This window comes from Uloborus diversus, chromosome 3 (assembly GCF_026930045.1).
Source record: "Uloborus diversus isolate 005 chromosome 3, Udiv.v.3.1, whole genome shotgun sequence".
NCBI classification, from domain to species: Eukaryota; Metazoa; Arthropoda; class Arachnida; order Araneae; family Uloboridae; genus Uloborus; species Uloborus diversus.
In genome coordinates this window covers 56,711,879-56,855,641 of record NC_072733.1, presented here as the reverse complement: position 1 = coordinate 56,855,641, position 143,763 = coordinate 56,711,879, and the positions used below count along the sequence as shown (strand labels likewise).

At 32.9% G+C, this 143,763-nt stretch overlaps 2 protein-coding genes across 2 annotated transcripts; one reads left to right on the top strand and one right to left on the bottom strand.

Moving 5' to 3' along the window:
* Window positions 1–35,673: 35,673 nt before the first annotated feature.
* On the top strand, window positions 35,674–41,593 carry LOC129218049 (uncharacterized). Its single transcript, XM_054852228.1, has 3 exons — window positions 35,674–35,717; window positions 37,264–37,761; window positions 41,425–41,593. The coding sequence occupies exons 2-3, from the start codon at window positions 37,271–37,273 to the stop codon at window positions 41,591–41,593; spliced, it is 660 nt and encodes a 219-aa protein (XP_054708203.1). The 5' UTR covers window positions 35,674–35,717; window positions 37,264–37,270.
* Window positions 41,594–77,285: 35,692 nt separating this feature from the next.
* LOC129218417 (anoctamin-10-like) lies at window positions 77,286–133,682 on the bottom strand. Its single transcript, XM_054852672.1, has 14 exons — window positions 133,298–133,682; window positions 118,238–118,373; window positions 110,906–111,043; window positions 108,098–108,205; window positions 105,770–106,116; window positions 101,629–101,848; window positions 100,632–100,687; window positions 93,609–93,683; window positions 90,778–90,945; window positions 89,405–89,596; window positions 87,470–87,601; window positions 87,229–87,345; window positions 84,222–84,319; window positions 77,286–80,196 (listed from the first exon to the last, which is right to left on the bottom strand). Exons 1-13 carry the CDS (start codon window positions 133,496–133,498, stop codon window positions 84,254–84,256), a joined length of 1,956 nt encoding a protein of 651 aa, XP_054708647.1. The 5' UTR covers window positions 133,499–133,682; the 3' UTR covers window positions 77,286–80,196; window positions 84,222–84,253.
* Between the last annotated feature and the right edge of the window lie 10,081 nt (window positions 133,683–143,763).

Here is a 143,763-nt window from a genome sequence, read left to right as displayed (position 1 = left end):
CATATCTTTAGTTACTGTATCTTAGACTGAGATTTTCTACATATAAATAAACTTAGCAGTACTTGAGCAGCAGCGGAGAAGTCATACAAATTGCTTTCTGTTATAAAATGTGGAAAAAGTTTTCATCAAACTATCACTAAGGGTCAAAAAAATATACATCAGCTGTAATAGATTTCTCGATATAGACTGTTTACCGTTTGCAAATACATCAACCAGTTTTAAACTACCTGCGTATCAGAAAAAGCTCATTGGGCTTTCTGTTTTCAGATTCTATGTTTGTTTATACTTATGCAGAGAAACAAATTAATGAGATTCGAATGCTGTCCCCCCCCCCCCCAAAGTTTTGCCGATACCAAATTTCCTTCCCCCTGTTTTTCAGTTTTGATATATTTATGGAGGGAAGAAATTTTAAATGTCGGCGCGAAACTGGGGTTAAACCATTACAATATTTTTAGTGACAAATTATATGAAACTGTACGCATATGAATACGACACAACTTTTTAATTGAAAGCGAAAAATAGTACTTTTTCATTGGTTTGCTTATTCTCTAAATTAATGGATTTTTCACAAACAACACATAATGAATTGAAAATATATGAAATACGTGTGTGGATATCAGTGCTTTGCAGTAATGTGTTAGCTGAAAAAATTTTTGCAATTTAAGCAAGACTTTTAATGAGCTTAGTCCGCGCGCAACATGCGCATTCGCTATGGCAAATTTGGGATATCCGCGATTTGGCATGGAGTAAAGTTCTATAGATCTTCTGACACATTCAAAGTTAAAATATTTAATGGCTTAGTGTTTTTTTTTTTTTTTTTTTTTTTTTTTTTTTGGCTTGGTGATAGCATGCGTTATTTCGTTTTTTAAATGATCTTTTAAACAAAACTAGGTATTAAAAAAGACAGACTTCTATAAAGATAAATCACCAAACAATTAAAATTATCCCATAAAACGTAAAATAATCCACGATTTAAGAAAAAATGTAATTAAACAAAAAGTGAAAAGCTAGATTAAAGCTTGATTAGCCCTCAAGCTGTTAAATATTTAAAGAAACCTTCATGAAAATGTTGAATAATCTGTCAAACTGTAATAGAATTTATTGCGAAGTTGTAAAATACTCGAAAACAATATAATTTAAAATATAGTATTTTATTATCCAAGAAGTTTTCTTTGCAACAGACGATACAAGGTTTGCAATAAAATTTAAACAGCCCAATTCTCGCAAAATGAACATAGAATCTTAATAGTCAGAAAATAACTTGACGTAAAATTAGGCTAGCCATTATTGTTCCTTAAAAACACAAAACGGCGTTGTTTCAATTGAAAATTTTCCGACTTGAAGTCCTCAATTCTAAAAATACAAAGTAATAATATCAATGCAAAAAGATGTGATATCTCATCAAAAACAACCCTGTTGTAAAAATTTCCCCGCCAAGAAAACCTTTAACTTTTCCGCACAAAAAAGAACCTGCATCCTAAACCCAAAAACCCGCAGCCATAAAAAGTTATGATACCTAGTTTGCCCGCCAAGTATCTGCCAAACTATCATCCTCCCTCTTCTCCATTTTCTTCACAGCTACTTCCATTAAAACCTCAGAGGTAGATTTGATGCATTTTTTTCTACTCCTATGTAAATTCAGTTAATCCATTCAATTATCCAAGTGATATATGGTGTTAGTAAGAACCCGTGCAACACCGGGTAGTGAGCTAGCATGCAATAAAGTACATAAACAAGGAAATTTAGTCATGTACCTAAGGCACAGTCAAATTTTCGGTACCGGAGCATTTTATCACGGGTATACTGAAAATACAGTTAAAATCAATTTCACCTGAAAGCAACCACTTGCTACATGGCGACTAAATGACTCAACCGACAACTTATTTAAAAAAAAATGGTCATATGTTTTGCGGCCTCATATGAAGCAGTGAGAAGAAAAGGGATGTAAGTGACAAAATTAAAAATTTGGGGGTAAAGCAGTACAAATGGTTGGCGAGCCTCATATCAGTCTTGATGATGAAAGATAGTACTAGTAGCCTTGAGAGGAGAAAGAACTTCCCATTCTGCATTGAAGCTCGCGGTCTGAATTTCCAGCGAGTATGGCACAACGTTTTGCATAGTAAAACAACTTGTTCAGCGGGGAAAGACAGCTTCTTTTGACATCCCTTTTCCCTAACAGAGTAGATCAATGACTCGTAAAATACATAGAACACTTAACAGAATAAAACTTGAGTTTAAACGCGAAAAGAGCACTCATTTTGCTATACTCACTTCGGCAAAAAACGGACCGCAGAATTTGCTCTCTTAGTAATAGAGCCCAATGTTTATATGTGTGGTTATACAGCATGATTTAGAAAAACTTTTCAATTAAAGCCTACCTAGGACCGCAACTTTAAACACGTTTTACTCAAAGCTTGAAAATATCCACTTGCATCCCTTTGCTTCTCACTACCTCATATGTATTGAACAAACTTCCATATCGCACCCCGATAACGAAAGGGACAGAACTCAAAATTTTGGAAAGCATACTAGCGATTGTTTTAAAATCTATAAGTTTATTGCTCTTTCTTGCTACAAAACTACGATAAAGTTAGCTTGCATAACTGGTGCATGGTGGCGTAGCGTAAAAATGGGATATAATAAAACAAGTAAAACGAGCTGATGTGTGCATCACATGCCTTCCTTTCCCTCCAATTTAAAGATAATAGTGCCTCGGAATGAGCAAAGAAACGCTTTAAATATTTTCACTCCAAGTTTGTTGCGAACCGAAGCAAAGAAAACGCTTCATACAGATAATTTTCGCAATATTGGCAGTTTTAATGTGATTCAATGGTTAACTCTCTAAATATGGCCAAATTGAAACCAGATTTTAAAAAAACCCGCCAAGTTGGTGATAAAACTCTGCGACCAAAAGCTTGGCGATATATTGGCAAGTGTTTGCCAAATTATAGAACCGCTTGAGTTTACATCGAAATTAACAATGATTTACCCTAAAAAGGTGTAAAAGACCCCCTTTGGAACATTCGAATGCAACCGAAAGAGAAGGTGCACAACTAGACCCCACTTGGAGTCTATGTACCAAATTTCAACTTTCTAAGACATGCCGTTCTTGAGTTATGCGAGATACACACATACGCACGTACATACGGACGTCACGGGAAAACTCGTAGTTAACTCGGTGATCGTCAAAATGGATATTTCGAGTGTCTGTACGTTCTTGGGCATGTATCCACGTGTGGTCGGGTTGAAAAAAAAATCAGTAGTCATTCGGGGGGCGAGCAAAATGGAAATTAAGGCCGATTTTTGAGTGAAAATTTTTTCGCGAATACAATACCTCCTTTTTTGTAAAAGGAAGTAAAAAAGACCGAAAAAAATTAGTTTGTTTATAATTCATCGTCAGAAAATATTAGAGATTACCGATATTTATGTTTGAGTAAAATCCTTATGGCCAACGTAGAAAATAGCAGTAAAAAAATAAAATTAGAACTTAAATTGGAGCCTATTTTTTCGGAATACTTCAAAAATATTCTTCTTTTCATAGATGAACTAATTTTTGACAAAGCTCAGGGTTTGTTTTCTATATCAAGAAGCGGAGGAGAAGGCAGCGTTAATTTCAGAAGATTAAATATATAGGGTCTGGTGGGGTAAAGTGGTCATAAAATCGTAGGTTTTCAACTTATGTGAATAATAGATACAATAAATTCTTTAAACTTTTTTTGTTTTTATTTTACATTGCACTATTAAAGAACACAGTACATTGAGTTTTAGGAAAATAAATATTGATTTAAGTAGCTTTATAACACTTTCTTTTCCCTTTGTATTTATGACCACTTTACCCCATGGGGTGGGGGAAAGTGGTCATAGTTAAAAATAGATGCAAAACCATTATAAGCAACCCTAATATTAGTATATTTCGGTTATTTTTATGTTTACAAGTATATGCACAAGCATATGTGTATATACACGAGTATAAACGTGTCGTGTAAACATTAGTAAACACGTTAATATATAAATAGATACATGTATGCATCAGATACATACATGCAGGCACATGCCTACTCAAGTATATACGTGTATACACTCGTATATAAGCATGTATACGCGATTACCTGCAGGAGTGTATACGTGTCTACACGAGTATATACGTGTCACGTGTACGTACGGGTATATATGCGTCTAAACGAACATATGCGTGTATGCACTTTTATCTCGAGTACATACGTGCATACCTGAGTATGTACGTGTACAGTAGACGTATACACGCATATATAAGTGTACATACACATATATACGGGTATACACGAGTTAATTCGTGGATACATCCAGTGCGTGTTTGTACGTGTCTACTCATATATATATATATATATATATATATATATATATTGTGAAGCACGAGTATGTACGTATGTATACGTGCAAACACGATACTATACCTGTATAGAAGTATATACGTACGTTTACGTGCATACACCAGTACATGTATGTATACACGAGTATATAAGCTTATATACATGTGTGCCTACAGAATGAATCCAAGCTCTTGGGTAAAAATCTAAGGAGTGTGAGAGGGGAGGATAAGACGCAAGGAATTATAAAGAACTTACGTTCGCTGACGCGCTACATGCACACAAAGCCAGAAACTGAAGGATGCAAACAAATCGCAATTTTGTTACACAAAGATGATTTTACCCAACGTTTTAGTTTTTTAAGAAATATTTACAGCAGTTGTTAAAAGATACGGCCTGTAGTCGCAACAAAGGCGCAGCGACAGATGAAACTTTTTCAAAAGTCTCGTTATTGAAGCAGAGAGTGCTTTGTGATTGCGACGCACATGTATTACAGCTGCAGGCCGCAAGTTTCATCAATCGCTTTAAAACTTTCTTGAGACCTAAAATGATGTGTAAAATTTTCTGTGTGTAATAGATATACAGATATATATATAAATTTGTGACTTGTTTTGCATGCATTAGTTTCTAGCTTTGCGTGCATGTAGTGCGTCAGCATTGTGTTTGTGACCATATGTTCCTTATGATTCTCGCTTCTTATCCTCCCCTCTAACTTATTTTAATAATTTGCTAAAAGTTTAAACTCAACTTGTTTACTTGTATATCCTATGCTTGTAAGTAAGTGTCTACTCGAGTACGTACGCGTATATTCGTGTCTACCTGAGTATATAAGTGTTTTTATATATATACGAGTATAAGCGAGTATATACATGTATAGTCGAATATATATCTGTATAGATTAAAAATACTTGCAAATACCTACATGCGTATTTATTGGTTCATTTATGTGAATACGTCTATATACGTGCCTACACGAGTATATGCGTATGCATATGCATATACTCGTTTTAACCCCGTTTTCTGTAAAAACAATACATATTAAGTGAAATTAATATTTAATTTATATCTGCCTTATGCTTACCGATTAAGTGACATTAGAAGAACAATATTTGTTTTTAAGCCAAATATTATGACCACTTTACCCCATCTTACTTAAATTGTTCTAAAAAATAATCTAAAAGAGATTCAGCTAACTGATAATGAGTAAGAGTTCTTGAGACATGTAGGAAGCTTCTTATGCAGTCAACCTGTTCATAATTCTAACAAACAAAATTTCCCAAGGAAGTTAAAAGAGGTGTTTAGATTTAAAAACTTTTCATATTCACACAAAATATTTTTTTTTTACCAAATAAAATTTTGCCAGTTGTCAATTTTGTATTCAAAATGTAGTTTCTAACTGCCCTACTCTATAATAAAATTTTCACATTCATTCAAACATTTATTTCCAAGCTATAGCCATTTATTTGACGAATGTCCACTTTACCCCATTGACCACTTTCCCCCACCAGACCCTAGAACATTAAGTCAAATGAAAGCAGGCAAATATTTGCTCGTATTAAAGACATGATACTTTTTAAAACGAAATGAATAGTTAAATTTGTATTTAATCTTCATATTTCACAACTCAAATTCGTTTTTCTTACGATGAATTTTAATCTTGATTGAGTTCTAAATTTCTGTTTTCGAATTTTTTCACAAATCATTCATTTATTTGTGTAAAAATAAAGATTTTGTTTGAAAGGTAAACTACTTGCTTTTTATGCCTTTCCCCATCATTATTAAATGTTTTTATTAACTCTGTTACCGGTTGAATAATTACGAATAAAGTTTTAACATGCGTTCCTATTCACCCCTTTCTGCATGAAGGCACAGAACACCGCTAAGAATTACATATATATAAGTATAAACTGCTCAAAATGTTTTGTTTTGGCTTAAAGTTGCAAAAACAAAACCAAGACCGAAGTTTCCAGAAAAAAAACTTCAAAAAAAATCTTTAATTATTTTTTTTTTTTCTTTCAATGTTCAAAGTTTAAAAATGTTCAGATTCAGCCTTTTTGCGATAAAGTTCTGTCTGCTAAAATGAGACTAAAGTGGCTGTAGCTGATTGGCAAGGCAGTTGTTCTTCATTAGCGTCTATGTCAAAGGGAAAAATTTTGCCGTTTTTTCCCCTCGCATACGTATTATTTCATTTAAGTTCTAAGTTATTCCATTTCAAGTTATGCAGGGGCTGTCACATGACTATCAGACCTTTTTGTTTATTGATTTATTTTTTGAAAAAAATACATTAATTACAGCTACTGTACTAATAAAATATCTCAAAAGGATTTTGTAATTCAAATAATATGCAGGACATTCGATTTGAAATAGGCACAACTTCAAAAGTGTTTCACCTATTCTTTTTTTTTAAGTAAACATAGGCCTATATATCATTTAGACATCATTCTTGAAAATTTAGAGGGTAAGAAATTGTGAAAATAAAACTGCATTTTTATCGATTTTGTAATACTTTTTTTCCTACGAAAAAAAATTCTTTCACTAAACAGAGATGGTAGTCTGAAGCCCTTATATGGAATTCCTTGGAGTTCAAATTTGAAAATTTTCAGAAAAAACTACGATTTTTGAAGTGAGAATACTCAAAAGTGGCTCATTTGAACCCATTTTAATGCTTTATAAGTTGATATTCTCAAAACCATGTGTTATTGCTTAGAAAGTATTTTATACATTTTTATAAGTAACCTTATAGCCATTAATTTCATTACTTGAAATTTGATACATTAATGATAAATAGTTACAGAAATAACTTTATCAGAAACAGCTAAAATCTTAATTGCTTTTAACAGTATCTACACTATAATGACCAAAAGTATTGGAACACTTTCAAAAATTCACATTTTTTAAGGATTTCTCAAAAAATAAACGACCAATTGCTTTGAAACTTTTGTCACATAACAGGTATGCTCCAGTTGTCAATTTCCAATAAAAACTATATCACTCTTGCGTTTTGTGGGTCAGTAACAAATTGAGGAAAACAAAAATGATTTTTGGTCATCATTCATCGTAAATAGCTCAGAATAAAGTGTAAATTTCAGAAATTGTTTAGCCTACTATGTACAATCATTTCTCATACTTTTGAGAAGATATTACTGATATTCACGAAAATATAAGCATTTCTTTTAAAACTACAAATTTTATTTGAAGGTTTTTGGCTCATAACACGCAAAGTTTTTCATCAAAGCTTACGAAACGTTCAGTAAAGTTGACAGCATACAAGAGAAGCATAGTACTAAAATTTGAAATACAAATGTTGAAAATTTGAATGAAATATGGACAGTTAAAGCAATTAATTTATCACTGCGCATGCGCGAAAGATATCAGTTTATAACTTTCATCATCTAATACCTCACTAAATTCCTTAACTCATAAAAAGATTCCAGTTCAATGTCTCAAAAATTTAGAAAGTTATCAGCAAACTAATGAGCCGAATTTGAATAACTCTTGGATAGGTTACGAATCGCGAGGGATCGTTCGCAAATAAGCTCTTTTTATCATGAATCACACTGAACGATTGCAAGCAAATGTTACAAAATTGCGAACGATCCCTCACGGTACGTTGCGTACCCAAGAATTATTGAAATTCGGCTCATTAGATCGCTGATAACTTTCTGAACTTTTAAGATATTGAACTGGAATTTTTTCATGAGTTGAAGAAGTTAGTTGGGTTTTAGGTTATGAAAGTTTTAAGTTGCTATCTTTCACGCATGCGCAGTGAACAATTAATTGCTTTAAATATCCATATTTTATCAAATTTTCAATATTTTTACTTCAAATTTTAGTATTATGCTTCTTTTGTATGCTGTCAAGTTTTCTGAAATTTTCGTAAGCTTTGATGAAAAAGTTTGCATGTTATGAGCAGAAAACCTTCAAATAAAATTTGTAGTTTTGGATGAAATGCTTATATTTTCGTGAATATCAGTGATACTTTCTCAAAAGTATGAAAAATGATTGTACATAGTAAGTTAACTAATTTCTGAAATTTACAGATATTTACGATGAATGATGACCAAAAAACATTTTTGCTTTCCTCAACTTGTTACTGACCCCTGAAACGCAAGGGTGTTATAATTTTTATTGCAAACCGTGTGTGACAACTGAAACGTACTTTTTATATGACAAAAGTTTCAAAGCAACATGTCTTTTATTTCTTGAGAAATCCTTAAAAATGTAAATTTTTGAAAGTGTCTCAATACTTTTGGCCATATAGTGTATGTAACGAACTGCTTTTGATGGTCTACTTGCATGACTCTGCCTACTTATATAAGAGAACTTCCTTCGGCGATCAGCTCTAACTTCATTATTTATATAATTTTCTACTATGATATTATATCTTCGGTGATTAATTTGGTTTGTTTTTTAAAACCATATTCAAGTAATTACGCCTGTTATCACTTATCAAACAGTTACTAGTCAGATTACAGCTTTCAGAACGATTTTACGAGCAAAGAAACCCATGGGGTAAATATGTACCCGGATTTGTAGTTTACAAGTAGTGGAGGTTTGACCCATAGTGAGACTTGACCCATGAGGTTTTTTTCCCATGGAAAGGATATTTAACGAAACTTTAAATCATATTATTGGTTGACCAGTCACACAACAGTATTTTGCAGGGATAAGCCATTTCAGAATTATCAGTGGTTTTTAAGAAATTCAGTGTTAAACCTAAAAAGTAAATTTTGAAGATTTTGGAATTTTTTAGATTTTATTACATATCCTCCAGTTTTGAAGGAAATGAAATTTTAAAGTATACATGTTTTAGTCACTTCTCCAGCTATCTATTGATATACAGTAGTTTTATGTAACTTTAATCTAAGTTGCTAAAAATGTAAGGTAAACAAAATAAAGCAAACTAGGGAGCTTTAACCACAAGCTAACTAGGGAGACTTGACCCAAAGACTAATTTGATGTTTTTGTTTAATTTGATGTTTCTTTCAATGAATTTTCATTTTTTAATAGATAGCATATTGTGATTTAAGCCTAATGATTTTATTTTTTGATCTAAGTTGATAAAAATTTAATTTAAACAAGAGAAAGCTACTTGAGAGCTTTGACCCAAGCTAACTAGGGAGACTTGACCCAAAGAATAATTTGATGTTTTTTCAATGAACTTCTATTTATGAAGAGTTAAAATATTGTGATTTAGATCTTAATGTTTTGCTTTTATAAGCAACAACTTGAACATTGTGAATATAAATGTTTTTTTTTACTTAAAGAATAACCAAAATATTTTGGTCTAATAAATTATTTTTATCTGACAAATAGCTAAAATACTAATGATTAAGCCCAATGATTTGTTTCTTAATAAAATAACTGAAATATTGTTTAGGTCTTAACAGATAAAGTTTTGAATTAGACTTCTGCTTTTCCGCTGTTATGCAATAAGATTAATTTTAAAGAAATCCTAATTTTAAAAAACTTCCCCTAAAGAGTGAACATTTGTTCCTTCACATCAGTTATCACTTATTAAAGCAAAAAAAGCACCATCAAACCTGCGTTTTTGATTTCAATATCTATGAGTCTTCTTACATTCATGCTGGGAGGGGGGGGGGGTCATGTCTCCCTAGGTGTTGGGTCAAATCTCCCTAGCTGTAGGGACACTTGACCCATTTGTAGACGTGATGAATATAATTTTTTGTACCTTTTCTACTTAGAATTATGCTATTGTTTTTAGTCATAATAATGCGCAAAATGATGAACTATTTATGTATATTTTTTATTTCGTTTTAACGATTCTACAAAAAGAAAAAAAAAAGAAAATAAAAAACCAAAATTGGGTTAAGTCTCCCCAGTTTCCCCTACAAGAAATGTATTTGCAGTTCTAGTGTTTACTAAAACATTGACTTTTTGTGAAAATTTTTTCACTAGCTATTCATGTTTTTCCTTAAGTGAGTGTCAATCCCCCTACGTTCCCTAATATTAGAAATCTGCAAAAAAATTCTTTTGAATGATGCTTACATATTTACACTATACTGTGGGAAAGTAAGGGGCAATGAGTTTGCAAAAGGGTCATTCTCTAGAAACCATAACTTTTGAACGCAAATATTTTTCAATTTCCAAACCTTTTCTTTTATTTTTTTTTATTCTTAAATGAAAGTTTTACCTACTAGAAGTAACCATAAACAATGGCTCAGCTAAGTTCCAATTATTTTACTCATAAATAAAAAAAATAATAATGCCTTGTTCACTGAAATAAAAAAAAGAAAAGAAAACTTTTAATGTTTAAAAAACGAGGTCAATTTAACATCAAAGTAAAAATTTTGTTAATTGTGCAAACAATGAGCTATTTTAATGATTAGTGGGAATCTAATATTAAGCTCTCCTAATTTATGTACGGCTTAATTAGTAGTTATCCTTTTAGTTCGAATGTGTTTTAAAAAATAGTATTTAGTAAATTTGAGAATATACTGGCAATTTATAATTTTAGTAGGATGCCTATCATTGATGTATAGGCTATCATTTATTTTCACCTCAAAATAATGACATTGATAAGGTATGTTGCGGAGGTGAGGAATTTTCCATTAATATAGGCCTAATAGATACATTTTTCAGGGAAAATTTGTTTTTCTACTATTTGTTGCTACATTCTGCACATGTTAAGGATATAAAAACATGTTCACTTCTTTTTTTTATATTAATTTACATCTCTGAAATTCAAGTTCACGGAGGTGAGAAGTCAGAATAACCATACTAAGATTTTAATGCAAAATCTATTTCTTTGTTTTTCGACAAAAATCTCACAACTTCAACTATGGCTGAAAATAAACAAGGGAAAATAAACATGGAAAATAAACAATTATTTTCCATCATACAAGGGCTCCCTTGTATCATGGGAAATAAAATTTGATGGCATTGCTGCAACGTGTTAATGAGGAATAGCATTTTGTGTTTAGGTAACGGTGGTGAGAATTTATTGTGTGACATGACTCCTTATCCTACTAAAACAAACTAAAATACAATATTAAAAAATTAAATATACGTAAACAATTAGTATTTGAGACCCTTGTGAAAAGAATAATAAATAAATAAGTATATACTTTTAATTACACAAGTTATTAAGCAACATAAATAGTCACACAAGGTGTGTGACATGCCATGGAGGTGAGAATTCACATATTGTGTACCAAAAATATTCTAAAATAAAAATTATTAATAAAAAATTGTTGGTAGGTTTAAATAGATATAATTTTGATAAGATTAAAAAGAATTGTTAAATGAATTGTTCCTTAAAGTATTTTCTGTAAAAAGCGTGTGACAGAAAAGTTACTTTTTGAAGAATGACCCAGAAATGAGTTTTTGAGATATTTGAAGAAACTTGTTTTGGATTCCATACTAACAATAGGGAAACTTTGGAATTTGACGCTTCTTTCGTGCTTTATGTTCAGTGGAAACCAAGCAAGCAAGCTTGTAAGATTAAGCTAAAGTATAATAGATGACAAAGATGAAAAGAAAAGATAAGTAAAAAATAAAAAAATTGCAGATACTGTCCTTTACCTTCTGATGACATCATACAACTATATACTTTCTAATTGTTAGACAAATAAAATATTTTGAACTGAATTTTTAATTTTCATCTATACGACAAATATTTATATCATATTATATCGATCGCGTTTCAAAACGCACGTTGTTAGTGGAGAGTAAAAAAAAAATGATTTCTGAACAAGTATAATCACACAAAGCATACAGATTAGAAGGAAATTTATATAAAACGCAAATATAAATAAAAACAAATGTATTTCACTTAGTAAAAACGAGCAAAAAAGAGTCGTAACAGGAAAACAAATTAAAACATCAAAATAAATAACCTAATAGATGAGTGCCAGGCATTTTCAAATTTCATACCTACGACAAATTACTGGAAGAAATAAAATGGAAATGAATCTGAAAACCAGTTGAAGGAGAAAAACGCAAACTGTAATAAAAATTACTTACATGTGTTTCAGTTGTAACAAAGTGCATCTTTGAGAGAAAATATGTAAGGTGACTAGATCTTTGAAAGTGAAAGTGAGGATAAATTAAGTTTGCCCTCATTTTTACAGTAAAAAAGAAGCTGAATTTCAGAAAAACGAGACTAAGTAAAATTTCTTGGTACGGTAAGTTTACTTTAGAACTTGTTATAGGTATTATTTACAATGAATATAAAAAAATGAACGAATTTTGCACTTGGAAATAGCACACGCTTATGCCTCAGCTCAATTAAAGCAAGTGCAAATATAGCTAAGACACAATTATGTAAATTTTATGTCCAAAAAATGTGTCACATTTTTAAATTAAAATGAGATGAAAAATTAAGCTAAAATTAATTGCATATGAAATGTATTTTAAATCGAAAGACTAACGATAAACAATCTGTGTGTGTGCGTTTTTTTAAGAACCACCTTATATTTTATTCGCTATTTAAAACTGAATCCTTTTTCCTACACCAAAAGCATTAATAAAAGAAAGTTATCTTTCGCAACAAAATGTCATTTCTCAAAACTTGTCACAAAAATTTACACATCAACATATCAAATCAGTATTAAACCTATGAAGCTGTTTTTTTTTCGGAAGTATTCTGCTCGTGAATTTAAAAAAAAAAAAAAAAAACTTAGCTCTATTCGTCCATTTGTAAATATAACACACTACTCTTTCAGACCTTCCTTAAGACCAATCAAATACGGTAAAATATATGTATCCAAACGTTGTTTTTTTTTCCTTCCCAAATACTCGATGCATGTTGCATAAATACAACGATCACCTCTTTCACATAAACCAAATTTATATTTCAACTGCGGTATAATTTTCAAACGATAAAAAAGAAAAAACTAAAAAAAGTTTCATTTGTCATCATTAAATTTTGTAAAACAAGAAGTTTGTACTGAACTAAACGAGCCAATTTTCCCGTGGACCGACTATGTATCTCTCTCTCTGTCTTGTTTAGCTTAATTTCTAAATTGCTTCAAACGTGTTTTTTCTGTAAAAAAATCACACAACAAAAAATATCTCTTTCATAAAAATGAAAATTATTATCTATTATGTAAATAACAGTAAATGTGTTCCCTTAAGGCTCTTCTAAACCTCTCCGTAAAATCTGACACGGCGAAATCACGAAATCTGTGGCAACACAGAGGGTGTTTCTGGGAGGGTCTAACTCGATTTTTTTTGCACTGCTAATTGGTCAGATTTCATGATGGACAGCGTCAATCACTGAGTACGTGAATGGACAGCCATAAATCTAAGCTGTGCCCGAAGGTACTGTCTTTGCGATCGGACGAGGGCAGAGAGAGCTGCGAAAGATTCGAAGGATCCTGTTCCAAAACATGTTTCCCACCCGGCCTGTTTCCCCTCCGTAAATCAGTAAACATGTGTTTTCGTTTCAAAGTGTTTCTAGAGCTGACTGCTTACGATTTCCGAGAATTTAGTATTCAGCGAAAGGAATAGCAGGGAAAGCTGTCTGAGTTTTCCACTCAAGTTCTCCCGCCAAAGGGTGACAGAAGAAAAGAAGAAAGAAGACCATGTGTCAGGAAATTAACTTATTCTGCAAACTATAAAATTTGCAGAATGCGTAGAAAATAGAATTGAGAAATGAAGGCAGAAAAAAAAGAGAGAAAAGAAAAGTTATAATATAAATTCAAGTGCTTTATTAATCATCTAAATTTCAATATTGAACATGGTGCGCACAAATGATGAACAAAATTTTTAAAAATCGAATTTCCGAAACTACTGCACATATCACAATAAGTGATACTTGAGAATAAATAGGAACATTCTAAGGTTTTTTTTCCCTTTTCAGTTACAAACAGGGGCGGAGGGCGGGAACAGAAATTAACGTTGCGAGGGGGGAGGGGGATGTATAATAGTCATTGAGATAAAAGGCGCAATTTCAAGAACTATCACTAACAAAAACAAAAACATATTCCACTATAAATATGGATGTTATTCTCAGACATTAGTCATTCGCCCTGAATAAAATTTTATCAGTTCCACAATGCTACAAGTTAGAAATAAATTCCCGTTCCTTGAATCTATTTTTTCATATCAACTGATGTATTTGACTGTACTCGGGTTTTCAACGCAACATTTCAATCCGAAGAAAGGAGCAAGTAATAAAAACTACCTAATAACATAACATAAAATCAAGTTACATGATATAAAGTGGAAACAATAGATCGCAGTCCGACGGAAAAGGTATTTCTACTTCTTTCATTCGATTTAAAACTGCTCAGGGTTTGAATTTTTTAATGCAGTAATGAAAATAATTCAGATCAATATCATTAAGTACAATAATGGACACCTTGAGAACAAAAATTAACATTACACAAAAACGGTGAACTGTGCACTGGAAAATTGTTAAAAGCCATTTTATAACTGCCGAGCACAGACCAGGCATTAAAAAAAAAAAGGTTCAAAAGGTTCGCGTACATTCAAGGAGGATATGATAAAAATTCTAATTTTATCAACCCAGTATGTCGAAGGGAAACATGTTAGGAAATATTTTTTTATCATTTCATTGAACAAAAGAACCTTTCAGTAATTCATGCATTAGAGACGTACCGAGTAGCACTTTGGTCGAGTATCGAGTTCCAAGTTCCAATTATGTTTTAAGAAGAACCACCGACACACACGTGACGAATTTTGAACTCAGTGGTCAGTGGAAGAGTAGTATATACCTCCATGTCCACACACACACACAAATAATAGTTTTAAAAACAAAATTCCAGCCGAAATTTAATTGCGCATTATTGAAAAGATTTGTTTCTGTCAATAATTTTGACAAATAAGTTATTTTTTAAATTAAAAATAAACAAATACATAAAAGGTAGTGTTAATCAAGTTGGAATTAAAACAAATTATATCAATCCATACTTCTAGTCCGCCAAACGTAAATAATGTTTAAAAGCAAGTGAAACAACGTTAACACACTCTCAGAAATGGACTTTCATATTCGACGAAATTTTCTTCGTTTCTGACGAAATCGCTTCCAGGGATATGCTCCGAGCGAACATTTCGTCAAATTGAGGAAACTGCTTTCGTCTCTGGTTTGAAGATGCGAATTTCGTCAAATGTAACGAAATATTTCTTCATTCTAGTTTCGTCAAATCGACAATCATTTTCGTAGTTTTGAGAGTATTAGTTTCGTCAAATTAATTTCGTCATATTTGAGTATGTTAATTTCGTAATTTTTTGAGTTTATTTTTTATTTTAATTTTTCTTTTTTGAGCTGATTAGTTTTCTTTCTTTTTTTTTTCTTTTTTTTCTTTTTTTTTGACAATACTGACGAACCTCGTTAATTCGAACACGCTTAAAAAGAATTACTTCTAAAGCGGACTTTTTTGTATTCTCTGTCCCATTGTTTTTGTTTTTCGAATAAGACGAATTCTGTTAAGAATAATCGATTTTAATGATCCGTTAAAGTTCGTTTTAACGAGGTTCGACTGTATTTTATAAGATTTAGTCAAATCTTCACTTCAGAATCTTACCACCATAATTTCCCACTTTGATGCGCATAGTCACACTCACAGGCCCGTCATTTACGGGGGATTGACATTCCCCCCCCCTTGATTTTTGAACATTTATTCTTTACGTACGAAAGGCCGTGGTTTTAGTTGGTTCTCTATAAAAATTTTGAAGAGTGTACACCTTTTTCCACAATTGGAAAAAAAAATCGAAATGACTGGCCTGCACTCCCCCTCTCCGCCTAAAGCAAAAGGCAAGTATTTGTTGAAAAAAGAGACACATAAAAGATGTTAAAAAAAATTTTATTAATGTAAAAATACAAGCAGACAATTTCTTTAAAATGTAAAAATAATTATTGCAAATTCAAGTTAAAGAACAATGAAATGATGTCTGGGAATTAGGGCTTTACGATGCATCGATGCATCGTAAAGCCCTAAAATTAAAATTGGAACGGTTTGGTTCTTTTTTTGGCGTTCCACAAACCACCTACGTTCCTACTCGGGTGCCCAAGTACCTCCCTGCCGTGTGTGTGTGTAACGGAAACAAACTGTTGATTATATATAACTAGCGACGATTATTCATAATTTTCAATAGACTTGGTAAATATGATACATTATGTAATGTTTATCAAATTTACTAGTTTATTCACATAATTTCCTATTCGTGGATAATGCAATAAATTAGGATTATTTGTGGAGTAATGAGATCTTAATTGCAAAAACTGAACATTTTCAAGCAACACCAGAAAACTCAATCGTCTAAAAAAAGAAAAATGTCTCGGTTGCAATTAAAATTTCTAATAATATTTCAATTAAAAAACTGAAATGTGCCTTTTTTTTGTACATTACTTTCATTTCTTGCCGTGGAAAATGTATATTAGATAATAGTTTTAATTCTATAAAAAAAAAAGTTTATATTATTAACTATTTAATGTTTACCTAAACAAAACGGAACTTCAAATTTAATTACATATTTAGAATTCTATATAATGTCAAAGTCTTGAAAATTAAAGATCTGAAAGTAAATGCATAACACACAAAGCCTCGATATCAAAAAGCAAACCAAGCCAATATTCTAAAGAAAAACATTTTCTTGTAAGATAACCTATTCAGACTCATTCTGCTGTGACTTTCCGAATTATTAGCAACTTTTTTACTAAACTTCATTTTCAAAGGCATCGTTGTGTGTGATATATCTGATCCTTCCAGAAAGAGACGATTATTTTTAACTAATATTGCTAGTTCAGGAACATTGTCAAGCAAAATATTTTTTCTATACAAACTGACCTGATTTTTAGAAAAGCTATGGACTTTTATTGTATTCACCACTACGAGTCAAGAAATATATTTGATAAATATTAAATAGTAGTCATACCCACACGGCTTTGCTTGTAGTAGAAAATTAAAAGGTCTTATGGTTCGCCTGTATAATTACAAAAAATGTATGGTGAATTTTTCGCCTATTGGCTTACCATATTACGGTTCCACGTTATGATAACTTGGTAATTTACTCGTCCGTCGTATGATAATTTTGCTCGGGAAAGTGTTCTTAAAATTGGAGTAGAAAAAGAACAAAATCGAATTTTCGAAAAATTGCTTCGAGATGCACACCCCACGCTACAAACTAACTTTGTGCCAAATTTCCTGAAAATCAGCCGAACGGTCAAGGCACTATGCGCGTCACGGGAACCGGACATAACGTCCAGATCCATAACGTCCACGGACATAACATCCATGACCAAAACGTCCAACGGACAAAACATCCGAGGGACAAAACGTCCGACGGACATAACGTCACAGAGATCCAGACAACCAGACATCCTCCAGACATCCAGACAGACTTCAGCTTTATTATAACAAAGACTATTTCAAAACTTTAGTGGCAATGGGGTTGATTCCAAAATTAAAAGTTTTTTTTTTTTTTCCTTTCCTGAAAGAGCATGCTTAAAAACATTCGCAACTCCAATAAACTATAGGGGGCGCTGCAATCACTGTCTAATAGTGGATGTAAAAGGTAGAACAAACAGATGCCGTAACTTATAACCTGCTTTGACGGTGAATGACAGTAATTTTTGATCGTGTTTGTGGGAAGCTTTCATTTCTATTCTTCTGAAATTACATTACACAACAAACTGTCTGAAGCCTGTAATTTACCCAAAGAAAACACGTGGCATGGAATGTTTTACCTTTTTCTTTAATATTGTTAATCACCGCAAGGTAGCGTATTCGAGCTCTGGAGTTGCAAATAGAATCTGACCATTCTTTAAATAATTTGACTAAGTTTAATAATTTTAAAAATTTATTTTAATCGGTACGCTTTTATTATGTACGCTTCTGCCGATGACATCACAAATGATGAAATACCATTCACTGTTGCCATTCGTAGAGCGTAATATTTAATTCGCATCTTTACTCAAGTGTAATGGCAACGATATGGTTGATAGCAAACGTAGAGCGCAATATTTAATTCGCTTCTTGAATACAATAACGTGAAAACGCAATACACAGATGCGCCTAAGTACATCATTTGTGACGTCATAAAGACCACGTCTTATTTTCAAAATCGGACATGTTAAAAAATAAGCATCTGGAAATGAAAGTTTTTTCTCGCTTCATGTTTTTTTTTTTTTTTTGCTTATTCTATCAATTTCAGTGACTAAAAATAGTACTTCTGACTGAAGGAAACAACCCCATTTTGAATAATCTCTGGGGAATATGTATAATCGCCAGATTAATCTCATTCTACTGCACATACACTCAGGAGTGGGAAATTTCATGATTTACTCGCCACTTTTCCCCTAATGTGGCTAGTGTATTTTAAGTGAATTCGTTTATATTTTTACAAATTTCACATCGAGATATAAATCGCAATCACTGTACTTGGCTATATATTTTTTAAATTAATAATTTAATAAAGAAATACATAAATAAAAATGGCATTTCGAATTTTTTTCCCATTATAAGATGCGGTAATTTTCACTGATTTTTCAAACAAAATAACTTCTACATTTAAACGGGGGTACTTATATTAAAACAGCATTGAAAAATATATCACCTAAATAATTTCAAAAACTTATCGAATAGAACTCGAAAGAAGAAAAAAACTTCTTTTTAGAACGAGTTTCGTCGATGTCACAGAAATACAAGACCAACACACAAAACGACAAAGAATGAATGGTAATTAGTAGGGATTCAGTAATTTATTGCCTGCCATTGAGGCAAAGCGGAGGAGCGGAGAAGCAGAAGACAAGACCCCAAGACCCTGAAGACCCTGGGGGAGAAGAGAAAGTGGCCCCTCAAAGTGGGAGGAAATGGGTGTGGTCTGGTGAAAGGCGTGTTTTTCGCAGTTTTTCACAATTTTTCGAAAACAAGGCTTTACTCCGTGGAGAATATCAATAGAACAAATTGTCTCAGAAACAAACTCAAAATATGTTTTTAAAGAGAAATGTTCAATCTTTTGCGCTCCTTTTTCAGTTTTTCCATATCATTTTTCAAACGTGTTAAAATAGTCGTTTAAAGTTTTAAAATGCTATTAAAAAAATTTCAAAATAATTACAGAAAAAATAAAAAAGCGCATATCTAGTTCTGTGTCATAGCCATCGTTTAAAACAAACCGCATGAAAATATTCCAGTAATTTCTCGTGTTATGCTTTGCACAGGTAGCAGATTTTCCCGTAGAGAAAGCATTAGCGTCGAAATCCAAGATGGACGGTATAGAAGAGCCTTAAGTCGATTGAAATATTTCAGTAATTTCTTACTGACAATGTATTTAATAGAAAAAAATCCAATGTGTTGGATATTATAGAACTGAGTCGTTACTAAAACTTACTCTACATATACAATTTTGCAATCACGTAGGTAAAATAAATAAGTATCTAAAGAGAAATACATTTTTGATTCAATATTTTACAAAGGCTTTTAATATTAAGAAGAACATATTGAGTTTGCAATCGTTTAACTTCATAAAAAGCAGTTGTTTCTTTTTTTAGTATTTGCCATACAAAATAAATAAATAAATACATAAATCATTATTGTCAAAAATTAGAATTTAAATAAAATACTCAACAGCTCAATATTCATTTGTACTGAAAGAAGAAAGAAAGAAAGAAAGAAAATCGCTCGCCGCTCTTTCTTTTGAGTGAAATCAGAAGACACACATATTTCGGTTAACGGAGCCAAAACTGCGTTTGCATTTTATAAAAGTATTATGTGTGACAATGTATCAAAGTCAATGAAGAAATTTATTTTTTTCCCTTTCCCAAAGGAAAAAAATATTAAAATTTGGAGTGTAGATAAAAATATCTCACCTCAAATTTGGGCAATTAGGGTGAGCCAACTACCCCCCCCCTTCCTGAATTTTGAGAACATAATGTAATTATGCATTTTTGCTTATATTTTGGTGCTTTTTTTTCTTATAAAATGCATTGAATTCATAACCTTTGCCTTCCCTCCCTGGAAAACTTTGAAATGACGGGCCTGCTCAAAACTCACATATATCACAAAATAAAATCTTTTGCAGCTCTTTCTGTTTAGTGAAGAAAAACATTCAATTGACTGAATCAGTGTCAATCAATAAATCCTTTATTATCATTAATTTTAAGTTATCGTAGAAAAGTATATTTCAATTTTTATTGATTATATTTTTACTATTTTTTGAAAAGTAAAAACAAAACATTTGGAATCTCTGCAACTATCGAGTTAATGGAGGTTTGACACGATACCGTATCACAACACATATCTTCGTTTCTCAGAGCTTTTTTTTATGCAAATCCAGGATTTGTACTTGGAACCACGAGTCAGGCGAAGGCGAGCTGCTCTTTGTAGCTTCTATATTTGGGGAAATTTTTGCTTCTTTGTCAGAATTTCGTTAATTGCTTCCCAATTCAGAAATTCATGGTTCCAAGAGAAAAAGAATTTGAATTGAGTCGCAGATTAAAGTTGCATTACAAGAAACACAATTCTCAGCCCATACTAAGAAATTTTGTTCCTTTTGTTGTTGCTCTTTCCTGTTGATAAATTTCGCTTTCTATCGTTTTTGTGTCTTAGATTAATTTGTTACCTAAACAAATTATTGTGTGCTCTTCATAATTTTGAACACTGCTTATTTTAGCATAATTTGGGAGGAATTAAGGGGGGAGGAGGAAGGGTTTTGCAATTTCAAAAAATTGATTTTTTTTTTCGTCTTGTAGTTAAACATTTTAAAAATATATTCCCAAAACTTGAAATCGTTTTGAGCAAAATTCTCAAAGTTATTAAGTATTTAGTCTCTGCTCCTTCAAACTGTAGCTCTGACAGCTGCCGAAAAATGCAGCAATTCTGACAGCTGCAGACGCTCAAAATGTCAGTGGTGCTTGCTTAGGGTTAGTTAAGTATACTATAAATAAATACTGAAAAAAGAAGAGGCTGGGGAGATCGAAGCTGCTACAGAGACTGAACTCTATGGAACTGGAAACGTTTTTCCAGCTCCCTGAAAGTGGGTTGGAGAAAAATGTTGGACGAGTTTTTCTCAAAACCACTTTTTCAAAAGTCGGTGTTCCTTCCTATTTTAAAACCAATTGACCGAATCATTTCAACTTTAGTACACACATTCTGCATATAAAAAACCTCCCCCCTACGTTGAGTTCGGATTTTTTAATTTTTTAAATGGGTTTTATACGAACAAAATAGTGGAATTTTTCGTGAAAAATAGCCCTTTTAACTTCAAATGGCCGCCAAAAATTTTAAAGTCAGATAAACAACAACAAAAAAAAGATCTGAGAACATAGGCGGGGTGGGATTAATTAATACTTTGACTCAATTCAAATAGAATTTGATTTCAGTTAAATTTCAGCTGTGATACAGTGTTGCCAGATTGGGGGAAATTTCCCCATTTTGGGGAAATCTGGTGCTCTCTGGGGAAATTTTGGGGAAATGGGTTTTGAGGGGAATTCTTTGGGGGAAAATGTTTTTCTTGGGGAAAACCTGGGCATTTTTTTTTTTTGTTTTTTTTTTTTTGTATTTAAATTCACGTCTTGACAGCTGGTAGTTACATTGTTTGTATAAAAAAAAAACGTTGTTTCAGCTTTGCTCAACTTCATGGACTTCGCATTTCGCATTATGTGGAATATTATGCTACTGAATTCGCATTAATAGTTAAAATATTCGGTTATTTCTTATCTCTCGGTCAGGCGCTTGTATTTATGACTAGTGGCACCTGCACGACTTTGCCCGTAGTTGAAAATTAAAAGGTATTTTGGTTTCCCTGTATATTTACAAATAATGCACGATGAATTTCTCGCCAATTGGCTTGCCCACGTTACGGTTCCACATTATGATAACTTGGTAATTTAGTCGTCCATCTTATGATAATTTTTCTGGGGAAAATGTTCTTAAAATTGGAATAGAAAAAGAACTAAGTCGAATTTTCGAAAAATCGCTTAAAGGTGCACACCCCCAAGCTCCAAACTAATTCTTTGCCAAATTTCATGAAAATCGGTCGAACGGTCTAGGTGCTATGCGCGTCACAGAGATCCGGACAGAGAGACTTTCAGTTTTATTATTAGTAAAGATTTAAAAAAAAAAAAAGATAGAGATAAAGAAGACAAAAAAAAAAAAGTGAAAATGGGAAGAAAAAAAAAGTTGGGGAATTTTATAAGAAAATTTGGCTATTTGGGGAAGAAAAAAAAATTCACGAGACAAAAATATCGGAGGAAGTCGATTCATTTTATGAAAATATTAGTGGAAAAATAATTTTTGAATTTGGGGAATTTTGATAGAAAACATCGCTTTTTGGGGAAAAGTTGGAAGGGAATTGGGGAAATCTGGATTTGACCATCTGGCAACACTGCTGTGATACAGTGAACATAGCAACATCAGCAAATCATCTTTCTCGAAAGGTGCTCTGAGTAAAGCTCTGTCACCGGCTTGTCTGTGGATATTTTTTGATTAAAATTTATAGAATATTCTTAAAACCATACATAATAATTCACAAAAGGTTTCAATAAATTAATTCAAACCATTTTCTAAAAAAAAATTCGCAAAAAAAAGTTAAATTTTTGACGCTGAAACCCCCCTCCCCTTCATGCAAACTTTTAAATGACAATACTCGACATCATTTGCAACTATAGCTTAGACCTGTGTAGTCTGGTCAATTTAGACATAAAAATAGTGATCAAATAACAAAAATTCCGACAATGCCAAATTTTTGTAGAGACCTTGGTTTTACTATTACAAATAAGGTGCCAAAAGTCCCCGTCGATCCCATGTGAGCTAAAAAAGTTATTCGGGGTCAAAGATCTAAATTTTAGGTTTTTTGGATTTTTCTCAAAAACGGTAAGTTTTATCGAAAAGTACCTCCGACCAAAGTTGTAGATCTCAAAATTCTCTATAAAAATAGTCTTTATGACTTTTTCTCTAAGACCAAACCATTTCCCAGATATGGCGTACTCTTCAAAGACAGCCAGTCATTTACAGAATCTCCTCAACTCGCATGGCCTTGAATAACACCTGGCTATTCTAGTCCGTGTGGCATCGTTGACGTACCCAAAGGTGCCCAACCCACTAAGGGCATGGGCGCACCCCTCAATATCGCGGAGCCCCCCCCCCCCCCAAAAAAAAACGAGCCTCCCTCCAAAAACTGAGAAAAATACCCCTGAAAACAACCCTCTTTAAATGTTTTTTGAGCTCTCAAACTGTAACCACATTTCATACAATAAAACATAGTTTGGCTGGCGAGTCGCATTATTATCTTAACTCCTGACAATGTTTGGCCTTAGTGATACATTGTAGGTAAGATTTCTGGATTCTCTAATCTGACTCTAAGAAATCCATCTCTCTTAGTTAGACAACAAACTGTGGTTGACGCTTCCTCATCTAAATTTTGCGCATCGTCTCACTGCTTTAGTATAACGTGAGGTATTGGAAATCATATAATTCAGTAGTTATGCCCTCAAGCACTATTTCTTTTAAAGTTTTATCTGATATTTCTTTTTTAAGAAGATGATCCGAGTTTTCCCACTTCTGCTTATCAAAGAACTCAAGATGAAATCTGGAATTGTAAATTTTCGCTATACAATCGAATTCTTCAAACTTGCCATCGTGCTATGCTTGGATCATCTGCTCTTGTTCTGCAAACTGGTTACTTTGAGAATCTAAAAAATATAACACTAGGCATTGCGGATGACCATCATCAGAGAACTTGTTTCGAGACGGATTACGACGACCAGTTCGAAGATGGACAATGAACATTTATAATTCCAGATTTTAATTTTGAAGCTGAGAGACTACTATGAGCTCATCGATAAGCAGAACTGGTTAAAACTCGGCAGCTCCCTCTTTCAAAAAGGGGACTTTCGATAAAACTGTGAAAGAAATTGCTTGATGGCGTACCTACTGAGTAGCATGATTTTCAAAACCTCACTCGTCATACTAAAGCAGCGAGACGATAGGTAAAATAAGAGAAAGAAGTGTCAGGTACTCAAAACCTCACATGTCATACTAAAGCAGTGAGACGATAGGTAAAATATAAAAAAGAAGTGTCAGGTACAGTTTGTTGTCTAATCAAAAGGGATGGATTTGTTCGAGTCAGATTAGAATCTAGAAATATTAAGCCACAATACCATCAGGACACAATTTCAATCAAGACTGAAAATTATGAAAAGTAAAATATTTCAACCCGCATGACAAACTTATGTTTTATTGTAATCAATGTGGTTACAGTTTGAGGGCCCAAAACCCATTAAAATTTCTTTAGCAACGTCTTTTGTTTCAAAGGGTGACTTATGTGGGCTGTTGCAAGCCACATTTATATTATAAAATTTTCATACTTAACCTTTATTCTCTATCATAGGTAAATTTGACATTTGGAGCCAAAGTTATGTGCTAAGTGCAGAATTAACATTTTTTTTTACTAGGTAAGAAATGCTTTTATTACTTATTTTTCCGTATCTATATAAGGAATAATTAATATGAAAGCAAACTTTAACAAATCATAACTTCTAATATTTTTTCTTAAGTACGGAGCAACACGATATTATTCAATTCTGACACTATATTGGTCAAATTCAAGATTCAACGCATGTTTGGAACTTTAAAATACAGTTTATTATTAAAATTATCTTATGCAATGTGTAATCTACACAAAAAGCCTGCTCTTAAGAGCGATAACATCAAATTTTGATATTTGATGAAATTATTGTAACTTTTTCCAGATTTTATGCATTTATGGTCAACTTCAAGGCGCGAGCGACACCTCAAGATACACTGGTGTGCAAAAATTAAGGACGAGACGGATTTTTCAATATAACTTTGTACAAAAGCTTTCCAAATCAACACATTTAATACCGTACGATCCCCAATACGTAAGGACATGTGTAATGTAAGCAACACTTACTGAAAGAGAAATCAGAGGGATAAAAAGAAGCTTTATTGAAAAAGTAGCATGGAGCGCAATGCGACTGAAGGCCGAAACATCCCTGTGATGGGTGTCCAGCAAGAAACATCTGTTCTTTAGTAGGGGATATGATCTCCCCCGACTGCTAGGCAGGTTTCACAGCGTCTGCCCATGCTGAGAATGAGGGTGTCAATGAGTTGTTGAGGCATTGCTGCCCATTCGTTTTGCAGCGCCAATCGAAGCTCCCGAATCGTTACTGGTGGTAAGGTACGAGCTGCCAAGCGTCTGCCTAGAAAATCCCATACATGCTCGATGGGATTGAGATCCGGAGATCGTGCCGGCCAATACATACGTTCAATATCCTCACTCTCTAAGAGCTGTTCGGCAGCTACTGTGCGATGACATGGTGCATTATCGTCCATGAAAAGGAACTGCGGATCCATAGCGCCTCTAAAAAGGCGCACATATGGAAGAAGAATCTCGTTACAATAACGGATTCCGTTGACTGAACCTGCGTCGAAGATGTGAAGGTCTGTACGACTACCAAGCATGATGCCTCCCCAAACGAGAACACAGCGACCTCCATACCAGTCCCTTTCAATGATGTTCGAGGGATGATTGCGGCTTCCCCGCTCTCTCCAGATGAGTATGTGATGAGAATCGCTACTCAGACTGAATCTGCTCTCATCTGTAAAGAGTACTTGTCCCCATTCATTGTCTCTCCAATTCCGGTGTTCCCGGCACCACAGAGAATGCCTTCTCCGATGGGCAGGCGTTAGAGGTACACACCGTATAGGGCGTCGTGCAAACAGACCACCACCGTGCAGTCTTCTGGCCACGGTAAAACGCGATATCGGTCGTCCAGTCGCCTGTGTCGTGCTCTCCCGCTGTCTGCCGCCTGTTTCTTCTGCCCTGTAAGACAATATACCGGTCATCTGCGGGTGTGGTTCCTCGTGGACGAACACTACTGAACCCCCGGATAGCTTTTCCTGTAGTTTGAAATTGTCTCCAAAGTCGCGAAACGATGCTGTGAGCAATTCCGAACTCTGCAGCCACACTTGTCACACTGCGGCCTTCCTCCAACTTCCCAATGATTCGACCTCGGGTAAAAGCATCCAGATGTCGTCTAACAGATTGATTATTCGCCATTTCTCGCTGAGGCAGCAACTCGGTGTGATTTTAACTGCTATACGGCGTGCAATCTCTTTGCCAGAAATACTGATCTTACACCGTCAACATGCTTTATATTACTCAGACACTCCCCCATTACGTCTGCCTGGATATCTGCGCATGTGCTACCGTACATCACCTTACTTAATCTCCTGATTGGTCTTTCTGTCCGCTCTGCCTCTTCGTTCACCTGATATGCTAATTTTTCGACTTCGTCCTTAATTTTTGCACACCAGTGTATTTTTTGCGGTCGAAATCCTTTTGCATAACCAAATATCTTTACAAAAGGCAACTTTTCCGGGCTATTATTTAGCGTTTATCAGATTTTGATTTTTTTCAATCCACCCCAATGAACATGGCCAGTACTTCAAAAGTAAGTCCACCTCGTACTAGAGCGAGATTAAGTGAATCTGAATCTAGCTTTTGTTGTAAAAAACACTGCTTATTTTGGGGCGAGGAAGCGGATGAAGAGGCTGAGAAGAACAAAACGCAGAATTATCGCAGAAAAATTCATAAATTTTCTACACTTGCATTCAAAGAATGCTTTTAAAATTAGCTAAAGATCGTTCTGAGGTGTGTCAAAAGCTGCCCTTGCATGTTTTAATTTTGAGTACGATTTAGTCGCTGCTTTATGAATTTTTTCTGCAATAATTCTGCGCTTTCTTCTTCTCAGCCTCCTCATCCGCTTCACAGCCACAAAATAAGCAGTGTTTTTAAAAACAAAAGTTGGATTCAAATTCACTTAATCGCGCTACAGTACGAGGTGGACTTACTTTTGAAGTACTGGCGTGTTAATCCTCTCGTTGCTGCAGAGATGGAACTTTTCCGGGTGTATGATTTTCTGCAATCCACGCGAATTGTAACGGACATTTGACTTCTTAAATAATCAGCATTCTTATAACGTCTCCAGACACTTGCATCGATTAAAGTTGGCATTCCACGACTGCCCAGCACAACAGTTTCACCTTCAGTCAAAAGTGTATTGCAAATTAAGCAAAATTGTGACATTTTTCTTAAATATTGATCAGCACAAACAACAGTAGACGCTTGTAATAAATACGTTTATTCACTCGAACTGCACGTTTAACTCTAAAAGAAGCAGGTACGTCAGGGGTGCCCACCCCTTTCTAATTGAGGTAGTTGCTTGGTGAGCAAAAAGCTCCCCGCCAAACTAGATAACCAATTTAAAGAATCTATCCATATTTCTCTGAGGAGTTGAAGGTGGGGAGGAAGTTCTAACGGAAGTAGGTGTGATGAAAGAGGAGAACAGGGAGCATGATAGTTTGGCCGATACTTGGCGGTCAAACCAGATATCATGAGTTTTTAAGGCTGAGGGTTTTTTGGTTTAGGATGAAGGCTTTCTTTTTTGTGGAGAAGAGTCAAAGGTTTTCTTGGCGGGGAAATTTTTACAACAGGGTTGTTTTTTGCTGAGATATCACATGTTTTTGCATTGATGTTATTACTTTGTATGTATTTTTAGAATTGAGAATTTCAAGTCATAAATATTCAATTGAAACAACGTTGTTTTGTGTTTTTAAGGCACAATAATGGCAAGCTTAATTTTACGTCATGTTATTTTCTGACCAGTAAGATTCAGTGTTCGTTTGGTGTGAATTGGGCCGTTTAAATTTTATTGCAATCCTTGTATCCTCTCTGTTGCAAAGAAAACTGCTTGGATAATAAAATACAATATTTTAAATCATATTGTTTTCAAGTATTTTACAACTTCGCAATAAATTTAGCTTCTTAATAGCAGCTTCTTTATTTGACGGATTATTATTTAACATTTTCATGAATTTTTTTTTTTTTTTTAATGTTTTACAACTTGGGGGTCATTTATTAATTACGTAAGGGTCCCGAAGGGGAAGACGCGATGGAAAAATCTCTACATACCCTTACTTTGGGGGGAGGGGGTCAACCATATTCTTACGTAATATTTTCCAAGTCGATATTTTATATTAGAAATCGTGCGGTCTAGTAGTTTCGTAGGGACCATATTTCATTTGCATCTGAAAGTTAAAAATCGTATTAAGATGAGCTAATTTTTCTTTGTTTTACAAAGAATGATTAGTGTAAAATATAATAAAAGAATCGCGCTGGCATGTTTTATTCTTAATTAGTATCACATCTTAAACAAAAAATGTCGAAAAAACATTCAGTCTATATTCCAACATCTTAGTAAATATTTCTTTACACGAAAAGGTTTAATTTAAAAATAGTGAATTTAATAACGATTCCGGTGTTGTAAGATTCGTTATTTTATTATTTTGAAAAACGAATTGGAATCTTACGTATGAATGGAGGGGGGGGGGGCCTGAAATATCTTACGTACCCTTACATGGGGGGAGGTGGTCAAACATTGCCAAAATCATCCTTACGTAATTAATGAATGGCCCCTTGCGGGCAGGGTCGCGCCAAGCCTGATCGGCGCCGTCGTGCGAATATCTTATGAGCGCCTCTGTGCACTTGCGTTCAGGGAACATATAGTTAACACCTTGAGAGAGGTTTTGTAGACAAATATAAAAAGGAAAAAAATACGCTTAACACTTAATTTATACAAAAAATCATGTGTGAATATTAATTTTGGAATATGGTGTACGTTTTTACTTCATGTCTCGAAATTATTTGGAGTTCAGCAGCTCCTCTCATATGCTAATAATGCATTTTGGAAAAGGAAAATATTTAAAATATGAAAGTTAACGCCAATTTGAATATCTATATTGAATGATGCATAATAAATAAAACTTTATGCCTGTCAAAACATGACAACAGGAGAAGTGGCGTAACTAGAAAATAGTTTTAGAGGGGCACATTGGAAGAAAATTCTCTTTTAAAAAGAGAGTGGTCCAGGTGTTCTCCCCGGCAAAAATTTTGAAACTTGTAGTTTTAAAAGCGCAATTTCAAACGGTCTTTGGTAGTGTTATGTTGAAAAAAGGTACAAGGGGCTCCGCGGTAATTTGCAAAAATTAAAGCCTTAAAACGCGATTAAGGGCCATTTTTATTGACGTTAGAACAAGGGATGGAATTCTGGCATTCCAACCGATGTTTTTTTTTTCTTTGAAAAGAAGAAAAATAGTTGGAAATCAATTCCTCCTCTCCCCTCCAATTTTTCGAAATTGAACTTCTAAAAACGCAATTGTAGACAACTTTGAAGATTTTTACAGGAAGGAGATTCTGGAGCTCCTCCCTGGAAATTTTTTCAAAATTAAAGTCCTAAACACTAAATCAATATTCTATGATATTAGGGGAAAAGGTTCAGAAGCTATTCCACTTAGATTTTTCTTAAGTCATTTTTAAGAAACCTATCTTTTGATGATATTAAAGGAAGGCAATTCGGAGGCCCTTGCCCGAATATTTTTTGAAATTGAAATCTTAAAAACGATATGCTAGACCATATTTGGTAGCATTAGGGTTGGCAATCTTTGGAAATCGAGGCTCCAAAAACGCAGTTTTGGTGATTTTCGAACGTAGTTTCAAGTGATGTTGTTTGATATTCGGGGACTTTCCCTGGAAATTTTGCGAAGTTGAACATCTGGAAACGAAATTTGAGGTGCTCCGTGATGCTTTTGGAGGGGAGAGAGGGAATGATTCGGAGGAGTAGCATTTTAAGATGTTTCTTATTTTCACACGAACTTGAAAAAAGAAAAATAATAAAGAAAAGAGAAATAGGACGGAGAGGAACGAGAGTTGGAGTATCTGACGATTCAACTGTTCCTATTGAAAACTTTTAAAGCGAAGATTTCTTATGATATGCAATTGTGCTTACCGTATTTTTTAAGTATGATAACATAAAAAATACAGAACAGTGGAATTATCACGAACAATAGTTAAAAATCACAAAAAGGCATATTGCACAAATTATAATACAACATATTCACCGTAAAAACCAAACTGGGGAATAGCACATTTCTTGCGCTTCGTATGCTCAACCTTGTGAAATTATATATAGTCATACTGTAATGGCATTCACAGCTCCAAATGTGAAGAAAACTTCAAAAGTATGCATTAATTAGCATCATGTGTTTTTACCGTAAACGATTGTGCTTTTGAATAGCATGTTTAGACACAACAAGACAATAATTTTTCCTTTTAGATAGACAGCGAGGACGATTGCTTGTTTTAATGAGCAAGATAATTTCATCGCCACTATTAGATATAATGAAAAGTTCAATTTTATTTTTTGGTTGAAGGTTTGATCCCCCCATTAGGAGCATTTTTAATTGGTAGAGCTCGGCGCCTTTTTGACTCTGGCGCCGTCGGGCGTCGCACGACCTTGCACATAGGGACGGCACGGCCCTGCTTGCAGGCTATATTAATCTAGCTTTTTAATTTTTATTTGATGACTTCTTTTCTTAAATCGTGGATTATTTTACGTTTTATGGGATAATTTTAATTGTTGGATGATTTATCTTTCTTTTGATGGAACTCTTTGTCTTGTTTAATACCTAATTTTGTTTAAAAGTTCACTAAAAAGACAAACTAACGTATGTTATGACCAAGTAAAATAAAAAAAAGCCCCAAGTCTTTACATATTTTAAATTTGAATGTGTCAAAAGATGTATGCAACTGCACTCTACGTCAAATCGCGAATGTCACAAATTTGCCACAGCGACTGCGTATGAGTGTGGACTTAGCTCATTTCAAAAGTCTTGCTTAAATTTATTGCAAAAATTTTGTCTGTTAACAAATCACTGCAAAACACGGATATCTACACACATATCTCATATATTTCAATTCATAATGTGTTATGTTAGTGAAAAATGCATTGATTTAGAAAATAAGCAAACCAATAAATAAGTGCTATTTTTCGCTTTCAATTATAAAGTTAGATGTATCACATTCATATGCGTGCAATTACATATATGTCACGCAAAATATTTTCATGGATAACCCCAGTTTCGCCGACATTTAAAATTTCTTCCCCCTTAAATATATCAAAACTGAAAAACAAGAAGGAAAGAAAATTCGTATCGGTGAAACTGGGGGGGGGGGGGGGATTGTATTCTAATCTCATTCATTAATGTTTCTCTGCTTAAATATAAACAAACAACATAGAATCTTAAAACAGAAAGCCCAATGAGATTAATCCGCGCGCATGCGCAGTCGCTGTGCCAACTTTGTGATATCCGCGATTTAACGTATAGTTGCGACTGCTGGATCTGTTTTATTAGTTTTGATTAAATTTCATTTCCAAAGACAACTTTTGAATAATTGTTAGATCTTAGATCTGTTCTAGCCTTGCAATTGCAGTCAAAGATTAACAAACCCTATAAGCTGAGAGTAAGTACACATGAATTTAGGGAAAATTAGTGATTTTCTAACTTCAATTACTCCGGCCCATGATGTCCGGATGTCCCTGGGGTTTGAATTTTCGTATATGTCCTCAGTGGCCCCCCAAGAATATGTATCCAAAAGATCATTACCATAGGCGCCCGGGGAGCTACTGCAGAACCCCGGGAAGGTACGATTTGGGGGGTAATAACAAGGGGGGAGGGGAGTCAAATGGCACAAAAAGCACATCAGAAGGGCACAAGGAATGTTTGTGCGAAATTTCAGCTTGATTCGTCTTTTCGTCTGGGCTGTAGCCCTGTCAAAGAAAGTGAAAACTTTTTTGAACAGCGATTTTATAACTTAAATTCCACCTCCCCCTGACGGTCCAGGGGATTGTATTTTGGTTTATGTCCTCAGGGTCCACTAGAGATTGAGTATACTAAAAATGAACACCGGGGGTCTTCATGGGGCTGAGATACAGAGGGGTGAAAAACCCAGAAAACCCCAACTTGTTCTGTCGTGTAAACTGTTCTTGGTCGCTTTTATTTTCTTTCGTCCTTCTTTTCGGAGGATTTGCTTTTGTTGGCTGATGACGTTTGGTTTTCTTGGCGGCGGGACGTTCCCGTGTCCCGTGATTGTTTTTGTTTTACATCCCTTTACAACTGATTCATACCTTTTGCCCCATTATGTACAATCGTGAAAACTAAATAAATAAAATCTCTAACAAAATTCATTCTTCAAAATGTCCACAAGAAAGCAATATCCTTTGTTGGTTTCATTTCTTATGTATTTATTTAAGGTAATTCCCTTCTAGGATACGTTCGAAAACAAAAAACGGTTGCACCGGTGACGTAACCTAGAAGCGTTCGGAAATACTGCAGCCGTTCTCTAGCGGTCGAACCGGTTGCGACCGCTCGCCCCGCCATCGCGACGTGGTTACTATATCACATGGTATTTTTTTGTCAAGACAATCGCGTTTCAAGTTTTATAGGGTCTGGTGGGGTAAAGTGGTCATAAAATCGCTGGTTTTCAACTTAGGTAGATAATAAATACAAATGATTCTCTAAATACTTGAACTTTTTTTGTTGTTATTTTACATTGCATTATTAAAGAACACGGTACATTGCATTTCAGGGAAAAAAATATTGGTTTAAGAAGTTTTATAACATTTTCATTTCCCTTTGTATTTATGACCACTTTACCCCATGGGATGGGGGAAAGTGGTCATAGCATGGGGTAAAGTGGTCATAGTTTTAAAAAAACTGCAAAACCGTTACAAATAACCCTAATTTTGGTATATTTTGGTTGTTTTTATATTAACAAGTATCTTTACGAGTATATACGGGTATACACGAGTATACTATACGTGTCTTGTAGACATGAGAAAACATGTTCATATATGAATAGATACATGTATACATCAGATGCATGCACGTGCCTACTCAAGTATATACGTGTATACACGAGTATATAAGCATGTATACGTGATTACCTACACGAGTATATATGTGTCACGTGTATATGCGAGTATATACGCGTATAAACGAACATCATATGCGTGTTTTGCACTTGTATCTCGAGTATATGTGTGCATAAACGCGTATAAACGAACATCATATGCGTGTTTTGCACTTGTGTCTTGAGTATATGCGTGCATACATGAGTATATAAGTGTACAGTCGACGTATATACGCATATATAAGTGTACATACATACTTATACGGGTATAAACGAGTTAATTCGTGGATATATCCAGTGCGAGTTTGGGGGGGGGGGGGGTGCGTGTCTACTCACGGAAATATATATGGAAGCACGAATATATACGTATGCTTACGTGTAAACACGATTATATACCTGTTAGACGTATATACGTGCATTTACGTGTATACACCAGTACATGTATCCACGTATATCCACGAGTATATCCGGTAATATACATGTATGCTTACAGAATGAATCCAAGATCTTTTGCAAATTCTAAGTGGTGTGAAAGGGGAGGATAAGAAGCAAAGAATCATAAGGAACTTATGTTTTTTTTTTTTTTGCTTCGTTGACGCGCTACATGCACAAAAAGTCAGAAACTGATGTTAGCAAAACAGGTTACAAGTTTGTTACACAAAGATGATTTTACCCGACATTTTAGTTTTTAAGAAATATTTAGAGCAGTTGTTAAAAGTTACGGCCTGTAGTAGCTCTAATATACGCATCGCAACAAAGGCGCAGCGACTGATGAAAGTTTTTCAAAAGTCTCGTAATTGCAACAGAGTGATTGCGATGCATGTATTACAGCTGCCGGCCGCAAACTTCATCAATAACTTTAAAACTTTCTTAAATCCTAAAATGTGGTGTAAAATCGTCTTTGTGTAATAAATTTGTGACCTGTTTTGCATCCACCAGTTTCTGGCTTTGCGTGCATGTAGTGCGTCAGCCTTGAGTTTGATTCCATATGTTTCTTATGATTCTTGCTTCCTATTCTCCCGTTTAACACTTTTAATAATTTGCCCAAAACTTTAAACTCACCCTGTATACATGTATATCATATGTTTGTATACAAGTGTCTACTCGAGTACATACGCGTATATACGTGTCTCCCTGAGTATATAATTGTTCGTATATATACGAGTATAAGTGGGAATATACGTGTATAGTCGAATGTCTATCTGTATAGATAAAAAATACTTGCAGATACCCAAATACGTGTTTACTGGTGCATTTATGTGAATACGTATATATACGTGCCTACACGAGTATATGCGTAAGCATACGCATATACTCGTATATTTAACCCTGTTTATGGTAAAACAATACATATTAAGTGAAATTAATATTAAATTTATATCTGCCTTATACTGAAAGATTAAGTGACTTTAGAAGAACAATATTCGTTAAGCCTAATATTATGACCACTTTACCCCATCTTACTTAAATTGTTCTAAAAAATTATCCAAAATAGATTAAGCTAACTGCTAATTAGTAAGAGTTCTTGAGACATGTAGGAAGCTTCCTGTGCAGTCAATCTGTTCATAATTCTAACAAACAAAATTTCCCAAGGAAGTTAAAAAAGGTGTTTAGATTTTAAAAATTTTCATATTTACACAAAATATTTTTTTTTTACCAAATAAAATTTTGCCAGTTGTAAAATTTTGTATTCAAAATGTAGTATCTAAATGCACTACCCTAAAATAAAATTTTCACATTCATTCGAACATTAATTTCCAAGCTATAGTCATTTATTTGAATTATGACCACTTTACCCCATTGACCACTTTCCCCCACCAGACCCTACTCTCTTGGATTGGAGCGTCGTCTGCTGTGGAACTAGAACTATCGTACTGTAATCACGAGTGTTCGGAAACGCAGCTGTTCCACCGGGCTTTACCAGACCAGAAAAATACCAGTGGCGTCATAACAACCGCAACCTGACTAACACACGGTGAAACCAGTGGGTTGTTTCCGAACGGAGCTCTAACGTCTTATTTATTTATTTAATTATTTATACAGAAGCTAAACAACTTCACATTCATAGAGGACTGCGTGCAAAGCGCCTTGCCTTCAGACACACACAGGAAAGATTTAATACACAAGAAAAGGAAATAACACCCAGGGCACTGGCGAGAATCGAGCCCACTACCTCCGTCTTAGAAAACGAAGCTTCTAACTCACAGCCACGTAGACCTCTAATGCGTTATGCAAATCTTTATTTCCTACAGAAGAAATGATCTTGAGTTGTCCGAAAGTTATGAAAATAATACGAAATTAGTATTTTTTATATTTCTGATATCAAGAGGGAAAAAATCAGATAAAATACTCCTTCGCAATTTCAATCTCATGAAATATATTTCTTCATGTATTATTTAATAAAGCGATAAGAAATTGGTTTCACTTTTTAAATCGGAGTAACTTGAATGGCATCAGACACTAAACTAATTAACATGTCTCGTATTTGAAATATACTTACTTTCTGCGCAAGTAGTATCATATAAGGGTACAGTTCCGAAGGGATTGTGTTAATTCAATTGTGAATTGTCGAAGTTTTCACACCTACACCTTTGTATACGATTAAGTACGACGGTATGTATTTCAACAATTTTATTGCTATTGATTGCTGTGGTTTAACTTAGCGCTCCATCTCTGCTAATCTTTTTTCGTGTTCAAAATATTGACTTAGAATATTGGAACTTTAAGAATCTCGGGTCACTTATTCTTTAATTTACTCCCAAGGTTAATAGTAATGCAAATATTCAGAAATGAAAAGGTTGGTTTGTATCGAGTCGATACTCGGAGAATAATTTTAAAACTGCTTGTATCCGAATTGCAACCAAATATCCGCATTTCAAAACTGTCGAGATATTCTTGGAGCGGCCAATTGCGATTTTCCGATTTTATTTAAGTTGTTAAGAGAGTTGAATCTCTACTATTTTAGTCTTTTTGACAGAAACACTAAAGGGTTAAGTGTTTCATAGAAATCTGCGTCATAGTAATTGACTTTCACCAGATTCTAAGCAAAGTAGCTGTGCATTACCGTATTTTCTTGTGACCCTGAATTGGGAAAGCCCTGCTATTAATCTAGACATAGCATTTGACTGAAGTAAACGGAAATTTAACATCAATAGTGCGCGTCAAAATATAGCAATTGTGCTCTCTATTAAAACTCGAAATTTTGTTGCAATGAAACACGAATACTTATACTATTAAAGGCCTCTTTTTTCATTTGGAAAATAAGTGTTTTAATTTGTCTAAACAATCTAAATTTTTTAGTTTAAAATTTGAGTAGTGTTTGAATACTCTAATGTTCTGTTTAATATTAGATAATAGTGCACAAAGCGGAAAAAAATTATTTCAATACAGAAATAGTATCTCTTCAATCTGCGACAGCCACCGCACTGTTTCTGCTACCAGAAAAGCCAGTGTAGCTAGATCACTAAGAAATAGTTTTTTAGCTTGCGTCATATCGCTGGTCTTTCCTTTTACAAAAGGAAGTGGTCCGTTTCTACTTAGTTTTTCCGCCTTCTCTCGGTGATCTGTGTTCTATAGACAAATGAGTGGCTATTTCATTATATCGCTAGCGCATCCATAGTTTACGTTTTGGTTCGAGAGGGGCCAGTTTCCTTTGCACGGAACTTATTCGCAGTTAAGGAGACAATTAAGTGGAAATATGTTTTAAAATATTTCTACTCTTGAGGTGCAAACTCTTCAGCGTTTCGAACTAGACTGTTTCTTATTCCTCGATCGAATCTTGCCTTGCTTAAGACCCTCATCGTTGATTACAGAATTGGAGGTTTTGTTTATGTGTTAATTGCAAAGTACAAAATTTCGAAAAGATTTAATATTTTACAAATCCCCTCCTCACTTTAATGTACAATAAATTTGATAGTTACCTTCAGTGTCTTTAGGCTAAATTTGACACTCTTCGTCATACCAGGAAATGTTTATTTCAACCAAGAGTCTAAATCTGAATTCGGTTTTTCTATTGTCCCTAAAAATGGATTTGGTATTTTGAATTTAAATCTTACTAAAATTAAACTACGGTCTAAAATTCAAAGCTTGGCTAAAACACGCGGCGTTCTCGAAAATTGAAATGCGATTTAACTAAACACAAATCAATTTCTTTTAATAGCATTACCATGGCTTTGTTCGGATTCCTTGTGCTTTTGTTGTCACGGTGGTTGCTTTTGCCAGCTGAAGCGTCTTTGACAATACCAACAGCTATGTTGTCTCCACTTGGTGTTCCCGATGGTTTGAGTCAATCTGGAATGACTGCTGTCAAGTTAGCAGTTGGAAGTCGACTTTTGAACATGCTGGGGTCTACTGGCCCAGGGTCAGCTGGAACTTTGCTAACCAGCGTTTTGGGCTCCCAGAAAAGACCGCAACTTGGAGGTTTTCCAATGCGTTTTCCTGGTATTACTCCCAAAAGCAAGGAATTTTCTCAAAGACGAGGGCCAAATATCCCTACATCTTTCAACATTCGAGAGGCGAGTCCCACGGAAATAGAGAACTTCTTTGGAGTATTGCATAGAGTTGATGCAAATAAATGTATCTCAAGACTTGTGTGTGAAGTCGGAGCTAATCCAAAAATTGTAGAAGGATTGGGTCATAATCTGAAAGAAGTCATGAGGTAAGTAGTTTTTCAAAAATTTCGAGTATTTTGGTTAGATTTTAGAAACCTAACTTAAATGGGAAAACTGGCAGTCCCCGTCTGCCACAGGGTGATTTAATGGAAAAAATTACATTTAACGATAGTCGCCTCAAAGAATTTCGAGTACAGAAGGCATAAAATAGTAGAATCGCTCCAACCGAAATAGGTGCCGTCTTAATGTTCTAATTTTAGAACAAATTCTTTAATGTATTTAGGATTAAAACTTCAGTATTGTTTCATCGTTCAGCTAATTAAAATCCGTTCCTATTTCAAAAAGAAGTGAAACTGTTATTATACCGGTCCCTTGGACAAAAAGTTTTCCGTAGTTTTGCCCATTAACTGCATTCTGTCGGAATATAGAATTTAACATTTTCTCACCTAAATATTTAATAAGCTTCCAGCTACCGAGATGAGAGGATTGACGGCTAATTTATGCTGCCTTAAATTATGCCCAAATTGAACTATTTATGGTGTTCAAATTCAACTCTTTCTGACGACAACCTTCTGTAGAAATTAGTTCCCCATTTCGTGTTTCTTAAAATTCGAGTTCACGTACGAAAACAAACGATTATCGGGCTGTGATGTTTTCTGATAAAAGAGAGCTCAAGGACGAAGATGTTCTCGTATCGACTTCTGCAACAGTACAAGGTTAAAACTTATTTCTATTGCCATAGGCTAACACAAGCTAGAAGTATAAAACATAGGTCTCCCGCATAAAATAGTCATGCCGTTTTTTCTTATCGTAATATCCTTACTGATGTTTGAATTGGAGTAGATCTTAATGTGCGCGTCTTGCATATTGTTGAATGTTCCTTGAAATTTCAGAACAAGCTGATGCAATATTCTAGATTTTATTTTCAATACCTTCCAATTATTTATAATGGTTAAATACAAGTTTGTGATGTAATTATGTCTCTCAATGGTTTTCGCAGGTTTCAATAGACAAACCTAACCCTTAAATGTTTATACTATTTTTTGATGTCTAAGAGTGTTCCAATGTTGCGCAAACGGAAATGTAACCTCTTAAATACCAATCGGTTACCAAAATTTGAATTCTAAAACAAAGTTCAAAACCTCTTATGAAAGGTTTTAAGTGAGGATAGTAACTAAATGTTCTAGTTTGATACGAAAACGATTGAATAATGCTTTAAAAGCACAATCTGTACCTCAGACTGCTTGAAAGTCCAAACATGACTTTCAGTTTATTGGTTCATTTTATGTAAAGACTATTTCACATGGAGCGATGTGGAATCTTTTTCAATATCTTGCCAGGATTATGAGCGCGGGGCCTATCCTCTGCATGCGACAGGAAGTTTTTCTCTCCTGTAAAATTAACACATTGACTTAAGTCCTTCTTGCTCCGAGGTACAGAATTTAATTTCGGCTATTGAAACACTGTTAAAACCAGGAGTGCCACAGGGGTAAAGAATTTCACCCTAGGGTGAAAAAACAGTGCCGCGCGGGTGAAACGGAGGCTAGGAAGTGTCGTCAAGGTGCTTTTGGTTCCTCAGTGGGTGAACGACGTTAACAAAAGTGATTCAATAGGAGAGACTCATTGCGCATGCGCTCTGACTAATTGTCCAACGACAACTTCAGTTTGAATGGCGAACGAAGGAAGTTGCAACGAATTTTGCTCTCACATTGAATGAAGTACAAAACTGAATTTCGTGGATTAATCTTCGAAATATCACGTAAGTAAAGGAATTTGATCATATTGTAGCACTTAGAGCTTTCGAACATATTTAAAGTGTTTAAAGTATGTTGACAACTGCTTATTGTTCCGTTTGCCTTATTAAATATCTAATATCTTGCTATTTATGTCCTGCAAAACTGTTACCTAAAACTATCTATCAGTACTATCTTGAACAACATTAACAATGAAAACGTTTAAATCAGTTGATAATTGAATTGCTAATTCCGGAATAAAAATGCATCGACGTGAGTAACCAATATCTATTTCTTCTCAAATGAAATAACTACGTAGTAGAAACTAACAAAGCAGCAAAGGCGGGGGGGAAAACCGCCTGAGAAGAAATCTCTCGCACTCAGTGTGACTCATGAGTTTCACATCGTGATTTGGTTAACGTATCTTTCTTAGGCATTATTGCATGACGCGAATGTAGTTATCTACTCGTTTTGATTTTTAATCTGACGGAAAACTTGACATTGGAAAGAACTTTTAAATAAGTGTCTTGTACGCATAAGGATACTCAAATATTGAATCTTATAAGTATTGATATGTTACGCTCGATTAAAATTTTTAAGCGTTAATGAAACGTTATTTTCCCATGATTCTAATCTAATGTTACCTAATATTTCTGGTTGTTCCGGCAAATGATTGATAAATACCTTCCATGTTCATTTTCAGTACGGTTCATGCAGTAAAAGTTGTCGACAACATATTAATTACTGAGCAGTCAAAGTTTGAATTTAAGAAAGTTAGTGCACGAACAGACAAATTGAAGTCGTGAACACTTTTAAACTATATTCGAAAGTTGAAATGTGATCAAATGCCTTCGTATATATAAATCAAAATAAATAAAACACAATTGTATTAAAAAACGCAAGCAACACGGGGGGGGGGGGGATCTCTCTAGGAAGCAATACAGGTACGTTGGGTGAAGGGAGCCACTTTGCACCCTTGCTAAGGGTGCAATTTCGGGTGTCACTGGTGAACAAACGTTTCACCACTGAAAGGTGCCAAACGCAACCTGTAGTTTTAACAGTGAATAAGTATATACTTGTTGGCGTTAGCAGTTGTAAGCATTTTTACTGATCTTGGTCGAATTCAAACTACTAAATTTTATGCCAAATTACATTCCTTGATGTGGCTAGCTTGAAATTTTGAATTAAATTTTTAAACTAATTTAAACTTGGCAGATTTGCAGTAATGATTCCGGATCTCCGCAGTTTACGTTAAATTTTAAAAATTGGTTTCTCTAATCTATTAGTTCAATTTCTGTAATAAAGAAATCTTAATACACAGCTCTTAAATTACTCTATTATTTCAAACTAGTAAACACCTGAATCTATTCATCAAACGTTTACAAGAATTTAAAAAATAGCTTGTTGGAGCAAAGCTATTGTGTGGTTAGATGTTAAATTTTTAGCTGATCCTATACTTCTCGGTTGATGTGAAATTAGTGATAATAAAGTACAGTTAACTCTATTGAAACATTTATTGGACTCTATCTCGTGGGAGCTAATGAAAATTTAAGAGTTGACTTTGAAGGTAGTCATAATTTTTACGTAACTAGAAGTGTTTTGATTTTAACACTTCATAAGTTTGATTTTAATATTTTTTAGACTGTTTATACTATTTAGTTTTATAGATAAGAACTTAATAAACTTTCAAATTACGATAGTTTTGAAGCTTTTAGCGCAAGTCTATTCTGAATCGACTTAAATTTTAAAGAATAAGAAAGTTCTTGCATGATGTCTTAATTTGTGCTATTGAATAAAGTTTTTAGAGTATAATTAGTTCGCAAGCAATACCTTGTGAGTTTTCTGCATGAAAGTTCCGTCAACTGTTAGTGTTTTTTAAAAATACAGACGGTTCTATTTTAGTAAGACAACATTCGAGTAAACTCTAATGATTCAGTATTTCAACTATGCATTGCAATAACAGTTTTTTCTTTTCAGTTCCGCACGTGTCCTGGAAAAAAATACCCTATCCCAGAAATATCGCAAAATTCTGTTCCAAGGTCAAAAGAATGGCTTCGAGAGCTGTGCTCGCACCTATTCCTCTTGTGACCAAAAATCTTATCGTATGATCCGAACATTTGTTCGGGCTTATAAGGTCAGAAACTGAAACATATTTACTTTTAATACCTGAAAGATTTTGTATAAGTAGTGCAATAAAATTCTTTAACCAATCCAGCTTTCACTTGTATTTGTTTCTACGTCAATTCGTCAAAGTTATGAAAATTCTTGGTTTATACAACTGTTTTGATCTTAGTCCAGAATAATGTAGTCGCTATACCGCACCCCGGCAATAGAAATGACTGAATTAGACAGGATTTAAGTAAATAAACGATTTTGTTTAATATTCTATTTATTCTCAAACTATACGTTTAAAAAATTTGGGCTGGTAGTTTTTGTAGTCTGAATAATAGATACTTTATAAATTATTCTAATTTATGAAATTTTGTTTTATTGTAATCTTAATGTCAAATTGGGTAAATTTCAAGTTTTCTCATAGCATGAAATTTTAGATAAATTGGACAAGAGTTTCAAACTTATGGCTTCTGTTGCCGAGGTGCAATATACCAACTCGTACATATTCAAGGAAAGTCTTTACTTTCTTGATGAGCTTAGAGATAACTATTCAAAGTATTCTTGCGAAATTCCTTTCAAAAGACTAGATTGTTAATATTGTATAAATACAATGTTGTATATCCTTTATCTAGACTTAAACAGCTTTTAAACAGAGTAAATTTTTATTTCTTTTAGTGTTCAACTAAAACATGCTTTCTGTTCAACACTAAGCGCTTGATATTTGGTTTAAGAATTTAAAGATCAGCTTCCATCAAAAGCTATTTAAAACACAATGTTTTTAGCTTTCGCTTTGTCATCTCCCTTTGTACAAAATGGTGCATTCTGGTATTGGTTATTTTTGGTTGGTACTTGACATTACTTTGTCATTCTTGGCTATAAACTAAACTTTTTCTGAGAATCTAGTTTTGATTTTTAACACAGGGGCGGATCTAGGGGGGGGGGGGGCCATGGCCCCTCCCAAAGCCTTATGATTGTAGTAATTTTTTTAAGGAAAAAAATATTATGAGAAGATAACAAAATTTAACATGTATTTTACTGAAAGAAGTATAGGCCTTAATTGGGAGATAAATTATATCCCTATCCTCAAAACAAAACTTTTTCCAAAATTTTTCTCCATCTTTTACGTCATTTCTTGATTTTAACTACAGACACTTGGACGATCTCTAAATACTGCGGTTCTCGGAGTGTACCTATTGTTCACAAGACCAAAGAGAGCCTAAATTTTTGTTTTTATGACTTCAATTTCGAAGGGGAGAACCCCTTTTCCCATGCCCTTTCACAAATGCCTTGATGTGTAGGAAATAATTGCATTTTAAGTCTTTTATTTGGAAAAAATGTCAACGGAAATTAGCTTATCCAGCCCTTATCACTTAACTTGCTTAAAAGCAACTTAAATGAATTTTTTGGGACTTCAATTACAAACGAGTTTTGATAGGACCCCCTCCCTCCCTAGTTTATATCGTGATGATAGCTTTAAAAGGAGGTTTTTTGGAGATGTGTATATATTTTGGTTTCACGAATCTTCCATCCCTTTTTAAAATATGTATAAATATAGTTAAAAATCAAATTTGTAGAGTCTCAAAGGCAAAATATTTCCAGGAATAAAGGATTCTAAGCACCTTCACACTTCCTTTAATGTAAGTAAAAATTACCTAAAGGTGCATTTTTAGGCTGGACAACTGAAGAGCTAGAAGAGCATCCCTCCTCTTCTAACTTCTCAATGTATAATGACAGAATATTTTGGTTTCTAAGCTTTATTTTCAAAAAGTATTTTGGGGCCAACGCCCGAAACCTGACTTTTCTCCATACATCATCGAAAATAGACAAAGCGTTTTTAGTTTCCGAATTTTAAAAATTACTCTGAAATTTAAATTTTGAAACATTTTCGAGGGAGATTCCTAAATCCACCCTCTCATGTCTCGATACCCCGAAAATGGAGTTTTTAAGACTTCATTTTAATAAAATTTCTGTGGAGTTATCCGTGCCCAATTTCCCAATAGGCAGAGTAGGCAGCTGCCTAGGGCGCCAAACTTTTCAGGGGGTGGCAAATTTGCTATTATAATACATATTTTTTGAATTAAATTGTTATTCTTGAAAGTAAAATATTAGCATTCTTTCATTTTCCACAGAGACAATTTTTTCTTGTAATTTAATAATTATTACTTTCCCTCATCTTATGAAAGTCGAATGTTTTTCAATCATGGTACAGTAGAGAACCAATTATCCGGGAAGTTCGGGACCATCGCTATCCCGGATATCTGAATTTCCCGGTTTTCTGAATCGCTAAAAACCTCTGTTGGCCGATTGTTTATAAAACTTAAATTACTATAATAAATAGTAATACATATTAAAAGAAGAAAACAGTTCAGAATTGCTTATAAATAGTGTCGAAATATTAAAAACTACTAGTGAAAGAATAATTTAAACACCAAAAAACTTCAAGTTGTTCATAAGACCTGAGACCCTCACATTCAATCTGTAAAAGAAAAAAACCACCACTTTTCGATATTTAAAACGAAAAAAAAAAAATGAAAGGAAGGGCTAGAAACAAGTTTTTGAACGGAAATGTGCGATTTTCTTGATATTCTGTATGAAAAAATTTGTTTTCATTAACGCGTTTTGTTTTTAAATTTTTTATAAAGATTTTGTGTTTGTGATTACGGTGGTTATTGATAACTATTGCTTTTTGCAATATCAATAGCAGTTTGATTTATCAGTTCTTGCAGTATTATTACAGTCATGCGTTTAACAATTTCTAGATTCCACAATTAACTATCCAGAAAATTCGCGAATCTGGTTTTCGGCGTTTCCCGCAATTTCGCTAACAACACTGACGCTCTAAACGACTTTAATTTTAAAGGCCATACAATAAAATATTGCATTAGAATTCGACAATATTCATTTCTCCATTTCTTTACTTTTCTGTTAGAATAAAACACGAAAATTTCCGACTTAAGAGTGTACTTCTTAATTCAAGAAAATATTTCGGAAATTTTGCCCCGCGTAAAGGTCAACCCTTTAAAGTTCGTTTTTGTAAACATTTTCCCCAGTTTTACGTAAGTAATATGGTATTTATTAAGAAACAGTTCATATTCTTTTAGGTATTTCAAAAAAAAAAAACTTATTTTTCAAAAATTGCCGAAAATGCGTATTTTTAAATAATGGCGGGAAAATCTGCAAACATTTGCCGGTTTTCTGGTTTCCCGGTTTTTTGGTTCCCGGATAAAAGGTTCTGCACTGTATTTGCCGAAACGTCAGCAAAATTTACCGAATAAAAAATTTTGTGGGAGATCACTGATCATTTCAACGGGGCGGCTCAGAATGTGAAACGCCATCATTTCTTCATAAGTTTGAATTTGGAGAACACTTTTTACGTTTTTTTGAGTCAAGGATATTTTGCTTCTTTTAGGGGGGGGGGGTGGCAGATTTCAAATTTGCCTAGGGTCGGCATGGAACTAAATTCGGCCCTGGGGAGTTTATTCAAATTTCGGATGGCCCCTCCCAAAACAATCTGCTGGATCCGCCACTGTTTAACATGCTAGCATTTGTTCTGCAATTAAAACTTACGTAGCAGAAAGGAATTTCGGTGTAATGACTCCAACTAATGGTCTCGTGTGAAGTCGTGAACTTACACTTGAAAATATGTAGTACGAGTTTTTTCACTTGCAAAGAACTCTTAACAGTTTGAGTGAATGCCTTAATTTGGTACTAGCAATTTTAACGTTTAACTTGGTAGCTTTTGTTTTTCATTCGGCTTTAATCTGAATTTGGTAGTGTATTTAGTAGAGCTGCAATTTAGCTTTGTGTATAATTCTAGTTATTCAGAACAAATTCTGCTTAGACTTTTCAAACGGGAATATTAATTGTATGATAGATGTAGTCGATCAATCTCGGTTCATAAGTTTTCACGTCTTTTTATAAAAAAGCTTCTTGGTGAATTCTTAGAAGTAAACTTTCTATTCAAAACTCTTAAAGTGATTTTTCAACTTATTCGCCTTTAGTAAGAAACGTAAATAGCTTATTTCACTTTAATGCATTTAGCAAAATGAATGAAATTTTTGAATTAGGTAACTATTAAGATTTACGCTCGAAAATGCAAACTTTGTGGCCCATTCGAAGATTTTAATTGGAATCAAAAGTTCTAAAATGATATGGATGCAGGTGCATGTTGAAAGGTTGTGTCAAGCAGAGATTCAGACAGCTGAACATAAACAAATACGTTTAATACGAAACATGGGGACACACATACAGCAAGACACATAGAAAAGTAGTAAAGCCCTGATAAACAGACTGCGGCTCTTTAAATAGAATAGAGGGCAGATTTTCAGTACCCAATGATGTTTCTCAAATAGCAATAAGCTTTCTCCGAAGTCCGATGGTGGATTAAAGAAGAGATTTTGCGAACTCCGTGGAAAGCTGCAAATGTCTTTTCCAATAAGAAATAAGCACTGTTCTTTCTTTTAAACCAATGGAGAAAGCGATTAAATTCAACACCCGCCCTTAATCGCTTATTACTAAACAACACAATGACATAAGTTCATGAAATTTAAATTTAGCAAGAGCCTTAGTAAACATATCAGCAATTTGTTTATCAGTAGAAACATATTCAATATATATATTTTCAACATTTAAAATATTTCTAATAAACTTTAACTTAACATCAATATGTTTCAATCTACCAGAACTATTTTCATTAGTTATACATTTGATTGCAGACTGATTATCTTCATATATGACAATGTTATTTACAGTAAGAAATTCCCATGCAATATTTTTATAATACACTAGATCTAATAAAGACTTACCAACTGCAAGTACCTCAGCTTCAGTAGAAGAAACAGCTATTGAACTTTGTTTCTTCACGCTCCATAAAATTCGACACTTTTTATAAAAAATAACGTAACCTGAAAGTGATTTGCGATCACGCGGATCTGATGCCCAATCTGAATCAACATACATAGATAAATCAACATTAGAGTCACAACACTTACTATACACAATTTTATAATCCGATGTACCTTTTAAATATCGTAAAATTCTTTTAAGTCCGTTCCAAGCCGATTCTGTTGGATTCTCCTGCAATTGGCTGAGACAGTTCACAGCGAACAGTATATCGGGTCGTGTTGTCATTGCAAGATACAATAAAGATCCAACTAGTTCACGGTAAGGTCCTTTGAAGAAAGTTCCTTCCTCAAAGTCAGCTGGCGTTGACTTTGCTTCTAAAGGTGTTGCACTCGGCTTGCACTCACTCATGTTAAATCTCTTCCATATTTTAAGAATATACTCCTTTTGATCTAGCACTAATTTAATAGAAGTATTCCTAAAAATTCAGAAGCTGGTTCGAGTTTGGACATCTGAAATTCATTTTGAAGAAGTTTAATCACAATCACTATTTCTGAATCATCTGATCCAGCGATAAGAATATCATCAACATATAAACAAATTATTATTTTTCTTCCATTCACAATTCTGATGAAAATACACGGTTCCGAGTTTAACTGCTTAAAATTAATTTTTAACATAAATTGCGAAAATCTGAAGAACCATTGTCTAGGAGCTTATTTTAATCCGTATAAACTTTTATTTAATTTGCATACTCTGCCAGATGAATCGTTGAATCTTTGCGGTTGTTCCATAAAAACAATTTCTTGCAACTCACCATTCAGAAAAGCTGTTTTCACATCCATCACATAAGCCTTTAAATCCTCTTGAAGAATCGAAACAAGAACTAATCGTAAACAAGGCATCCCAATGACTGGCGAATAAGTTTCTACGTATTCCTTCTGCTGGTCTCCTCTGGCACAAAGTCTGGCTTTGAGAGTTCCGTCTCTTTTCTTCCTAAACACCCACTTACACTTTATGGGGGGGTCGCGTTATCAGGGAGATCTACCAGTTCCCAAGTTTTGTTTATCTGGATAGAGCGCAATTCTTCCCCCATCGCGACTTTCCACTGGGCTTGTTGTTCTTCCGGTAGTTTTGAGATGTCATAAAAGGTCAACGTCTCTTCTGACGTGTACATTGCTTCATATCGTTCTGGCATTTTACTTTTTCTTTGTGATCGTCGGGGTGCAGCTGCGGGCGTTTTGGTTTCGTTTTCTCCTAACTCTTTATTTACATTTCTGTCGTGTTTTTCCTCGTCTTTTACTTCTCCTTTCGGGAGCTCGTCTGGTGAATTACTTCTATCTTGCACATATACTTTATTTTCATTGAAGCGAACATTACGTGACACAATAACTCTGTGCGTATCAGGATCCATTAATCGATATCCCATGCTAGAATATCCAATGAAGATCATTCGTTTAGATTTCGGATCTAATTTTTGTCTGCGAGTATCAGGAATTTTGGCATAAGCATCACAACCAAATTTTATTTGATTTAAATCCGGTTTCTGGGAATATTTTAGTTCAAAGGGTGACATATCATTTATGCTTGAACTAGGGATTCTGTTATGAATATATGCTGCAACTTGAATGGCATATCCCCAACAGTTCTTAGGTAAATTTGCGTCATATAAAAGTGCACGGGCTTTATCAAAAAGTGATCTGTTCATCCGCTCTGAAATTCCGTTCAATTCGTGAGTATAAGGGGGGCAGGGATCTATCGTAACTCCAAGTTTATCTGCTATCACTTTAAGTTCACCTGAAACATATTCCTAGGCATTATCGCAACGAATTTTTCGAACGCTTTCAATCAATTTGAGAAACTTTTTGATTTCCACGGGAACATCACTTTTCTTTTTAAGAAGACGAACTTCGCAAAAACGAGAATAATCATCAACTAATGTTAACACATACCTTTCACCCGCTTGAGTTGGTGGGTTGACTGGACCGCATAGGTCAGAATGGATTGTCATCATGTGAGCTTTTTCTCTTCTTCGGTTTCCTATTTCTATAGGGTTCGCAGACTGCTTCGCTAACACACAGTTTTCACAAAATTTTTCGCTTATTGGTAATCCTAGTTTGCTCAGAACATGGTTTCCGGAGCGTCCTAACCTGCGATGCCACAGTTCACCTCCATCTTTTTCTGCAACAAAGGAATTTGAAATGAAGGGAACAAAATCACTTGCATATTGACCTTTTGAATTCAGCTTGCACAAAACGAAATTTGTACTTCCCTTTTCAATAACTGCTTCGTCATTTTTGAAGCTCACAGTGTATCCAGCTTTTTGTATCTGTTTCACTGAAATGAGGTTTCCACTTAGTTCTGGAACATATAACACATCTTTCAGTAGGATCTCTTGCACACCGTCACCTAATACACCGCGAATAGTTCCTATTCCTTTTACTTCCAGTTTACTGGCTTTTGCAGCGCATGACACAGTTCCTGAGGATGGTTTTAACTCCTTAAACCATTCCCGATGTACACACATATGAGCTGTAGATCCGCTATCCACTATAAATGACCGATGTTCTACTTCGCCAACAACGAAAGTCACTGCAACTGCTCCATCCTTTGATGGTGTATTTTTTTCCTGTCTGGACTGTGCAATTCCTCTTAAAATGTCCTTTTCTTCCACACTGGTAGCAAATTATGTTACTTCTACAAAATTTCGCAATGTGCCCTGTTTTGCGACACTTGTTACACACTACCCGATGATTTGTAGAAAAGGCTGCACCATTTGATGACTGTTTTCCACGATTTGGGCTCCGAGACTCGACGATCTCTCATCAGCGCTTCAGCATCCAGAAGACGACCGTAAACAAACTCTAAAGTCAAGTTCTCCGAAGGCTGATTTTCTATTGCAGATTTCGATGCGTCATACTCTGCTGGAAGAGACATCAAAAGATAGACGATACTGTCCATGTCACTCACTTTCACGCCACACGATTTTAGTTGGGTAACGAGCCTGTTCACTTCATCAATATGCTCCTGCATGGATGAGTCCTTTTTCATTTTCAAAGTTGAAAGTCTCTTTCTAACCAATATCTGACTTACCGCTCCTTCTCGAACATAGATCGATTTCAATTTTGCAATTATTTCAGCACAAGTCTTTTCTTCCGAAAGCGAAACTAAAACTTTATCACTAAGAAATGATAACATCAAGGCATAGGCCTTCTTACTCGTTAAAAGTTCATTAGCTTTCGAAGAATCCGCTTCACGTTCCAAAAACATTTCTAAATTCTTTGCTGCGAAAACCGCTTCCATTCTCCTACTCCACAGAGAGAAATTCCTTCCGTCAAAAGGCTCAACGGAATATTTTATCTCGTCCCCCATGTTACTCCGCTACTGCAGTGATTTAGTAGCTGGGTAAAACTTAGAACTAACCATGCTCTGCTGTTGAAAGGTTGTGTAAAGCAGAGATTCAGACAGCTGAACATAAACAAATACGTTTAATACGAAACATGGGGACACACATACAGCAAGACACATAGAAAAGTAGTGAAGCCCTGATAAACAGACTGCGGCTCTTTAAATAGAATAGAGGGCAGATTTTCAGTATCCAATGATGTTTCTCAAATAGCAATAAGCTTTCTCCAAAGTCCGATGGTGGATTAAAGAAGAGATTTTGCGAACTCCGTGGGAAGCTGCAAATGCCTCTTCCAATAAGATGTAAGCACTGTTCTTTCTTTTAAACCAATGGAGAAAGCGATTACATTCAACAGTGCAAGAGGTGGAACACGAGAAGAATTGTTTCGAGCATTCACACCGTAACTGCGCCGCCATCTTGGTTGTCTAGAGTCGGGATAATATAGTTTTAATTTTATTGAACTAATTTTTTAGGAACTTCGAATGGAGTGCTGTTGACTTAAACTGCACAAATTAGATAATTCATAGAATTTCAATAAGTCTACTTTTATATTGAAGCCGAAATTGCTATTGAGAATGAAATGCTACGGCTTCAAATTTTAAGATCAACTGGTCACTTTTTAAACTTATTCCCTCATTTTGATTAGTTTTTAGTTCTCTAAAAATTTTTAGTTTAGTTACATTAATGTTTAAACTGTAAAACTAAAATCAAACTGTCACACTAGTCTTCGTTTACCGGAAAGAAACAATTTCTTACTTTCTACGGGACACTTAATTTTTACGGATTTATTAAAGTCTAAGATTTATGCAAGTAAATGTTCTGAGGCCTTAATACTCTAGTTTTTATTTTAAGCTAGTGGTACCCGCACGGCTTTGCCCGTAGTAGAAAATTAAAAGGTTCGCCTGTATAGTTACGAATAATGGATGATGAATTTCTTATCAATTTGCTTGCCCATTGTTAAGGCTTCACATTATGGTAATTTATTCCTCCACGTTGTGATAATTTGCTTAGTAAAATTTTCTTAAAATTGGAACAGAACAAAATCGAATTTTCTAAAAATCGCTTCGAGGTGCACACCCCATGCTGCAAATTAATTTTGTACATATTTCATGAAAATCGGCTGAAAGGTCTAGACTCTATGCGCGTCAAAGATCTAGAGTTATCCAGACAGACTTTCAGCTTTTATTAGTAAAGACTTAAAACTAAATGATGCACTTGAGCATTTGGTTGGTACAATAAATTTAAACACCAAGCTTTTTAAGTAACTTTTAAGGAGAACATCCTCTGGTCACTTTCTTTACAAGCTGTAAACAGCTTCAGTGTGCTTAGTCTAGTGCTTGGGAAAAATACTTGGTTTCAAGCTATTAAGTTTTAGGGGTAAAAATTAGTTCATGTTAATCGAAAACTTTAGCGGTGTTTGTTTCTATAGCTTACTTAACAAATCTGTAAGAAATATAAATCTGTCTTATACGAAGTTTGGATTCAGAATTTTTATATTAAGGATTCTAAATTGATCAAAACAAAGTTATTGCCCTTAGCAGCAGCCATATTCGTAAAAATTGAGCAAATTTTTATAGACCAAAGCTTTATGTTAGTTTGAAACTTAAACACGTAACAAACTTATTTAAGACATTCAAAGTTATCTTTATTAAAAATTATCCCTGCTTCTCTTTTAGAGAATTTTAATTTCTGTGCTATGAGTTTAGTTTCAGATTAATTCTGCAAGATAACTTTCTCTTTTAATTGAGATATTTAAGGATTAGTTTTTAGAGACCTATTAAGATAATAGGAATATTTTTTTTAGCTTTAAAAAACTGGTGATGAGATCAATGATAAGTTTTTGTCCATTCCATACGGAACGGACTTTTATGCTGTTGACAAACTTCTAACTCAAATAGTTATCAACAGACACAAGCTATAATAGTACAGACTGAAAGTGGGTTATTTAGAGAATATATCTCTATAGAAATGTAAGAAAGAATCTGCAGATTCAATTTATTAGTCTTCTGAAGTGGGGTACATTTGGGATGAAATTAGGTTTAGCTAACTTTTGTCTTAGTCAAGTTTGTCAAAGATTAATGCTCTACAAATACAATGGCAAAACAAAAGTTCCTTTATGGTTTGGGTAAAGTACTTTTAAATTTAAAAATCAAATTTCTTTTAAAATTTAATTCTCCAAATGCAGTTTTGAATTAAAATGACAATTTCAGTTATCAACCTTTTAATTTAAATAGGTAAAACAATTGTGCATTTGTACCATTAAATGTAATCAAGGTAGGGGAACATGGGGCAAAGTGCAATGGTGAAATATTTACTCCGCTTTTAGCTCCACGTATCTGGTATTATTTTAAGTGTATAGTACTATATGTAGCCTATTCCAGTCTGGAGAAAAATACCGCCGAAGATTAAAGCATATGATAATATAGGCAATTTTAAAAAATTGATACTCATATTGTAATATTTTGTCGTAAGTCAAAAAATATTTTAGTTACTATAAAATGATAAATTTCTAGTTATTAACGTTTTTTAAATATTAATTGTGGCCTCCTAATATTCAATGCAGTATTAATTTAGTTAATATCAAGCTTATTTGTAATTTAAATAAATTGTACGATTAGTCAAGTACATGCGGGGCAAAGTGGATGGGCCAAAGCGAAAGTTTGTTTCATTTACTCACTCAATCATTTAATATAAATCACTTACGTTTTTATTTATTAATTCCTTTATTTATAAATTCACTTCTTTATTCATTTTTTCACTTATTTTCGTATTCATTTATTCTTTTAGCCGCTCATTTATTTTCCCTTACAAAGGAATTGATTTATTCATTTAATTATTCGTTTGTTTCATTATGTTTTCATTTAACCTTTTATTTACTCATTCTTTTGATGAAAACTGTTTTATAACCGAATGTAAAATATTTCATTCGAAAATTTTATTTTTCACTTTGTCCCATGAAAAAAAAAAGTGAGATTTCCCCCCTTTTTTTTTTTTTGAAGACTCAAATTTACTGCCAAAAATAAAAAATATTGTTTCAACGCAAGTTTTAGTACAAAATGCAATGTTCCTTTATGCGCTGTAATTTTCAAAACAAATTTCCGATTTGTTCATTTAAAAAAAAAAGTCAGTCATCTTAACCATTTCACTTTGCCCCACATTCACCGACATCGTTTTTGAAAAAGAATACAGCAAAATGTTTAAACACTTGTTTACATGTACTAGAATGTCTGAACTAGTTCACACTTTACCTCACCGTAGGGAAAAGTAAAATATCAAAACATATTTTAAACGCGTCATTTGCATTTTAAAATTACAAAATTAAATGGTTCTGCTTAATCTAATAAGAGTCGAGTGTGTATTTAAATGCATCAAAAGTTTCATTGAAATAAATTTAACAGTTTTTGTTTATGTTATTTTCTTAAACCTTGATTTTGGACCCACATTCCTCCACCTGACCTTATCTTGCAACCGAACACTTTTTACTCGGCAATTTGCTACGATTTACTAATTATAGGGTAAATGACTAGTTATGAGCATGGTTAAGATTTTTAAAATTTGGATTTCTGTTAGTTTTTTCCCCCATTAACGAGAACTGCAATGCAATCTAATTTTCAGTGCTAGAACTTAGTAATTGCACTTTTATAGCTGTGAAATGTTCATTGATTTTCAACCATGATTTATTTCAACATAAATTTGGAACATCCTGGTTTGACCAGTTATAGCCACACTCTCTTTACTGTAAGTAGGGTAGGTGGGGGTAAATTCGCGAGGGGTAAAAACCCGCACCGACTTTTTGACTTGACCACCTTGGAGTGAGAAGTTAACTTCCAGGTGGTAGGTTTGCCCTAATATTGTGTCATAAAATTTTGTCCTTACCAGGCACACCAGACACGAGAAAGGAGTAAATCTGTTTTTTAACACTTTGATCTAACTTTTCTTTGAACATTGGAAAGTGTAGGATTTGAAAAGAGTCAACTATTTACACGTTGATACTGTTGCACTAAATATTCACCTTTGAGTGAAAATAGTTACTCTAATGCCTGTTTAAAAACAACAGGGTGCGTTTTTCAGAAAGTTGCAAAATGGGGAAAATTCCATCATCTCAAAGTGTGGAGATTTGCCTCACTGGGTTTAAAGTTGTAATTTTTGAAATTTTATTGGTATTTTGTGCAGTTTATTCTAATTTAAAAATAAATTATCGGTGGACATTTATTCATAAATATTCAATTTGGATAGGATTTTTATATGTAAAACCTTACGTCCATTTCAATTCAAATATGATTCCAATAGTATAATATAATTTCCTTTTTTTTCTTTTTCATTTACGTACGTATATTTTGTCCCACTACTTACAAAAGAAAACAATTTAAAACCATTGGAAATGTCAAGTTTAATGACGCACTTGGTTAATCGTCGCCGTTTCTGCATTTTGTATGGTAAACATTAAAAATCGATTCAAAAAGATCGGATGAATATATCTCTGAAAAATGGACTAAAAACTTGGGATTTCAAAGAGAAAAGATTTCCCTTCTCTTATAGAGTGACAGTGCAGGGAAAAACCCAAAGCTTATTCCTGCTCGATGAGTTCAAGATAACTCCAATATGCCCAGAAGGAGAAGGCTATGTAAAAGTTTTTTATTTATTTATTTTGTAATAAAATATTCCAAGTGCCAGCAAATTTACTGAAACACAGTCATTCATTGTAAATGAAAACATGATTTAAAAAATTGTCGTAACCTCGCAGGACAGTATGGTTTCACAAGGCAATGACTGTTTTAGGAGGCTCAACTGGGTAAGCTATTTGCTACATAGGTACCTATAGTTGCAGCAAAACTAACCTGGTAGCGTCATAATGCTGTGATAAGGATCAATAGAGCCTTCATTATGCAGACTGGTTAAGTTTGTTCCAGCTATTCTCAATCAACTTATTTTTCATAATGCGGCTGTCATATTTTCCCACGTAACTGAATCCTTTTTTTTTTTTTTTTTTTGTGGAGACGAGAGCATTTTTGTAGCAGTTTTCAAAAAATCATATTTAATTTTATAAGATATTCGAGAACAATACTGTTGAATTACAATAAACCAATGACACTGTAGGGGTTGTCAAGTGTTTTCAAAAAGCTGTCACTCTTACTATTCACATTCATCTTGAAAGGGGTAAAGATTGCGGGGGTTTTACCCCATTTTAGGGGGTAAAACAACGTAATTTTGATTTTCTACTAAATTGTTAATTTCTGGATAATTACAAGTTTGAATTTGGAGGAGTTGTAGGTAACAAACCGTTCTACGATCCTAATTTAAAAAAGCGGGAAAATCTATCTTTTCTTGACCATGATGTTATAAAAGCTGTAAATCGCAGGGCCCCACACCTATATATGGGTGGGTGGGGGTGTAGGGCCCCATACCAGGGCCCTACACCCCCACCTACCCTATATACTAAAAACTATAAGTAATGGTCATGCTAGCTGAAATCTATTCCCCCCCCCCCCAGGAAATACGAGAAGTATTCAACAGTAATTAAAACTTTTAATTTGAATATTGTAAGGACAATATCTTGACTTACCAATTCAAGCGACATTAAAATTAAAAAATGGGTAACTGACAAATTGCATTTGAAAAATTCATCTGAAAAACTAAGTAAATAGAATTGTTCTGCCGTGGGCAGGTGAACGGCGGTATCTGCAGAAATGAGTTTTCGAGATATTTGAAGAAATGTGTGTTGCATTCAATACTAACTGTAGGGAAATGTTGGAACTAGACGTTATTTTCGCGCCTTTTTTTCAGCGGAAACCAAATAAGCAACCTTGTACAGTAAAGCTAACGAACAATAGATGAAAAGAATACAAAAATTTGAAAAATGCAGTTAATGCCTTTTACCTGCCCACGGCAGTATTATACTGTTGCAATTCTTATTTGTAGTTAAATTTACCTTCCGTTTTATCAATGCTAACCAGGGAACCACAAGACTTCAGTAATCGTGAAAAAAGTTCAAAATGGTCACATTCTAAAGAACATATTTCGACATTTTTTTTTTTTTTTTTTTTTTTTTTTTTTTTGACCCATGAACTGTGGGCCTTCATTTTTGAGATGTGGGGTCTTTAAGTCTGCTCAAATCGCAAGAAAAGTGGCTAAATTTAAAGACTTGGCAAGAAATTATGATTACATGTAGACGATGAAATCACGCGGTGTTTTCATTGTTTGCATCTTGCAAGGCATCTCATTTCCATTTTGGATCATCTGCAATGCGTGTGAAAGATATTTTGCATTAATCCTTTACTTGTGCGTGTTAAATTAAAAAACCGCCATCAAGCCTATGAAGTGGAAAGTAGAAAGCTTTATTCAGAGGAAAGACAACTTTACAACGAAATTAAACCTAAATTTTAAAATTCCATTCGTGATAATAATACATTAGAGAATATTACTGTATTTTTAGTGTATATTTCATTAATAAGAGTTAACTCTTATTAGACAGACTTAGCAGTCTGTGCTACGACTCACCCACCCCCAGTAAATACCCCTGAGTAAAGAATTTACTTAAAACATCTTTCACTTAGTTTTATCCAAAAATGGCAATGAGATGTCTTTTCAGATGCAGGTGTTGAATTCGCGCCGACCATTCCAGAGCATTTTTTAACATAGGAACTGCGCGACAGCAATGTCGCCTAGTGAAAAAAAATCTGTCGCCTAGAAGATGCGAAATCAAACCACTGGGCGACACTGGAAAATCTATAATTGGTACTCTCATTTTTGTAAACAGATTTCAAATCTTTATAAAAATCTTAGGAAGACCCTTGCCTTCTTTTAAAAAAAAAACCGTCGACTCGTACATGACGAAAGCCTTCTTTTTCTACCCTTGGGGACCGGCCCACCACGCACTCGGCGCCAGATAAAGCAATCGATTAGCACCCCACCTCATTAGCTCTTTCATTGATGATAGCCGATAACCATTTCACGTCTATCTGTGTACAGGGTAGAGGACTCTGCAGTGACACTACTTGTTGGGACGGGACGGCAATAAAAGCAGTTTGCGGAACGAAAACAGCTGTTTTTCATTCAAAGATGCAAAGAGAGAGAGGTATTTTTTCGAAAGAAAAGCCGAAGGCTGAAGGGTCGGGGTTGTTTCCTGGAATTCTTTTCAGTAATTTTTGCTTTAGGGTAACTGAGAATTATACCACACCTACCACTTCCTTTTTTATGGCTTTTCGAATAAAAGGGATTCGCGCGTTGAAACTTGTAGGCACTGGCAATCTATTTATTTTTTCTCCAGTTTCGAGGCAACAGGACTGAAGAATGATGGAGTCATTTGTAACACGTTTTAGCTGTAATTAAAAATCCTTTTAAAGTTATAATGAAATTGAAACTCATTTTGATGATTCAAACAAAGGATTTTTAAGGGTAAGTTTGGTTCGTAAGAAAATTTACTTATTTCAAAAACTTTTACTTTAATTATCCATTACCGCTTTTAATTTGTAAAAATGTTTTTGAGACATTTGTTATTTATACTATCATTTCCAGGGCCCGGATTTACATTTTAGTTAAAACCTATTGCTTATCACGAAAAGTTGTGTGAGTTGTCGTTCCTAAAAAAAATGAAAATACTTGAAAAAAAAATCAATTTCATTTTCAAATGCTTGAAATTTTACAAAAATGTGGCTACAAGCCTTGAATTTTAAAATTTCTAAGAAATTGGAGTTGATAAGGAGGAGTGCCAAAATATGTTAAATTCAGTGTGTGCTTCAATGGAATGCCGGACATCACATAAGGTCCAGATCCAAAACGTCCATGGACATAACGTCCAGTTCCAAAACATCCGAGGGACAGAACGTCCGACGGACATAACGTCCAGCGGACATAACGTCCAACGGACACAATGTCCGACGGACAATAGGTCCAAAGACAGAACTTTCACATTTTTGGACCCAGCTAGGACATAACCTCCAGTTCTAGAAGTTTATTTCTTGAACTTCTCAATTAATTACATGATTTGCCACTGAACAATAGGTTTCATGGAAATTATACTCTTAGCAGTGGCGCACACAGAAATTTTGCAAGGGGAGGGTCCATAGTTAAAAGTCCCATTTTCATATCATATCCCAATATGCCGTCAAACATATTGACTTGATTTTATTGATTTTTGAGAGCAAAAACAGTAAAAAATAAATTATTGAATAAATAATTAGCACTAATTAATAAAAAATATTAATATAAAGTACTTAAATTACCAGAAAGCAAACGAATTTATGCAATGTATTTACTTTTATCATTGTTCATAAATGAAAACAGATGCCCAAATTAAAGTATAAGAAGCATCAGATCTGAAGAACAAGAAAAATCTCATTTTAACCTGTAATTAGGGGCCGTGGTAGCCTGATCGGTAGGGCATTGGACTCGGGGCCGGAGGGGCTCGGGTTCGATCCCCGCTGGTCGAAGACCCACCGTCGTCATTAAAGGGGACTGGGCGACGTTAAATATGCTCGTGGTCTCAATGTCCTCCAAGTGAAACGATACCTCTGGGGGTGCTAGTACCAGGTAGCTATTAGCTCTTGGACTAGTTCTAAATTCTCATTAACTGTCCGATCCGGTGATGGTGCTGCCATCTATCGGTATATAAAATAATGGAGGCAAGGCACTTAGTATGCAGATCCCTCGACATAATACAGTTGTAGTCAGTTGTGACTCTTGAATAGAACCTGTAATTACAAAACTAGAAACATTATTATTACTCTGTTTTCATTTACAGTCACCGATACACTGTTAAAACTACAGGATGCATTCGGCACCTTTCAGGGGTGAAACGCTTGTTCACCAGCGGCACCCAATACGGAGCCGAAATTGCACCTCTAACTAGGGTGAAAAACAGGCACCTTTTAAAACGTAGGCAGCCGGGGTGAAAAGAATGAACCTACGGAGAGAGAAATGGCACCCTTACTGTAGATCCTCCTCCCCCCCTCCCCCGTATTGTGTGCTTTTTTGAATATAATTGTGTTTTTTTTTTTAATAGTTTTGTTTTGATTCATGACAGTCTACGTTTTGCACACTTTTCACATTGCATGAATTCAGTACTGGAAATGATTAAAACTTGTAATTACAGCATTTGATCATATTTCAGAGTTTTCAACATAGGTAAGGAGTGCTCATTGCTTTAATTCATCTGATTGTTCTCTACATCAGTGTTTCTCAACCTCTTTTGACCCACGGGTCGGTAAAAGCAAATGAAAAACATTGCGGACCTGTGAAATTTTTATCCTTTTCTTAAAAATAAATAATAATAATTATAATAACTCTCGGGGCGGTAAAAAAAACTTGTGAAAAAACTCTGCGTACTGATAAGTTTTTTTTTTTTTTTTTACAAAGTAATATTAAAAATGAATAAAACAATAAATATCTACAGACTTTATTTGGTATCAAAGAGTTGTCACAAATATACTTAAAGTTAAAGACGAGTAATTATTTCAATAATCATAGTTAAGTTAATGATTATTTGTGAGAAATAACCGCACCGAAAGTAAAATGTAGATGTACTTATGAATTATTTACATGAAGAGCCAAAAATATTCTGGGATATTAAAGTTACGGAAAAACAAAATCCTTTCTCGAACGTTAAAAATTTCAATCAAGAGTAACAATAAAATAAAATACATATGAAATTTTTCGACAGTTGAAAAACCTAAAGAAACAAGAAATTCCTAACGCTAACGAAACATTAAACGCTAACAGGAAATGATTCAAACACTTGAACGAAAAAGAAAAAAAAAAAGCTAGACGGAGAGAGATTTCCTTTTTATTTTTTTGCGCTCGCTGTTGTGTAGTAATTTACGAAGCACAAGAATCATTTTTATTTAGGTTCTCACTTGTTGATTAGTGATAAATTGCGGTTATTATTTTGGTGATTAAATGTTGCTTATCGAGTACTCAAGAAAATAATGATAGATATATTTAGTAGCGTTTTGAATGATGGAAATTTCACGACAGTAACGGTCAACTGAAAATCAACAACTAACGGTACTACGGTACGTAACGAACTACCGGTAACTGAAAAGCATTAAACGTACTTTTAACTATGTTTGAAAGCCCTAAAACCTACAAAGTGATCAAAAGCTGTACTTACTTGTTATTTTAAAGAATTATCCTAGAAAAAATGAGATTTAATAGAATAGTGTACTTCATTCAATGTGAAAGACATTGAAGCCACGCTTAGATGCAACCTATCATTCGTCCGCCATATTGAAGTGGTTGAATGGTGAATGTATGCCGGAAGCGCATGCGCTAGCAAGTCATTTTGCGATTGTCTGCTGTTTTCGCACCCCTGCTCTACTTCCTGGCTAGTATTGCACCCTTGGGCCCCATGCTTTCACCTTAGGGGGAATATATTCACTCGTCTGGAACCTCTGGTTGTAACAGTGTAGTCTGCCTCTATAGGTTTACAAAACATCGTAGAATAAAATTTAGTTTTCTAGTTCATTTTTCGATTTTATTTATAACTTCATCAGTGTGTGATGGTGACATTGCTTGAATTCAGCAGTACAAGAACGCATTAAACGCACATTATACATAGTACTATTTAAGTATGTTTTTAGCCTTCTCAAAGTCGAGAAACATCTCTCGCTTGTGCAATTCGTTACAAGAAATATACACATTTTCTAAAACATCTTTTAACAAGAGGATTTTTTTCCATATTACGAGAACTGAAATTCTTGTTTTCTTTGTTTGGAAATATTTTGTGTATAAAGTACATCGAATCATAATCAGTTGAAATAAGAAAAATGCAAGAGCTATGGGAGGGGTCCGGACCCCCTTGTGTGCGCCACTGACTCTTAGCATCGTTCATTATTCCATCAAACTCTATTCCCTTGTGTGTGTGTGTGTGTGTGTGCGCGAGGGGGGGGGGGGTGCTCCTAACATTGGATTAAAGTATATTCATAAAAAGAAGTATGCTTCAATTTTATTTCTTACTAAGCGTATAAATTATGAATTGTTCAAATGGGCAGTATGTTACTCTCTTGCTACCTATTTTCTAAGTGTGTACCCTATTTCTCTTAAAGCACTTTGTAGATGGGTTTCAGAGGTGATTAAAAACTAACTGTATCGAAAGTCCATGAGAGCAAGTAACAATGCATCATACTTTCTTCTCCCTCGCTCTATCTCTTTGTCGATTGCCTCATTGATGTGTCGATCCCTAAAAAAATGTTACTGTGTACTATCTCAACTTGCAAGAGTACATAATTTAAAAAAAGTTTTGTTTGCCTATTTTTCCCCGAATATTTTCGATTCCAATCTTCCTTTATATGGCTTCAAACTGCAGAATTTTACTAGATTTTTTTTTCAAAATTCCCTCTGGGTGAACCCCCGGTACCCCTAAATTGGGATCCCTGCATCATTCTCTTAATGCTATTCCCCTTCTTAAGGGAAATCCAAAAAGGCAGGCAAATACACATCGAAAAAACACAGAAAACAAAAAAAAAAAAAAAAAAAAAAAAAGAAAGAAAGGAAGAAAGAAAAGAGCATAACTTTATGTGTCTCAGGGGAAAAGACAAATATAGAGCAAAAAAAAAAAACATTAATAATTTGCTTTTTTAAAAAATATAGCAGTCTTTGTATTTGCGTATGTTCCATTGTAGCACCTAAACTATTTATCCGACTTTCATGAATAAGTGTTAATTGATTCGTTATTATGGCTCAAGTAACGTACGCTATCAATCGACTTCAACAATATGAGGAGTTGATTTCACCTTGCAAAACTCGATTTTAAATGATTTTTTTTTTGGGGGGGGGGGGGCGTGGTAGCGTGATCGGTAGGGCATTGGACTCGGGGCCGGAGGGGCTCGGGTTCGATCCCCGCTGGTCGAAGACCCACCGTCGTCATTAAAGGGGACTGGGCGACGTTAAATATGCTCGTGGTCTCAATGTCCTCCAAGTGAAACGATACCTCTGGGGGTGCTAGTACCAGGTAGCTATTAGCTCTTGGCCTAGTTCTAAATTCTCATTAACTGTTCGATCCGGTGATGGTGCTGCCATCTATCGGTATATAAAATAATGGAGGCAAGGCACTAGTATGCAGACCTCGACATAAAATACAGTTGAAGTCAGTTGTGACTCTTGAATAGAATAGAATAGAAATAGAAAAAATGATTTTTTTAGCGGTGGGTTTTAAATAAATTTATTAATAACCCGACTAAGGGAACAAAGGGAAAGAAACAAGTTTGGTGTTGATTGCTATTATAGTCTTATTAAGTTAAATCAATCTTTTATTGTTTAAATTTTATATCAGCTTCATGTAATAGCAATAAATTAAGTTTACCTTTTAAGTTTTAAGTTAATGATATTCTTGTATATCAAACTAAAATGCTTACCGTAAATTACTCACGCTATTATTTTTTGTCCATCTTAGATTAAAACGGAAAATATTTAAATAAAATAAAAGAATAAAAAATTGAAAACCGACTACGGAAAAAAAAAATTATTTGAATTTTGACATCTTGAATTCAAATTATGTTTTTCGCAATCACGAGTGTGTGTATGTGTGTGTGTGTTTGTGTGTGGGGGTATGTGTTTGTGTGTACGGGTTTTGTGTATGTGGGCATGTGTGTTTGTGTCTGTGTGCTGGCATAAGTGTGTGGGTAGTTGTGTGTATGAATGTGTGTGTGTGGGAGGGGGTATGGTGTATGTGTGTGTAGGCATATGTGTTTGTGTCTGTGTGCAGGCATGAATGTGTGGGTAGTTGTGTGTATGTGTGTGTATGTTTTTGTGTGTGTATGTGTGGGTGTCTGTATGTATGCGTGTGTGTATGTGTGTAGGTGTGTGTGTGTGTGTGTGTGTGTAGATGTGTATGTATGCGCGTGTGTGTAGGACATGGATGCAACCTGGAACGGCTTTCGCTACAGGAGCAGCACCGTGAGGAGCCCGTCGACGGTGATGGTGCGGAGGGTGGCGGGGGGGAAAATCAAAGGAACGTCAAAAACAGTCAAGTGAGAACAATAAGCAATCGTGATTGCTCAAAAAAAAAAAAAAACCTAAAAGATAAGAAACAAGGTAAGTGCTGTTTAATACCATCGTCCTATTGAGTAAAACCAGTAATTTGATAGGTTAGATATTCCTGTTTATTTAGTTTTATTGAAATCCTCTGCCACTTTCGCATTAATAACATAATTCAATTCAAATACCGTAGTCGTGCGGTATAGTAGAACTGTAGTTGAGAACGCACGACAACGGCATTTGAATTGAATTATAATGTTATTAATGCGAAAGTGGCAGAGGATTTCAATAGAACTAAATAAACAGGAGTATCTAACCTATCAAATTACTGGTTTTACTCAATAGGACGATGATATTAAACAGCACCTACCTTGTTTCTTATCTTTTAGATTTTTTTTTTCTTTTTTTTGCCGTAGTCGGGTTTCAGTTTTTTCATCTTTTATTTTTTAGAGCTACAATTTCCGAGGGAGTGCTCCAAACCTCTTCTCCCCTACCATTATCAAAGACAAGTAGAATGCATCTTTAAGAATGCAAATTAGAAAAATTTCTTGTGGCGGGCCCTTGAATCACTCCTCCACGTCATATCACAAAAAGAGCGTATTGAACTCCGTTTTTAGCACTACAATTGCAGAAAAAAATCCGCCTGACAACCCCGAACCACCCTCTTCTGAACATTATTGGACATAATGTTTGCGTTTTGAACGTTTCAATTTCAAAAAACGGGCGTGGGGAGGGAGTCGCACCGGAGCGCATAATATTACGAAAGTCAGTTAGAATTACAAATAAAGAAAATTTTCCTTTGATATGGGCCCTCAAATCTCCCCTCACTCTAACATCATCAAAAAGATCGTCTAAAACTGCATTCTTAGAGCTAGAAGTTCGAAAAAAAGACAGGTGAGTGACACCGAACCTCTTCAATCCTAACATTACCAAAGATCGTCTAAAATGCGTTTTCAAGACTAAAAATTTCGAAAAATATCCGGGGGAGAAACCCCCGGACCCCCTTTTACTTCGGAGTTAATACTATTCTTAAGGTTTGGTTCATATCGGCTTCCTTTTAAGGCCCGGTTTTCCGACCTTCATTTGCCAACTTTCAAATGTAGATGGCGCAGAATTTCACTCGGTTTAAAGGGGGGGGGGGAATAAAGGTTCCTCTCTAAACAGCTTCACACAGAGGGGAGTAATTAGGCGTTGATAGCTGTCACGGGAACTGAACCCCTCTCCCTTCAGGCAAATGCAAAGACGAAGACCGGTTTGCTCTCTCAATATTTCTCAGGATGTAGTTGAGGAGCAAATTGTCAAAACTTAGCTTCTGAGAGATTTTTGTGATGCAACTATGGGAATTAGTTTTTCTGAAAGATTGGCAGTCAAAATTTTCTTGGCGGCAAATTTTGCTTTAACCACACATTTCTTTAAATTCTTATTTTATTCTTAAAAGTAAAATATTAACATTTTTTCATTTTTCACAGTTACAATTTTTTCTTGTCATCTAATAATGATTACTTTCACACATCTATGAAAATCAAATGTTTTTCAATCATAATAATTGATCAGCATAAAATAATAAGTTAAGACGAAAAGAGGGTGTCAATTTCAGAAAGTGTCGTTGCGTTTATCCAGAAGTCGCAAAGAGATTGGAGTTTGACTAAGATTTTAGTGCTATACTTAAGTTTATTCAGGGCTGGTTTCTTGAGTGATTGACGTTTATTTTTTTTACATTATTAATATTAAAAAAAACTTTTTCTGTTAATATTAAGTCTCGGAGACAAATAAAAATGAATGACGAGCGAAAAAGGCTGACTGCTTTTAAATAAAGGAAACATGCTAAATTAAAAACCAAAGAACAAAAAAGAGTCGTTAAAATTTTTTTCAACATGATAAGTTTTTTTTTTTTCAAATGGGCAGTTTTCGAAAGCGGAAACTTTTGCAAAGTAATCCCAATTACAATTTACTAACGAAATACCATTGAACAGTGAGGAGTGGTAAGACCACAAGAGAGTGAACGTAATAACAGAGTAAATTGTTCAAATCGTTGATTCGTAGATGAAAAAAATAAAAATAGAATAAAGATTCTGCTAAGATAACAACTGATAAAATGGTTAACACACAAGACATTAAAGTTCAGTTATCATCAAAGATTCAGAGATATTGATATTAAATAATTAAGCTAGGTTTGATTTCAAAACAGTTTTGATCAAAAGAGCACGTAAACGTAACTTTTTTCCAAAAAGTAACAAAATTCATTCGGAATGTAATCGTTTTTTTTTCTTTTTTTTCTTCTAAATTCTAAATGTTTTTTTGAGCAAACAATGAAACAACAAAGAAGTTTTTTTTTTCTTTTTCTGAAAATAAAGGTGCTGTCTTATGTGAAACATACTAACATGCTTAGCATTCAAGAAAAATCTCAGTTGCTCTTTATCTCCCCATTTTTTATTATATTTTCCCTTATAGGTCTAACGACGAGAGGCCATGCCAGCCTAATCTGAAACTAGGGATCCGTCCCTTGAGGGGGCCCGGCTCGGAATCGGAGTAGTATAAATTTGGCCAGTTTTAGGGCTGGAGTCGGGCCCGGCGACCAAATAGGTTTGAGGCACGCCTCAGCTCTCGGCGGCCCAGAGTGCAACTGCGAATCTCTTGGAAAGATTTAAAAAAAAAAAAAAAAAAAAAAAAGTCGAGATTATCAAGGCTTTAAAAAAAATACACTAGTAAATTCACACCTATACACTGTAAAAACGGTTCAGAAACGTTCTAGGAAAATAATGGGCAGCTGATGTGCCCAATTTCTGCCAATTACATATCTTGCAAATCTAGGAACTTTTATCGCTAAAATTCAGTACCTGATTATTTTATATTTACTTTATATCCGATGAACCGTTTCTAAGAGAATGCATTTCGAGTATTATTTAATTATCAATTCCAGTTGAGTGAAACATTTTCCTCCTTGTATGATATGTATATATTTAGCTTGTGACCTGTGATATTGACTGCATAAACTGCAGAGTTCCTCGCGTACAATCCCTCTCAAGCCCTCATCAACAAAATGTAGCCGTTTATTTCGAGTATGAATGTCTATTTATAGTCACTGCAACATTTTTCATTATCAGTAGTCATCAAATTGCAGGTAAAAAAAATGTCAAAATTAAGTTATGTTTCTGATTTTATATTTACTTTATATTCGATGAACCGTTCTTTATTGAAGAGAATGAATGATTACGAGTATTATTTAATTTTCAATTCCAGTTGAGTGAAACATTTCCCACTTTGTATGATTTGTACAATGCAAAAAATAGTTGTTGTTTTTATAGTAATATACTGTTTTTTCCTACAGTTTAATAGTGCTCTGCTAAATAACAGAAAAAAAACTGTAGAACTCTTAGATTGCGTGCAAAACGATGCGCAAAAGGTGTTTGTTTTCATACGAATTGCATAAACTGAAGAATTCTTCGTATACAATCCTTTTGAGGCGCTCCTCAGCAAAGTGTATCTGTATTTATTTCGTGTACGAATGTTTATCTAGGTCACCGTAACATTTTTCCTTATCATTAGTCATCAAATTGAATGTAAAAAAATGTAAATATTAAGTTAATTATGTTTCTGATTTTATATTTGTACTGATTTTATTTTATATTTCCGCTTTGTATGATATATATATTCATCTTGTGAGTTGTGATGCATATTGACTGCATAAACTGCAGAGTCCCTCGTGTACAATCCCTTTGAGGCACTCATCAACAAAATGTAGCCGTTTATTTCGTGTATGAATGTTTATTTATAGTGATCGCAACATTTTTCATTATCATTACTTAACAAATTGCATGTAAAAAATTGTCAATAATAAGTTAGTTATGTTTCTGATTTTATATTTATTTTATATCCAATGAACCGTTTTTATATTGAAGTGAATGAATTTCGAGCAGCATTTAATTATCAATTCCAATTTAGTGAAACATTTTCCGCACTTCAAATTTTGTGTGAAACAATTGTCAATATTAAGTAAGTCCATTTCATAATTATGATATTTTTCTACTTACTTTGTATCCGACGAACCGTCTTTTTATTGAAGTATGAACCGTCTTATTATTTTGTTTTATTTTCTGGTTAAATGTAACATTTTCCCCTTTGTATGATATGTATATATTTATCTTGACAGGTGTGATGCATATTTACTGCATAAACTACACATTGCATTGTGTACAATCCCTTAGAGGTAGTTCTAAACAGAACTAACTTACGTAGTGCATGGTTCGAAGCAGTGGTTGGAAGTAGCGCGCTACAAGTAGCGACGCTACTGTAGTAGCTACATTTTTGAGTAGTTTGTAGTGTAGCGCACTACTTTTTAAAAGAAGTAGTGCAGTGAGTAGTTAACTACAAAAAAATGGTAGTTTGTAGCGATTTCTGGAAACTACTTTTAAATAAACTGAAAAAAAAGAAAAAATCAAGGTTCAAACGAATTTGACTGGCGCAAATTTTACACAAGTACATCAGCGGATGCAATGAGAAATAAGACTCATAAAAATACGAGCTGACCTCAGGCATTTCATTTTGACGCCATACGTTCTATCTGTTCGCCGCCATTAGTTTACCGTCGTAATTTTCTTATTTCACCAATATTTATATTGAAAAACGCACTTATTTTCGCGAAAATGAAGATATCGGTGATTTCGCGAGTTGAAAATTTGGTGAATTTTATGTGAACAGACCGAAGATTGAAAAACAAAAATATTTTAGTGAGGCTTAAATTTTCGACAGTATTTACCAAATAAAAAGAAGCTACTGAAACTGTTATAGAAAAGTATGAAATTGAACTGTTCCGGAGGACTTACAATAAATGCGAGCATTACATGTATGAGAGTATGATAACGGACATTTTTCTTAGTGTCTTTTGATGAGCTAATTTATCAATCTTTTTTTGTTCAATCCTCTTACGGTGTGTTTGTGTATTGGGGCCTCCCCCCCCCCCCCCGAAAAAAAATCGAAAGTTGATTTTTCAAGTCGCACACTCTCTTATATTTTATCCTTTTACGTCAAAAAAAAAAAAAAAAAAAATATATATATATATATAATATATATATATATATATATATATATATATATATATATATATATTATATATATATATATATATATATATATATATATATATATATATAATTTGAACAACGGCAACAAGTGCCGATTACGTCTGAAAGAGTGAATCAGCACTTGTGTAGTGCTAGGCCAAATTAAAATAAAATGTTTTTTTAGAAACTCAAAATTTCTGTTGATAAAACGTTGCTCCTATACCCCACATGTGCACCACAAAAATATTTATTCAAATTAAAAATCATTTAGATATCTCACACGTGGCCTAACATTTGTAATTTTCTTCAAACAATTAAGTTTTTGATACATATTTTCAGATATGTAAGATTTTACGAAATTATCATGCTGAAAAATATAAACAGTAAAGTAGAAAAGTAGGTAATTAGCGTTAAATATAAATTTTTGTTTTCCTGCAATTTTTAAGTCTCCCACATAGTACTCAAAGATATGGATTTTTTCCAGGTTGAGTTAAATTTTTCATTTAAAATATATTATGTTTTTATTATTCGTTTGTAATTGTTGATCTGTAAATGTGTTCGCCAGTAATTTTTGAACTTGATATTCTATTTAAATTTTTTATGTAATTTTTTGAAAGATAACTGAAAAAAAAAAAAAAAAAAAACAATTTTTTTAAATAAAATTATAAATTTTAGGTCAAGTGTGGTATATCTAAATGTTTTTTAATTTGAATAAATGTTCTTGTGGTACATGTGGGGTGTTGGGTACAGGGACAACGTTTTATCAACAGAAATTTCGAGTTTCTAAAAAAAGTTTTTTTTTTCTTTTTTTTTTTCTTTTTTTTTTGATTTGGCCTAGCATACAAGTACTGTTTTACACTTTCAGGTGCAAGTCGGCACGGGTTACCGTTGTGCAAATTATATGAGGCTTTTTTCACAATTTTTTTGACACAAGAGGAAAAATACAAGAGTGTATGCGACTTGAAAAATTGACTTTCATTTTCTGAGGGACAACCTATTGTGTATGCTTTGTATTTACTACTTATTTTTTGGAAAGTAGCGAAGTAGCAACTACATTTTAAAAGTAGTTTGTAGATGCTACATTTTGAAAAAAGTAGTTGTAGTTAACTACATTTGTAACAAAGTAGTTGTAGTTGTAGTTCGCAACAAAAAAAAAATGTAGTTTTTCCAACCACTGGTTCGAAGGAATCTCATTTCTAGTTTGAATGTGTGAGCTTTAAGATGAAAAGTCAACCGATAAAAGTGTAAACTCATATTTTCCGTGTCATTGCAAATCACGACTGAATCTGTTTTAAATTTTATCAAGTTGGAGAAGGGGCTACATCCCTCTAACCCCCACCCCTCCAACATTAATATGTCGCTAAACATAGCATATATATTTATATATTTCTCTCGGAGTACCGACTTAAATTCGAAAAGTATTGCAGTAATTAGAATCTCCGGAATTTCGGTCTAATCTTTTGTAAGTTAAACGGCGGCTGACCTGTTAAATGGCGGAGGGAGGGGCGTGGGGGATACAACCCCCTCATCCTGGGAACAAAGTAATCTATATTTGATAGATTTAATTTGAAGGTAATAACTTCAAATAAAAATACCTCCACCTTACTTCCTCCAAGCCTTTCCGTACCGTTGCAGATGACTGTTTACTCTTTTGCAAGTTTTGACTACATAGGAGAACCCCCCCCCCCCCCCCCACCCTACCATATTTATAAACTATTATACATTACCTGGTGTATGTTCAGATCTGGTGTATGTGTGAGGAGATAGAAGGTTTTATCCCTTTGCCCCACCCCTAACTCCGCAATGCCCATGTAGCATGGGCGCTGACTTGCAAAAATTATTGGGGGGGGGGGGCTGTGCCAATCATCACCGGGGGTTTAGGGGGTATGTAATCCCACGGAGGTGCCCCCCTCCCAAATAAAGGTCGATTTTTGTGCCTTGAAAATGCCAATTTACATATTTTCTGATGTGTATAATTTTAAAAAACAAACAGTATGTGACATGGCATTTTCATAGTAAAACAATCCAACAGTTGGTATACAAATTTTTCTGGTTCAACTAGATCATGTCACTTGTCTTAGTAAGCGACATTTTTTTGTTCTATTTTATGGGGAGTCATGCAGTGCCGTATAGCTGGACATGGAAAAGGTAGGGCGCTTGACTTGCATTGAAGGGCACTCCCAGAGACGCCGACTTAAAAAATGTCGGGAGGGGGAGGGGGCATGCCGCAGGAAATTTTCTAAATTTGAGATGAAAAATAGTGAGTTTTAAAGTTTTATTTAAAGCATTTCAAAGTCATATAATCAACATTAGAACCACGAAAACTCGACAAGCCCGACACATATTTTTTAGCTTTGAAAAAAGGAAAAAATAAACACAAATACACACAGTATTTTTGCAAAAAGGTAGTTTAATTTACGCATGCTTTTTAAGGCCAGTTGTTTTTTCATTAATGATATCGCCTAACATATTTAAGTGTAAACGCAGTCAATCAATGTCTAGATCATTTTTGAAAAACTTAGTTGATTTTTCAAAATGTTCTCCTCTCTTTCACCTCTGCTTAATAAAAGCAAGCACTTTTGTTCAACTGCAATGACCTGTATGCGTCCAGTTGATGCAAATCGCCCAATAATGCAAAATTGCACCATTTTACAAGCCTCAATATATATTGCCTTGTAGTACAGTCGAGTTCCGACTTACGCGAGGGGTGCATTCCAAGACCCCTCGCGTAAGTCGAAATTTCGCGTTGTGGAAAAGGGTATGTGTACATTTTTTTATAAACGTACCTAATTATTTTAGACATTTGTAAACACCCCCTCAAACCGTTAAAAATCATTTCTTAACTAACTGTACATTACTGTTTCTTACATAAAGAACTGAATGTTTACTTGTATTTAAAACAAAAAAAAAAATGTTTTATTCAACATAAAATACTGCTACGATGTATAAAATCAATGATCAATGGGAAAGAAAGAAAAAATAAACCGGTATACGGTAGGCACAGTATATAGTAAGAAAAGCAAATGCATCTTTAGTTGTACTATACAGTCGATCCATTATTGACATTTGTGCACAATACACGAGCAGTTTCCATTTTCATAATTTTTTTCATTTTACTAAGACACTACTCGGTGAATTTTTACGGATTTCTTTTTCTTAACTTGTAATTGTATGTATGGAAGATTCACTCATACCTAATTCTTGTGCTACCTTCAACGCATTTTTTAGTTGAGCTTCAGCTTTTCAAGAAGCTCTAACTTTTTTTAATTGTCAGAAACTTTCTCTTTTTATCTTCATAAACTTTAGATGAAACAGTGCTCTTAGGTGTCATTATATTTCATTAATTCTCGCATTTAAAATGAAAAGAAAAATTCCACTCTCAGCGATGCTGAAAGGATGAAGATCCATTCATGGAAAAAACATTTTTTAGTACCCAATAATAAAGCCGATACGAACACACCACGATTCCCTTCCGAGAATTTTCGTGTTGCGGGTGAGGAATTCGCGTTAGGTCTGAATACAGGAGAAAAAATCACGTTATAGCCATATCGCGTAAGTAGCGGGAGTCAACTGTATTCCTTTGGGATTTTGAAAGTGTGCGGTGATCTGCCTTCGTTGTTTTCATGTTTCTTTGGTATACGTCGATTCCGAGGAAGGGAAGGATCATCATTTTGTGAAGGTTTTCTTTTAAACACAATTCCCAAAAGTGTTCAAAACTATCACGCCTCCCATATAATATATCAAACTGTCATCTATTTTTTCCCAGATCAGCAACACTTAGGTGATTGCGAAGCAGCGCTGCCCACCGGCAACAGACTTGACCCGTAAGTTCGCGCACTGTGGGACAAATGTTTACAGTGCTCGCAGCACTGTAACACTATTATTATTCACACCACTCGTTTTCAGTTAATTATTACGGTTGTGTAAGCAGGTTATTTGTTTTAACTCATTACTGAATGTATTTTACAAGGTAAACTATCTTCAAACAAGAAAAATAAAAGATAAATTTATGAGTTTTGAAAACATAATGTAACTAATAATTTTCTTGATTTATTGGGAGGGGGGCTCGGGCCCCCTCAGGTTCCAGGGAGTAGGCGCCACTGTCATGTAGATATAGTAAGTGAATAAGAATACCATCCACGAAAATCTGCACTGGATTTGAAATGTAAAAACTAAAATTTACAGTTATGTGCTGAGTAGGTATTTATTACGGAAATACTGAACAAAAAGGAGTCATAAATGTTAAATATTTAGAAGAAATTAAGTTAGCGATCAATTTGCATGAGGAAAAATCAAAAAGAAAAAGAAAAGGGGGACAAGATTAAATTTAACCGTATCAAATCCTTTTCCAAACCATTATTGAAAGGAGATTACTCATTTTCTTGAAAAATAGGCACAACCCTAAAACTTTCAAGGAAAGCTTCTTGAATTTGGTCTGCACATTTTTTCACCTTTCGTTTTTCTCTTTTATCGCCCATATACGATGTTTGTGTTTGTGTAAATCATATACTATTTCTTATTGAGATATTAAGTCAAGAATGTTTAGGAAAACTATGATGAAAAGTTGAAATTTCAGAAATTATTCTGAGTGTCGATCGAACAACAGATATTTGATGGAGCCTGCTTTTTCCAGAGAAGAAATCCTCTTTATTAAGTGACTAAACCGAAGCAGTCGTTAATAAACCGGTAACTTCAAACCAAACTATACAATTACAGCAAACGTGACAGATTTAGGTAAATTAAAAATTTTTGCTCACTCATAGTCGAATACACTATGATTTTTCATTTATCTAATAAATAAAAATAAAAAAACATATATAAATGTTTTTCGTTTCAAAATCGCCAAAAAATCGCTTTTATTATTATTTTTTTTTTTTTCATTTTATTAGAGAATGGCATTCACAACAACAAAATACAGACCGACAAAATTAAAAATTGCGAAATGCCTCTGTGACAAGCTGAAATTAGCAAAAGGAACGCATTCAACCACTTCTCGATGGGGGGTCGATTCCCTGGGCCCTCGGGAAACATCGTTATCAGACTTTGAAGAAAGGAGGAACTCGCAAGTGGCTCGCGTTGGGAAAAAGGGGAGAAAGCTAAAGTGATTTATGGTAGAGTTAATTAGGAAAAGTGCCAGACACTGGTATTTTTCAGATTTCTTACTTCAGCGACATCTGCATGAGGAAGTTGGAACTAAATGTCCGTAGATTGAACAAGTTTTTAAAACATCCACACTTTAAAATATAAAAATTGATTAAAATGAACTTTAAAAATTATCATTACGACCCTCAAAGTCTTATGAATCATCGATAACTGTTTTTTTCCCTAATAGTATTACAGGATTTGTAGTAGGAAGCAAAGTTGCTCAGTTTTTAGTGCGTGTATGGTTGCTATTCTGAAACCATCGCCAAGCGAGATTTTCATTTAAAATTAATTTAAATTATAAAAACGCAAAATTTTTCTACAATATTATCTCAATCCATTCTAGACTGAAAATCATGTCGTATGCAACAAAGATCGGGAGGCTATTTGCTGTTGATTTTGATTACGGGAGTAGATTGATTTTCCCTTGGCGCCAATCTCTTGGGACAACAGCCTTAAATCAGAAGATCTATACAGCCGCCACAGAACAAACAGTACTTACAGAAATACCACTTTGAGGCGACGATTATGCATACATTTGTTGAGAAAAAGGCTGTAACCTTCTCAATAATTTTTACTCTTATGATGAACTTGTGTCGCCTAGTAAAAATTCCTTAAAAAATGCTCTGGTACATTCCATTTCCGAACGAAACTCGCTAAATTTGGCGACTTTACTTAAAATTTCGGCTGACTTTAAGACCTCATATTTCGATAACGGGACTACGAGGATACGTAATTTTTGTGCCACATACATATTTTACCACGCTCTTCTAAATGCTACCAGTTTGAATTGTTTTCGAATTCGTGGTTTCCTCGTAAGTATAAAACAAAATGTTATGTCATCTAAGGTAAGTAAAAAAAAAAAAACTTTTTTTTCATAGGGGGAAAAATCATAAAATCGGTTAAAAAAAAAAAAAGCAGTGTTTTCATCGGTTTTTTTTCTTTATCGATAAACCCAACTAATTTTTCAAAAACGATACCCAAAACGTATTCTAATGCTAGTTTAAATTTACAGAAAATGTTTGCTTATTTCGTTCCTTCGGTTTCGATATGTAATGACAATGAACTATGGACGTTTTGAAAATGTTACCCAATTTTATTTATACAGGATTTCGGAAATTTTTGATGCGTTTCCAATTATTTTTCTTTGATTTATGGACTAAGTATGTGCAGTGCCATCTGCAGAAAAATTTCTGAACTATAATCAGAAACTCCGGGAGAAAAAAATTATATCCCGTCATATGAATTTTCTGCAAGAATTGTTTTGTAAACCTTAACCATGCTGTTGTTATGAATTTTTGAAAGCAGTCAATTTCAGCACTCCATGTATGTGGTTTGAGAGGGGAGGTTTTTTTTCCCCCTCCTTTGAAATTTAAAAGTCCTGGAAATAAACTATTTATAATAGTGCTATGTGAAAATCAGCTGTAAGGGTTATTATTGAATATTTCATTCAGTTTTATTTTCTAGACTACCTATTTGTTTTGTTTTTACTCTGTACACTTTCATACTACAAGTGATAATAATGTTTGCAGAAAATTACATTTATTTATTGCTAGGGGCATCGGTGGCCGTGTGTGTGTTCGCCAACTGCTTTGTAATCACAGAGGTGCGGGTTTGATTCCCGCCAGTAGTCCTGGGTGTTCTTTCATTCCTATGTAATGTACATCTTTCATGTGTATTGTCCTGGAAATAAAATATGGAAAAAGGTTGTGGATAAATAGAGGTAAAAAGCTTCTCCGCTGAGAATAGCTATATGTGTGTTATCATAACAAAAATTTATTGTTAACAAATGCTTCCATCATAGTTTTTTTTTGTTGTTGTTGTTGAGAGTATAAATAAAAAATTGTTTTTGAAAAAAAAATTTCCGCCGATCAATCTGCAAAATTTGGTTGATTACAAATAATCAGCAAAGTGGCTGGTTAATCTGAGCATCCCTAATTGGAGTATTTAAATTTTTCATAAATGCTTGAACCCATTTTGCTATCCTACCTTAGAAGGGTGTAACCCGGCGCAAACGCCAATACTGATGATATTGCATTCGATAGATTAACTATAATTTAAAATATTGGAGGAACATTTTAGAATTGAAGTGTTTATATCTTTTATATAAATAAAACAAATTCAAAATTTGTATGTCTGAGGTACTCAGAAGCTACCGGACCAATTTCGTTGAAATTTGCAGTTTGTCTAGGTTACTGCTGGGAAGGTTTATAGACCATTTAGAAAAAACTCAATAATTCTTTTTTTTATCCAAAATTTAATTTTTTTACCCCAAAATGGATTTTTCTACACAAAATAATGCATTTGTAGAACATTTTCTACCTACGGTAAAAAAAACCAGATGCAATTAATTAATAAGGAAAACAGTTATAAGCATTTTAAGAAAGTAAAATCAGTGTTTTTTTTAATCTTGACATTTGCATGTGCATTGATGCCATTTTGCTCAAGTGTGAACCAATAAAATTCTTTAACTGTTCTAAAGCTTCTCGATAATGGGGGACTTTAAAATTTTCACTTTTAATTATTTTTTTTTGTTACTTAATGTCGATTTATTTGTTTGTGCAGCCTATGGTTACCATTCATTTTTCACCCTCAGCATTTTCAAAAATTAACTTTATTTTTGAACAATTTAAGCCTTTTGTGTTACTAAAATTAATTTCTTTGAAATATTTTAACTGTTAAATAAAAGTCTTCTGTTTATATTTTCTTAGTTTCTGTGGAATTTTGTATGGTAAATTATTAAATCATTGTACAATAAGCAATATTGCAACGTTCTTTCTTAATTGTTGGATTATGGTAAAAATGTATTAATTTGCCTTTTAAGGAAAGAAAACTTCCTTCCTCTTTTATAAAGGAATCTCTGTATTTAGGTTTCTGTAAGCAATAAAATATTACTTTTTTCTTTTGTCTTACTTTTATACTTTTGATGAATTACAGCTGAACCATAACTATAATTGAAAATTATTTTATTGTGTGTTTTTGATTTATTACTACTGATTCAATTAACAATATGAATAATTTCTTTCAAATGATGAAAACTTTTTAGTTTGAGCTAAATCCAGGAAGAATTTTTTTTTTTTGTCTTTCTTTTAGAGTTTATACAATTTATGGTTTTGTGTTACAAGCATTTTTTCAAGAAATTAAATTTCTGTTTTACTAAACTGCTTGTTCCAATGAAGTAAAAACAATACAAAAACAAACGTTTTTGAAATTCAAATTTTAAAGAAGATAAAAGTGGTAGTAAAGTCATGGAAGAAATCTGACAGAAGTGATGTCATAAATTGGCTAGCATTTGACACCAACTTAGTGATATGTTGACAAATTTGAAGCCAAAAATTATGTGCCAAAAAAGTGTGCATGAATACAGTGCATTACAAGATTGTTGGCACTGAGCCTTGGGTGAGTTCAAATCAAAACCATCTGAAAACAAGAGAAGCATGGGTTTCTATAATCAAGCGTTGTCAAAACAAGTGTATTTCCCATGAAGCTGCCTTTCTGGCTTGCAAAAGGAAATAAATTTTAATTGAAAACTACCGCCTAACTTCCAGGTGCACATTGTGGTTGTCTTGATTTTCTTATTGCATTTACTGCCCTCCACACTTCCAACGAATTCAATGATTTTGACATTTCCACAGAGAGCCAACAATATTGAGTCACACTTTAATAGCAAACATTTTTTTTTTGTATTCTTTTGCCTTTTTTTTAAAAAAACACCACAGTTGACATAAAAAAGACTAGTCATCTGGCAGTCATTAGTGGCAAATTTTCAATCTACCTAAAATATGTAGATATTTTAGAGCACAAAATAACTATATGCATAAGAGAACTTATTAGTAAATTTACAGACGAACTAAATGTTTTTAAAAATTTTCTATCATAAGCAAGGTAGTGAGGGTACTGCTAGTTTTTTATAAATTTGAAAACCTGCTTGTGTGTCACCTCAAGATAGTTTCGCCCTGTGCCAACACAATCAGTGATGCTACAGCATTTCATGGATGAAATATAATTTGAAATGTTAGAAAAAAGAATTCAGAAGAAAGAATTGCACTATAAGGAGATTTAATGAGATGAGAGAGAAGCTAAGAAATCTATGCCACAAGGAACATTTTAGAATTTTATATTTAATGCCATGAGAAAATTGGCTTTTTTAAGGCATTTTTAGAGTAGATGTATGAACATTTTGGGAAAAAATAAAAATAAATAACACTTGATAGAATAAATATCAACATAAGTGAGAAAATTTGTATTTTCATAGCATGACATTACATGCGAAAACTGATGGTGAATTAATAAAATTTCTTACAGATAGTTCAAAAATTTATTTTCCAATTATACATAAGCAATAAAATATTAAAACAACAAAAGTCAACATTCAGTTGATAAAAAAATTTCAAAATAGAGAATACTTAAGTGTTTTAAGTACTATTCAATATATAAGTTCAATTTCATGCAAAATTGACTAGATCCCACAAAAGTTTATTTGGCCTTTTAGTATTAAGTTGTGTAACATGAATGGTTATGGAAATCACAAAAACATAAAGGGAAAAAAGATAATTCATGAATCAGATAATTCATTTTAAAATACAGTTATTATTAAATAAAGGCAAATTGCTTACAGAGGAGACTTGTAATATGAGTGTTAAGATATAGAAATCTTTGAAAGGATGCACTTAAATAATAATTCAATGAATTTGTAGAGCCTATTATTTATATTTGACAAAATATTCAGAAAATTTTTGATTTGTAATACAGACTTATTTTTAATGCATTCAAATCCAAAGCAAAACAACATGAATCTTTTCAATAGTTAATAGTTGTATCAATGGTTTTTTTGCAGCATATATTTTTTTCTCAAATTTGCATACATATAACATTCCTTTTGGAAGATAAATGTAAAATAATAATACAGTCGACGCTCGATATAACGACCATCTCCGTCCCAGAGAAAAAGGTCTTTATAACGAGTGGTCGTTATAAGAGGTATAAATTAAAAAAATGTACACCGTCATCATGCATGCCCAAGTAAATGCCCAAATGCTTTTTATCATAGGAATTTTTAGAAAAGTAGTGTGCAAAATATTATGACCTAATATTAAACAAGTTTTAAAGTAGAAAATATAGGGAGGAAAATGTTACACACTTTCAGATCTGCTACTACTACTACTACCACAACAATTTCTGAAGATAAAACCAGAAACAGAGGTCTGCCTTTTTAGCAGACGTGATTTTTGCAAAACATTATTTTCTGTTTCAGATATAGGTGATAAATTGTGTTTCTCTTGCTTTCCAAAGAAACATTTAAAAGTCCCTCGAGAACCCCAAATCTTTAAAAATACTAGATTCAAACACCAAACTACCAATACATCTGTCAACTTCCTTTTCTTAGGAATCTGGAATTTTCTCGATTTTTCCTCCCATTATTTTTTCTGTGCTAGCTGTGGTGAATGGTAATCTCCTCCCCCCCCCTCTTAAAGTTGGATTTGACACTGAAAACTTCAGGCAGGTGTCCGTAAACAATAATCAATGTCATTTTAAGCTACAAATTTGTTTTATTGGAAAGAACACAAGAAATAGCGTCCACTGATTCGGTCGCTGTATTGGATTAGACGACACAGAACGGTCGTTATAACGAAAGCAAATTAACATAGAGTTTATAGGAACAAAGTTGGGACTTCTACCACTGGTCGTTATAATGGGACGGTCTTTATAATGTGTGGTCGTTATAATGAGCGTCGACTGTAATAATAAAATAATTGCTTAACACATAATAATGTAGAAAATCATTAATTTAATCCAATAGCTAATGTTTGTGCGAATTTGTACTCATCACATTAGATAGAAATTCTACAAAATAAAGACTAGACAAAGAAATTTCAAAAACTTAATGTAGCATAAAGGGCACTCATAGAAAAAGTTGTACAAGAACACAAATTGAAATATTATATATGATCATATAATATAAATTTGACCCAAGTGTTTTGACAAAAAGCATTTGGTACATTTTATACAAAATACTAAACAAAATAAACCAACGAAATTGATGAAACTGAATTGACTGTAATTACGAGGTAGGCGAACACCTTAAATATTTTTTTCTTCAATATTCAATGCACCTTTCTAAAACTTTATACGATTATTTAAATATGAGATAAATAACACATTTTGACTGCATATTTGTTGAAAAAAAATCTATAGTTTTTTTTTTTTTTTTAAAGCCATATTTTTAGCAAAAAACTACCATTACCTTAACATTTCCAGTGCATTCACTTTTTCATTATTTTTGAAACTTTTTGTGTCTATCTCTTTGTGAGATGCCAGAGAGTGATATGACCCTCTAATTTAGAAATAATTAACTAAAAACAGGTTTTATGGGTAAATGTTTGAAAATTTCCCCTGAAAAATGTGCTTTTTACCATCTAAGTTCAATTGATCATTATTTAAAAACCACATATTGCATGCACATTAACTTTTTGAGGTTTATATCACAGTAATGTGTTCAATTACCATGTTTGCAAAGTTTCAAATCTTTAGAGTTAATACTTTTTTCTCTAGAGTTGTTGGCATGAATAAAAACATTGTAAACATGGTTATGAGAAAATCAAAAAAGAAAAGTAAATTTCAGTTTTAAGCACTACAATTGAGTTTAGTAAATTTCTTCGAGTTTTCTCAATAATTCATCGATTTAAAAAACAATTGCGGATTTAGAAAGACAAACACTGAGGTTCTCTGAATTTCTCAAAATCCATTTTTTTGGAAAATTAGGGTGTTTGCTTGCCTTAACTTAATAAAAGAAACAGTATAAAGTTCTTTAAATATTTGAATAGGGGCAAAAAAACAATAATTAGTTTAATTTTACTTCAATTAAAGTTTAAAACCGGAACCAAAACTAAGAAATCATAAGGATACTTTATTATGAATGAAATTAATTTAGAAAAAGAGAAAATAAATCATGTTAATTTGAGTACAGTTATGATAAAAGATTTGCTACAGAATGAATTTAAAAAAAATAGATAATCAAAAGTTGAGCTCTCTTTTTACATAAATATACTGTTAACAGTCAGAGAAATAGTGTAAAATTGGACAAATCTTTAAGCGAAAATTGACAAAAATACTTGATATCTTTGTGAAAAACCTTTTCTTACATAAAATATACATTGAAGTGGCACAACCTTAAAAATTGACGGTGGTTTGAGCTTAGTATGTTCACTCATAGACCTGAAACAAATACAAGGTTGTAAAACTGTTGAAAATAGTTGTGAAGTTTAAATTTAAGTCATACTTTAACTATTAGACTCTAAATAAAACATGCACAATCATATTAAAATGTATTTGAATTTCCAAGAGCATTTTAATACAATAAATGAAAATTGTAACACACTAGATGGGATTAAATTAAAGAGTGGGAGCATAACATTTAGATATACATTCACATTTCAAAGGATAGGGTGAATTGATGTTCATTTTTAATGTATATTTTTCTTAGAAAGTTTAATTATCAGATGACTGGAATAAGTTGGTATAAAAAGTTAGAATAAACAAATTTTCTATTTTCTGTTACTGTGCAGCTACAGCATAATCATTGTCTTAGCCACGAGTGTTTGAAAGGCCAGGAGTGTTTGAAAGGCCAGGAGTGTTTGATTACCCTCTGAAACATTCATTCTGCATGGTAACATTAGAAACGAAGAAAGTGTTTCATCACTTCTATGACAGGTGTGTGTAATTTATTTTATGTTCTAGTGAGCTTGTAAGGCCCCAAATTAAGGCCCCACTGATGGAGGGTCTTGAAAGAATGATCAACTGTAGTTGCATGCATGCATTATACTATTTTGTTTCTGATGTTTGGAATTGTGTGGCTTTCTTAGATGTCTGTGTGAGTGCTTGTTCGCATAATGTGGGGCGAGCTGGTATGTCATCAGTTGACATACACTATATGACCAAAAGTATTGGGACACTTTGAAAAATTCACATTTTTGCACATTTCTTGAGAAATAAAAAACCCAGTTGCTCTGTAATTTTTTTTCACATGAAAAGTATACTCTAGCTGTCATTTTCCAGTAAAATTTAAGTCTACTATTCAGATAGGGGACCAACAACAAATTGAGGGAACAAAAAAGGTTCTTGATCATATTTCATTGTAAATAGCTGGGAATAAGCTATACATTTCAGAAATAAGTAAATGAACTATGTAGAACTTATTTTTATATTTTCGTGAAAGTACCTCTTACACCCACGGAGATATAAGCATTTCTTTCAAAAATACAAATTTTTTTAAACGGTTTTCAACTCATAACCCGCAGAGTTTTCCGTTAAACATTACTAAACTTTCTGAATATTTGACAGCATACAAGAGAAACATAATAATAAAATTTGATGTTGAAAGATTGAAAATGTAATGAAATATGAACGTTTAAAGCAATTCAGTTTTCACTGTGCATTCGCAAAAGATAGCAATTTATAACCATTATACTCGAAAGGCCTCCTGCTACTCATAAAAAAATTCCACCTTGATATCTTTAAAATGTAAAAAGTTATCAGCGATCTAATGAGCTGACTTTCAAAAATTCTTAGATTGGTGATGACTCGTGAGGGACTGTTAGCAAATAATGTTTTTAGCATGAATCTATCTGCATGATAACAGGTAAGTGTTGCCAGTTTGCGAATGACCCCTTTCTTACCTTTCATTGCCTATCCAAGAACTATTGAAATTCGGCTCATTAGATCACTAATAACTTTTTAAATTTTAAAGATATTGAAGTGGAATTTTTTTAAGAGACACAGAATCTATGTGGGCTTTGGATTATGAAGGTTATAAATTGCTATTTTTCGTGCATGCGCAGTGGAAAATTAATTGCTTTAAACGTTCATATTTCATTAAATTTTCAATTTTTTTAACTTCAAATTTCATTATTATGTTTCTCTTGTACGTTGTCAAATTTTCCGAGCCAAAAACCTTCAATAAGATTTTGCATTTTTGAAAGAAATGCTTATATCTTCTTCGGTGTAAGAGGTACTTTCACGAAAATATAGAAATAAATTCTACATAGTATGTTAACTTATTTCCAAAATTGATAGCTTATTTCCACCTATTTGCAACGAAATATGATCAAAAACCTGTTTGTGTTTCCTCAATTTGTTGCTGATCCCCTAAATGAATAGCTGACTTAATTTTTATTGGAAAGTGACAGCTGGAGTATACTTTTTATGTGAAAAAAAAGTGCAATTGGTCTTTCATTTCTCGAGAAATCCATATAAATGTGTTTTTTTTCAAAGTGCTCCAATACTTTTGGACAAAAAGTGTAGCTATGATTGCTAAGTAATAGATATTCTTTTCCTTCAATAACTTATTGTTTGTTCATACTATTAAATTTATAGTTGTTCATACACTGCTTGACAATCGCTAAGGAACAAGTGATATATGCAAATTCATGCCTGAGACAGCTGAGCAATGGAAATAAATTTAATTTTAGACGGCGTGGTAGAACAAGACTCGTTATCTGTATAAAAGACAGATCTGTATAAAGATCCATAAAATCTCAAAATTTGTAAGAAAATTCAGGCTGTTTGGTGTTTAACAAAAATAGTGCTGGATGTTGAAAAAAGTTTTTTTCTCTGAAATTCTGTTTGTTTCTTGAAATGTTTAAGAGTAAAATGTCAGCAAGACGTCATTTGAGAACTACAATCGTGGGCGAGTAGTTGAATGACTGGAAGCAAGTCAAAGTGTCACCACTGTAGCTGCTGCAATGGGTGTATCAAAAAGTGTCATCTTACAATTAAAGAAGGCCGCTGAAGGAGGAAATGCTTTAAGAAAGCATGCTGGGGGTTGCGGTAGGAACACCACACCTTCAGAGGATTGCTATGCAGCCCTCGTGGCAAAAAGGAACAGAAATTTCACTGATGACAGATAGCTCCAAATCTTGAAACCGCTACCTGTACGCATGATTCTGCAAGAACCATCTCATGGCAATTAAATAATATTGGTTTGTACGCACGGAAGCCAGTACGTTGCATCTCACTTCAATCACACCATTGTTGAGAAAGATTATACTGGTATAAGGAATATGTTGGTTGGGATTGTCAAAATTGGTCGAGAGTGATGCTCTCTGACAAATCTTGTTTCAGTGTGACAAGTGATTCTAGTCATCAAATACTGTGGAAAAAGCGTGGAACATGTTATGCACAAAAATTCCTTTGTGAATGTGATCAGTACGGCCCAGACATGATGATGAAAGACAGGCATCATGCACAATAGCAGATCACCACTTTCCATTTTAGAACAAGGAAGCGTTACGTCGCAAAGGTATTTCAAAGAAGTTTTACTGAATCATGTTCATCTTTTTAGGGGAGCTGTAGGTTCTGACTTTTTCTTTATGGATGGCAATGGACAGCCACACAAGAGCATTGAAGTATCAGACCCACTGCAAAGTGAAAACGTTTTCCATATGCTGTGACCTGCTTACTCTCTTGACTAAAATCCAATTGCACATGTTTGAGATGCTCTTGGAAGACGTGCTGCGCAAGGAACCGTCCCTCCCAGAACAGTGCAAAAGCTCAAATCCGCCTAGAGAGGAATGGGAAATTATCCCCCAAGCACTCCTCGATAGTTTAGTGGGGAGTATGGAAAACAGATGCAAATTGAGCATGAATGTCCATGGTAATCACGCATCATACTGAGGTACTCACGTCTCCCTCATTCTGACCTAGATCATTTTTTTCGTGGTTGTTTGAAATTCATCTAAGTAGGTTTGTTTTTAAATTTTAAGTTTTTACTTCATTGATGCAATAACATCTGTACTATTTTGTACTTATAAAAAGGCACATTCTCCCTACTACGTATTAACTTAGTGTTGTTTCTTTAATCATTGTCTATTCTTGACTATTCCAAAAAACATAATTGTTCCTTAGCAATTATCAAGCAGTTTACATCCAAGTATAACTTATTTTTGGTCAAGTACTATTTCATTCCTTGAAAAATAAGTAAGGGAAAAAAACTAGGATTTCCATAATGAATCCCGCATGCTGTATCAGCCCAAAAAAAAAAAAAAAAAAACATTCTCTGGGATCTGTTTTAGCACAAAAGATAGAAACATGAAAAACTAAACTAACTCTTATGCCAACTATCCTCAGTCTCTACTAATATTGATTCTGGTGTTTGGCAACTGTATAACAACAAATTTGATCTTTTAAACTAACAAATTAAACAAAAAAGGTTAATGTAAGAAAAAAAAATCAAGGAAACATACCATGATGAGCATACCTACAAGAAAACTATTCTTCATTCAAGTTTCTCGGGATTCTTAAGCTTCATTGATTTTAACATCTCTTTTGTCTTAATTTTGCGCTAAAAATATTAGAATAGGAAATAAAGTCCTCTTTTTGATAACAATATAGTTAAGATAAATGCAACAAAATTTTAATCAATTTATCCATAATTACTCTAAAATACAAATGCTCTAATAAAATGACATTTATTCAAATTGATATGGAGTTTTTTTTACTCATATTAACTCTATTATGTAACAAGTACTTAATATAAAAACAAAACAATCAATTTCAATCATTTTTTCATCCATCATTGAGCATTACACATTATTTTAAAGGCCTATTTAAATGATGAAATGGGCTTCTGTGAGAGAGGTGAACTGTATCTAAGTTATGCATAAGAGACAGAGCAGTGGTTTGGCTCCGTTTTATAATATACAAGATTTTTATGTATTCATATAAGTGCTCTCATGCCTGTGTTTTTTCACCCTGATCTAGATTTTTAAATATTCATCTGGTTTCAATAGTCCCCCCCCCCCCATAACTGTTTCAGCTTTTGGACTTTTCAAACAATATTTTATTTCAAAATGAAGCTCTTTTTTATTGATTGCGAATTAATAATTCATTTTTCACAGATTTTGAAGACAGCTTTGATATTAACACACAAGGACTTCTATGTAATGGCTGCCATTGATACCACTGAAAAATGACTATTATTCGGAGTTGACTGTAAATTGGAGGTTTATTTTACAAAAACTTTAAAATTTGGAAAACTGAAGAAGCAGGGAAAAAAATGAAAACTAGTTAACCTGAATTGAAATTTAAAAAAAAATATATTTTGAACTTAATTTATTGAATTAAAACTATAAGAACCACTGACATTAATTTGTCTCATGTTTTTTACTCATATCAATCATAAATCTCTGTGCTGTGAGAACTATGAATTTATATAAAAGGAAAACAGAAGAAACAATAGGATAAGCACTCCATCTTCAGATTAGAAGAAAACTCAAAAAACTTCCCGATGCAACATCAAAAGTTTTTAGCTGTTCATTAGAAGGGGCAGCATATATGACAGAACAATATCCTGGTAAGCAAGCCCAACTGAAAGAAGACAACGGTAACATTCACTATGTTTGTGCTAACCCAGACGTTTAGTGTGAATATGACTAGAGTTCCTCCATTCAGATATGAAATATTCAACAGAACGTTGTACAAAGAATCGCCATACTACAAAACTCAAAATTTCCGTATCTTTTTTGTTGTGTATTGTCCTTACAATATATTTTTATTTGAACGCATTTCGCAGACTATTTTAAATGTGATAGATGTCATTGACTTGATTTCAATTTACAAGCTTCTTCTTGTGAGCCTGATTTTTAAAAAAATAAACTACAGTAAAACCCCTCCTAATGGACACCCCTCTTATGCAATTTTTAATTCTCCAGTTCCAATGCATATAACATTATTAAACCCCTGTCCTGTGGACACCTCTATATTGTGGACAAAAAAAATTGTCCTGTTAGTGTCCGTATTAGAGGGATTTTACTGTATTTTTTACCGAACCGAGGAGGTTATTATTTCGTATTGCAGCTTTTTATGTGTGTTTTCGAATTATTCCAACACTACTGGACTGATTTGAAAATTTTTTTTTTGTTTGGAAGGGTATAATTCCCAGATGGTCACATTGTAATTTGGTCTGGATCTGATAAGGGGTCCCGGAGAAATCCAAGAGACTTTAAATTTCATACGTCATGATCACGTGGTGTTGCTGTGATTGGTGTATTTTCACACCTAAGGTTTTGGCTTTCTCCTGAACAATATTTAATTCTCGCGGCACATGGATGATTAATTTTCTCAACGCTGCACTGCATGGTAATTTTTTATTATAGGTGTTACTAATTTATTTATTACTGCGTAGCAAAGCAGTAAATTAAATATATTTTGCTACTTTAATAGTTGAATCAATTACCTTAATATTTTATTTACTAATAAATAACTTTATTTAGGCACTAAAATATAAAATTCTTTATTTAATATTCCAATTTTTAAATATATTTAGTGTTCAATTGAGAGGGAATTGAATACAGAACACCCCTCCCCCACGATTCAATTTATATTCTTTAATAATATACATTATAACTGTGTATGATTTCTGAAGTTTGACCAATACTCTGGATTTACTATTTCACGATGCCGCCAGTTCAATTTGAAATTAGGGTTACATTAATTAGCAATAAAATAGAATGTAAGTGTAATCAGTTATTTTTTGCTTTTTTAGTTCCTGGGTATTTTTTGAAGGCGGTTTTTTTTTTAATTTGAAAGTAATTTATATGCATAGTACTAGGTAACCCAAGTAGCCATATCATGCATTGAAAGCATGCCATGCCGCATCCAAGCCGGGATAGCAGCAAAAAGCGGAGTTTCTAAATATTAAATAATTACTTTTTTCACACATTTATAGCATTGTTCGAAAGGTACTTTATGTTTAATATGTTAAATTCATATTTTAAATAAATTTTGAAATGTGTTCAAATATTAAAACAATGTAACAACAATAAAAATACAGAAAAGTTTGTCTGAGTATAATAACTTGGCCACCTTTTGTAAGTTATTCAATGACTTCTTTGGCTAACTGAAAACAATTGCCTATTTTTATCTCAACTGGGTGATTGATTATACCACAGTGTAATAATGAAAAGATTGCGAAGTAGAATCAAAAGAGCATAACAAAACATGTTATTTGATGAATAATTAATTTGCCCATGTCTCTTCGTTATCCAGATGTAAGGTCTTAAAGATAAGTTATTTCTACATGAAATCAGCCACTCAAAAAAGAAAATTATTTTAAAAACGCATATGAAATGTCAAATTATATAACACTAAGCTCACAATAGAAGGTAACATTTACACATTAGAGTCAAACACAAGTACTTTTAGTTGGCCATCAAATTGTAACAGTTTATGCAAAATAAACTTAAAACTTACATCCATTTTTAAAACCTGCAGAGATTCATACTGAGCTCTTTGAATAGCGACTGTAACCCATTTTGGCACATCAGATATTAAATAGGACAAAGTCATTTTGATTCCAATAATGACATGCTGCAGAAAACAAATTTAATCATAATTAACTATAAAATAATGGTTAAACAATAGGTAAATTTTAATGTTAAACATGTAAAATTAAATATTTAAGCGAAAAAAAACATAATAAAAGGTGCTTTACCTCAAAAACAACAGCAACAAGTAACCATGATGACAAAGACATTTCAGGAGCATAAGATCTTATTATTGGAGACATGGTTATTAAAGCACAATTACTCATAACAGCCAGGAGGCCCAGAACTTCAAAAGCCAGCTGAAAGCATGGTTAGATTGCATTAATAACATCATAAAGTTTTAACTAATAAATTTTTTTTCTTGCTCTATACTTAAAAATAAAAGTCATAAACAATTATGCACAGCTGGAAAGTATTTTAAATCCAAAAAAGGAAAATATTTTAATATTTCAGAAGAACAGAAGTAGCATAAAAATAATAAGCTAAGAAAAGGAGAGTAAAATCAATAATGATCAATTTTTAAATAAAATGCTGAAAGCAGATACATGATCAATGCTTAGATTTATCATTTGTTTAAAAAACAAGAGAATACCATTAATTGAATAACTTCACCATTAATTTGGGATAGGATGAGATTTTGTAATTAATAAGTCAATTCTTTTGACAGTAATTAGCAGGTGTTTTTTTAATTAAAGAAATTGCAAAATATTTGAAAAGAAAGCTGCTGTTTTTCAGTTTGTTACATGCAAATGTGTACACATGTATACACATAATAAGTGGACTGTATTAAAATTAATCATTTCCAATTATTGGTATTATTGACATACTTCTATCCTACATGTATAAATTTATTATTTTATCAAGAAAGTAGCAAATAATACTTGATGCACAGATACTTTAAAATCGCACAGCTTCTTGCATTTATCAAAGTTAGTGTTTTCATTTGGGATATTGAACAAAAAAAAAATCATTAGAATATAAATATAATAAATTTCTGAGTACAATATTTTATGGTAGAAAATTTTTCATGTCTTCAGGATGAAAATAAACCTCTTCAGAAAAGAAATGGAAAAACTTTTTTCCCCAAAATTTCGGGGTTTTCCCCGACTATTCCCATCTCTATTCAGCTGTGAATTTTACATGCAATCATTCTAACTTCCATTCAATAAAGAATACTAAACAATTTAATAAACATCATATAGCATTTTTATACATATCAATATCTGCTCTTGGACACATGTTTTGTTAATTGCTTGAAAAAGAGACAAAAGACCATCAAGCAGCCTGACAAAAGCATTTCTCAAAATGAATTGGTAAGACAAACATAAAGAGATTATACACATAGCACTTTTTAGCACCAAAAACACTTTCTTAAGCTTAAAAAATATATTTTAAAGACTAAAAAAAAAGAAAATATCTTTCCTCGTAACATCATTCTTATTATCGTGCAGAAAACTAATGAACAAAATTAGTTATTTTATTGTCCTCTTACATTTAGAGGATATCAATAATTTTCTATTGTTATTCAATACTTTATGAAACAACAGCATTCACATTAACAGCAGAGAATGTCACATAAACATAACTTTACCAAGAGATAACAATCAGAAGAAGGGCAAAAGGGAAAGTTAGGACTAAGTTGAATAATAAAGTTTTAAGACATGGAAATTAACAGCAACAAATTACGAAAGTTAAAACTTGAACAAAATACTTCCTTAATAAGAATACACAAAATCTGGTTTCACACCTGAAACATAAAACTTCATTTTGCATGTAACTTTATTTCAAGTTTGTGCACAAAAATGATTTTAAGAAACAACTTCTATTTCTTTTGAGGGGGGGATGCACTTCATTGAAAGTTAAATATCATGATAAAGAAATGCAAAAAGAGAATTTCACACATATTGCTGATTTTGTAAAATACAATGAGTTAAAGATTAATATTCACTAAAACGTTTAGTCATTTGTCTACAGTTTCAAAGAATTTTTTTTCTTACAATGTATTCATTCTTAATCTACCACAATAAATATTTTGAAAATGAAAAACACTAACTTTAATGCAACATATTCATACTATACTGAAAATTTATATTAGACCAAACCTGCCAAACTCCAATCCCTTTCACTGGCCGAGCTTGAGGTCTTTGATAAGAATAGCACAATTTCAATCCATCAGTCCACATTTCAATGATGTTGTTTAAAACAGCAAGGGCAGCAGCAAGAGGAAATACAGAGGAAAATAAAAACACATAGCCAAACTGTGTGAAAACTTCTAAGTAATCATCATAGGTTCCCTTAAAATAGGGCAAAAGCACAGTAAATTAATGTTTTCAGCACTGTTAAAATAAAGAAACACATATTTTCTCAACCCAAGTTAAAAGAATGTTATTTATTTATGCCTTATACTTAGTTCAGTACTTTAAAAATAACAGAAAAAAGGTTCTAGAGATATCTCCAATTTTATGATTACCTGCACGTATTTAAATCAATATTTATATTTAAATATTTAAGTTTGACATTAAATTCTACATAGAAAAGGTATATCTAACAAATGAGAACATAGTATTAAATTCCATGTAGTACAAATGTTAATATGAACTTCTGCTTGGAAAATTTCATATCAGATTATTTAATAATGATTGGCATAGCTGAAGTAGTTCTGTCAGAAATATTGCTGCCACCATGAAAGTACAGCAAAATATTTTATCTTAAACATCAATGACTTTATTTGTTGAAGAACTGCAACAAAATATTATAAGCATGGCACAATGGTTAAATTATTCATATTTAAATATGCACTAGAGAACTGATAAAGCTATAAACATAACAATAAGCGACACTGCACACTTAAAAAAACATTATTTAAAAACTTAAATTCAGGATATAAAACACAAGCATATCACTATCAAATGCACATACAATAAAAAGAAATTCAAAATTTAAAAATTAAAGTCATGAGCCAAAGTCTCATAAAGTTGTAATGAATGCTGGAGTTGACAAAACAGCTCAGTGAAGATCAAGATAAGCAGTAGTCCTAAGTAATTCAGTGACTACATAAAACATATGGCAACGAAAAATATCAGTATTTTTTGCAACCTGGTCTCCCACTTAATTATTTTAAGGAGATTTTTTTTCCTAGTTAACAAATTATGGATGAATTAAATTAATGATTGAAGTGTAGATATCAATTTTAAGTTAATATAAAACATTCGATAATTTTGATGTTTTAGTAGCAAATTCAATACGTTGATTAATTGTTGTCTTTTTGTTTAAAAAGGAAGCTAAGCCAAGAAAAAAAAATAGAGTAGTGAGAGATAGATTTGCTTCTGCTCGACACTGATGAATAGAAATTTTTTTCAATCTAGATCTTAAGTTCAGAGGGAAAAAATCATACAAAAGTAATTTGTAATTCCTACTTGAATAAATAAAAAATATTTTCAATTGTGAGATTTATGACTAGTAATGTAACTTTTACTTCATAGGTCCACATTTTACGTTGTTCTAATATTTCTTTGATTCTAGGAAACAAATCAGCTGTGTCTTCTTCTTTCCACTTTTTCTGATACTTTTGCAACAAATATGGCAAAATAGCTTCTTGAAACTGGTTAAAAAGCTGGTTTACTACCATCATTACAGCAATTTGCTGGAATAGTTTTTAAAAAATCAATAATCCACCATATAAATATAAAGTATTTTAGTACATACATGTCAAAAATTCTAACACAGAAAATAAATATATGTACGAAGACATAAAGATTTTCAATATTAAAAATGTATAGCAGGTTCCTGAACAGGCGGATACAAGAACTTGAAAACTTTGGTCTTAGTAGGATAAACTTAAAATGTATCAGTTTGATTCTACAAAACTGTTTTTCTAAAGTTATAAAAGTAAAAATAAGGAAAATGTTAAGAGAAAGAAAATCTGGCTGTAGTAAATTAAAATAAGATACAAATACCCAGTGATGTGCCTTCCGCCCAAGCAAACCAAGCCTGCTTGGATTGGCGCTGTAAAACGCGCTTCTTCCCAAATCTCCTCTCACTGAATAGAAGATAAAGTGACTGGGTTGTCATGACAACAATCCCTCATTCATGTTTCTACTTGGGTTATTCTTGTTGAATTCTAGTGGTGTACTGTTCCTCGGATGGGAGAAACAGGAGACTGGGGTCAAGCTAATTGCAGGTTTTACTCAGTTGGAGGAGGAACAGAAAATACATACAGTAAAACCTGTAAAATTGACCACCCTTGTAAGTTGACCACCTGTCTAAGTTGACCGCAATTTTCAGGCACAGAATTAGATCTTATCATATAATTCAACCTCAATAAGTTGAACACCTGCTTAAGTTTACTACTAAAGTAGTGCACCGCAAGTGTTCAACTTACACAGGTTTCACTGTACCATATTCATATTTTGTGTCCTTAATGAGTACAAAAATAACTTTTTTTAAAAATCTCTTCAGCCAACCAAGCACTGCTTAGTTTGTTTGGATGTATCGCACATCACTGCAATTACCATATGAATATGACACAACTTGTCTATAATCAACATAGGAGTCTCCTTTATAGGAAATAAAGGAAACATTTCATAGAGAGTGATATAACCAATCTCTATAAAATGCATCCTAAACTTAATTAACTGAAAGGTTTTTTCTATACAAATCTTTGTTGGAACAGAATTGCCTAAAAATTGCTCAAAAAATGCACAAATTAAACTTAATAATTTAATAATAATTTAAAAAAAAAACACTTGCCTTTTTTTTTTGGAAAATAGTGGCGATAATTTTGCAATGTAAAATTACAATATGCGTAAAGAAATCAGTGATCTGAAATCTGAAAAATTAAAATATTCACTAATTGCACCCCCAAGCAGTGCAGGTTGGAGAGAGTTGAGTGTACTTATTTGTAACCACAAAAAATTAAAACAGGAAATCAAAATTATATTTATTACGCCTTGATAAAACAGTTTTAAGTTTCTATGAGAAAAAAAAACACATTCTAAAATTCAATATTACTTAAATAAGAGAAATTATTATGATACTACAGCTAAGAAAGGAGAATGGTGCAAGGGTAAGTAGAATCAAAAAATAATTTGCATACTAGCATATTAAAAACACTCTTTGTTGAAGAATCTAACAAAATGCAAATATTATAGGGCAGAAATTTTTAAATTACACCAAAAATTTCCTTTACATGTTTGGATTTTTGTAGTCACATTTCTGAACCTAAATGTAGCATTTCCTAAAAGCGTTACATATCTTCTGGTGGTTGGAAATGCTGTCATTTACCCACGCAAAAGCAGATCCAAAATTTTCTCAAGGGGAGAAGTATTGAGTTTTATAATTTACTGTTTACTATGTATCATGGTTTTTAAATGTTGATCGTAAATGTTTCGGATTTCAACTCCAAAAATATTATTGAGGGAGAGCTCAACCTCATTCCCTGCCTTAACATCACCAAAGATAATCAAATTTGGCATTTTTTGAACTTAATTATCGAAAAATTACCAGTTATTACCAAGGGAGCAGTACACTCATCCCTTGTACCTGCAACTGCACCCCTAATTATATGGGCTTTCTCCCTGGCATAGGAAGAACAATCTACTTCTCCCATGCCATGCAGCAATTTCTAGTGATCAGAAAACATCTTGCTTAATAGTAGGGAGTAGAAAAGAAAAGCGTTTTCTATAAAATTTCTCTTTTTCAGAAATTATAAAGCTATATAAATTATGCAATGTTTCATTTTCAACATTGGGACTAATTTCATTGCTTCATCATATAATAATAATGATGACAGTAATAATAACCATACTTAATCTAAAAAAGCTAGAAAGTAGTTTCCTCTGGTTAGTAGTAAAAGAATCAACAAAACAGGCAAATATAGGACAAAATTATACAAAACAATATATCAATACTCAACTGCAAGATGTAGCAACTAATATTCAATAAACAATCTTTATGTTTACAAATTTCCTATTCATACAGTAATAGTAAATTAGGTTTTGGTTATCTGTTACATTAACACAGGTCTGTATTCAATTATAATTTTTGCATGAAATGTACCACACTTGGAAACAAGATTTTTTTTCTTTTTATATGATTAAAGAAAAAATACTTTATTCTAAAAACAACTTTCTGGTAGCTATATTCCTCTGAAAAATATAATCTTAAAACATCTTCTCATTATACAAATACAAAATTAAATTCTTAAGGTATTCTCTAAAAAGACTTATTCAACATTTTGGGTATAATGGGGATTCTTCGTTAACAAAAGAAAAAAGTTTTGATTTTTATTTTGAAAATAACACTTACCCACTTCAGCATATTTAAATCCTGCTCATAAAATGCTATATATCCCATGGCTATAAAGTTATTCACAAATTCAAACTAAAAAATACAAATAATATTTTTAATACATTTTATTAATTATTTATATATTATAGTTAATCAATTACAGTGAATCCTGTGCAGACCAATGCTATCTACAACAATAAAACTGTCTATTTAGCAATATTTTGTTTGGTCCCAGCAACCTAATATATTTTCCACCTTTCCATCCTTTCTTTAGCAGTAGCCAAATTTCAGATGCACCCATAGTTCACCGATATATTATAGTTAATCAATTACAGTGAATCCTGTGCATACCAATGCTATCTACAACAATAAAACTGTCTATTCAGCAATATTTTGTTTGGTCCCAGCAACCTAATATATTTTCCACCTTTCCATCCTTTCTTTAGCAGTAGCCAAATTTCAGATGCACCCATAGTTCACCGATATATATCATGATATATATCACAATATATATGGGTCATTCTTCAAAAAGTGTAACTTTTCTGTCACACACCTTTTACAGAAAAATTTTTAAGGAACTATTCATTTAACAGTGTTTTAATTTCATCAAAAATATATCTATATAAACCTGTCAACAATTTTTTAATAATAATTTTTATTTTAGTATATTTTTGGTTCACAACATGTGAATTCTCACCTCCGTAGCATGTCACACACCTCGTGACTGTTTATGTTGCTTAATAACTTGTTTAATTAAAAGTATGTACTTATTTATTTATCATTCCTTTCACAAGTGTCTCAAATACTAATTGTTTAAGTACATTTAATTTTTTCAATGTAGTGTTTTAGTTCGTTTTAGTAAGACAAGGAGTCATGTCACACAATAAATTCTCACCTCCATTACCTAAACACAAAATGCCATTTCTCATCAACATGTGGCAGTATAATGACATCAAATTTTTATTTTCCAAGATACAAGGGAGCCCCCTTGTTTATGTTCAGCTATTGTTGAAGTTGTGAGATTTTTGTGGAAAAACAAGAAGATAGATTTTGCTTAAAAAACTTAGTGTGGTTATTCTGACTTCTCACCTCCATGAACTTGACTTTCAGGGATGTAAACTAATGTAAAAAAAGAAGTGAACATGTTCTCATATGCTTAACATGTGCAGATTGTAGCAACGAAGAAAAAAAAGTTTTTCCTGAAAAATGTATCTATTAGGCCTATACTAAAAATGAAAACAGTCAGAAAAAACTGAAAAATTTCCGAAAAAACAGAAAAAAAAACGTTTTTTTCCGAAGGGGTTTATTTTTACTTCAGAAAAACTGAAAAAATTAATTTTTTCAACTTTTCAAGAAGTGTCAATTGAAATTTTCAGCAAAAAGTGAATAGAAATTTCTCATACTTAAATTCTGATGCAATTTCCTTCTCCAACCCCCTCCCGGTATGTTAATACTGTTTAACTTTGATACTGCAAGTTGTTGTATGATAATATAATCTGCATATAGATCAAAAAACATTTAATATTTTTCGCAGAAAAAAAATTAAACCAAAATCCTTAGAGAAGAATTTATTTTCCTTCTTCATAAAACAAACAAGCATAACTTTAATCACAGAACTATGTTTCTACAGACTGTGCAAACCAAATGTACAGGGAGCGGCACACAAAAAAAGGGGGGGGGGGCATTTTCCATATAACTTTATTAAAAACAAATAAATTAACAAAACACAAAACATAATAATATGAGAAGACCTTTAGCAATGAATAAATTAATTGTTTTCAAACTGGCCGCCTTTTGAAGTAAAACAAAGGTACAACTGATTGAAAATTTTCATTCAACCGCCGCAAGTCCTTCAATCAATCCTATTCCCTATAAAGCAATTGGTTTAGAGAGTCCAAACTTATGGGTAGTTTAGGGTAGACCTTTGACTCTAAAACAGGCCATACAATGTGATTGAGTTCTAGCGAGTAGAGCGTCCACTCTAAAGAGGATATCAAGTCAAAAACTCTTGTCTTTTTGGCCGTATGAACTGGCGTGGAGTCAAACTGAAATGTCCAGTCTACATTGCTGTGCTGAAGTGCTCTTAGGTTCACAGAAATACAACAGCTTCGAAGATGTCCTTCTAGTACATTTATTTAATTCATTTTATGGCCCTCATCCACAAAAAAAAAAAAAATAATAAATAAAAAACAAATTTTGTCGCGTGTGCTGATTCTATCACAGACAACGCCTGACTTCGGATTTTGGGGATGTTTTCCTGAAATGTTCACTGTTCATTTTTGTACACTTTCCGGATATTGACTATACAGTTAACCCTTGTTTATCGCGGTTAATTCGTTCCAGACTTCACCGCGATAACTGAATTCTGCGAAGTAGGATTCTGTATTTATAAATCAAATATTTTCCTAATTATAGGGCATAAAACTTACTGACGAGAATTTTAATAGGCTTTTAACATAGTTAAAGCCCCCTAGACATGAAACAGCACCCTTATCCAACATTACATTTGTAATAAAATATTGCACAAAATATGAGAAAAAGAGATATATTAGACGGAATCAATATCACATTAATTATTGGGAAATGAAGTATACACACACACATGCAGTTCTTACACACTACTGGGGCATTCCAAGGTATTTTTGACATTTATGTAGAGTCCATAACGTGACCTTTTTTGCCATAACTTTTTAATTTACGGTTTGATTAGCATAATATTTTATTTTGATCTTTTCCTACCAACACACCCGCTCAAATTAAAATAATTTGCAAATCAAACGGTAAATTAAAAAGTTATGGCAAAAAAAGTCACGTTACGGACTCTACATAAATGTCAAAAATACCTTGGAATGCCCCTACTACTAACCTATGAAAATAGCTCAACTTCAACTTGTTCAATGATGAATTAATTTCCAGTTAGTGACCGTATGTGCCTCCTTTCTTCCCCTACATTTATCCTCATCAAAAGTATTATGCATTTAAAAAGCTAGTAGTACGTTGTTGAACACCATTAGAGATGTATTTATCCCCTAATAATAATACAGTGATTTATACTTCGCAGTTAGCGTTGAAGGTTAAATTGAGATAAACTTTCTTCGGCGATTTTAAACTTCCACTCCCTAAACTAGTACAACTACAGTCCCTAAGAAGAGCTTACCTTACTTAAAAGACATAATTTATAATTCTCTTGTAAGAAAAAGTTTACACGAGAACATAAAAAAGGCTCACTGCTATAATTGAAAAAAACCCAAAAAAAACCGTGATATAGTGAAACCGCGAAAGTTATAGCGCGAAGTAGTGAGGGACGACTGTAATTTCTAAACCGCTTGAAGAGGCATAACGCATCAAATTAATTAGTAGCACAAAGGAATTAGTGGATGTTATTTTAAATATTTTCAATGCTTCTTATAACTCGGGGACAGTGCCAGAGCACTGGAAGCGGGATAACATAACGCCACTCTTCAAGAAGGGGGTCTAAAGGTAATGCTGAGAGTTATAGACCTGTAAGTCTGACTTCAGTGATTTGTAAGATTTTCGAAGCTTTGATTAAAATTAAGATCATGAATTTCTTAGAGACAAATAGTCTGTTGACTAGTTTGCAGTATGGTTTCAGGAAAGGTAAATCCTGAAACCATACTGCAAACTAGTCAAAATGCTACTAATTTATTGCATTTCTACAACAAGGTTACCTCAACTTTAGATAACAAAAAATGTGTGGATGTTGTTTATATTGATTTTCAAAAAGCTTTTGACAAGGTACCGCATGTTGCTCTTCTCAGCAAACTAGCTGACATAGGAATAGGAGGAAAAACTTTACTTTGGGTTTAAAACTGGCTCACCGGTAGGAAGTAAAGAGTAGTTGTGAGAGGAAATCATTCAGGTCACTCGGGTGACTAAAGAATATGCATTGACAACTAGTTCTTTCAGAATGGGCGAGAAAAAATAATTATATTACGATATTATGAAATTTTTAATCTGGTCAAAAAAATCACTCTTCCTTTTCAGTTCAAATTCTGAGTAAAGTCATCCTTTCTAGTAATATCTTTAAAATTTGCACTTTTTTTAAATTTGCACTTATATTAATTTAATCACAAAACAGCATTTTCTAATTTTCTTCTCAACAATATGTCACTCACGCTCAAAGAAATATTTTTTGATGCATACATGTCTATCTGTATATACAGGGTGTTCTGTTTTAACCTGCAAGACCTTTATTTTCGCAACCGTTAGTCCTAGATGTATACTTCCAATTGCAAAAATGTTCAAAATCAGATTGAGAGTTAAGACATTGAACGTTTGAAGTAAAAATAAAAAGGAGTCAAAAAATACAGAATTTAACTTTTTATACGGGTCCCAGGTTCCCTAACTTATGTTTAGGGAAATAATCTCCATAGAAAAATAACTCCAACACAAAAAGTGTGAAATAGTACGAATAATATTCATCGAGATATGAAACACAGCATTTTGTTACTTACACTATTTTTCACTCGCCGGCAATAATACCATTTGGGGTGAAATATAGTGGTTAAAAAGTATTTAAAATAATAATTGTGTGTATATATATATATATATATATATATATAGAGAGAGAGAGAGAGAGAGAGAGAGAGAGAGAGTGTGGTTTTTCAAATTGTTCGACGTTTTGTTGTGTGTTTTTGCATATGACGGCACAACATTTGCATTTATTTTTGAATAGCAATGAAAAATATAAATACCTTGTTTTTCTTACTATGACAACCTGTCATTCTTCTGAAAGGGTGACAAGTTCCTATCTCATCTTCTGTATGGTCCCTTAAAACATTAAACTGAAATATCTCCCTGAGTTTTGGTAGCACAAATGTCAAGTTTTTTGTGCCAGTAATAGTTTTCAATGGAGATTATTTCTCTAAATATTAGTTAGGGGACCTAGGGCTCGTATGAAAAGTTAAATTTTTATTTTTTGACTCATTTTAATTTTTTCTTCAAACTTTCAATATCTTAACTCTGCAGCTAATTTTGAACATTTTTGTAATTGGAAGTACACATCTAGGACCAATGGTTGTGAAAATAAATGTCTTGCAGGTTAAAACTGAACACCCTGTATATTAAAATAATAAAATAAGATATTGTATGTTTGTCATATGTTGTATGTTTTTGCCTTGCGTCCATTGTTAAAAATCTCTAGCAATGAAAATTTCTCGAAGAGTTTAGTTTAAGATGAGGTTAAAAAAAATAGATTGTTGTGAGTTGTGCTATGTACAGTGTGGCTGTAATAAGTTGAGCTACAACGTTGGCAATACTTACTTTTTCTTAGAGACATTTGATAAATATAGAGATAGATATGCATAGATTAATAGTTATAGGGATAGAAAGATAGATATATACAGACAATAGATAGATTTAAGCACATGTACAGAGAATGGAACATGGAAATGATTTTTAGATAACCATCAAATTTACTTTAGCAGTCAGCGAAGGCAACATTCTTGGAGTAAGAAAGTGTATGGTATAAAAAGAGAATTGTGCAAAAAGGCAAATCATCTACGAGTCGAAGGCGGCTATTATATGTGTATAACATGTATTAAAATTTACAATCAATATGTGAAAATTACTAGGCTTGGGGGATTGACCCCAAAAACCTTCTCTCCCCATGCCTCTGTTACATATATATTTTCTGATTTTCTGTAATTTAAAAAAAATTCTCTTAAACATCTAAAAATATATATATTTCTAAAAATCAGAATGTTTTATAATTTTATTATAGCATTTTTCAATAACTTTATAAAAAGGTAAAATGTGTATTAAAAAGAACTATATGTTTTGTAATTTATTTATTCTGCAAAAGAACAACACTTATTGGCTATGCTCAAACATATGTAATCAATCGAAATCTGGGAATTTTTTCCCGAAAACTAAAGCTACTAAAAAAGTTAGGCATTTTGAGGTTCAGGCTGAACATGATATCACAAAAAACTGATTAGCAATGTGGCTAGGAACTGAAGGAAACTCATGCTGTGAAGACCACCTCAAAGATGTCTTTCTTCTGACTGAAGTACTTTCAGTGACAGTGATGTACAACTCCCTATGGCAATGCTACTACAAGGATTGATAACTGATAACTTGTGAATAATGAATGCTTTTTGGGAAGAAGGAGGATGAAAGAAAATTTAATATTCATTCTAACTTTTTCATTCACGCAACTTGTTTTATTTTTTCTCTTTGAAATTTTTCATTAAAAAGTTGCTTTTGATTTTTGAATTTTTGAATATTTTTTCTGGTTTAGATATTTTATTTGTAATCATAAAACATCCCATATGTCTAAGTATCGCAGACAGATGAACTAACAACAACAACAATAAAAAAAGATGCAATAAGCACTAGACTGGTGCAATAGGGAAAAAGGCCAAGTAAAATAGTGATTATGGTGACAGCTTACTTTGCCTACTGCAATTAGTGCATACAAGAACTGAAGAGAAGCTGCTAATGGGTCTCAGGGAGGACGATTCTATTTCCAAAACTGCTTGGTAGAAAAAGCCAGGACTTAACTGTAGTAAAGAATTCCCCCCAGCCCGGTCTTAAAGAGTTAAAACAAAACATTATTGTACAAATGTTTAAAATATGAAATTGAATTTTATTTTGATGTTATTTTCAATCAAAATGTTTTCTTGGGGGGGGGGGGACAGGCAAAAATTAAATATTTGTCTCCTTTAATTTCTACCAGCTAAGAAAAAGTCAAGAAAATAAAGATTATTCAAAACAATAATTATAATTTAATGAAGTGTAGCCATAGCAGACTACTAATAGTAAAACATGAAAATAAAATACTAGACAATTATATAAGTTTATGAATTTCACTGTAACATTTTAATAAAAGATTTGTAACAATTCTCTGATTTTATAATTGAAAAGAATAGCACATTTTACAAAATTTAAATCAAAACTTTAATGGTTAAATTAATGATTTAAATGAACTCAAAGTTTAAAGTATAAACCTTAGTTAAAATAAGCAATATTTTTATACATATATGCAAATTCCAAGAAACTACTAAAAGTTATAATTACCAATAGCAATTTAACGATTCGGTGGTTATCAAAGGAATCTTGAGTCTTGTGATTCTCTGATAGATGAAAAAAAAAAGTTAAGACTTTATTGTACAAATAAAAATAATCTTAGTTCAATAAAAAATCATACCAAGCAATTAATTACAATCTTCATTAAAAACTCTATAAATATAGAAAAAATAACTAAGATTTAAAATCACTTCTACTTGAGAATTTTGGGGAAAATGTGGCTACTCTAAGCTTAAAATATCTGGAACATAACCATCCTTTTTGTAATTTTGAATGAACATGCCTTTGAAATTCTCCCCAAAATTTCAAGTAGTATAATAGATATTGAAATAATACTCCACATGTTAGAACAGCCAGGTAACTGAAAGCACTCACAGAATTTAAAAAAACAATATCTCTTTCTAATTTTCTTCTGATTATGATGCATCTTTGTGAATGTACTTATAAAATTCATAAATTTTAATTTTGTTGGTATTAATTAATTTCAAAATGTCAAGAATTTTTGCAATAATTGCAGTCAATAAACATCATTTCAAATATTTCAAGTAATTTTTAGCAGCCTGAAAAATTCATAAATTATTTAAATACTGTAGAAAAAAATAATATCTAAATAATATTTTCAAAAGCTTTAGTAATTATAAAAGAAAAAATGCATTCATGAAAAGTTTTAAAATGAAATGCTACTTAACTACATCAAAAACTTTCAAAATGAAGCACAACATTTTTTTTTTCACTCTACTGCATGTATTGTCTAAAAAACTACATTCCTAAAATTTACACAGAGAAACTACTGACATTTGAAACTACTTCATAAAATTCGATTTCAATTTTAAAATGGACAAAATGTTAAAAGAAAAAAAAACTAGAATAGTGTTGTAAATAGGTTTTCAAACAAATGTTTTTAACAAAATCTTATGATAACTGTTTTTCACAATATCAAAGTTAACAAAAACTGAAATTCAAATGCAGAGAATTAATGCAGACTCACCCCATTCTGTAAGAATATTTGCAATGTATGCATATATCACATTCATCACATAAACAATAATAGCATAAACTATGCCAGGCACTTGAGTGAGGATATAACCAAAAAGGCTCCCATCATCATAAGTATTTATCACATATTTTTCAATTTGAAAATAAATGAACATAATAACCACTGCAAAAAGCAGACACATGGTCACTAAAGGCAAAGAAATACAATACACCTATAATAAAAAAAGCATTTATATTATTCCAAAAATACGAAAACAAAGATATATAATGTTCAGCATGCTGTACAGTTATGTAGTACAATGAGGGTTGTAGTGAGGGGGAGGGTGCAGGAACGCATTACCTGAGATATTTGGTTTGCTACTGAAAAAATACAGCAAATGTAATTAAAATTGGCTTCAAACCAAGCCTATATTTAAAAAATTTCTGTTATAAACTAAAGATGTCTTAGTGAAACTAACCTGATCTTTTTAAGCCTGAAAAAAATCCATCATACTCAACCTTGGTCCTATAAAAGGATGGGTTTCCGCAAATATTTTTCTCCAACTACAGCACTGAGTACAATATAAAATTAGAATGATAGAGCTGAATGGGAAGGGCAACATGTGGTAAGGTACAAAATAGGCAACAAATATGTCCATTATTCAACATTTTTGGGTTCATAGTAGAGATGAGCAGAGCTGTTCGGGGGCCTTACAGTCTGAGCCCTGGGCCAGAGGGGATTCAAATGAACTTCAAATAGATCTCTAGCAGGTTCACGCTAATGTAAAACATTCATTCCTCAAGCTTAATATGTATGTAAATACACGAAAAATATCAATATCAGTTTGTAGTTCAAGAACATACGATTTTTTTTTTGTTGTTGTTGTTGATTATATTTCTATTTTTGGAGAAGAGTTTGAGAAAATGACATCACTTTTTCTTCCATTCATTGTGACCTTCACATCTGGATATCAAACAATATACATTTGCTTGAAAGGCCATTAAAAGGGAAAAGTGATTTCAGAATCAGGATGTATGTTAATTCTGATCTAAAACCACATCACCTCATCTTACTTAAGTTGTTCTAAAATATTATGTAAAACTAATCCAGCTTAGCTGTTAATGAAATGTTCTTGAGACATGTGGAGAGCTTTCTGCATAGTGGATCTGATGAAAATTCTGATAAACTAAGTTCAAATAGGTTCAAAGTTTGGAAAAGTGTTTGAATAAGCAAATAAAACAACTTTTTCACTAAATAAAGTAATGGCATAGCTAAATTTTGAATTAAAAACTTAATACTTAAATGTTAAAACCTGAAAGAGAAGTTTTACAGTCATTCCTCTGTTTATTTCAAAGACATAGCCTTTATTCGATATCTGACTCCCATACTGACCGATCGATACTTCCGCCCATTGACCACATAACCACTTCACCCTACCTGACTAGCTAATTTGTTGCCACAAATACTGAAACTGCATGATTTAATTACAAATGTTAAGCATAAATGTATTGTAAAACCATTTTCTGATTTTATTATACTTCCACTGATGCTAATTTATAAATTAATTGAAATATGTATCCATATGAGGGAAAAAAAGTGGTAAACATAATTATTCCCATATTTATAATGATGCACTTTTTTTTTTGCAGAAAGTATAAAATTTAAGTAAAATACACATATTATGAACTATTCCTCTGTCATTCATTTAACTGATTCTTTGCAAAAAAAAAAAAAAAATACCTTTTTAAAGCATTAGAAATGATTTTTTAACTATGAAAATCACTCATATATATAAATCGACTTCAGCATTTCTATATTATTAAGTTCCAAAGGTGAGATTGATAGTAGCATAGTGAGAAATTTTTCACATGGCAGGGAGTTCACAAGTAGGCAAAAAAATGCTTGGATTCAGAGGGACTTTCAGATTCTCATAAGAATCAGAAAGAATGGTGTCAGAAGCATTTTAAAAGTTTTGGCCTTCTTTTTTGCTGTGTAATGTAATTTAACAATGTCAGATTTTACGGTGAGGCAAGGTAAAGACTTGAAACTGCAACCCTTACATTTCTTGCTTCAAGTCTCTATATCAAATTTCAATTTGCAAATAAAATCACAGAAATATAGTGAATTCATAGATTTTAAGATCAGTTTCATACTGAGACATTATTTTTCAAACACTAAAATTTTGGATTGAATTCAAGGAAAACTAGAAACAAAAAACTTTCCAAACAATTGCAGGCTATTTTGGAGGACAGTTAAGAAAAGAGGTTCAGTAATTTTGCTTGGAAATTTTTCCAAATTGAAATCTTTTTTAAGAGGATGCAAGTCAACCATCTTCGGGAACCTTCAGGGTCTAGTGACTCTCCTCTGATTTTTCCGATATTAAAGTCTTAAAGATGCGTTTTTAGGCTTTGTGCAAAAACTGATTATCTCTAAGAGCTAGGACAGAGAGTAAAGCAGATTTTTCAGGGTGGGGACAGGAACTGTGAAAAAAAGTTCCCTGACTTTTCCCTGATTTAGTTCACCCAATTTCCCTGATTTACGTTACCAATGATAATGGTCTTCTTTCTTTGCTCTACATGAAATCCATTGTATGTTTGTACAAGATGCAGTATTTTAAACGTTTTAAGTTGTGTAAAGTTGTTGAACTAAAGATATATTTTAAAAAGATGCTATTTTTTTAACAAAATGATTACAAAAAACATATCAAGTCAATTTTTGGGGGTGGGGGGACCGACAAAACAGTATATTAAATTTTTCTACATGGAAAGATTATAGAAAAATTTAAAAAAAAACTTTACTTCCACAAACCACTTAACATAAGAATTTTAAGAAACTATTAAAATCACTCTTAAAAACGTACTATGTGTATTTATGATAGAACTAAAAAGTAATTGAAATTATTTAGAACTAAGTTTTTAAACAGTGTAATAATTGTTGCAAGAATAACAAGTAATAGTGAAAGAATGGAAGTAATGTAGTTATTCTTATATAACTAATTGACATATTTATGCAAAACAGATGAAACCATTTGACATCCATTCATAGGGAACTTTTCCCTAATCAAGAACATAGGTTTTAATGAATGAATACAGCATTTTAACAATAAAAAATAAAGATATTTACTTAAGTACACAAGTTAACTCTATTTCAAATGATTTCAGTATGTAACGAAAAAAAAATCTTAGATTGCTTTTGTAACAAACAATTTTGAAATGCAAGAAGAAAAAAAGAAGAAAAAAAAGAAGAAAAGAAGCAATTAGTTAATTTTAAAATATTTAAAAGAAGAATACAACTTGGTTATAAAACTAAAGAATCACTTAAATCTGAAGAAAAATCCTTTATGATCTGCGGTGACAACAAATAGTATAACGGCAAAAAACAAAGTATTTTTTATTGAAAGTTCAATTTTAGCAACTAAATTAAAAACGCGAAGAAGTAATAACTTTTAAGCTTTTATAGTATTAATTCAAAAACCAAAGATTTTTTTCTTGAAATCGTGATTACAGTACGCTAATTACTTCGAGACAATGGAATAAAGGCAAAGGAGCTAAGGCATTAAAGAAGGCTTCCTCTTTGCCTGTATGGTTGTTTATTTTACGTAGCATTGAAAGCGTAAAGGAAATTTCAAACTAGGTAAAATAAACAACCTAACAGACACAGAAGCAATCGTAGGAAGTTCATCTGTGGTTAATAAATAAGATTCATTACTTTGACGTTGAGGAAAAAAGATGCACAAATATGCGGCAGTGTATAATCGCATCTCATTAATTTTACATTTTTTTTTCAACAGATAATTGGCGAAAAATGCGTAGGGAATTAGAGTACTTAATTTTGTAAAGCAAAAAAAAAATTTCTCACAAAATCAATTTTCCCTGATTTTTTGTTATTTTTTCAAAATTCCCTGATATTTCCCTGACTTTTCCCTGATTAATAAAGTTCCCTGACTTTTCCCTGATCTCCCTGATTTCCCTGATCTGTCGCCACCCTGTTTTTGTCACTACTATGTCTTGTATATTGTTGACAGACAAAATACAGAACATTATTTCACATGAGTTTATTTTTTGTATTTTTCTCGGCATTAGTTTTTTCAAATAATAAAAAAAAACATCCATTGAGTTAATCATGAGTTTTAAAAAAATATATAAAAATTTACCTTGAAATGTCGTCGATAAGCAGGGTATACAGGCACATATAATTTGGTGACAGGATCAATTTCCATATATCTACCACGAAATGTAGGGTGAAGTTTTGGAATGGTTACCAACCTAAGAGTGCACCAGGTGTAAGCTAATTCATTGCTTTTTCTCTTCCAGTATTCCAAAAAGAGTGTGAGCCAAATCATTTTAAATATTGCAAATGGCACATGAGATCGGGATATATCAAAAGATATCACAGTTTGGAGCATACCAACAAAAGCAGGAGGTAAAAGAGCCCATGTATAAAAGCATATAAATGTAAAATAAAATGCCACAGCTTCACCAAAGTAATTTCTGACATCACCTACAAAAATAAATAACAACTAATATCTAAAAATTAAAACTTTGTGCAAATTATTTTCAATTAATAGCCAAGTTATTAGAACAGTATGAGGCATTAAATTATAAGTTAGAGTTATAGAAAACTATATATATATATATATATATATATATATATATATATATATATATATATATATATATATATATACACAGTAGACCCTCGTTTTACTTGAGTTTATTTTGCATGGTTTCGATTATATGCGGTTTAAGATTTGATATCTTTATTTTATTTTAGGCGGATGAGTTTCGGTTTTACGCGAATGCGGCAATGCAAACAGATAAAATGTTTCCCTCTTTCAAAATTCAAACTTCTAAAGATTGCAGATTAGACGTAATAAACTGCATTTTGGCGTGCTAATGATCGAGTTTTGGCTACTGGTGACATTTTATGTGATTGGTTCCAGAGCTTTTCCAGAAGTAAAGTTATTAAACTTATGCAATTCAGAACTCACTGGAAGAATAGCTTTTAGGAGTGACAAAGGAGGACAAAACCAACGAGGATACAGACATCGGTGACACACAACCAAAAACGGCCACATTGAAAATTTTGAGCCATTTCCTAGACAGTAGAAATGATCTTTCTGATTTTTTAGTTAAAGGAACATTCTATCATGGAAATAATGCAAGTGATCAGAGATGTGTTAATGCTCTACAAAGAACTAGAGAGAAAAATTCTTAATGACTGCCAAAAGACTATCATAGCCAGCTCCTTTTTATAAACAGAACAGAAAATTACTTTATGTTTTCTTTATGCATGTTGTGCATAGAAATCGATATAAGTACACACAAACTTACTATACCATGAGTCATCACTAAAATGAAGTATTTATTTTATCTACGGAACCTAACCCCCGCGTAAAACGAGGGTCTACTGTATGTATGTATATATATATACACACTGCTAGATATATTTATAAGACAACATAAATATTTTACAAAAGAAAAGGCATTATTGATTGTAGTTGAATATAATTTAGTACATAAATTGAATCAACTATCCAAATCAATTGTAATGATTAATAGATGGCAACAACGATTAATTTGAATTTATTACAAAATAACTCAACACTTTAGCTATGTACATAAGTATAAGGTTTTTGGTTTATTAAATTTAAAAAATGAATACAAATAAGTATAAACACATTCATAATGCTACATCTTGATAAAAGATAAAGTTGCTGAATGATTTCAAAGCTTAAGAAGTGTTTGCTAAATGCCACAAGGCAAGGGCGCCCATATAGGGGGGAAAGTGGGGGCTCAATCCCTCCCTGGCCCCTCTTTATAATTTGGAACTTCCTTGTTTTTAGTACTTTTTTCTTTGCAAAAATGTAAAAGCATTTCTTCTCCAGCCATTAATGAATAATTTATTAAAAATGTCAAACTTTAATAACTCTAATCTGTACTGAAATTGGTTTCTATGGGGAAAATATCCTACTAAACCATCGATAAAATATCTGAGCCCCCCCCTTTAAATTTTGCACATGAACACCCATGCTACAAGGTACAGAGTTGAAATAAAATCAATTTTATCAATTCATTTGGAATTTGGAACGTCGAATTTGGAACAGGTGTTTCAAATAGCTGCATTTTGAAAATAATTGGATACTCTAAAATGTGTGATTCTTTTGATCTTATAGCATGTTGATTTTTCTTGTTTAAATACTTGTATTATTGAGTAAACATACGTTTTTTTTTCTTTCAGTTTACTTTTTTTTTTATTTTCTTTCTTTCTTTCTTTTTTTTTTTTTTTTTGCAAAATGAACCTTGAATAATCTGGTATGTCAAATAATTTGAATTTAGGGTCATGAAGATCAGCCTCAATTTTTTTGACATGCTGGATGATACAGGGCAATACGGTATGTGTGTGTGTGTATGGTCACTTTTTATCTTACATAAAAAATTTATTATATAATTATAGCAAATAAATATAAGCAAGACCTTACCAATAGGGACTTTGGTAAAGGACCAGTTTTTCTTCAACGTTTCTAACTCTGAAGGCTCATGAAGGGGATAGATGCAATCAATTATATGATTATTTTTACAAACTTGAACTGAAAAAGTATATCAGACATGAGTTATCTGATTAATAGAAAATAAACAAAAGTGCTGAGTTGGAGTCAAGAAATTATAAATAAATATATGATTAAATCCCCCATTGCCTGAAGGAACGTTTTTAATTTTAATAATAATAACCTTAAAGTAAAAAAAGAAAGAAACGAAATGACTATCGTAGTTTGTAGGTGGATAGTGTCAGAATACGGTGATATTAATGACAATGAAAAAAATAAGCTGGTCTTCGACTAATCACAAGTTATAACTTCATTTTTTAAAGAAATGTAACATTTTTTTTTAATGAAACACCTGTAGCTGTTGACCAATGTGCTGCCAATTGTCTAGAAGAAGCTGTGCGGTCCCTCAGCGCTATACGCACCAGGTACATAAGGTGTCTGTCGTTGCGAGCTGACGTCACATTTTGGGGTCCACTCCCGGATTTCCAAGCAGTCCGACCCTTGTCCGTCCACTGCTTCCAAACACGCATGATTGTGCTAATGCTGTTACGCTGCACTCAAGCGGCTATTGCACGATAAGACAATCCAGCTTCATGAAGGCCGACGATTCTGCCCCGCTCAAACTATGCCCTTAAAACAGGCATAGGAAAGATTCAGTTAGTGTTTACTGTAGCATATAATACCAATAATTACACATGCCTCGCTACAGTCATCTAATTATATTCGATTCGATCCGCCATTCAGAGGGCACTGCTCAGCATACGCATGCGCTACCGGTCTGCAATTCTAATCATTTGCATATCATGCCCTACTTTACATTTCCTGCAGTTTTCAGCTCAATCGCCTAAGTCCTTCATAGTGTTGCAATTTTCACAAACAGGAATGTATGAATGATAGACATTAGACCAGCAATCCATCATTATATCCATGGCATAATCATAATATTGACGCCAGTTATCTGCAGTCAGTGCTGACTTCGCTTTTGGCTAACTTATTTTGAATGGCTTCATATTGAACTGACTTTTGATAAATTGTACGAATTTTCGGCCGGGGGAGGGAGGGGATTGAACCTACCCTCTCTTGTATACAGCCCTGTTAAAGCAGAATTTATGATTTTCTGAGCTGGTACAAACCATGAAACTGTCCCCTTAACCCATCTTTTTTCAAGTTTTTATATCCAGTTTCAATGAAAAAATCCAAAAATAGGGAGATTTTGTCGTCCTACTACTAGAAGTTGGCGCTGGAGGTAAGGATCTCAACTTGCTTGCCCTAGTCTGGCATTGGGTATTGTCTTAATTTTAGTTTCATTGTAAAGAACGTAAAAAATACCCTCCTTAAATTTTCTACTCATGGTAGACAAGTACAGAGGGGAACCAGGAAATAAGTTATAAGCATTCTTAGGAAGAGAAAATCAATTTTAAATTTGACATTTAAAATTGATTGCGCCAGTTACTGTTTTTATGCGGTGAATTTAGCTGAATTAATGCCATGCTGTAGTCATTTTTGCTCAAGTGTGTACAACTAAAATTCTTCAACTGTTTTTTAGCTTCTCCAATAGGGGGAGATATATCATTTTCCTCTTTTGATTTTTTTTTTTTGTAATTTAACATTAATTTATTTGTTTGTGCAGCCTAGAGACAATCGCTGAAAATTTTTGCATTTATAATTGAAATTTTCATTACTGTTGCATTAAATCTAATCAAGACCAAAAATTTACTTTTAACATCATTTAAGAAGAATCTAAGCTGATGTAGATTTTGGGCTGCTGGCGTCCTTATTTCCCAATGGGGAATTTTGGGGCATATTGTGCTTATTCAAGAGAATTTACTGGAGCTGTTTTTTCGATTCTAATGGGTTTTTTTTTTACTTTTATTTTTTTAAATATACACTTGATGCTACTTCAAAAATTTTCTTTGTTTTGAATCTTTGTTTTGGGGACTATTGTCCTCATTCTAATTGGAATTTTCAGGGACTGTTGTTTCTATTCTAGCAAAAGTTTTTAAGGGAGCCATTGTTTTCATTTATGAATCATTGTCCTCCACCTGCTTGTGGTTCCTACGGATTGTTGTTCTCATGCTAGTGAGAGTTTTTTTTTTTTTTTTTGAGACAAATGTTGGTATAGTAAAAAGTCTTTTTGGGAGTTCCTCTTATTGGTACTGCTGTCTTTCTTTCCACTGAATGTTCATAGCTTCTGCTGACAATATTTTAGGACTATTGCATTTATTTTAAAGTCACAATTTTGGCTATAATTCTCCTATTTATTGAAAAGAAAATTTTAGGCATGCATCACAAAACCTAAGTTCCATTCTTAGTCAAGGAAAAGTGTAACAATTGAGGGATTAAGATTCTTGGCATTCTTTTAGGGACTAATGCCCTAATTAGACAGGCAGTTTTTAGGGACTAATGTCCTTACTGAAGTGAGATTTTTTAGTAACTAATTTCAATATTGTGAAACAAACTTTTGCCCTACATTTCGCTTCTTTTATTCATGCCTGATGGTTGAAAATGTGTTAACTGCCAAATGGTAAGTGACACATGTTGCATCTTCCAGCCAGACCATGCAACCTCAAACGAAGCAGCTATTATCAAATAAAGAATCACAGAAAAAGAGGAATAATTTTAACAAAAAACACATTATCATATACAGGAAAACACAAAAATATGATGAATGAAAACAATTTAGTTTCTTAAGTGTGTGTGTGGAAAAAGGTAGAAAAGCACACACATATATAAATGTATTACCTATAGACTGTCCAGGATACAACTGAATATTAGGATACCCAGTGAGAGCTCGTTTTTCCATTGACCTGATGCCAAGTAATTCTTCCAAGATAATTCTTTGTTTTTCAGCAGTGCTCAAAAGATTGTTCATATCTAAACCTGTGAAACAAAAATGAATAAATATTTTTGAAATAAGTCAAAAATTTGATGAGAAACAAAATGATGTGCAAAAAAAGTTGTATACCATGATGTATCAAGTCAAAAATTAATAAGTTAATTTATAGAAAGTCATTAAAAAAAAGTACAATATCACTATACAAAAAAAAGAGAGAATTTAATATAGTAGAGTTCCAAAAATCCGAGTCACAAAAGTCGAAAGTTCCGCTTAATTTGTGGTACTTTGTCGATATATTTACGTTCTCCTTTTTATAGACAAAAAATGTTTTAATCTGAAAATTGAAATATTTTGCTACATAGAACTTCCCGAACAACATACAATGAGGTAATAAAAAGATATTGAAAGGTTTATGTCAGTAGTACTTGCCAAGTGGCATAAAATATTCATTGACTGTTAGAGATGGATTAAGAGATGCCTCAGAGACAGTAGGAAGTAAGTTGATGCAAAAAAAAGCTTGAAATTAAAACATTGTTTTGCCTCAAAGAACAAACAAAGAGCTCTTTTAGAATATCCGATTGCAATCAAAAAAGAAAGTGCAAAACTTGATGCTGTATGAAGCATATATATGTAATCTTATCCTTCTATTACTAACGTTTTTGTATAGTGTGAGGTATGTACGTCAGGGTTGGCTTTCTGCCGGCAGAAACTAGTTTTTGCCGTGCCAGTGGCAGAAACTGGTTATAACCGGTAAAAACTGGCAGAAACTGATAAAAACTTAAAAATGTCTTTAATAACCCAAGTAATTAGTAAATGATATTTGTTTAAGTAAACTAAAAAATTAAACATCATTTCATTATTTAAAAAAATAAAATCCCATGCTAGTGCCCTTGATTTAGTTCAGAAAGGGAACTTTCCTATTGCAGAGGCTCATAGTATTTGGATTAATTTAACAAAGGATGAAAAATCATACAGGGGTGCTTAGGAAAGAGGAGTGACATACAGAATTAAACACGCATTACTGATTATAATTTTCTCACTTATATGCTTCCTGTAAATTGTTTGTGATTGAAATTGCTTCAAGAAGAAAGCGCCAGAATTTTACTTGCCCAAATTTTGTACCTAATGTCACAGCTTTGCAAAACAAATTGGCTCCATTTCTCAAAACTTATTTTTTCAGCCAAATTTTACCACAACCCCAGTTATTACATGGTGAACCAATTATACAATAGATGAGAGTTTCATGAACATTGCTTGCTCCTTGATGCATTGTCTGTTAGCTCTTCTGTTTTAAGAATATTCTAAGAATTTCTCTTTTGTGCGTAGTAAATTGAGAGCCTGTTTAGATTTTTGAAACAACCCTTTCTAAGAGGCAATTGCAGGGTCCAAACAATGTAACATTTGATTTTGAACTGTGATAATTTTGTAATAAAATTACAGTACTTTGGTTAACAATTAATTATTTTTTCCATGCATTTTCTTTGTATATCAAGAATTAATTTTTCATTTTGTGAGTTTTTGCCAGTTTCTGCCGCAAAGTGGCGGAAAATGGTTTTTGCCATGCTGGTTTAAACCGGTTTCTACCAGTGGTTTTAACCACCTCGGCAGAAACTTGCCAACCCTGATGTACGTACACTCACACATAGACCACAAATATCACGACAAAATTCATCAAAACTCATTCAAGGATGATCAAAGGGCATTTTTTGGTTGCCTGCAAGTTTACATACAAGTATGTGCGAGCATCAAGAAAAAAACTAATCAAAACTTGTTTAGGGTTAATTAAAACATAACTATGTTGAGATTTGAGTGATAAATTTTTCCAGGAGACAATTTTCTTTTCAGAGCGTAAGGAAGTAAACAGGGCATTTCCTTACAGTAGTGGCCACAGAGGGGAATTATGGTGCAAGTTGCACCATCAAAATCTTTCCAGGGGGATTTGTAAGTTTTTTAAAATTTATTTATTTAACTTTGTTTATTGATTTAGTTTTAATGAAAATTGTTCAGTTTATTCTATTGTGTTTATATTTTATTTAATTTGTTTATTTTGTTTGTGCATGTGTGCGTGTATTTCATTAGTGTAGAACAAAACTTTTCTTATGAAATAATAATAGTAATTAAAAATAAATAAATTTAAAAAAAAAAAACATTTTTGAAAAATAAATAAAATATAAAAAGACCAAAAAATAAAAAATGGAAAGAGAGTTAAGCTTTTTTTTAGCCTACAATTTTAATTAGCCTACAATTATTTAACTGAGACTGATACTTTTATTGGGGTTGGACCTAGAAAAAGCTCAAGCTATTTTCAAAGGAATTGTAAGAAAGGAGAATCAAAATATATTCTTGTACTTGTCATTTGGAAGGAACCTGACATAAGGAATGTGAAAGTGAAAATAAAGCATTAAAAATGGATGTGGGAACAGGAAAGTGTGCTAAAAAGTTAGGAGACTGACATTCATAAATCGAAAGCTCAGGTTTGTTAATGTTCTATGGCACCCAATTTCGCTTCAAGTAAAATCCTGAAACAATACATAGGTGGCTAATTAAAATTTTCTGTTTGCACAACACTGCATAATTTAATATCCTATTAGTACTGCCTAACTCAACAAAGAATGCAATTTATACACTATTTCCAAATTACACAAAAAACACTCAATGTGAGGCAACCTAAAAACGCAACAGACTCCGCAAACCAGTTTAGTTTTTAATTAGAAAAATTGATCCCTACAAAGAGTGGCATGCTTACAATGTCACATGAATTGGATACAATGGATGATAAAACTGAAACCATTGGCGTCAAGAACCAAAGCGGGCCCCTTGTCACTGTGGTTGCCTGGGGACCCTGCCCCCAAAAAACTTATAATACTTATATACTTGGACTCCCAGTCGAGCCCTCTCAAGGGCCAAGCCGGGGCCATTATGAAGTCAGTCGGTTTCCCTCTTTCTACCGGGCCTGCTTCAAGAGAGCGAATTCCTGGGATGAGTCATCCAAGTGATCCCATGGTCCCCAACCCTACGGCCAGCGGCTATCGACAGAACGGCGTTTGCTTACAAAGAGCATTTAGTTCGAGTCGAGTTTGCTGTCCGTTACAGACATGCAGACTTGGGTGAGAATTAGAAAATTCAAAATTCTAACAGGAGATAATGCCTTAAAAATTGAGTAAGTAATATTTTTCTTTTTATAGTATTATTTGATTTATTTATTCTATATTTCGTAAAAAACGTGTGAGGGTATCTGCCTGTTAATAAAAGAGCAATTTAATTTTAGTCTGAATCACAAAAAAGTGACTACATTTACATGTACTAAAAATCGTTCAGAATTCTGATTATTATCATTTGTTAATCAAATTAATGTTGTGATTTAGTTAATTTTCGTTGACAGGAAAGTAAGTTAACAATAAAAATTGACAGTTCTAAAGGTTAATATGTTTGAAAATGTAAGATTTAGGTCATTTTTAAAGATGAGTCTAATTGAATTTATTTCAACTAATTTTATGCGGAAAGATTTTAAAAAAGGTACCTGTGTGACACGATGTGTAAATAGTATACATTAAAGCACAAGTATGTTTAAATAGACCTTTTCAGTTTCAATAGTTTTAAAGTACTGTGTTGAATGTACGAAATCGATAGGGGGTGATTTTGAAATATATTCATAAAAATAAAGTCCTAATAGATATCAAATATTTTAAACTGATCAAAATGCGTTTTCTAATTTTTCTGAGTTTACTATGAAATATGAACATATACAATGGTTATATATTTATTAAATATATAATCATAATAAGCCAACAGGTTTACACAGCATAATTTTTCAAACAATGTACTGTGTATCGCAAATAATTTCATCCAAGTGTTTGCTATTAAAAACTTAAAAGTACTTTAAAGACAAAAATACGAATTTCATTCTTAACAACTTTCAAGTATCATAGTGACTGTCTCAAGTGTCATATTAAGGATTTGAATTGGTTAATTAGAAACCTCATGTGATTACATTTCTAATTTCTCATGAATTTTTTTTTTTCCATAAAATAGTTAAAGAGGCAGTTATATCTCAGATTTCATATGAAACTTGGCTGGAATTCACATAAACAACCATTATTGCAATTAATAAATGTGTTGGGGAATTATGTTCAAATTCCTCTGAACTTACATTTTTACGATCATTGTTATTGTTTTTTAATATTCAAATTTTTGAAAACTTGAGAACACAAACCCTTAGTTTGTAGCTTATGGGTACATTAGTAACTTTTGTGCTTATTAGTTTTGTCACATCGTTAGTAACAGATTATCACTGAATTTGTTCAATTTTAAAGCTGTTTTATGCTATTTTTTATGTTTGTAAATAAAGTGTGTACTCTCGAAATGTGTTATGTATTATTTGAAAAAAAAATTTCTCACTGAATTTTACTCTATTCTTGAACGTTCTGGTTGAAATTTTCAGATTATTTCGACCAAATAAGATTAACATAATCATAAGCAAAAAGACGAAATTTTGTAAAATCAGGATCTTACTTCTAAAATGTTAATAAATTTTAAAAGGTCTGAGAATTTTCGAAGTTGGTCATTTTAAACACCAAATTTAAACTGATCAACTACCAAAAGATTTATTTTCAGATTATTGTATCTCACAAATTTCAAAAATGTAATGAATAATCTGTTTTCTTTATTTAAGTTTTGACAGCAGTAATCTGAACTTACAGCATTTTTGTCGCACTCAATTAAAATTTAAAAGAATAATTACAATTCAAAACATAAAAAGTACATATGTTAAATACTTAAATGTATGATAATCAAAAATACCATTGCACTATTTATATTGCTTTCTGATCTTTTTTTCAATGAAATATGTATGAGAACTATTGTTTGCTGTGTATATGTCAAAATCAACTGAAGATACTGAAGTTTTAAGACTTTCGTGCTCCATATCGAATTGTAAGTTTGAAGAGAAGGGATGAAGCGCTTAAAAGTATGGGATCACGTGGATTGCGCAATTAAATCTTGAAGCAGGCCCGGTAGAAAGAGGGAAACCGACTGACTTCACGATGGCCCCGGCCAAGCCCTATTTTCTGACTAGGCTAACACGGCATCCTGCAGGCCTTGAATGAAACTGCAATAAGGCTTATAAATCCTTAGCTATTTCAATCACAACTTTCAACTTTAATTAAAATTTTAACTACATAAGAACAGGGGCGTGAAAATTTTCTCAAGTTTACAATTTTTCCAAAACATAAAACTTTGCATCATATAAAAGCTCAAAAATTATTTTGTTCATAACTGGTTAACCCAGACGATAATTTCCTGATGTTTGATGATGTTGTTGCGGTGAGTGTCCACTGAATACTTTGGTATACGATCAGCTAAACGGTAACTCTAGAACATTTCTGAGTAGTCCTCAGTGAGCCCCAGTTAACCGATCTCTGTATTTGAACATGTGCTACATAAAGCAACTCAGCAATCTCATAAATTAAGCAGCATAGATTTATTTGATAAGCCTAAAAAGTATCACTTGCCAACAGGGTTCGCCGATATATATCATGATATATATCCGATATTTATTTTTTCAACTACAGTATTTTCAATAAAAAAAGTATATTAATCATAATTATAGTGTTCATTTGTTATTAAAATTACCAGAAAGATATGCACTATATTTCTGTTATGTATTAATACATCATTAATATAACAAAGTACAGTGAAGCACCGATTATATGTTTCTCTTTTATACGTTTTTATCAATTACAGGTTTTTTAAATTGGTCCCTGCAAAGTCTAATGCACATTAACCTAGACCTATTTTACGTTTTTTTCATTTATACGCTTTTTCCATACGGTCCCTTCAAAAACGTATAAACGGTGCTTCACTGTAATATAATATTCCCATTCTACTTGTATTTTATATTCATAAAATTATTAGTAATGCAACAATTTTAATTCATATAAAAAATGCTTGGTTAAATATTAACTGTAAAAGTAGCTAACAGAAGAAAAATTAATAAAACAGCTAGTGCTAAAAAAAACTCCATTAAAATTGATAGAAATGTAAAGTGAAATATTAGATATAAGTAATGAAAGAAACATTAATGTTTTAAGCCTACATATTGCAATTATAATATAAGGAAATCAAGAGTGATTTAAGAATGCATTTTCTATTTGGAAGACTTTAGTTTGTGCTAATTGAAAATATCCGATTATATCAAAATATCCTATATATATCAAAATATCGGATATTTTCGATATTTTCGAAAATATCATGATATTTTTGAACCCTTGTTGCCAAATTTCATACATAAAATACAATTTATAAGAATTTAAAGGTTTAACAAGTTAAAAAAGACAAAAAACAAATTTAATTTTCAAGAAACTTATTTTTTGCTCTTAAAAATTACATGAGATATCCTTGTATAACATTAAAATTTACTAACAAAAGAAACTTTTTCATACATACATAATTTTTTTCTTTATTTATTTTATTTTTATTTTTGTGTGTATGTGTAAACATTTCCTCTATTACAATTCCCCCAAACCTAATTTGTGTGCTTGAATGTGTTGTGCAGCAGAAAAATATTTTTGAAGTAAAAAAATATATATATACAGTGTAACTTCGATTTAACAGTACCCGATTAAACAATTTCTTCAATTTAATGATACATCCATCTGGTCTAGATTTGACTGCATTGAATGTCTATGCTTTCCTTGGTTTAACTATATCCTTGATTTAACGATATTTTTTTTCAGTTCCTTGGTAATCGTTTTAAATCGGAGTTATACTGTATATATTTATTAAGTCCTATCAACACAGCTTCCTTCTACAAATCCAATTGCAAAACAAAAAAGTTACCACATTTGATTCACACCAACAAGCAGGGTTTTTACATGAACAACAAAATATGTATACGCAAATAAAACCCATTGCAAAAAATGGCCCAAGTTGAAATATTGCGAATAGCAGGTTTTGCAACAATCCATACGCTCTCTCTCTTACTAGAGGAATTTAAAACCTAAATTTTTTTTACAATATGTAATAATTTTATTATCTACTTGACTTTTTTAAGCATATAATTACTTATAGAACATTGTTTCATAAATAGGTCAAAGAAAATACATTGGTAGTTATTTTAACACTTTTAAGTAAATAATAGTTTCAAACGCAATCAAAGACTTAATAAACACAGTCATAACATTTAAAAATATTTCAATAAAAAAATGATATATCTTGGGAACTATGTAAAGTAAAAATACCTGGCTTTAAAAAGAATTCAAGGTTACTAAATACAAATTCCTTAATGTTTCCATTTTTATCTTCTTTGGTAATTTCAAGCGCTTCTGCGGCTTCAAGCAATCTAAAAATAGTTGCACCAATTTCAAGGATAATACCCTGAAAGAAAATTGGTTTTAAATTTCAAATACAACAAATATTAAGAACAAAAGCAATGAAAATTTTACTTATTTGGTGAAGAAAATGAGGGATAAAAGATATTTTCCTTATTTTAAAAGGCAGGGGTTAAAATTCCAAGGTGACATGGTGGGAACTTTGAATAAATTTCTCAGAGATATCTTCCTTGAAACTAATCTGAATGTGAGATTCCTGCCAGTGGCATAGCCAAGGGGGTCCAGGGGGGTCCGGACCCCCCTTTCCCTGAAATGACTAAGTGTAAATATACGATTGGAGAAAAAAAAGGTCTTTTGTTGAAAACAAGCACTATATTCAAGTAAAAAAATGGAACAAGAAAAACTATGTTTTTATATTTCTCATGTACAATATATAACACTAGCTTATTACCCGGGGTTGCCCGGTGCTTCTCAATGCAACATATCATTTAGATAATTAAATGGATGAATTCTATCTAAATGACAGTAAAAAACTGCATTCACACCACTCTAGGCTCAAATTTTCAAAAGACTAAATAGCACAGAAAGTTGAGCATTTGCAGGAAAAATAGCATCATGTTAAAACGAAAAAGCAATGAGACATGTTATCGGGGTTCTGTCAATGATATTCTTTGGTTCTGTCGTGTCCACTGGCACGTTGTCTGCGGTTGAATCAGACGGGCGGTACATCCAATGTCTTAATGCAGAGACAAATGATTGTCTTGCATATCTTGTGGGACAACCTTTTGCGTGGTGCTTTGAATACAAAAACCGTTGTGCTGCCTTTGACGGTTTTGTATACCTCAAGACATTAAAGCATGCTATAGTACTCTTCACATACATTTTATCCTGGAAAAAAAAATCTTGGAGTGTTTTCCTAGAAAGAGTCGTTAATAAATTCATTGGCTTTTATCAGTTACAAATATATGCAAAATATGCCACTGTTACAATATTTTTAGATATGAAAATCATCCTCAATGGCCCAAAAGCTAAACAGATAGTCCACTGTACAGAAAATAATTAATTCGATCATTGTTATTAATAGCCGTTAACATTTCATTTTACGGATAATTGGCGGTGTTTTTACTTTCAAGGTTTCACGTGTTAGGTAGACTCATGTTATAATTTTTTGTAAGTGTTCAGGAAAGTAAGCATATTCCGTAGAAAATGTTCACATAGTATAAATAACTTCACAAAATGTGTCTGTTTGCCCTTTCCGTGGCAATTTAGTAGCATGCCATGGAGTAATATTAGAAAAGTGTAAATTGCATAAAAAGACGTACGTCAACTACATTTTATTTCCTATATTTATGTCAAATTTCTATTTTCGTAGGTAAAAATGACAGTTAGATATTAATATTGGTGTCTTGCAACGATTCAAAATTTGTCTAGATTAAAATTTTATTTCAAATTTTAAAACCTCACACTTGCCGTAAATGTTGTACATGATAACTCAAACTGATGCAGGTAATAAGATCACTTATTTAAGTTTGCTGCTCTGAAGTATTCCTTTGAGAATATCGAAATTTTAATTTGCAGAGGCACAGTCGTCATTAGGGGTAGGAATGGTTCCACTGAATAATAGTTGCCATAGAAACAGTTACAGTTATTATTTTAAGATACATAAAGCATTAAAAATGCACGCGAACTTATGGAACGAACTATATAAAACCCGTCAATTTAACTGCCTTATAGAAAAAGAAATAGGCGTGCACATTTTGGTTACTATCCGAGTGGTTTTTTTTTTTTAATTATTTGCAGGCCAAGAAATTAAAAGAAAGAAAAAAACCGTCATGTTTCTACTTACAACTGTTAAATAGACAATTCTTTTGTTTATGTTTTACAAAGCTTGTTGCACGTTCTGCTCCCCATATACACAGCTTCAAAACGAAGGAAATGTATTTCCACGTTTAGAAACGTAATCAAAGTACTAAAAAGTTAAATTATTCAAAATTTTCTAATTCTTAAATTTAACTCAAATCTTGCTCCTAAATACAATTCTTAGTCTCCCTTCCAGCAGCAAAATGAAATACATTTTTGAATGAACCCAACCTTAAGCATGCAACATAAAATTATCTATATGGGAAATAGGTAAATTTCACATGCATTTAAAGTACTTAATCACCTGCCCTCATGGGCGGATTTATGGGGGGGGCAGAGGGGGGCAATGCCCCCCCCCCAGTTTTGGGAGGACTTTATATAGTAACAACATTTCTTCCAAAAAGTTTTTAACATTATTTTTTTCTTTTTTGACTAGTTCAGAAGGACATGGGTGAATTTATAGGAGGGGGCCATAGGGGCAATGCCCCCCAGTTTTGGGAGGACTTTAAATATTAACAACACATCTTCCAAAATCTTAAAACAAAAAATCATTATTTTTTTTCTTTTTTTGAATAGTTCAATGTAAATGAAGAGGATAGTGAATGTCCTTTTCTGATGGGAGAAAAGAAAAAAAACATTAAATACAAATAGTACAGTTGTCACTGGGGTGCTGAAAATATGCCTAAATTCACTATTTTAGACTGAAAACCATTTGGGCAAGTATACAAATGAAAATATAGTTAAAACGAGCTATGCATTTAGCTGCAACACTTATAATAATTGACGATTATTTTTAAATTAGAACCTAAAACAAAGGGAACCCCCCCTCCCCCATTTGCGCTAACAGAACGATCTGCTCATTATGATTTGTTTTCTTTCTTTTCAGAATGTTTATTTTCAATTTGCGTGATTTCAAAAACTAGATATTTTGTGTTGTTACAGACGAAAGATTTTGAAGAACTTTGGATTCACACGTTCAGATTGGTAAAATTGTAAAAATCCTTTAACCGAAAAAACTGATGAACTTTGGTAAAAATTACAGAAATCTGCAGGTAATAGGGCCGGATTTGCCTATAAGATAAACAAGCTATAGCTTCGGGCCACTGCTTTGAAGTGGGTCCGTAACTCGTAAAAAATTGCATGATTTGTTCCTTGAGAAATGGAAAGTGCTTGAAAAAACTAATTTCATCTTCAAGTGCTTGAAAACCTTGAATATTTGGAAAAGCGTGGCTACAAACCTTAAACTTTAAATTTCTAACAAATGGTATTGAGAGGAATGCCAAAATATGTCAAATTTAGCTCCTTGCTACATCGTGGATCAAAAGTGTAAAAATCATGGTTTTTTACGTATGTAACATATTACTTGAAATAAATTTTTGTGACTCACATGTTTCATATCTTGCTATTTATTTAATCCCGAATGCAGTATTTTGGAAATTCTTTTGTATTGATCGCTTTTATCTTGCTTCTACTGCATATTGTTAATCCGTTTAACCCGGAAAAATGATACACTATCTCTATTCCTTTTCGTTTTCTGCACTGCTTATAATTAAAAAAAAGGTTGTTGTAATGAGAGAATTCTATAGTTTATTTTTTCTTTTAAACTTAAAATAGCTGTTTTTTTTTTTTTTTTTTAACAAAGTTTGAATAATACTGTACAACTGTATAATCTAGTGCTTAATTTCAGAGATTGGAAAGTGCAAATGAAGTGCCTTAAATTATTAAATGTTCTAAAATCCTTGAAAAAAATCGGCACAGTATAACCTACTACGGTTCTTGGGCTAAAACATCCAATCTAACCAACCAAACCTTGAAAATAATTAGACAAGTCTTTGAAACTCCTAAGCAAAGTGTGCTTCGATTTTATTTCTTATCAAGTGTATAAATTATGAATTGTTCTAATAGGTAGTATGTTACTCTCATGTCACATATTTTCTAATCCTGTACAACATTTCTTTTAAAGTATTAACTTACATCACAAAGCACATTTAAATCATAAAACTTAAAAAAAAAATAAAATTAACCCTTATTAGGCTTCAAAATGCAATTTTACATCCATTTTACAAAATTTCCAGGGGAGAAACCCCCGGACCCCCTAAATTTGGAGATATTCTCTATCCCACTTAAAAGGGAGCCCTGCGTCACTCTCTTGATACCAGTCACCTCTCTTAAGGTCAATTCAAAAAAGGACAGCAAGAAAACACAGATTAGGGGAGAGGGGGGCACATGTAAACATGGGGCACATGTGAACAAACCATATTTTACCCAGATAACATGAGGAAAAAAATCTGAAAAAAATTCATGTAGATAGCAGCAGTAGTACTGTAAGCTGCCTGAAATTTCAAAGATCTCAACCACTTTGTTTTTTAGTTATCATAATAACTTCTGTTTTGGAAGGTGCCAGTAAACTTTCATGTTCAAGTTCTCAGAGTAAAAACACATTCAACACTATCTTGATTGTGATTTGAACTTGATTCATTTTGAAGTGGGATTTATAAAATAAGTTTTTGTACTCTATTTTTTAAAAAAAATTTGAAAGAAATATTGTTTTTTATCAGATTAGGCTTAAGTTGTTATCTGGGGCATATGTGAACACACTAAGTAGGGGCAGATGTGAACTGTTTATATGTGCCCCATACTGTTTTTTTTAGTTATTTCAATTTCAAAAATTGTTTAATTTTTTATTTGATTAGGCTAATTAAGAAACATTGAATAATTAAAAATTTTAATAATTGAAGTTAGTATCAGCTGTATCGCGACTCTGTTGGAGGCTCCAAAAGTGATCGCGGTTTGTTGAGAGAAACAAGTTGGACAAAATGTTTCAGGCGAGAGAGGTGAACTTGTATTATTTTGTGGTATAGCTAATGCAATGGAAAACACTGTACCTCCTGTTTTTGTATTCCCAAGAAAAAGATACAAAGATATTTTCTTAAATGGAGCACCATCAGAAAGCTTAGGGTTAGTATCCAAAACTGGATGGATGACAGCAGATATCTTCCTAGAAGTTGTAAAACACTTCCAAAAGTACTCCCGCTGTACCACAGCAAATCCTGTTTTGCTTCTACTTGATAATCATGAAAGTCATATCAGTTTGAATGTAATATTATTTTGTCGTGAGAATGGAATAGTACTTCTTACATTCCCCCTTATTGTTCACATCGCTTACAGCCTTTGGATGTAGGTGTTTATAGCCCCTTTAAATCTGCACTGAAAACTTCTTTCAATGACTGGTTGACATTACACCCAGGAAAAAGAATAACTATATATGAAATTGGTCAGTGTTCTTCACCAGCTTTCACAGCAGCCTTTACATCCAAAAATATTAAATCGGGTTTTTCTAAACCAGGAATTTGGCCGATATCTTGGCTTGCTTTTACTGACGCTGATTTCATCCCAATTCAAATAACAAGTTTAATGCCAGTTAATCCTGATGATGCCTCCACCAGCTGCCATGCACATTCAAGTCCTACCCCAGAATGTGTGAGACCATTGCCTAAAATAGAATTTCACGATTCCACTCTAGGGAAAAGTAAGCAGCGTCAAAAAAGAAAATCAAGAATTTTAACAGACACCCCCGAAAAAGACATTATTGTCGAAGCTATGGAAGAAAAGGCAGAGAAAATGAAGATAAAATGTGAACGAGTTGCAAAGAAAAGAAAGTTAGAACTTGCTGAACTGTTGAAAAAGGAGCAGTCAGTGACTCCGAGTCCGACATTAGCTTTGAAGAGAGTAGCCATCAAGAAATTTGTGCTGAAGTCAACCTTGCACCAGAAAATTTAGCTGTGAATGACTTTGTTCTCGTAGAATTCACTACAAAAAAGACAAAAATTCACTATGTTGGCCGTATCGAGAAAATGGAGAGTGATGAAGCAAATGTTAAGTTCATGAGGAAGCAGAAGAATGAAACCTTTGTATTTCCAGAAACAGATGATACATCGATGGTAAACACTGATGATATTCTGCTAAAATTACCCCCACCTACAATTTTAGGTAGCACATATCGAGCTACTTCTTCAGTTTCTTTTTCTGTAAAACTTCAAGGCTATAATGTTCGTTGAATCAAGTTAATTTATTATGTACTCATTATTTATATTTTCATTGTGTTTATTAATGTGTAATAAAGAGTACTTAAAGATATGCTTAGGTGCATTTTATACCATTTATGTATCTGTTCACTTGTGCCCCAGGTGTGTTTACAACTGCCCCCCCCCCCCACCAGGGCAGATGTGAACAAAATGTAACATTTTTTAGAATTAATTTTTAGGTTGGAATTTCCTCTTGTAGAAGGGGGATAACTGCATGAAAATATTAGCAAATGTTTAATTTATCATAGTTAGCACCTTTTTCTTTTTTATCTCAAATCAATAATGAAAAATATAGAAAAATGTCGTTTTTGTTCACATGTGCCCCCCTCTCCCCTAATGAAAACGACACACCAAAGAAAAGAAGAGTAAAAGCATGGCCTTATGCATCGCAGGAAAAGACCAAAAACATGGGGGGGAGGCAATTTAAAATGTTGCTCAAAAAAAAATCCTGCCCCCCCCCCCCCCCAGGAACTCGGTCCTAAATCGCCTATGCCTGCCCTTCTGACTTTTTGATCGTGATACAGAACTTAAGTCTCACTGGAGATTTTAATTTCTTGAAGTTTAAAGAATGATGTATTGCGATTAGCGGATATACAAATTGTTTCACCTTATCCCTCCACTGTGAACAGAGTTGCTTCTATAATACTGATACGTATAAAATTTCATCTTACAGCATTCTTTCAATGACGGTTGAATTACTTAGTGGTAGTTACAAACAGTAATATTTTTCGATTGTTTACAATAAAAGTTATCGAACTGAGAGTCTCGTAACTGGAAATGGAGCTTTGCTCAACTAATTTCACGATGAAGACTAAAACGAAAAAACTTTATAATGTGGCGTAATATTTCTTCATGCAAATTTCAATAGCAATCTCTTCGTGTCAAAAGTTGCCTCATACCCGCTAACTGGTTTAAAATTATTGCTAGTCAGCGATGATGCATCTTCAGGTGTACGATTGCTTCGAGCGTTAAAGTAATATTAACGCTCGATATATTTTAAACGATTAAGAAATTTGTTTACGTAAAAAATGAAGACATTTTATGCATTTTAAAAGTTTAAATGTAAATTAATATTTCTTTACATTTTTCAAACTTTAAACTTTTACCCTTCTAAAACTATGAATTTCGCCGTATTAAATTTTCGTGTGGTTTCGAGTTTAAAGGTGCACAGTCTTTTACTCTACCACACTTTAGCAATAATAGTATGATAGTTTTATGTACATGTAATGAACCCCATGACTATCCCCCTCCCCCTTGAAAGATAAATTAAATCTACTCTACTATGCACAAAAATGATTATTTTGCAATTCATTAGCCATATTAGTATTTTTACCTCTGGTCTCTGATAACCTGGAGCGATTTCTGTGAAACTTAAGTGAACTGAATTAGGTAAATCATGGAATAGTATAAATAACATATACATATTGCTTTGTTTAAGGATAATACAATACTAAATTATATTTCCGATGCAATGATGTTGTTTTAATATAAATTTAGTATTCTAATTGTAAAACTGTTGAAGATTCTACTTCGATGATACCTATCTCATTTTGGTATTTTCTGTGCTGTTTATGTATAGAAAATAGTACAGATCAAAATTTCGTTTACTGTTACGGTATTATTACTTGAAAACTTATTAGCGAAATGCGCAAGCAAATTGAAGAAGAAACACCGATGGTGATTTCAATGCATCCCTGGGTCCAGTGCTCGAAATTAGCGGTCGTTAGTCATATTTTGCAATTGTAAATTTCATTTTGACGACCGCGATTTGAAACGTAGTCGTCACTGTGACGCCTAGCTTTCCCCCCTACTAAGCTTTCACTTTCGGAAGATTTGTCTCCAAAAACATCTGCGTGCGTTGCGATCGCGAAAAATTTCCTGGAAGTATCGCTTTCAGTCGGAAAAGCTTGAACAATTCCCCCCCCCACCTTTGCCTGCGAACTGTAGCAGCCAGTGTCATTGCAAGCACACCCCTCCATTCTTCCTCTTTCTGGAGTAATCTTTTCTCCCCTTTGTTCCCTTAGTGTTGTTACCCCCCATCGCCCCACCCCTCCAAAACCGGACTCATCTCAGGGTTGTTTGAGCAGATAGTCTGATCTTTTTCATGTTTCAAGTTCGACCCCCCGTCGTAACACGAACGCACGGCAAGCACGAGGATTCCTTTTTTTTGCACAGGATTTCGCTCATCTTTTTTTCTTTTTTTTTTTATCATCGCTACATTCATTTTTTATTTGTTGAAAATATGAGTAAACGTAACTTAAAGTCATATTTTACGCCACTAAATACTAGCGGAAATAAACGGCCAAGGATTGCCAATGAAGTCGAAATAGAAAAAAATAATGACGAAGTAGATGCGACTTCTAAATGTACACGGAAAAGTGTCAACGCTGCCACTTTCATCAAGTGGCAAAAGCAGTTTCCGTGGTTGGAAAGAAAGGGTGAAGACCTGGTGGTATGTAAAGTCTGTAAAGATTTTGGAAAAAAAGAAGATACTGGATTCATCGATGGTTGTCCTACTGCAAGATTCGAAACAATAAGTAGTTTTCTTGTTGATTAGTGCAGGCGGTTCATTCGCTTTTTTCTATTTTTATTATTATTTTTAAAGATATTTATTAAATTGCGCTTAATTGTTTTTCAAAACACATCATAAATGCAATTTTCAATACTGAACACGTTCTTCTCGGAATAATAGTTCCGGTGTTTGAATATTGCAATCCTTTTGCATCTTGCCGATATTATAATACTTTTAAAATATAGAAGTTATTTTTACATATGCTACGATTAGGTTAGCTTTTTTTCTTTTTTATTTTAATTTATAACATATTATTTTTTCAATACATGCGGACAATGAACACGTGCTTTGCTGGAAGTTTATTTTCGCTTTTGACCTTTCAATCCCTTTGAATCTTGTAAATATATTAATATTATTTGGCAATTAGTCGCATGCCACTTCAGATTAACTTATTTTCTGCGTTTGTTTTTCCTTTTAATGAATAAATTTATTTTCGAAATCATTCCAACACTAAACTTGTACTTTGTGGAAAATTGCGTATCGCGTTCGAGATTGCAATTCTTTTGCATCTTGTCAATATTTTTAATACTTTTAAAATCTAGAATTTGTTTTTTTTTTTTTTTTTGGTTTTATGTCACTAAATTAAGTTAATAGTAATTATGGTACTTGTATAAACTTAGCAGGTGATTTCAAAATGCATTATTTTAATGCATTGTACATATATATCAGCTTGTTTTCATGCATATTATAGTTTAGTATAAATTTCAGCATGTTATTGAACGCATTTGCAAATTGCAACCAAGTAAAGCATAACGGCACCTAAGAAAAAAATATTGGTTGCCAATGGCACCTAAGTAGCTGATGCTAATTTCGACCTCTGCGGGTCTTTGGAGGGTGTAATTTAAGAACTACTGAAAGACAGCATTTCTTTTCGTTCGGCTTTCTTGCCAAACATGCTATACGTTTGTCGCTAATCGACATTAACGGCCATTGTTCAGGATACTTTTTATGTTGATTGCATTTAAAATATCTCCTGGTGGTTATATGTTGTTAAACCATTTTCATTTGCTTTGAACCAAGGTTCACAAATACCGATATAGTTGAACCAAATTACTTAAAGATTCGACGTAAATCAAGCAATAGTATAAAGAAAAATTTACAAATTGCAAATTGGTTTGATAAGGATCATAGAACATAAAATAAAATTTCTGTTGCAAGGATGAAATAGATGTGGTTTTAATAAAAGTAGTCTAATGTTGAAACAGTCGAAAATTGTACGTCAATATTGAATACAACACTATTACCTTACTCATGTTTGTATTTTCCTGCTATTAACGGGATAAACACTGATCAAAAATTACACGAAGCCTTACTGTTGTGGATTTTATAATTAAACAATATTTAAAAATTATAATTAAACGGTAGCATTCAAATTAAGTAGCACCGTGAATAGCATCAATGGACCCTTGAGACCTCGTAGGTCGCAGTTTAAGAAACGATCTACAACATCATTTATCATATCTACGGCTTTCTGCCAAACACGCTTCAACGCTCATCGCTAAACTGCATTGACAGCCATTGTTTAGGATATGTTTTGTATTGATTGCATTTAAAATAGCTCCTGGTGGTTATATGTTGATAACCGTTTTCATTTCCTTCGAACCAAGGTTCACAAACTTAACGATTAAAGTCAATCTTTGAAGAAACTTCATCTAGGGCAGTTTTTTATGGGCTTTTCATTTAGACTAAATTTATAACTATACAAAAATTAGTTCGTGCAGAAAAGAGCAATTTTATGACTCAAAATATGAAATTAGACCTCTTTGGGTGTTTTTAAAATTCCGAAAACCCGCCTATATGAATTCCTAAGCAACAATTTACCTTTGTGCCAAATTTGGAAGAAATCCGATGAAAACTGGATTTGTATAAGGAACATACACACATACCCACAAACATACATCCATTTTTATATATATAGATAAAATTATTTTAAAAAGGAGAATTGGTACAGAAAAATGAACTATACAAAGGGGGGGAGGGCATGAAATGAGGGGGGGCAACGTAAGGCTTAGAGTTTTATTGCAATGATTCTCAATTTTTCCCTTTTGTGCAAAAATATTCCTCTCCAGTCTCCAAAACATTGGTTTCCTTGTATCATTGAAATAGATACAGATTCTGAGAACTTCTCCTTTGTTTAGTTCCCTCCAAATTTCTTGGAATTTTGTCCCTGCCTGGACTTCCTAAGGAAGTGAGGAATCTAGCTTAGGAACAAGACAGCGAACCAGTGACGTCAATAAAAAAAAAAAAAAAAAAAAAAAACTTTGGTGCTCCCCTATCGTAGCAAAAGAATTATTCTGCTGGTGAACCGATTAGCTTCATTGGTATTTTTTTAGGGTTGTGCTTCATGATAAGAAGATAACGATATTGCAAATTTTATTTTCAGCTTCATTCTTCTAGCAGAACAACTAAGTATTCCGTCTCATTATTATTAATTAAAAATACTAAGCACACTTTCTATTACAATATGGTCTGCTGTGAAAGAAGTTTCTCCTGCTTAGTATAAACGATACAGATGTGATATACCCCTCCATTTAGCAACATCCGATTTTTTGCACAAAATTGAAATATTTTTCTCGCCAATGAGGCGATAATTTTTTAAGCATGGCATCCCTGGCGAAACTAACCTGTGTTTGGTAACCCGAAGGCAATCTTAGATCTGTTCAAACTTATTTACTTGAGTTGTTTACTCGGTTTCAAGCAGGAGAAATACGTGTTGTTTCGTGCAATATACCTTACAGGAAAGCTTATTTTGTGTTAATTTAAATTCAGTAGTTGTGTTTTGAAGTAAAAAACATTAGAAAATGCCATTTTCTTCAAACTTGAATGTTAATTAAGAGTTAACTCCAACGTTGTGTGTATCTGTAACATGCCATTGTCATATGATGTATTGTTTTAGACTGAGTGTGAGGATTTTATACCATAAAAAGGTAAGTTCTTTATTTTAGAATTAAAAAAAAAAACTCTCACTTCCGAAATTCTTTGTTTTTACAAATCCTTGAGGGGTTCTTGTAGTTTTAACTTTATTTTTACTGTATGTAAATTAATTTTACAAAAATAGTACGGTTATTTTGTTCTAAAAATTAATTCTTATTGATGCCATGAATTATTTAGACATTCTATTAACGTGCCTCCTTTAGGTACTGAATTTCTGAAAATAAGTTGACTCCAGCATTTTATAAATATATAAAGGTGTTATTTTGTGTAAAAAATAATAGGTAGTTTAAAAGCATGTCTGGATAGCAAATAAATGTATGGTATTTTTGTATTGTTTATGTTTAGCATGTTCTGTTGAGACATTTCTACTTTTCATACATCGAAATTTGAGTAACTAAGCGCTTTTTTGGCTGAAATAGTTATTGATTTTGGGGATGTTTTCCGCTTTAAACATCGCAATTTGAATTGCTTTGCTCTTTTTTAGCAGAGTATGAGAAAAGTTTTTGTTCGCTGAAATGCATGTTGGAAAATAGCTTTTATTTCTATTGGTACATGTTTCATTGGTGAGCTGTTATAGTAATTTGTCAATTTAAGCATTTTAAATACTTTCTAGTAATTGTTCTTTGTGTACAAAAACTTTCTAGTTTCTGGTATTTTTGAAGTGTATATTCGTGATGTTTTTTGTTGTGGTTTTATGTTGTTTTTTATATATATTGTGTTCTGAAGTGCATTGATCATCTTTTTTTATCTGATTTTTTCCTGTTGGCGCTAAAAAGCATCGCTAAGAACGATGTATGACATATGTCGTCATACATCGTTTTCTTCGCGACGCTTTCTTGGCGCCAACAGGAAAAAGTCGCCAAGGGTGGGGTATATCACATCAGTTCCGTATAAACTTTTAAAAAGTTTTGTTTTGCCTGTTTCTGTCCTGATATTTTTGTAGTTCCTTATGAGGCTTCAAAATGCAGAATTTCCTGTCTATTTTTCAAAATTTCCTCCGGAGGAGAAACCCCCCCCCCCCCGAACCCTTAAATTGGGGATATTCTATACTCCATTTCAAGGGCAGTCCTGCATCACTCTCTTGATACCATTTCCCCTCTTAAGGTCAATTCAAAAAGGACAGCAGGAAAAACACATTAAAAAACAAAACAAAAAAAAAGTAAAAGTATTTGCTGTATGTATCAGAAGAAAGAGGCAAACATAGTAAAGGAAAAAAATAATAATAATTGCCTCATACACCATCGTGAGAAACGGTGTTTCAAGTACAAAAGGAGCCTCATACCTGAACCAGCTTAGGGTCCCGTTAAGTCTAGGATTGGACCCTCTCCGAAATGAAATCCTGGCTATGCCACTGCCTCCTGCCCGTAAAAGCCTTATTAAAACCCATTTTGTTTTGGTGTGTGATATTGTTGCAACAGTGATGCTAATGCATCTGCTCTATTTATGCTGATAAACTTATTAAATGTTAGGAAAGAAGCATGAGCTGCAAAAGTAGGAATCAAACTTTTTTCGCAGGTGCGTGTTTTTTCTTCAGATATTGCAATACTTAGATAGGCCAACAATCTGAGAGAGCCAGAGTCTAAAAACAAGTTAAATCATTATAAAATGGTACAGTCAAAAACTGGAATAGCAGAAAAAAAACCTAGCTACCTCTTTCAAATCATGAGCTTCAAAACCAGACATATATGAATCCGACAAATTTTGCCTCGATTGCCTCACAAATTGCAACGTCTACCCTGTAATTCCACATCACAAAACCATTTATGATTTTCTTCAAGTCGGTAGTGTAGTTGAAAGGGGAATAGTGTATTTGGGCTTTTTATTTTAATACTAGTGACTTTTAAAACTTTGACAAACACATCTCCCACCTTTTTCTTTTTCAGGACTAAACCACTGCTCCACACATACAAGACTTTGAAAAGATTCTACCTTCTAGTTAACTTTAATTATAGACTCTAGTTTCAGGAAATCTAAATTTTTGGTTTCGAAAAATGTTTAGGAATAGTACAGAATAATTTTGGCAAAAATATAAAATGTAAAAACTTAAATAAAATGTTTTGATTCAAAGCAGTATTAAGGAATATCCATCAAATACAAAAATATGTGAAATATATTTCCATTACTGCTTTCAAGTTTTATTTTATTAGGCAAATATTTGCTATCAACCTGTTTACACAAATTTGAAAACAAAGAATAATACTTAAAGTATCATTGACCTCATTTACAAACTAAACACACAAATGTTTAAAAATCTTAACATTGATTCCATTTTTACAACATCACTGCAGAGCTGAGTCGGTTTATTTCAAATAATAATTAAAAGAAGTATCCTATCTATTATATCAGGGCTGTACAACTGCAAAGAGCCCATGGGCCAGAATTTTGGTCACTGATCACCTGGCAGGCCGCAGTTTGAAAAAGTTGAACAATATAACCTCTTACCTTTTATACAATAACAATTAATAGTTGAAATGTTAATTATAAAACAATGAAACAGAAGGATTATAAAACAATTTGCTTACATTTTAATGGGAAAACTGAGGCTGATCAGCCTTTTTTACAAGGGCAAATATGCTGAATAAGAAGTTGGCGGGCCGCACAATATGTGTGGGCGGGCCACATGCGAGTTGGACAGACCAGTATTATATCATAAGGGAGATCATCAATAATATACCATAGATATTAACTACAAAGTACCAAAGGAAAACTCTCTATAAGTAATAATAAGATACATATAAAACTTCAGTTTTCAAACTATAAAATACAAACTCAGAATAATGAGTCAACTTCAAACCCAAATCTTTTTCAACAACTTGCATCATTCTTTTACATGGAATAACTAAAAACCTAAGGAAGCAGTTTTAATCAGAAAGGAACATCCAACACCAACTATAACATTTAAGGCACGAAGGTTCATATTTCATCATTGGCTGAAATAGAAACTTTAAAAGAGCAAGATTAATTTGAAAAATAAGAATTTGATATTTTAAAATTTAAAAGAAAATTTTTTTTATTAAATTCCTTTTATTTTGTACAAGCCTTTTCTCTAAGCATGATTCTCAGAACCTGTAAACTCCTTCCTTATCAGTTTGCTTAAATTAAGGCGACGTGACGTTATATTTCTCACAAATGAATATGAAAAGTAAAAGAATTATATTTTTGTGTATCTGCTTGTGTGTGTTTTTTCATTGATTTATTTTTTGGAAAAGGATAATAATGAAATAAGAGGAGAGATATAATCAGAAAAAAAAAAATAGTTTCTGCAGTGATAGAACTTTTATTGCTCAAAAATTTGACATTTACCTATAGGCCTACGCTTTATAATTCAAATCCAAGCACACAAACATTTTGTCTCAGCGTCAAGTATTGATTTGAAAAAGCATTCCTGAAAGACAAATCTTCCAAATAAAAAGTATTTTGAAAATAAATATCAGAACTCGATTAACACCTCAAAAAAGATTTAAAACACCAATTCAAAAAATAGTTAATGAATTTTAATGTCAAATAAAGTTAGCTCACCTCCTTCCCAGCATGTGTAGTACGTGTGAGTAATTCTGCACCACCTTCGAGTTGTGAGCGGGTAATTAAATCTAGTACATATGCAACAGTATCTGGATGAGCCGAACTTGAAAATATGATGACATACAACGCTTTAAATGAATCCTCTTCTTGAACTTCCTCCAGGCGATCAGGGCAAACTTTTCTCTGTCTTAGATCCATCTAAATTGTCGTGTAATTCAAACGAAACAGTAACAAGCCTTCAGTTAATAATGCTTAAGACAGATCTGAAGTTTCACCGAGAAAAATGTAAACTCCTATATCAACCACAAACATATTACAAATAAAGAAATAAAGCTATCTACAACCTTTTCTAAAAGTGCGACTACGTGACCGCAAGTTACGTTCGGTTAGGGACCGAAAGATTCTGAAAGCGTCAGGGTGAAATAGTGCAATATCTTCGCTTTTCTACTTTATTTTCTTATCGTTCATGCTGCCATCTAGCGAACAGATGTATGACCTATTAATCAATATTAATTATAAAATAAGGTTGCAAAGCCCTCTTAATGAAGGTTGTCTTCTTCTTTTTTTTCCGTATTCATTTATTCTTTATAATTAGCCAAAATATAAATATTTGAAGAATTAAAAAGGTTACATTTAGCGTTTATGGTGGAAAAAAAATGAAAAATAGACTTTTTCATTTACATACATAATTATTTACTTTAGTGCAATCTTATAAAGAAAAGAGAAGAAGAATGTATTATTTTTGATTACACTTGGTGTAAATGGGTGAATAGAAAGATTTTCAAATTTAGTAATATATAAACATGATAAAATTCAAATTGCCTATAATTGTTAGTAATAATAAAATTATTCAAAGAGACAGGAATAAAGTAGCATTATTAAACGTTTTTTCATTTGGGTTATTCTGAATAAATACATTGCGCATTTGCATGAAATAGACGTAGGATATGTAAGAATTATGATTCATAAAAAGAGTAATTTAAAATTGGACGACAAACGTTGGACGTTCTTGGGAATTGGAATTTGTTGCATTTGGAGGATGTAAAATTAATTCTCTGAACAAAAAAAATAATGTAACCTCAACTCATGAAAGTACTCAATAAACTTCGGTAAAAAATATTTTAGAACTGAATAAAAAAAAAGTTTTGATGGAATTATTTTCTTCCTATTCATTTACTTTTTACAATTAGTATTCATTATTAATTAATGCCAGGTGAAAAATAATTATGTACAATAGAATAAAAGTTATTAAACTAGTTTGTTGATAATCATATCTTTAAAAAGTGAAAAAGTTGCTGAAAAAAATGTCAGGTAGTTAAAAGTGAGCAGCAAAAATTTTTAATTGGAAAAAAAATCAAATTCGTTTACAACAAATTTAAACAAATAATATGATGAACATATCAGTTAAAAATATGAGTTTCAGTTTTACATCAAATACAAAAAAAAAAGCAATCAAACATTTTAGTCTGCAAGACGCTCATATGTGAAACACATTTTAAACGTTAAAATTCTATATGAAAATAGTTTTATTGTAATAATGATAAAGGTTATTAGAAATGACTACGTGACATCATTTAACATTTTTTAATTTTCTTTTTGAATCAAAAAACTCGGATTTTTTCATTCAGATTTTTTTAAACCTTGAAACATTCGTATATTAGGGTTGGTTGGGGGTAGTGGGTCCCCCCCCTAAAACTGAAATAGGGATAAACAACTCTCTTCAAACTCTCTTCAACTCTTTCAAACTCTTTTCCACAGATCATGTTAAATTTCATCACAGTAATTGGTATAACATATATTTGGGATTCGTGAAATTTTTCTAAGTCATAGCACTTAGTCAAAAAAAAAAAAAAATTCTGATTTTTTTTTTTTTTTTTTTTTTTTTTTTTTTTGCGAGTTTAAGCAACATTTTTCAAAGAAGTGTTTCCAGGTTAGTTTTTATTATTTTTTATGATAAGTAATTTTTCACATAGAGTATAACTTAAAGTTCATACAGCAACAAGAATTTTTGAATAAAATATTAATAAGTGTTTAAGAGGAGGGGTCCCACTTACCCTGTACATTTTTGCTGTAAGTGGGTATTATACCCATCTACTAAGTGGGTATTATACCTACCCCCTCACAATGGGGTAATTGGGCTCCCCTATAATAATTAGGATTTCAAAATAAAGAGCAACTCTGATTAAGTATTTGTATTGGCGAAATACAAGACAACTATGACGAGTTAGTATTGGAATTGATAGTTGAGCTAAAAACTGCTAAAGCTGGTGATTATGTATTTGTGAAACGGACATGACAGAAAATCATTTCGATTTAAGTAGGTCTAATGTTGGAAAGTTGATGATACAAATTTAAAAAAAAAGTGTTGTATTTTCAAGAACGAATAGAAATAGTGACACTTTTTATTGGCATTGTGCAGATGATGTTGGGATAATTACTGAGGATGAAACGATGATGGTTCTTTTTTTTCTTAGCCAACTTTACAAAGACGCAGTCATTTAGTGTTTCCAATTTTTTTATTTAACTTATAGTTTTGGCAAATTTACTCAAATTGATCTTAATCAACTGTATTCCGTTCATAAACACACCTTTATTCGTAAAAGTAAAATGTATGTCCCTATAGACTTTCAATAGAATTCACAAATGAAATTACTTTGTTTTTCGTTTTAAAATTTTCCGTGATACAGATTTCAAAGACAGTAAATATCTTATATAAATGGATGCATTAAAAAAAAAAGATTCACACTAAAAATGTACATACTTTATCATGTAAGACCGCATTACCGCATTTTTAGATATGCTTTATTTAAATTTAAATTAAAGGGGGGGGGACCCATTTACCCCTTACTCACGCCCGGCTCCTGGGGTAGGCGGCCGCCTAGGGTGGCAGATTTTAGGGGCAGCAAATTTCGAAGTATTAAAATCTGTTTCAGCGCCATAAGATTCACTGCTTCAAGGCTAAAAGTACAAATAATTTAGAGTGTGTATCAGTGCTTGGACATGCAAAGCATAGTTCGGAATATAACTAAAAATTCAATTTAGTTTTAGGGGCGGCAAATTGCGTGGTTTAAAAGTCTTTTGAAAATATTAACATCCGTTTCAATGATATAAGATGCACTACTTTATTAATGAAAAAGACAACTTAAAGTGTGTACCACAGCTTGGATATGCAAAACCCATGTTATTATTTTATATTATGATTATTATTATTCAATGGGGGTGATAGGGGTGCAGCACTAGTCAATATCTCCTAGGGCGACAGAACTACTAGAGCCGGCCCTGCCCTTACTGTGGGGTAAGTGGGAGCCCCATCCGATTTTTTAAAATATATAATCGTTAAGAATATTTAAAGCATTATTTTAGAAAATAATGAAGAATTTTTGTTTACTAATAATATGTAAGATAAAATAAGACAATAAGTTTAAAATTTTTTGCTTCAAAACTTTATGCATAAGATTTCAAAAACGAACTATTCTCAAAAGGAATCCCACTTACCCCAACCAACCATACTTTACATTTACAAACATAATATATTTCCCACATAATGGGGGAAACAGCAACTTTTTAGCTATTTTCATTTCATAGCAGTAGCTATGTTTGAATAATAGGTATAAGTAGACTAGTTTTAAACACAAATAATGCATGATTCAAAATAAATTTAGCGTTTAAAATTTAAAAAAAAGGTTCATAGAATTTTAATTTTGATCTTTTGGTGCAAGTCCAGAGGCATAGTCCATAATAAATTTTTATCATAAAATTTCTGTACATGTACATTGTGCATAGTAATTTACAATTTTTCCTTCAGTCTCTTCTCCCCTTTTTTCAAGCAGTTTTCAAGAAACAATTTCTCTTTTTTTAAACTGAAAGCTCTCACACATGATGATAACAGTTTTACAATGACAATTAGAAATCCTTCAGAACAAATTTTGATTATCAACCACTAAGTTTCAACTCTAGCTGCTCTGCCCCCCCCCCCCTTCCCCAGCTACTACCACCAATCCTGCTTCATACCTTTTAGAAGATAAAAATCTTAAAATTTGGCAGTTTTCTATGTTTATCAGCTTAGAGTCGACAAAAGTTCTGAAATAGATTTAATTGGGGTGAGTAAGGCTATTTTTAAAACTTGATTATAAAGCAGTCTGAACTGATGAACCTTTCAGCTTACTCTTAAAATTAGCATTAGTTCTCTAAATATTCAATAAATTCTGAAGATTCATAAAAACGTTATAACGTTTAGACAAGATGCGATTTTGTTTTACGCTTTGCTTAATCAGGGGTGCCCCTCATCCTAAAGGGAAAGAGCACACCCCCCCCTAAATGTCACGAAGTTCCCCCCCCTGATCAAGAGCTCCCCAAAATTGAGAAAAATACTCCTAAAAACACCCCCCACCCCTAAAAATTTCAATGGATCAGTCTGCGGCATGACCCCTTCCCTTCCCTTGGTGGGCACCCCTGGCTAAATGATAAGGTTTCCATCATTTTGTACATTTTTAGTGTAAAATACTGTGTTAAACAATTACTTTACTTAATAAGTTTACTTAATTACTTTACTTAAAGTCATGGTGTTATAAGAAAAAATGCAATTTTTTATATATACTTTTTTCCGAAGTGTAATTTTGGAATAAAAGCAATATTGCAAGAGTAATCTATATGTAGTTTAGCAAGTTGAAGTTAATATTGTATAATGCATGCACATTGAGAGCAATACATTCTAAAAATTCAAATTTAATTAATAAAAATAAAATCAAATGATTTTAATCAATGATTTTGTTAAAAAAATTTTCTTGATTTAAATCAACGGGTCTTTTTTTTCTAAATTACTTAATTTAAATCATGATTTTAATCATAACTTAAATCAAACTGATTTAAATCAACGAACACTGCTCAATATAAGCGTGTACGGTTCCAAATTATGAACACATTGAGTACTAAAAAATGATAACATTAGGATTAAAAAAAATGGTGCTCATATTTTAATATCTTATTGTCAGTCAAGAACTTTTTTTTTAAACGTTTTTTTAAATTAGTCAAGTGCATGCTGGGCAAAGTGACATAGTTGAATTCGCTTACTTATTCACTCATTTTAAGTATTAATTTTTTAATTAATTAACAATTGCCTTATTCACCCCCAATTGATTTTATTTTAGAACTTGAGTCAACTTTGAGCTGATAAACATAGAAAATTGTCAAATTTTAAGAATTTATCTTGAAAAAAGTATAAAAGTTATAATTCTAGGAAATATAGTAGTACCAATGTTTCCTAGAAGTACAGTTGAATGATTGGTGGTAGTAGCTGGGGAAAGGGGGGGGGGGGATCCAGCTAGAGTTGAAACCTAGTGGTGACGAAATTTGTTCGCAAGGATTTCTAATTGTCATTGTAAAACTTCTATCATCATGTGTGACAGTTTTCTTTTAATAAAAAGAGAAAATTCTTTTTGAAAGCTGCGTGAAAAAGGGGAGAGAAGGGACTGGGGGAAAAATTCTAGATTGCTATGCACAATGTACAAACATTTTATGATAAAAGTTTGCTATGAACTATGCCTCTGAACTTGCACTGAAAGATCAATAATGATAATTGATATCTACAAATGTTTCAAGACTTAAAAAAAATTGAATAAAAATATTCGAATTTTTTGACTAAAAAAAATTAAAAAATCACATTCCCTGATGTTAAGTAGTCCTTTCTAACCTTTATCATTTTTCAATAAAACTATTTTCATATAGAATCTTAACATAGGAAATGTGTTTATTATATCAGAGTCTTGCAGAGTAAAATATTTGAGGGTTTTTGTCTGTAGTTGATGTGAAACTGAACCTCATATTTTTAACTGATATGATCATCATTAAATTTGTTGTAAACGAATTTGATTTTTTTTTTTTTTTTGAGCAATCACGATTGCTTATTGCTTTTATTTGACTGTTTTTTGGCGTTCCTGTGATTTTATTTTTCCACCAGCACCCTCTGCAGCACCACCGTCGACCGGCCACCTCACGATGCTGCTCCTATAGCGAAAACCGTCTCCAGGTTGCGTCAATATCCTACACTTACACGCATGCATACACGCACGTTCACACACAAACATATACACACAACACACACATACATACACCTACACACATACACACACTCAAACACATACACACATGCTTACACACACATACAAATAACCCCTACACACAAACACACATACCCCCCCCCCACATACACATAAACACACACGCCTACATACACACACACACTCGTCATTGCAAAAAACATAATTTGAATTCAAGAGGTCAAAATTCAAATTAATTTCATTTTTATCATTTTTTTTTTCATTCAAAAATTTTCGTTGTTCACTTTTAAATAACAGACATTTTTCAGCACCATTTTCATTTTTTAAAAATATGATTATCAACAAACTAGTTTAATAACTTTTATTGTATTGTAAGTAGTTATTTTTCACCTGGCATTAATTCATATGAATGCTAATTGTAAAAAGTAAATGAATAGAAAGAAAATAATTCTATTTTAATGCTTTTTTTTTCATTTCTAAAATACTTTTTTGCGAACTTGACTGAATACTTTCATCAGTTGAGGTTACATGAACTTTTTTGTTCAGAGGATTAATTTTACAACCTCCAAATGTAACAAATACCATAATTCCCAAGAACGTTCAATGTTTGTAATTTTTTCATCCAACTTTAAATTACTGTTTTCATGAATCGTAGCTGTTAAATATATTAAGTCTATTTCATGTGAATGCGCAATGTACTTATTCAGAATAACACAAATGAAAAAAACCTTTAGTAATGCTACCTTATTCTTGTCTATTTGAATATTTTTACTATTACTAACAATTGCAGGCAATTTGAATTTTATCATGTTAAAATATTACTGAATTTGAAAATTTATTTATTCACCCATTCATACCAAGAGTAGCCAAAAATGATGCATTCTTCTTCTCTTTCCTTTATAAGATTGCACTATCTAATTTAAATAATCATGCACGTAAATGAAAAAGAATTTTTTCATTTTTTTTCCACCGTAAACAAAATTATTAGCCATTTTAATTATTCGAATATTTATGTTTTTGCTAATTATGAAGAACAAATGAATACTAAAAAAAAGAAAGGAGAATCTCCATTAATAGGGCTTTGCAACCTTATTCATATTATAATATTTTTTATCGATACTCGTACATTTATTCACTAGATGGCAGCATGAACGATAAGAAAATCAAGTAGAAAAGCGAAGATATTGCACTATTTCACCCTGACGCTTTCAGAATCTTTCGGTCCCTAACCGAACGTCCGCAACGTCATTTGTTTACATATTAAACTACATTCTATTAGGCGCATTTACGCTGAAAAGGTGAGAGACGTATGATTATAGCTTCTCCTCTTTGGTACACGTGAAATAAAAGTACATGCTGCCTTACAAAAACTATCATTGCATCAAAGCCCCCCCCCCCCAGAATGCTGGGTTGAATGTTTTCCAAAACTATTCTATATTATTGAAGAGAAGAAAAGAATACGTCTTGTGAAAACAAAGTGATTTTAAAAAGAACAAAATAACAATGTTAGGAGGAAATCTTAACTTCTTTTAAAAAGAAATCTTTGAATTAAAAATATGTAATAATTACTGCTCATTGTCCAGTTAAGTGTCCCCTCATCCCCACCTCCGTCCTATTTCTTTCCTTTTTTTTCCAGTTCGTCTGAAAATAAGAAAGTCTTCAAAATGCTACTCCCCCCCCCCCCCATTCCAAACATACACATCGAAAACATCATGGAGCTCCATCACGTTAGAGTCCCTATATGGACTCTACGATCTACCATAAAACGCCTAAATAAGGACATCCGTTTTAAACACGGAGTAGGAAGACGGAGAGAAATGTTCTACGGGTTTGCTAGTGTAATAAAAGTGGCAACGGATTGTTCACTTTTCCCAGAGAGCGCTGTCGGCGAGCCGCTCCTGACAATCGCAGCAGATCAATGTAAATGTTGCTAAGTTTCTCATTTTTTTTAGAGGCAGCTATTAAAGCAAAAAAAAGAAAAAAAGGAATGGAAATTGGTTGTAGTAAGGGGCCAATATAGTGCACGATGTACGGCTTTCTTCTACAGGAAGTTTGCACAAATTTTGATGGAAAAATTAATGTTTTATTTTATACGAGTTGGAATGTTTCTATTCCTGTAAATAATTGACAAAATGAGAATATAGTAGAATTAATTACGTAAATACTTTTTTTTAATTAGTTGTAAATTTCGTGACATGTTTCGAGAACTAATTATGCGAAATAATTTTTGCTTTCACGACCTTTAACAGAAAAAAATAAATGTTAACGTTCTATTTAGCATTAGGCTGTAGGCGTGTAGATGGGGTAAACACTCCAGAGGGAAAGGGGGAAGTTCGCAAAAAGGAGGTTGGCATTAGCTGTGTGTTAGATAGTGGGAATATTCCAGAATTAAAGGAGGAAGTTAGTAAAAAGGATGTGGGAATTAGCTGTGTGTTAGATAGTGGGAAAATTCCAGAGGTAAAGGGGAAAGTTATTGCTGAGGCGACTGACTGGGAAACAAAGGGTATAATTTTGGGAGATTCAATGGTGCGTGAGGTGGGAAACTCAATAGGCAGAGTTAGACGTAAGGTGGCTAGATGTTGTTTGCCAGGGGCTCGGGTAAGAGACGTAAATAGGGTTGCTGAAAAGAAGGGGGTATTTAATAAAGAAGATGTAGTTACTTTGTGGGTGGGAACTAACGATGTAGGCCATAGTAACAATGATGAGTTTACAAAGGAATGGGATTCCCTGTTGGACAAAGCAACCAACTGTTCGGCAAATGTCCAAGTGGTTGGTTTGCTTCCCAGGTATGGAGTGCATAGGAGTTGGTTAAACCAACGGGCTAGGTGTATGAACCTGGTACTCAAGGAAATTTGCGTTAAGCGTAGTATCAGGTTTATTGATGTGTGGAGTAGATGTAAACGAGATTGGATTGCTAGGGATGGCCTACATCTGAGCTCTACAGGGGTCAAAATGGTTAGTGGTTTGGTTTTAGAGGCTTCAGAATCAAAAAACTAAGTTGGAATGGGGGGCATGGTTTAAGGAGCAGAATTCGAAAGGGTACTAACTATCGGGATTTTAGTAGAAACGGAAATAGGGTGGCTAATAAGAGAAAAGATTTTAACACTTGGGATTCAAACAATCGTAAATAGATGTAAGTACAATACAAGTAAGATGGGCTTACTTAAGGTTTTTTATACAAATGCTCGTAGTATTAGGAACAAGATGGAAGAATTGAAAAGCATAATTATAGACGAGAGGTTGGATATTATTGGAGTTACCGAGACATGGGCTACCGAAAGTGATGATGATTTATTATCTATTGCTGGGTATAATTTGTTTAGACAAGATAGAGTAGGTAAAAGAGGTGGTGGGGTTTTATTTTATGTCAGAGACACTTTAATTTGCAATGAATTGGTAATTAATGACAAACCTAATGAGATTGTTGGCTGGAGTTGATTAGTAATAAGGGCAAAAAACTACGTTTGGGGAATATTTATAGGCCACCCAACTTAAGCCAGGGTCAAGACGAACAGATGTTTAGTATTATTAGTGACATTTCTAGCAAGGGGTCAGTCATCATAATGGGAGATTTTAATTTTCCAGGAATTGATTGAAATAATTTTTACCATAGTAATAGCAGAGAAGAGGATTTTATGAAAGTAATTGGTGACTGCTTCTTAGATCAAATTATAACTCAGGGTACTCGACAGGACGCGATTTTAGATCTAGTTTTCTGCGACATGGAAGGCTCTGTTCAGGAGTTATGTATAGGGGAACACATTGGAGATAGTGACCACAACAGTATTAGGTTTGGGATTAAATTTGATATGCACAAAGTAGAGAATTTTAGGTTTGTGCCCAATTTCAGAAATACTGACTTTGTGGCACTTCGGCAGAGTTTGAAAGCATTTTTTTTCTTCTGGATTGGACAATAGCGATGTGAATCTTCAGTGGGCAGAGTTTAAGGAAAATCTAGCAAATACGGTTAGGGATCATGTTCCTTTTAGGAGAAAGGGTGTCAACACTAAAATTTGGCCAATGTGGTTCTCCAGGGAAACTAAAGACGCTCTAAATTACTAGCAAGCTGCTTTTCATAGGTTTAGAGAAACAGGTCACAGTGCAGATAGGCTCCAATATTGTAAGGCAAGGCGTAAATTTAAGTATTTGGTACGGATTTAGAAAAGAGAGTTGGAGCAAAGACTGGCACATAACATAAACAGGAATCCCAAGAGGTTTTTTGCATACGCTAATTCGGGGAAAGTTCGAAATAGTCATATTGGGCCACTGGTTGATGAGCACGGAATTTTAATTCAGGACGATAGTGATATTGCTAATGTTCTTAATAACTTTTTTTCGAGTGTTTTTAACGATAATTGTATCTCAACAGTTGACACCAACAAGACACAATCTATAGTACAGCTTGAG

What these genes read in the sequence shown, in the direction of transcription:
- LOC129218049 (XM_054852228.1), top strand. Translation starts at nt 37,271, where the DNA reads ATGGCTTTGTTCGGATTCCTTGTGCTTTTGTTGTCACGGTGGTTGCTT. An exon ending in AATCTGAAAGAAGTCATGAG is followed by an intron (nt 37,762 to 41,424) that starts GTAAGTAGTTTT and finishes TTTTCTTTTCAG; the next exon opens with TTCCGCACGTGTCCTGGAAA.
- LOC129218417 (XM_054852672.1), bottom strand. Translation starts at nt 133,498, where the DNA reads ATGGATCTAAGACAGAGAAAAGTTTGCCCTGATCGCCTGGAGGAAGTT. An exon ending in GTAAAATGTGGACCTATGAA is followed by an intron (nt 89,597 to 90,777) that starts GTAAAAGTTACA and finishes CCCTATTTTAAG; the next exon opens with GGAACCTATGATGATTACTT. An exon ending in TTGTTGCTGTTGTTTTTGAG is followed by an intron (nt 87,346 to 87,469) that starts GTAAAGCACCTT and finishes TGTTTTCTGCAG; the next exon opens with CATGTCATTATTGGAATCAA.